Source organism: Felis catus, chromosome B1, assembly GCF_018350175.1.
Source record: "Felis catus isolate Fca126 chromosome B1, F.catus_Fca126_mat1.0, whole genome shotgun sequence".
In the NCBI taxonomy this organism is placed as follows: domain Eukaryota; kingdom Metazoa; phylum Chordata; class Mammalia; order Carnivora; family Felidae; genus Felis; species Felis catus.
The window spans coordinates 167,313,034-167,457,212 of NC_058371.1; the positions used below are offsets into that span (position 1 = coordinate 167,313,034).

The 144,179-nt window shown below is 35.3% G+C and overlaps 1 long non-coding RNA gene across 3 annotated transcripts; it reads right to left on the reverse strand.

Moving 5' to 3' along the window:
* Positions 1-709: 709 nt before the first annotated feature.
* On the reverse strand, positions 710-112,695 carry LOC109499460. 3 transcript variants are annotated; one of them, XR_006597122.1, is made up of 4 exons: positions 112,371-112,695; positions 110,419-110,529; positions 38,663-38,740; positions 710-798 (listed from the first exon to the last, which is right to left on the reverse strand). It is a non-coding gene; the product is annotated as an uncharacterized LOC109499460 (long non-coding RNA). The 3 variants fall into 3 exon arrangements; XR_006597121.1 differs by lacking the exon at positions 112,371-112,695 and adding an exon at positions 111,713-112,363; XR_002741532.2 differs by lacking the exon at positions 110,419-110,529 and having other exon boundaries at positions 112,371-112,691.
* Between the last annotated feature and the right edge of the window lie 31,484 nt (positions 112,696-144,179).

Below are 144,179 nucleotides of genomic sequence, written 5' to 3' on the forward strand. Positions count from 1 at the left end.
TAGAAAACAGATAAGGGAAACTTATTTTTACACCTAAACAAATTTCTTCATTTTTTTCATCCAGCCTTGTTTCATCAACTTACTTTGCACATTTGTGATAATAAAGAATACATTAGTTATGGCCTATGTACTAGCATCTGATCATTGGAAGTAGGAATTGGTACAGGATGTGTCAGCAGTTATCTTTGAACACCTCAATTCCCCCTGATAATGAGTTGACCTTTAGTAAATATATAATCTCTTTCTATGTCCAGGAGACATAACAATCTATTCTCAAGCTATAGGAAATAGACCAATTATTATTCTTTCATTCCCTCTCTGCCTCATCACCACTATGAAAACTTTAACTTACTTAGCATGATTTTAATAGAACCTGGTCTAATCTTTAGGACTGAGACCTAAAACCTAGGACATGAATAGTACTTTACTGGTTACAAATATATTTGAACACAAACAGAGTGGGCTTTCTGAAAGCTGCAACATTTAGTACAGATTGTTCTACCATGCATTCCCAGAAAAAAAAAATGTTGACCTTCCAAATAGGAGATTACAATGGAAATATCAAACGGGTCCATTGTTCTCTTTTTTTCATTTGAATATTTTTATTTTACTGACATTAATAGAGCCATAGGGACACACTCCAGTTCTAAAAAGCCAAAAAAAAAAAAAAAATAACATGCAACAAAAGAATGATGCACTTAGGCAGTAGCAATATTCAGACTGGTATTTATTATATTTAATGGAAAAACATCTGGTCTGTATCTTACACAAAAACATATCTTCTTTTCACAAACATGCCTGTGAATAGGGTATAAACAGAAAGCAACGTTTTAGCTTTTATTTTTGATCGATAACTACCTACATTCTATCATCTCCCTATTACATGGTTAATGTTATTAGGTTGTTATGCTATTTCTTGACTTGCATCCCTTGTATCCTTACCTTTTATTAGCAATCCATTCAATACATACTAATTGCCTCCTGTGTGCTAGGCGCCTTTCTACATGTTTGAAGCACAATGGTAAACATAGGACTCTGCATTTATAGACCACTCTTTTGAGTGAGGAAAGGCAAACAATAAACAATACACCCAATTAATATAGATGCTATAAGGAGATGAGTGCTATGGAAAAACACATATAGCAGAGAGTAAGGGGGATCAGGGATGCTGTAGGGAGGAGAGTTTGCAGCATTGAATAGGATGAGTTGGGTAGCTTCTAGGCAGAAAGGACAGACAGAACAAAGGCTCTAAAAGAGGTGTCTGATCTGCTAGGAAACAATAAGCAGAGTGAAGGAGAGAGCGGTAGGAGACAAAGTCAGACAGGTCAGGGAGGCTTCCCACATAGGAGCTTATAGACCACAGTGACGACATTACTTTTAATCTCAGAGAACAGGAACACGTGTAAAATTGCCAGATTTAGCAAAGAAAAAGGAAGACACACATTTAAATATCAATTTCGTATAAACAATGAATATATTTTAGTAGAAGTATGTTCTTTGCTACATTGAGGACAAACATATTAAAAATTATCTGAGGGGCACCTGGCTGGCTCAGTTGGTAGAGCATGTGATTCTTGATCTTGGGATTGTAAATTTGTGCCTGATGTTGGATGTAGAGATTACTTAAAAATAAACTCTTAAAATAAATTATCTGAATAATTTTAGTATAAGTATGCTACATACAATATTTGGGACATACTTATTTCTAAAATGTTAATTTGTTATCTGAAATCAAAAAGTAACTGGGTGTTCTGTATTTCATTTGGCAGTCCTAAACAACGTGGGAGTCATAAACAGGAATACGTGGCCTGACATTTAAAATGATCGCTTTACCTCGAAAATTGTTTTAAATGCTTTATTTAAATAATAGCATACTGAAAATGATCACAGGTACCTAGTGAATGGACTGCAGACACAGGAAGACATGGAGGGTAGCTTTCACAGTGGTCCAGGTGAGAGATCATGGTGCCTGGAACCAGGATGATAATCAGTGGTAGACAGAAAGTGATGAGAAAAGGTTTTTAAAAAGTAAGAAAAGAAAAGGAAAAAGCAAGACATTTTACTTCTTAAGTGTTAGACAGATGATAGATAGATAGATAGATAGATAGATAGATAGATAGAGTTGATATGCATATGTTTGATTCACTCAGACTAATTGCTATATGATCATTTCTTTAGAATGAAAAATAAAGAAGGGAGGGAGGGAGGGAGGGAGGAAGAGAGGGCGGAAAGAAAGGAGGAAGGAAGGAAGCAAGAAGCACCGACTTTTCATTGTAGTTTTCGTTGCAGACTGAATAAGAAAGTAGAAATGCAAACGAGGACTGTGGACTACAAACCAAAACACAAGTTCTTTGTTGCTTGCATGTGTGGGACTTCAGATAAATTACAACTTCTCTGAGCTCTGGTTTTCTCTTTTGTAAGTGTAGATATATATTTCCACCTTCTTTACCTCACCAGATTGCTGTGAAGACCAGCTGATCCTGGATACATTTGATTGTAATGTGTCATGTAAGTACTAGTTGCTGTAAGTACTGAGGTCACAAGTAAATCATATGGCTAAAACTATATATGTGTGAAACAAAGTAAGATAAAGAAACATCCTGTTTCTAATTTTGAGGGATAAGAACTAAAAAGCATTTACTTCTGGGTAAAAAATTTAAAAACATAAAAAATACTAAGAATCCACAATTGTCTTTGGAAAATCATGCACATGTCTCAGTTTTATCTTTCTCCTTTCAACTTCATCTTTCTTCTTTTGACAGAAGCAGGCAAATAGCATATATTAGTACACATTCTTTCAGTGTAATAGGGTTTTCCCCTGAGAAAAGAAAAGTAAACTTCATGAACACTCAATTGCTTGTTATCTCAGAAAATTAGTTAGGAACCACAGTGCAATAATCAAAGGGATTAATGAGAAATAAATCAAAGATGCTACAATGGCCTCAAGAAGGACAGGCTTGCTAGTGTGGGAATCAGCATGTGAAATGAAGGGAAGAACTGGAAAAGAAACATAGCCAATATCCATCTATTGATCCATCCATCCATTTATTAATAATTACTTCTTGAGCACTTCTTATGTATAAAAGTCTATGATGATGAAAGAAATTGTGGTTTATATACACAATGGAATAGTGCGTGGCAATCAGAAAGAATGAAATATGGCCTTTTGTAGCAAAGTGGATGGAACTGGAGAGTGTGATGCTAAGTGAAATAAGTCATACAGAGAAAGACAGATACCATATGTTTTCACTCTTATGTGCATCCTGAGAAACTTAACAGAAGTCCATGGGGGAGGGGAAGAAAAAAAAGAGGTTAGAGAGGGAGGGAACCAAAGCATAAGGGACTCTTAAAAACTGAGAACAAACTGAGGGTTGATGGGGGGTGAGAGGGAAGGGAGGGTGGGTGATGGGTATTGAGGAGGGCACCTTTTGGGATGAGCACTGGATGTTGTATGGAAACCAATTTGACAATAAATTTCATAAAAAAATTCTATGGGATATTCAAAACTAAATAAACTACAACCTACTCTGAAAAGAAATGTGTACCAATAACCAGAATGTGAGGTAGAATGTGATAAGCACTACAAGAGAAATATAAATAACACACTATAGTACTAGAGAGGAAAAACGAAGACAGGAAGGGTTGGTCAGAAAAGGCTATGGATATGGCAGCAATTGTCAGGTGGTGGCCCAGTTAGAATTCAGGTGGAATAAAGGCATAGTTCACTGTGGTTACAATGTAGAGCAAATGGAAGGAATGGAGTAAGCTAAGGTATGCAAGCGAGGTTAATCCCACATTATGGAAAATATTTAGTGTCAGATGAAAGTAGATGGTTTTATACGTTAGCTAAAGTAAGTCATGGAAAGCTTTTGAGCCAACAATATAACCAGAGCCAAGATTAAAAATAATCAATCTGGTAGCATGCATAAGAGGAGCTGGATGCAGGGAGAAAACTAGAAAACTATTACAATTTTTCCAGTGGAAAGACTGCAATAAAATATAAAAAAAAATATTTGTGAGGTATATGTAAGTTAGGATTGAAAGTAAATGAGTATGATAGGCCATCCGAAATAAGAGTGGCTTATACACGAGGGAAGTTCATCTATTTCTCATTTGAAAGACCACTGGCAGCACGTATAGTTCATAGAGTCTTTAGAGTATTCCAACTGTCTATAGCATAAGGTTTCCATCCTCATTTTCCTCAAGATAGTGGCTGAATCTCCACCGTCACATCTTCAATGCAGGTTTAGACAGGAAAGTACAATGGCAAAGAAGGACCTCCTTCCCTCTTGAGTCCACTCCCTTTAAGCATCCTAAAACTTCTGCTGACATCTCCTGAGGTGTGAACTTGGTCTTATGGCCACCATTATCTGCAGGGATAGCTGGGAAATACAGCCCCGTGAATGCAGGCAGAAACTAAGATTGGGTTTTTAATGGGTATCAGGCTATGTAATTAGTAATTCCTCCCACAAACTGAGACATATATAATTTGACGGCCAATTTAATAGGGAAGGGAGGTTAAATAAAAGCAAGAAAATTAGAAATGTCATCTAAGTTGTAAGACTGAGTGAACTAATGTCTGTGACTATAAGAAAAAAAAATTATTAGAAAGGTTAGTTTAAAGAAGAGAGGATGGGAATTGGATCAGATTAATAGATCCACAAGCATAAAATGATGTTATTTGATGCAGATATTTTAAAACACTGGAATTTATCATATTTTCATTATAACTTAAAGGAATCTGGCATAATGAATATCAGGTGGATATGCTTATTTATTGGAAAGTTGTTACCTGTCTAGTGGGTGTTTTTCTAGGGGGTGGGGGAGGTTTCTAGCTCTAAAGTACAATTCAGAAATGCTATGCTATTTTGTAAAATAGTTTTCACCATCTTTTTTGCTTTCCTATCATTACCATTTTTGAAAACTCTTAGAAAACTGATGAATTTGACTTTAACCTGATTGCACATTATTAGAATTGTAATCAAAGGACAATGGAGATATTAAATAACTTCATCCATTCATTTAACAAATATTTATGGGCACCTCTCATGTGTCAGGCACTCTTATTCTAAGTGCTGAAGATAGGGTAGTGAGTAAAACACACAAGATATTTTCCCTTAGAAGACTGTATTCTAGAAGGAGCATGGTAGGAATTTGGAGCAGTTTGACAATCAACAAATATACATACATGAAGAAAGCAGAAAAATGAGCTGAGAAAACAAAGCATAGGAAGCTAGATAGTGAGACAAGATTGATGGGGGACAGAGGGGAGATGAGCCGTGTAAACAGCTGGGCAAAAACCCTGCACACAGAGGCAAGAGCAGATGAAAGGTAAAAAGACAGGAAGAAGGAGAAATAGCAGGAGTGAAATCATGTAGTGACTTGTAAAACATGCAGAGGACCTTATTTTATGATGTTTTAAAATTTTTTTACACATTTATTTATTTTTGATGGACAGAGAAAGGCAGAACACAGTGGGGGAGGGGCAGAGAGAGAAGGAGGCACAGAATCTGAAGTAAGCTTCAGGCTCTGAGCTGTCAGCACAGGGCCCGATATGGGGGCTTGAACTCACGAACCATGAGATCATGACCTGAGCCGAAGTGGGACGCTTAACCGACTAAGCCACCCAGGTGCCCCTATGATGTTTTATTTTTTTTTAATTTTTTTTCAATGTTTTTTTATTTTTGGGACAGAGAGAGACAGAGCATGAATGGGGGAGGGGGCAGAGAGAGAGGGAGACACAGACTCAGAAACAGGCTCCAGGCTCTGAGCCATCAGCCCAGAGCCCGACGTGGGGCTCGAACTCACGGACCGCGAGATCGTGACCTGGCTGAAGTCGGACGCTTAACCGACTGTGCCACCCAGGTGCCCCAGCCCCTATGATGTTTTAAATGAATCAAGGGAATGAATGGAAAGAAGCATGGACAGAAGGGGAAAAAAAAAAAAAAAAAAAAAGGTCAGACAGACTACAGAATCAGATGAAATATTTCAAACCGGTTTGAAAAGATTATTGGTTTGCAGATAATGACTTTGCCTTAGGGAAGAAATCAACTCTTTTAAAATTTGCTTAGTTGAAACAACATTATAACTATTCAATTTGCTTGCTTTTTTTGGTACTAATTTTTACTAGAGTTGACCAAAAACATCAAATATCAGAACTAAATCTAAAGTGTGTGAATCTGTAATACTTTGAGTGGGCATTGTCTAACATTTCCCTCCCTAGAGGCTGAGCTTGTGATTTCTGTTATCTTCTTAGAGCTATTTTCTACTGAAATGGAACACACAGGTTAAAGTCCTAAACCCAAGGTAGGTCTCCATGGTTACAAGAGGACAAGCTGCTTTTGTGTCTCGAAGAGCTGGAATTGTTTTCACCTGAAAACGAATAGCACTCAGGCTATATTTTCACAATGGTATATTCAGTAGTGAATAACACATATTTATTCTAATATAAACAGAAAGCATTTCAATCGCATTAAGGAAGAGATGATGAGTATTAATTAAGGTGGGCACTTATTATTCCAATCCACACTGACACATGTTCAAGAACATGAACTCAAGAGGTCAACTGTGCAATTGTGAATTCACTGAACATTACACTCAGAATGAAAATACCTTTCTAGAATTAAAAAAAGAAGTAAGCTTGGGGCAAACGTGTGGCTCAGTCAGTTGAGCATCTGACTCTTGATTTCAGCTCAGATCCCAGGGTCATGGAGTCAAGCCCTGAGTCCAGCTCCGTGCAGAGTGCAGATCCGGCTTAAGATTCCTTCTTTCTCTCCCTCTGCCACTCTCCCCTGCTCATGCACTCGCGCTCTCTCTCTCTCTTTCTCAAATAAAAAAAAAAAAAAAAAAAAGGAAGTAAGCTGAAATCAGCCAATAATTAATGGGACACAGTACCTATTTTCCTGAAATTTTATATATTTTATACACAATTTTATATGTATATTTAAAACTTTGTAAATTTTATATATAATCCAACATCATATTGGATTATATATTTTAATTTATATTAATTATATAATTGTATTTTATATATAAATTGTGCATGTATGTATGTGTATTTTCCATGTTTGGATTCTATCCCTTAAATATACTTATGAATTTTCCAAGTATGAAGTTCTACATGTATCCACTTCAAACGAACCTCTTTTCTGTATTCTCAAGATTAAATAATAATGCCTTAATTCAAAAAAAGTTTATTTTTCACTACCAAAACATTACAGTAAAATAATTTTGTCAGTTTTGAGTGCAGATACAATTTTGGAAACCCTTCACATTCCTAGTTTGGAATAGGGCTGTTTCATCAATGCTCAGCCTAAGGATAGGCATCTGTGTCTGCAGACAGAGGCATACCGGAGCAAGTCAGTGCATAGAAGTAGGTCGGACCAATAGGTGTTTCTATATGTAAGAAACCAATTAAAAGGACAGGATAATGCATTGAATAATGAATGAATCACAGAATTATAAGACTATAGAAAAAGAACAACATTAAAGTGAAAGAACAGCAGGTGTTAGATTTCATTTCATAGTCTTAAAAAAAGACATTCTGGGGGCGCCTGGGTGGCGCAGTCGGTTAAGCGTCCGACTTCAGCCAGGTCACGATCTCGCGGTCGGTGAGTTCGAGCCCCACGTCAGGCTCTGGGCTGATGGCTCAGAGCCTGGAGCCTGTTTCCGATTCTGTGTCTCCCTCTCTCTCTGCCCCTCCCCCGTTCATGCTCTGTCTCTCTCTGTCCCAAAAATAAATAAACGTTGAAAAAAAAAAGACATTCTGATCATGGATGTAAGATAGTTACTAGGCAGACTGAAAACACAGCACATTTTTTCAATGTTTTTATGTATATTTACATTTTTTTGAAAAAGACAACAAAATAATAAACAACATTCAGTTTTATGTGTACTTCTGAAAGGAGGAAAAGGTATCAGAAATGGAAGCATATTGGTAGATGCGACTTATTCACAGAGTGAGGAGTTTATGGATGATAATTACAGTAGTATGGATCATAATAGAAAATATAGCAGATTATTAAAACTAAACATTTCTAACAATGTGTATAGAGTTCAACACCACAACCAAGTGGAATTTATCCAAGGTATAGAAGCCTAATTCAGCATTTGAAAATCAATTAAGACAATCCACCACATCAACAGATGGAAAAGCAAAACAAACACAAAACCCACAAAACAAAACAAAAAAACATGTCAATAAATGCGGAAGAAGCATTTGACAAAATCTAATACCCATCATGACAAATCCTCTCAGGAAACAAAATAGAGGGAACTTCATCAACTTGATAAAGGTAGTCTATAAAAAACCTACAGTTAGTATTGTCCTTAATGGTAAGAAACTAGAAGCTTTCCCATCAGGAATAGGTATAAGGCAAGGATGGCCTCTCTCACAATTTCGTCTCAATAATCTTATTGGAAGTCCTTGCTAATGCAACAAGGCAAGAAAATGAAATAACAGGTCTCCAGATTTGGAAGGAATTCTATTTTTGCAGATGACATGATGGTCTATGTAGAATATCCAAAAGAATTGACCAAAAAAAAAAAAATCTGGAATAAGCAATCATAGCAAACAGGATTCAAGGTTAATATATAAAAGTCAATTGTTTTCCAATATACCAAAAATGAACAAGTGGAATTTGAAATTAAAAACACAGTTGCATTAGCATTATCACACATTCCCCCAAAATGAAACACTTAGGTATAAATCTAACATAATATGTATAAGATCTATATGAGAAAACTACAAAGCTTTGATGAACAAAATCAAAGAAGTAAATAAATGGAGCAATGTTCCCCATTCATGGATAAAAAGACTCAATACTGTCCAGATGTCAATTCTTCCCAACTTGATCTATAGACTCAAAGCAATACCACTCAAAATCCCAACATAGCTAATTTATGGATACTGACAAACTGATTCTAAAGTTTATATGAAAAAGCAAAAGACAAAAAATAAGCAACAGACTGAAGGAGACTATCAAAGTTGGAGGATTGACACTACCCTACATTAAGACTTAACACAGAGTTATAGTTATCAAGATAGTATGCTATTGGTGAGTGAAATGAAACCAATGAAATAAAATATGAACCATGAAACAAAATAGTACGTCCAGAAATAAACTCCCATAAATACAGTCAACTGATCTTTGACAAATAAGTAAAGGCAATAAAAGGGAGCAAAGATATTCTTTTCAACAACGGTTCTAGAACAACTGAACATGCACATGCAAAATAATAATATTAATAATAATAATCTAGATACAGACATTATACACTTTACAAATATTCAAAATGGATCAGAGACCTACATGGAAAAAGCAAAAATATAAAATTCCTAGAAGATAACATAGGAGAAAAACCTAGATGATGTTGGGTTTAGTGGTGCCTTACTAGATACACCACCAAAGACATGATCCATTAATGAAATAATTAATACACTGGGTTTTGTTAAAATTTGAAACTTCTACTCTTTGAAAGACAATACCAAGAGACCATAAAACAAGCCACAGACTAGGAAAAAAATATTTGCAAAAGATACATCTGACAAAGCACTGTAATCCAAATATGTTTTGTAATCAAAACAGACAAAGAACAATCAAAACAATAAGAAAACAATCCTATTCAAAAATGGACCTTAATAAACATCTCACCAAAGAAGATATGCAGATGACAAATATAATATAAAAAAGAAGCTTCACATCATATGTCATAGGGGAAATGCAAATTAAAACAACAAGATACCACTACAGACCTATTAGAATGGTCAAAATCTGGACACTGACAACACTGAATGTTGACGATTATGTGGAACAACAGGAATTCTTATTCTTTGTTGGTGGGAATGCAAATGGTACACTTTGTTAGACATTTTTATATTTTAAAAACAATACTAAACATATTTTTGCCACACCATATAATCCAGGAACTGTGTTCTTTGATATTTACCCAAAGAAGTTGAAAACATAGCCACACAAAAACCTGCACACGTTCATAGCCAGTTTACTTATAATTGCCAAACTCAGAAAAACAGGATGTCCTTCAATAGATGAATAAATAAACTGTGGTACAATTTTATTCAGTGCTATAACAACATGAGCTGTCAAGCCATCAAAAGACATGGAGGAATCTTAAATGCATATTTTACCAAGTGAAAGAAGCCAAGCTATAAGGTCTACATGCTATATGATTCCAACAATATGATATTCTGGAAAAGGCAAAACTATGAAGATAATAAAAAGATCAATGGTAGCCAAAGGTGGAGGAGGGAGAGCAATGAATAGGCAGAGCACAGAAAAATTTTACATTGAAAATACTCTATATGCTATTATAATAATGAGTACATGTCATACTTTTTCCAAAGCCATAGAATGTACATTACCATGTATAAACCCTTGGGTAAACTATGGACTTTGGGTGATTATGATGTGCTGATGTAGGTTCATCCTTGATAAAACATGTACCATTCTGGTATGTGATGTTAGTAATGGGGGACACTGTTAATATTGGGGGGACATGGTTATGTGGAAAATCTCTGCACTTTCAATTTTGTTGAAACCTAAAACTGATCTTAAAAAATTAAGTCTTAAGAAAAAACTACAGCTAAATAACAGATGTAAAACCTACGTTATCAGTTATAATATTATATGTAAAATGGATTAAATACCATAATTAAAAGGCAGAAATAGGCCAAATGTATTTTTAATTACTCAGTAAATGTTGTCTATAATATATAGTTTAGATTCAAAATGCAAATAGATTGAAATTAAAAGGATATAAAATCATATACTATGCAAATAGTAACCAAAAAAGAGCTGGAATACCTATGGTGATATCAAATAGACTTTCAGACCAAACCAAAACTGATATTAGATAAAAGAAAGAATATTTCATAGTGATAAAAGTTCAATTTGTCAAGAGGATGTAACAATTAAAAATATATATATGCACATACATACATACATACATACACACACACACCTATGAATAGAGCTACAAAATATATAAAGCAAACTCAGAATTGAAGAGAGAAACAAATCATTCAACAATAGCTGTTGGATACTATATAACATACTATTTTCAATAAGGATAGAACAACTAGGTAGAAGACCAGAAAGAAAATAGAACACTTGACATGAAATCCAACTAAACCTAACAGACATTGATACAACACTCTACCCAATAATAAGGGCACCTGGGTGGCTCAGTTAAGCATCCAACTCTTGATCTCAGCTCACGTTATGATCTAGAGGCTTGTGAGTTCAAGTCTCATGTCAGGCTGTGTGCTGATGACATAGGGCCTTCTTGGGATTCTGTCTCTACCTCTCTCTGCCCCTCCCCTGTTCATGCTTTCTCTCTCTCTCTCTCTCTCTCTCTCTCTCTCTCTCTCTCTCAAAATAAACAAACTTAAAATAAAAAAGAACACTCTATCCAACAATAGCCAAATACACATTATTTTCAATGACACATAACACAGTCTCCAGAATAGACCATATGTTAGGCCATAAAACAAGTCATAATAAATTTAAACAGATATTGGGGCACCTGGGTGACTCAGCACAGAGCCTGCTTCAGATCCTTTGTTTCCCTCTATCTTTGCCCTTCCTCTGCTCACATGCTGTCTCTCAAATATAAATAAACATTTAAAATAATTAAAAGGATGTAAATCACATAAGTATATGCTCCGACCAAATTTAAAAAAATAAGGTAGGATGGGGATGACTGGGTGGCTCAGTCAGTTAAACATCCGACTCTTGATCAGATCATGATCTCATGGTTCATGAGATTGAGCCCCACATTGGGCTCTGCACTGGCAACATGGAGCCTGCTTGGGGATTTCTCTCTTTCTTTGTCTCAAAATAAATAAAGACACTTTTAAAAAATAATAACAATAAGAAAGAAACTTGGTAAATTCATAAATATTTAGAAATTAAACACTTTCCTCAATAACTAACTGATCAAATAAGAAGTCACAAGAGAAATAATAAAATACTTGGAGATGAATGAAAACGAAGAAAGAAAACACCATTTTGAAATGTTTGGGATGCAGCTAAAGCAGTGCTTAGAGAAAAATTTATAGCCAAAAATAACTTTTTTTAAAAGGTATAAAAATACCATAACAATGTACTCTCACCTAGGAAGAGGAGGACAAAATTCAACCCAAAGAAAGCAAATGTAAAGAAATAACAAATGTTACAGTAAACACAAATGAAATAGAAAAGAACACAACCAATGAAACTAAAACTTGGTTTGTCAAAAAGATCAACAAAATTTACTAATCTTTAGTGAGTGTGACTAAGGAAAAGGAAAGATTCAAACTGCTAAACTCAAAAATAAGAGGGTATTACTACCAATCTTATGGAAATAAAAAGTATTAGGAGCCAGTAGTATGAAAGTCTGCAGGATGACAAATCAGATAACCTACATGAAACGGAAATATTTTTGGAAATAAACTACTATAACTTTATTCAGAAATGAAAAATATTAATGGTTCTGTGTTGTAGGGAGTATGGCCAGAGTCGCAAAAGATGATTCCACAAACAAAGTGCAGTTAAGTGAAGGTCCTCATACTCATGGAATGAGGCCCCACTCCAGAATGAAGCTTCTTTTTATTAGGATAATTGTTAAAGACTATGTACATAAAGTCAGCTAAGCAAGTGTGTTAATAAATCTAATGGTTTAGCTTTTCAAGTTTGAATTTCGAGTTAATTGGTTTCTATAACACTAGGAAGAGTCAGGTGTGAAGGAGGATCTGGCCCTGGACAATGTTAATGGCTCTAGGCATTCCTTAGGAGCTGCAGCCCCACTCAGCTGTGTACATATGTCCTAAGGCCTTGCATCTTCTCCAGCCCTTCCCCTCCTTTTTCTTTTCAAATATTTTTTACTGTTTTATTTATTCTTGAGAGAGAGACACACACAGCATGAGTGAGGGAGGGGCAGAGCAAGAAAGGGACACAGAATCTGAAGCAGACTCTGGCTCCGAACTGTCAGCACAGAGCCCAATGTGGGGCTCGAACTCACGAGCTATGAGATCATGACCTGAGCCGAAGTCAGACACTCGAAAGACTGAGCCACCCAGGTGCCCCTCAGCCCTTCCTCTTTGAAGTCTTTTCCTTTGATGCTTCTCTCCTACATCTCCCACAGTTCTGTAAAAGTAGAGAAATTGAACTAATAATCAAAAATCTACCCACAAATAAAAGGCCAAGTTCATATGGCTTCCCTACTATATTCTACCAAACATTTAAGGAATTAACACTAATCTGTCATAAATTCACCCCCCCTAAAAAAAAACTTGAAAAAGAGTGAATACTTACCCAACTAACTCATTTCATGAGACTAACATTACCAAACCAGGCAAACACATGATAAATGAAAGCTTCAGACTAATAGCTATTATGAAATACAAAAATCCTCAACAAATACTACCAAATTTTGAGAGATAGAATACTGTCTCCCTAAAGATGTGCATGTCCTAATCCCTGGGATCTGTATATGTGATTTAGGGGAATTAAGGTAGCGTTGGAATATGGTTATTAATCTGTTGTAGGTAAAAAGGGAGATTATCCTGAATTAGCTGAGTGTGTACAATATAGTCACAAGTTCCTTATCAGCAGAAGGGGAGGAGAAAGAGGAAAAGAGTTAAGAGATATATGAAGATGCCATGATGCCAGCTGTGAAGATGAAGGAAGAGTCCATGAGACAAGGAAGGTAGGCAGCCTCAAAAAGCTGGAAAGGCAAGGAACAGATCCCTCTTCTGCCACAATCACTAGAAGGAACGTAGCATGATCTTAGAACCATAAGACACGTTGCATACTACAGACTTCTACAACTGAAAGACCATAAATTTGTGTTGTTTTAAGCAACTCTTTGTGGTAATTTTTTATAGCATCAGTATGAAACTAACACACCACACAAATCTAGTGCCATATAAAAGGAATATATAGCATAGCCAAGTAGAATTTATCCCAAGAATGCACATTTGAATCAACATAGAAAATCCAATCAAAGCAATGTATCATATGAAGAGAATAAAGGACAATTACCTCAATAAATAAAAACATGTATTTGAATAAAATCTAATACCCTTTCATGACAAAAATAGTAAAACCCTAGGAATACAAAGGAACTTCCTCTACTTGATAAAGGGCAACTAGAAAAAAAATCCACGGGCAGCATCATAATTAATAGTAAGAAACTGAAGTCTTTCTTCTAAGATCAGGAATAAGACAAGGTTATCTCTTTTTACCACTTCTATTCAATATTGTATTGAAGTTTCCACGAAGGTCAATTGTATAAGAAAAAAATAATAAAAGACCTCATAATAGGAGTTAAGATATAAAACTATCTCTATTTGCAAATTACATGATCTTTTATACTAAAGAATCCATAATCAAAGGATTAGGGTTAAAAAACAAGTTGAGAAAGTTTCCAGAGTACATGATTTCAGAATATAAGATTAATGCACAAAAATCAATTGTATTTCTACACCCTAGCAATTAATTTGAAAATAAAATTAAGAAAAATCTATTTTAGGGGCCCCTGGGTGGCTCAGTTGGTTAAACATCTGACTTCAGCTTAGGTCGTGATCTCATGGTTAGTGAATTTGAGCCCCAAATTGGGCTCTGTGCTGACAACTCAAAGCCTGGAGCCTGCTTCAGATTCTGTACCTCCATCTCTCTCTGCCCCTCCTCCACTTGTGCTCTGTCTCTCTCTCTCTCTCAAAAATAAAATCAAAACGTTAAAAAAAATATTTGAAAAGAAAAATCTATTTTAAAATAGATTCAAAAATATTTCAAAATAAATATAACAAAAAATTTTCAAGACTTGTACACTAAAAATATCATTGAAATAAATTAAAAACCTAAGTAAATGAAAAGACATCCAATGTTCATGGTTTGGAAGATTTGACATTAATAAGGCAATTATACCCAAATTGATCTACAGATGAAATATAATCCTATCAAAACCCAGTGGCTTTTCATTGCAGAAATTAATAAGAAGATCCTATAATTTATATGGTAATTCAAGAAACTCAAGAGAGCCAAAACAATCTTGAAAAAGAAAAAAAGTCACTAAGATCACACTCCTCTATTTCAACATAATAATCACAAACATGTGGTACATAAGGACAGACCTATAAATCAATGGGATAGAATTGAGAGACCATAAATAAATCCATATAGTTATCAGCAATTGACTTTTGACAAGAATGGCAAGACAACTCAATGAAGAAACAAGTCTTTAAAATAAATGGTTCTGGGGGCATCTGGGTGGCTCAATCGGTTGTGTGTCTGACTTTGGCTCAGGTCATGATCTCATGATCTGTGGGTTCTAGCCCTGTGTCGGGCTCTGTGCTGACAGCTCAGAGCCTGGAGCCTGCTTCAGATTCTGTGTTACCTCTCTCTCTGTCCCTCCCCTGCTCGTGCTCTGTCTCTCTGTCTCAAAAGTAAACAAACATTAAAAAAAATTAAAATAAATGGTTCTGGTACAATATCAAACACCTGTATGAAAGAGCCAAAATTATAGAACTCTTAAAAGAAAAATATGAAATATCTTTCAGCCCTTGGACAATGGTTTCTCAGATATGATGACTAAGCATAAGCAATCAAAGAAAAAAATCTATATAAATTAGACTACCAAAATTATTTTGTATTAATTTTTTAAGTTTATTTATTTTGAGAGAAAGGGAAGGTGCTCAAGCAGGGCAAGGGCAGAGAGAGATAGGGGGAGAGAGCCATCCAGGCTCCATGCTGGCAGTGTGGGTCTAATATCCAGAATATATAAAGAACTATTATAAATCAACAGTAAACATACAAATAACCCAATCAAAAAGTGAACAAAGAATTGAATGTACATTTTTCAAAAAAGATATAAATAGCCAATAAGCACATGAAAAGATGGTTGACATCAGTAGTCATTAGAGAAATGCAAATCAAACCCCCAAGATGATAATACCTCAAACCTACTAATATGATTATATTAAAAACACATGGAAGAATATACCTGGAAACTAATAAGTGTTGATGAGGATGTAGAGAAATTAGAACCTTCAAATAGTCCTGATCAAATTGTAACAAGGTGTAGGTGCTTTAAGAAACAGTTCCTCAAAAAAAAAAAAAAATCACACAGAGTTATCCAACAATTCCATTCCTAGGTATATCCCTAAGTGAATTGAAATGATATATCCATAAAAATTTTTGTATATGAATATGCATATCAAAATTCTTCATAACAGCCAAAAGTGAGAAAAAAAAAAAAACACAAATGTCCATCAGCTAATGATTGGATAGACAAATGTGATATATCCTTACAATGAAATATTATTGAACCATAAAGTATTGATTCATACTACCACCTGAATGAACCCTGAAAAAATTATGCTAAGTGAAAGACACCAGACACAAAAAGCCACATACTGTACAATTCTATTTATGTGAAATACCCACAATATGCAAATCCATAGAGACAGAGTAGATCAGTGATTGCCAGGGGTTATGAGAAGAGGAAAATGTAGAGTAACATCTAATGGCTATGAAGTTTCTTATTAAGGTCATTAAGTATTTTGGAGTTAGATACCAGGGATGATTAGACAACTCTGTGACTATATTAAAAAGCACTGAATTTTACATTTTAGAAACATGAATATTATGTAAATTATCTCTCACTGAAAAAAATAATCAGTGGGAGGAGGAGAAGTCTAATTACTACTGACATAACTGTTCTTTCTCATATAATCAGAACATTTTTTAGCTAAGTTGTGTTGGCTAGATTAAATTTCTTTCATTCTTTACACATTTTAAACCAAAATAGACTTACTACCTAGTTCTAATGTTTTTAGTATGGATTTTGCTTTTCTTTCCTCCAGAAGAAAAATAGAAATATTCTGCAATACAAATCCCTCTATCTGAGCCAAAATCTACCTTATCTTTTCTATACCAATTTCCATGTTTAGATAATCTCAAACAGAATTTTAAGAATGTTCTATCAAGTTGACATTTTCCTTTAAAATGAGTTTTAAACGAATAAGAAATGTGAAATTTAATTTGTTTAACACAAGACAAATGTAGGTGATTAGCAAACATCCCCAAATACTGTAGGCTCTACATTTAAATGCAGTAACAAGATATACCCTACTTTTCTAACAATAGTATTCAAATACATCAACAAAAAAGTGCTACTAACAAAATGGGAAATAAAAGATAAACTATAAAAGATTAAATGTCAATTCTGTATTTGTTATAATGGACCAAAAACTTGAGCTAATTTTAAATTGCATTACTTAAAAGTATGCATATATATTTACATTGTATTTAAACTGATATGAATCTTGATAATCTGCATAGAGCATCTGTAAATATTCTTTTTAATATGAACTTTTAAAAAACATATTAGTGGGGCTCCTGGGTGGCTCAGTCGGTTGGGCGTCCGACTTCAGCTCAGGTCAGGATCTCGCGTGAGTTCGAGCCCCGTGTCGGGCTCTGGGCTGATGGCTCAGAGCCTGGAACCTGCTTCCGACTCTGTGTCTCCCTCTCTCTCTGCCCCTCCCCCGTTCATGCTGTCTCTCTCTGTCTCAAAAATAAATAAACTTTAAAAAATTAAAAAAAAACATATTAGTTATATGTAATCTACCTTTGCTTTATACTTTCAAAATAAATTTCTTTAAATCAGCAGAATTTTGTTATAACTATTAAGAAGTCAGTGCTCATAATTAATTTCCTAAGTCTACTGACTAATATTACCTTTATGGCTGCCTGTGAAACATAACAAGGTCAAAACATGCAAGCATTTAACTTTCAAAACACAAAAATACATTTATTTGGCATGGGAGCCATGTGAATTTTACTATTTTTTAGCTTGTCACTATAATCACTGAGAGTCTAATGCCAACAGGAAATGGATACAATCAAATAAAAAGAGCCTATAATCAGTATTAAATCAGGGCTCCTATTTCAAGACTAGAACAGAAATTATACAAGATGAGCTGAATACCTTATAGGGCCAGAAAGTAAGGAAGTGCTCAAACACACACACACACACACACACACACACACACACACACACACACACACCCCTTGCCCCTCACACACAATGATGAGGATAAATTAAGATATCAAAGGGACACAGAAACTAAATGAAAAAGCTCCAAATGGCCAAAGATGGAACAATCTGGACAAAATACATTAAAATGGTAATTTTATTATAATCCAAAGTGTTAAAAAAATCTGTGAGTCCAGCTAATATAAGTAAATTCCTGCATACATATATAAATGGGAAAAAATGGGCAAACCTCTAGTGCAGAAGTTCAAGTAATTTATGTACATGCTCTGATTGAAGAAAATGGAGCATAATTCCTCACTCTTTAGTGTGGGCCCCAAAACTGAATAAAGTATGGATTTTAGTTATAATGATATATCAATATTGGTTTATTGTGACAAATGTAGCATACTATTGTCAGATGTTATGTTAACAATAGAAGAAACTGGGTGTTGAACATATGGGAATTCTGTAATGTCTTCACAACTTTTCTACATATCTAAAGCTAATTTAAAATAAAGAATTTATATTTTAAAAAGATAGTCTGTGTAGGTTGGTATTAACTCAAGAAGTTCAGAATAGGGGTGTCCAGGTGGTTCAGTCAGTTAAGCGTCCAACTTCCTCTCAGGTCATGATCTCACGGTTCATGGGTTCAAGCCCTGCATCGGGTTCTGTGCTGACAGCTCAGAGCCTGGAGCCTGTTTCAGATTCTGTGTCTCCCTCTCTCTCTGCCCCTCCCCTGCACGTGCTCTCTCTCTCTCATAAATAAACATTTAAAAAAATTAAAAAAAAAGAAAAGAAGACTATAACATCTTTCTCTCATCACTCACAGAGTAAATGACATCTTTCAAGTTATCTGCAAGTGGGTGATGGGTTTTTTTAAATATACTAGAGGGGAAAAATGAGAATTATTCAGACAAGAACCAGAAGAAAAAAATTCTAAGAAAATGAAGATGATGGTAACAGAAAGAATAATTCAATGAGTTGTTCCAAACAAGAAACACTTCAGGATCAAACACTGTATATTATGATACAGTTTTCATATCTTTAACATTATAAGCTAGTACATTGGAAACTCTGTACTCTATACTTCGTAGAAAATTCAATGGGTTTTCAAAGGCATTTTTTATTTGACATTTTCTCCTGATTCATTGAGTTTGAACTTTATCCCTCCTTGACTCTTTCCTCATCAGATTTAGACCAGTGACTCAAAATTTAGCATTCATGCAATTTTCTAGAAATAGGACTTAGATGGGGAGAATGTAGCTTCTTTAAAATTCAGCTTGAAACCTGCTCCCACCACTGATTTTGACTGTGCTGATCCTTGGTGTAATCGTGCTGGAAGATGGTCATGCTGTCTTCAGAGTTCTCCTGACTATCAGGAGTTTATTAAAATCTCCATGAAATTATTTGTCTTATCTCAAGAAAATTTAGTTCTGCTTTCCTGGAAATGGAGAAATAATGAGTAATGGGCTGATATTAACCCCTTAAAGCACAATATCTGTATTGTATTTTTATTTAATTTGATGAAACACTGAAGACAATGAGAAAGACATTTGAGAGAAGGAATTAGTCTTCCTTTTTAAATATATCATCAAGGGTCTCAAAATATAGCTATATAGCTCTTACTCTAAAAAAAAGATTCAATTATACAAGATGAATAAGTTCTAGAGATCTGCTATACAACATTGAGCCTATAGTTAACAATACTGTATTGTGCACCTAAAAGTCTGTTAAAAGGGTGCATCTCATGTTAAGTGTTCTTATCAAAATAAAATAAAATCCTAAATGGGTCTTAAAAAACAATCACCACTAAAATAATCTTGACTCTTTGGGCCTAAAGTAGAAATCTGATAAGGAAGAGTATATAGAATTGGAAGTTGCATAAATCTAGAAATTATATACTGTACAATATTGGGTAAGCTACTTAAACTCTTTGAGCTTCCATTTTCTTACATTTAATATGGAAATACTTGTACTTAAAGCATAGGGTTGTTAGGGCTGTTCACTGAGATATGTGGAAAGCATTGTCAGGCACAGAATACACTAGACCCACTTACTTATTCACTTATTATATTTAGAATAACCCTCATAAGTTAAAATCTGTTAAAATGTAAAGTGGCATGAATAAAGACATTTAAAAATGACCATGTCCATTGCATTTCACAGATGTCGATACCAGATTTCAAAGAAGTTAAATAGTGTGCCCTAGGACATAGATTTTGTTGGTGTTGATTTTAGGCCACAACAAGAAACATAGATAGCCAGGCCAGTGAAATGTACCCTACAGCATATCACCTGGGAATAATGTTTCTGACTATTTTAAAATAACCAAAGGTCCTTCTTAAACTGAAAGATCAGTTTCAGTTTCACATTTCTGGTCAGTATAACTACTTAAATAACTTCTCAGGAAGATGAATACAGAAGGCAAGGAAGCTACCTATTTATGTCTATTTTTAGAATGGCAGATTTCCTTTCTAGTTAACTGTTGTATTATAAGATTTTGTTCTCTTTTTTTTCCATTTTAAAATATCTTGGAAATGCAAATTGACATGTAAGTTCTCTTAAGTTTTACCCAAAAGGTAGGAGGTATAGCTAATCCTTACTAAAGCTGGTGAATATTCATTTTCTCTATCCAGGATATTATAGTGAATCCAACTTGCTGAAATCCCCTTAGGATATGGTCATGATTATATTATTTAGCTGATTCAATAAACAGGAAGAACAATTGCTAAGCTCTCCAGGGAACTGGTGGGGAAAATTATCCCCCAGATGGCACTAGCAATTATTTACTTCACTTGAAATTTCTTCCACTTTTGGACAGAATACTTTTTAATATAATAAATATAAAGATATCTGAAGATTTGGACATTACCTACAAAGACAATTAAATAAATTTCAGCAATTGTGACAACGTTTTTAACCCACCTTGATTCAAATGTTAGCAGAAACTTCCCTTTACCTCCACAGGAGTTTCTTTTCCTATAATAACTGACCAAAGACCATAAGAGATGCATATATTAAACTACTAAAAGAGAGTGGGATAAAGGGTTTCAGACAAAAATGTTATACCAACTCTAGGGCAAGTAGCTGAATACAGAAGTGAACCAGACTTATGACCTGTGGTCTTATCTAAACCCTCTGCCTTTGGGATCTAGTTCAATCATATGACTTTATTTTTTTAGTCCTATGACTTTAAATATCATATTGTCAGCATACTAATGACTCTCCAATTTGCATCTCCTATCCTAGCCTTTTCACTGAGTTCCAGACTTATACATCAAACTGCCAACCCAATCTCATTTGAATATTTGATATTTCAAAATGAACCTGAAAAGCCAAAAAGGAGCAGTCAAGAGAGTTCTGGGTTTTCTGAAAACAAAACAAAACAAAATATACACACACAGACACACAACACACACACACACACACACACACACACACACACACACACACAAAGCCACAACAATAACAACAGCAAACATATATCCTTCCAAAAGTCTTTCTCTTCTCAGTAAATAGCTCCATCATCTACTCAGTTAAACCAAAATCCTGGCATGTATTTTTGAGCCCTCTCTTTCTCTCATACCCTATATGCAATTTATTTTCTAATCTGTTCTAATTTTAAAATATATTCCTAATCCATCACTTTGTATCTTCTCTACTGGTATACTCCAGTCCAAGCTATCACCACTGTTGACCTGGACTCATACAACAGTCTTTATATCCACTTTCCTCTTTTAAAATGTTTGCAAAATAGCCAAATGAGGGGTGCCTGAGTGGCTCAGTCAGTTGAGCTTCCGACTTGGGCTCAGGTCATGATCTCACAGCTGGTGAGTTCGAGCCCGCGTTGGGCTCTGTGCTGACAGTTCGGCGCCTGGAGCCTGCTTCAGATTCTTTGTCTACCTCTCTCTCTGCCCCTAATCGACTCGCATTCTGTCTGTCTCTCAAAAATAAGTAAGCATTAAAAATTTTTTTAATAGCCAAATGATCCTTAGATTTGGTATTTTCCTGTTTAGAAGCCTCCCATGGCTTCATCTCATGGGTAGAACAAAGTCTAATTCTGATAAGAAGGCTGATAAGAGGCCAGTGCCAGTCTCTACTGCCTTATCTCCACAATACTGGCCTTCCTTTTTTTTAAATTTTTTAATGTTTATTTTTGAGAGATAGAGAGAGAGCACAAGCAGGGGAGGGGCAGAGAGAGCCAAACACAATCTGAAGCAGGCTCCAGGCTCTGAGCTGTCAGCACAGATCCCAACAAGGAGCTCGAACTCATGAACCATGAGATCATGACCTGAGCTGAAGTCGGATGCTTAACCGACTGAGCCACCCCCGTGTCCCTGCAGTACTGGTCTTCTGTTAAGGAACCTTTGCACTTTCTGCTTCATCTACCCGCATAGCTCTACCCTTAACTCACAATTCTGGCTGCTTTGCATCATTTATGTCTTGGCTTAAATGCTACTTCCAGAGAATGATTTATAGAATTAATGTCTAACTCTAAATGGAAGCTGAGAAAAAGAAAAAAAAAAGACTAGTGCCTAAGAAGGGAAATGTAAGTTTCCTGGAAGTTCCTCCTCCCCTACTGATGGGTAGAGAAAAAGCGGTTGTAGTAAATTCTGTTGAAGTGTGTCGTTTCTGCTCTTCAAATTCCTTTCAGTGGAAGCTCCTCTAACCCCTTGGCCTTATTCCCAGTGGAATTCAGCTTTGCTGAATTCTCCCTGCTACACATTTTATAGAGATTGCCTCTGCCTTGGAACTGAGTAGGTAAATCTGCCCACATCCCATTAGCTGCAGATATAAGGATATAAGCTATATCTTAATATCTACTTCTTCCCTAGAAAGGGTTCTATTTTGGTCTATATTTGCCTTATTCCAGTTTATATATTTTTAACTACTTCAATATTCAAGTGGAGAAGAGGAATGGCATCACTCAGACCCTCTTAAACTCCAAAAAAAGCATGTGTTCTTCTAGCACAGATAACTAGAATGTACTACATCTGATTGTGAGCTACAGTCTGAAATAAAGCCTTGGTCTGAGCTGGAACTGAGAACTTCTAGAAAAGCTCTTCTGGGGTGTTTTGGTGGCTCAGTTGATTGAACATCCAACTTCGGCTCAGGTCATGATCTTACAGTTCGTGAGTTCAAGCCCCACATCAGGCTCACTGCTGTCATCAGAGAGCCCACTTGGGATTCTCGGTTCCCCTCTCTCTCTGCCCCTCTCTCACTCATGCTGTCTCAAAAATAAATAAAACATTTTTTTTAAAAAAGGAAAAGTAAAGGTCTTCTACTTTATGGTTATAGGAGTTAATAATGGCCACTTAAAGAGTATTATATATGACTGCAACTTACAGCATATAGGAGCGTTCAGTAATTATTTGTTGAAGTAATGAACAAATGATGTGCTTTCTTTCCCTCTGGTGGCACAAGGTATATGATTCAACACCAGAGTCACACAGTCTATTTGCCCCCAGAGATACAAGCACAGGAGGAAAGCATTCATATCCACATGCAGGAAGAGCATCCAAGGTGAAAAGGATGAAAGACTAATAATAACTGCTCCACCAGACAAAATTTTCACACAATAATGGCAGATGGATTCTTTCAGGAACAGAAACAGTACTTATACCTGAGTAAGTAAGAGGATGTACACAGCAAACCAGCAGTGAAGAAGTATAAGAAGACATGGGGAAAACGGCAATTTGAGAGAGATCATCAGGAAATGAAAGATTTATTATTAGTACATCTTCCAAGTCTGGAGAAATACTTCTCCAAATAGCATCCTTTTATGTCACCACACCTGTTGGGTTATATTTTACTAATTCCCCCCTTTTTCCTGGCCTCCCTGAGATTGGAAGTAAAAATTACCCAGTAGTCTAAGAAATCTTTTCTTGAAATTTTATTTAAACTGCACACAATTAGTGAGTCTAAAAAAGGAGAAAATTAAAAGAACTGAAAGGGATTGTTCATATTTTTATCCAACTATTTAACTAGCTTCTTGTGTTAAGCAATGATTCCATAAAAGTGGCAAACTCTTACTTTGTTAATTTCCATAAGGACTTTAAAAATTCTCATGACTCTTTCCTGAGCAAAAACTCTAGCGTCTCAGGAGAAGCTTCCAATTCACCTCTGTTTGGCATCACATTATCATGGTTTGTTATCACAGTAGTCAGGATTATCTCTTTGAAGATCAATTTCCTAGTGAGCAATCAGACCAAGGGTAGTCAATCTAATTCAGTCAGCTTAATGACCCAGATAACGGGAATAGTGCTGGTAATTTTGGTGATTAAAATGACACATATAATTCAATTGTGCAAAATTGACATGGCTCAGTGCTTGACTGTGAAGTGAACACACATATAAGAACAAAAACCCCTCTGAGTCTGATCAAAGCACTTTAGCAGATCTAGTCCATAGCTGCCCGCTCTTGCCATTGTATCATATGCCAAGGGTCTATCACTTTCACAGCTCTGCTGGACTAATAAATAGAATTTTCCATATTCCTTACATAGCCTTATCTTAGTGAAAAAATACATGTCACCCTACCTCAATCATATAGAGTTTAGAGGTAGAGTTCCAACAATGATATGACTAAAGTAGTCAAAATCACTTATCACTCGACTAAAGTAGTCAAAATCACTTATCACTCTAATGGAAAAAGTTCCCTTTGTTTTCAAATAAACATAATGCCATATGATCTGCAATTTTGGAGAGTATTTTAGAAAAAGGAAATGTGGAACACCTGTTGTTGTCAAGGCTCAGGAAAACTGCCAGTAGCATTTTAAATGGTGCCTTTACCTGTTTCACACAACAGCTGAGTGTCACCATCTGGGCCAGGCTGAAATTTCCATGAGTTCAGCCAAATTGTCATAATAGCTCCCTTTTGCTGGTCCTTCAAACAATGGGCTGATTGGGAAAACTACATTTGACAACAGAACGCCGTCTCAAAATGCATGAAGTCCAAGTGTCATAAAATGATGGAAAGAGTATTAGGCTTACACACTGTATAATCATTTCTAGTATAGCACTGTATTAGAATTGGGGATTAAACCAACAGAGCATGTTTGTTTAGAATAGTGATAATTGCCGGGTGCACAGCAGTATAAAACCATTCCTCAAAAAGGAACATTTCATTTTCCTAATGGAAAACTAAGTAAATAAACATGTTGTGAATATTTCCGCAAGTCAGACAATGGAACACTTCAAAGCAAAAACAACATATACTCTCAGATCATAAACTTTTTCTACGACGTGCTTTAGACCATGCAAATGAAATTTAATTGCACTAAAGCCATTTTACCCTTAGAGACTGTGGAGATTTTAACTTCAAAATTATTGATTTAAATGAAAACAAAAATCAGAAAACTGACCTATAAAATAGAAAAGTTTTTTTTTAATTTTTTTTTCTTCAACGTTTTTTATTTATTTTTGGGACAGAGAGAGACAGAGCATGAACGGGGGAGGGGCAGAGAGAGAGGGAGACACAGAATCGGAAACAGGCTCCAGGCTCTGAGCCATCAGCCCAGAGCCTGATGCGGGGCTCGAACTCACGGACCGCAAAATCATGACCTGGCTGAAGTCGGACGCTTAACCGACTGCGCCACCCAGGCGCCCCCAGAAAACAGTTTTTAATAAGGTGTAATTTATAGTGAAATGCCAAGATCTAAACTTAGTATCTGCATGCATTTCATAAGTGCATGCATCTATGCATACCACATAGATACTAAAATAAAAATATTTCCATGAACCCATGAAGCTTCCTGCTCATACTGTTCTTAATCTCCACACCACTTAGACTACTACTCTTCCAATTTCTTACACCAGGTTTCTCTATTATAAAATTCATGTATATGGAATTGTTGGGAAGAAAAAAAAAATTCTCTACCTTTCATGATTCTTTTGGCCCATCTAAGAAATTGGCATGAAGAAAACATTAACAGAAGAAAATCAAATTTAATTACATACATAAGAAAATCCACATTAACTAGAGAAATTCCAAAGACAGTACAGCAAAATAGGGTACATATGTCATTGTTAACTAAGTAAAAAAGGTAGGAGCCTGGACTCCAAAAGGAAGGAAAGCAACTCATAGAAAGATGAAAGAGTATTGGGCACCTGGGTGGCTCAGCCAGTTAAATGTCCAACTTCTACTCAGGTCATGATCTCCAGGTTTGTGAGTTTGAGCCCCAGACTGGGCTCTCTGCTTTCAGCACAGCAGCCTACTTTGGATTCTCTGTCTCCCTCTCTCTGTGTCCCTTCCCCACTTGGGCATGATCTCTTCTCTCTCTCTCTCTCTCTCTCTCTCTCTCTCTCTCTCTCTCTTTAAAAATAAATAAACTTTAACACAAAAAGAAAAAAAAGTAAATGGTAAAAAAATGTTTGCTGGGTCATACAGAAACAATGGGACATAGACAGGAATTTTATGCTAAGTGAAATAAGTCAGGGAAAGACAAATACCATATGACTTCACTCATACGTGGAATCTAAGAAAAATATACAAATGAGCAAAGGAAGAGAAATCAAAAACAGACTTAATTATAAAGAACAAACTAATGGTGACCAGAGGGGAGGAGAGTGTGGGGTGGGGGGTGGGTTAATTAGGAGATAGGATTAAGAGGTTCACTTGTCAGGGCACCTGGGTGGCTCAGTCAGTTTAGTGACTCTTGATTTTGGCTCAGGTCATGATCTCAGGGTGAGACTGAGCCCTGTGTCAGGCTCTGTACTGACAGTGAGGAGTCTGCTTGGGATTTTCTCTCCCCCTCACTCTCTGTCTGTCCCCCACTCATTCCAGTGCACATGCACTCTCGCTCTCTCTGAAAATAAATAAATAAATAAATATATATATATATATATATATATATTTTTTTTTTTTTTAAATCAACCTAAAATAATTTAAAGACCAAAGAACACACATTTTGGGGTGGCAAATTTTGCTCCCTACAGAATTAGGCAGGTTGTACTTTTCTTTGTCTACATTTACTATTTTTAAGTTGTATATATGTCATTGTATGTGTAAGTATTATTTCATTATATAAATATAACACATTAAATTTATATATTTTTCTGGTTGAAAGGCATTTAGGTTATATCCAATTTTTGTCTATTTTCAGTAAAACTGCTATGAATATTACTGATAAGTGTTTTTATGCATATATATATATATATATATATATTTATTTATTTATGATTTTCTTGGGTAAATACCTAGTAGGGAATTTCTGGGTGATAGCAGAGGTTTATATTTAACTTTATAAGCAAATGCAAAACTTTCTCAAAATGGCTGCACCATTTTACACTCCCACTAGCAGTGTATGAAATTCCTGGTTGTTCTACATTCTCACCAGCATTTAATTATATCAGTCTTTTTAATTTTAACCATTCATATCAAATCTCATGTAGCTTAATTAGCATTTCCTAAATAACTGCTATTGGTGAAAACTTATTCATATGCTTATTTGCCCTGTGTATATCTTCCTTTCTGAAATGTCTTTTTAAATTTTTGGCCTTTTTTTATATGAGGTTTGTCTTATCAAATTGTAATAGTAGTTTACATATTTTGAACACAATCCTTTGTCAGATATATACATTGCAAATATTTTCTTTCAGCCAGCTGCTTACCTATTTATTTTTAATGGTACCTTTGATGAGATATTTTGATAAAATCTTATTTGTAGTCTTTTATTTGTGATTTTTGATTCCTAAAGAATATTTACCTATTCCAAGATCAGGAGACTATTTTTTTCCTAAAAACTTCATACAGTTTGCTTTTAAACAACACAGGTTTGAATTGTGTGGGTTGACTTATACTCCAGTTTTTTTGAGACAGTGTAACACTGTATTTGCATTTCGTTATGATTGTCTTAACTTTGATTTTTTTTCTAGCTTACTTTAAGAATATACTATATAATACCTTTGACATACAAAATATGTGTTAATCAAGGGTTTACAACATCAGTAAGGCTTCTGGTTAACAGATGTTATTAGTAGTTAAACTTTTGGGGTATTCAAAAATTATACTGATTTTGACTACATGGAAGGATCAGTACCCCAACTCCTGTGTTGTTCAAGAGTCAGCTGTAATTAGAGCTTTTAATCATAGTCATATGATTTATTTTGAATTAACTTCTATGTATGGTACAATGTAGGGTTTGAGGGGTTTTTGGTCCTTCCTTACTTCATGTTTGATAGAATCCATCTAGGCCTGAAGGTTTCTCTGGGGAAATTTTAAGTTATTAATATGATTAATTTTACAAATATGAAACTATTTTAATTTTTTATTTATTTTTATTTCAATATTATTTGTTCATATCATCTGAATTGCCAAATTATTGGCATAAATGGTTCATAATAACCCTTAAGTATTTTACACCTTTAGGATCTCAGTTTTTCACCCTTTTTTATTTCTAGTATTTGTCTTTTGTGCAGTCTTTTTTTCTTAACCACTTAAACAGGAATTTATCAATTTTATTGATGTTTCCAGAGAAATTATTTCAAATGTCATTGATTTTTCTCAATTGTTTCTTTGTCTAGTTCAGTGATCTCTATCTTTACTATTATTTTATTTTCCTTAGTTTTTATTTTGTTCTTCTTTCTCTAGCTTCTTGAAGTAGAAACTCAGATGATTGAACCACCCAAGCACCCCAGATTATTTTATAAATACCCATTTAGAGGGCCCTATACTCCTACTGATCTTTTTGGCCATATATTTATCAGTAAAGTTAAAATGTATCTCTTGTAACTCATTATCACTTTTAATCAAATCAAACATCTATATCTTTAAACATTTAATCTGTTTTCATTTATTATAATTTATTTGATTTCATTTAGTTCTACTATGTTCCTATTTGCTTTTGATTTGTCCAATATGTTTTCTTCCTTCCTTACTTTCTTTAATCAAACAAATATTTTTTTGCCATAGCATTTTGTTGCCACTATTTCTCATCACCCCCTATTCACTCCATTATAGGATCTGCTGCCCTAAATAATACATAGTGTCCAAACACATGATACTTGGTACCGGATACATAAGATTGGCAAGATTTTTTTTTTTTAGTCACATTCACTCACAGCCTCAGGGAAGGTAACTACAGCCAGTCATGCAGTGCTACAGGGATTGCATGCAGTTGCATAGCAGCATGGGCTGTGAGAGGCAGGCTTTGTAGTGACAAGAATGTGGGTGACCCTTGGACCTTATGGGAAGATATACTTAGCTTGTTTGAATAATTTTGTGAAAGGGAAGATAAAAACATACTAGGTTGAAGACCTGCTAAGTTGCAAGGGGTCCAGCTGATGGAGGAACCACCTAGGCAGGGAGATGTTTCTGGGTGGGAGGCATTTTTAGTGAGAGCAGGAGAACTCACGACTAGGCCTCTGGGGCCTTGTGATACTCAAAGATATCAAGAAAGTCCATCAAGAATTAATATTATGCCACTTTACATACCATTTAATAACCCTACAATTGTATAGCTCATTTACCACTCTCTTATATACTGTGCTAACTTAAGCATTAATTTTTTGTCTACATGTATTATGAACTTCATAATGCAGCATTACTCTGTTACGCATCTTTATCCTGCACTGGCTTCCATTCCATAGCAACTATTGGTTCCCATGATTTGTCTCTAAGAGTCACTGCATGATTAGGGCAAGCAAAAATTGTGAGCCACAATTTTAGTTCTTTACTTTGTATGATGCACTGAAGGTGCTGTGAGGTCATGGTTTTATAGTGCCTGGAGCTTACTCCAATTTGGAGTAGGATTTCTTTAAGAAAAAGAATACAAAATTTTAAATACACTGTCAGGTATGGGTGTGAATATCTATCTAGAGAAAAGAAATCACTGCAAATCATGTTAACAGATCGTCAAATAACAAAAGTATCACACACACACACACAAAAACAGAAAATAACCTATTGATTTTATGAATTAACTTTCTATCTGCCAATAATACTTTTTATCATAAATGTTTAGACACTCTGAATATAGATCAATGATTTTGCTATAATTTGCTTTAGAAAGAACATGACTGAAATTTGCTTTTATTTTATTCTATTCTACTTTATTTTATTTTGTATTTTAGCTTTACAAGTTGCAATTGATACTTTTATTAAGGTTTTTCAGGTTGTAGTCACATTTTGGAAAAATATCATAAATGTTTTAATATGAGGTATAATATTTCTCAGCATTTTAGATTTTCTTAGGTAGTGACATATGCAATCAAAATAGCAAGAAATTTAAATTTTTCTAATGTTTTTTCTAACACATGATTTACTCCCTATGTTTAAATGCATAAACAAATAATAAAAGAGTCCATTCATTACTGCTATTCAAAGTTTATCTCTCTTCCAACTAAATTGCTGGCCTTGGCATTATATGAGCATTTGTAACAACTTGTTTCTGGGGTCAGAACAATTTCTAACAGTTCCATTCCTTGATTTTCTAATCCTTTACTGGATTTGACTAATTTTTACTTATTTCCCTTAAAATTCTTTACCTAAAAATGTAAATACAAAAGAACTTCTATATACATCCATATCAGAAGCCTATTACTTTCTTTCATTTCTTTTTCAAAATTGTTCTAAAAATGTAGCTTGTATTTTAAAGTATACTATCTGAGCTTTATCAAACTTTTCAACATGGATGACTCAGTCGGTTAAGCATCTGAATTTGGCTCAGGTTATGATCCGTGGTTTGTGAGTTCGAGCCCTGCATCAGGTTCTGCACTGACAGAGTCTCGCTCTCTCTCTCTCTCTCTCTCTCTCTCTCTCTCTCTCTCAAATAAATAAACATTATTTTTTTTCACTAAATTGTTTGCATTTCATTGATGTGTATTTCATTGATGTATAGGCTGCATCTACCATGTATTTGAAAATATATTTCAGTCTTTAAAGTGTTGTAGCAATGTTTCAAGATTTGAACTGTTTTTAGAATAGGTAGATTATCTAGATTATCTCATTAAACATTATCTTTAAAGAAGGAGTAGGCATGTGTGTATAATACTTCAAGTGCAAAAGAAAATCTATTATTATAAAATACTAAAACCTGTCAATAACCTCAAGGACTTTGAATGCAGTCTTCTTCTCTGATGAGGACAAGGTAATAGAACACATTAGACATATGCTGCCTACTTGATAATGTTCATAAAAAGTGTACAGCTTTGTCATCACCTTGTAGTCATGTGACTGACCACAACTATTGCTGAAGGACATTTTACAATCATTCCAAACACATTTCATTTGTTGAAATAAAATGCTAACAGATAATTTTCAGTTGGCAAGGAAGTTTAAAATTGCTCACAGGGTTTTGTATTATAATACTAGTGCACAATAGTTACCAACTAATTAGTCACCGTTCATCATATCCAACAAGAACCTACAATAATAGAATACTGTCTAGTGACTGATTTGTTAGATTTACTGCTTCATTTTATCCATGTTTTATAATAATTTTGTCTAATTCTTCACAAACTATTTTGGATAAATAAGTCACTTTTATTTTCTTACCTTGGAATTTTTTAAGTGTTTGTACAAACTATTGATCATGATCATACTTTTTTCCATTACTTCAAAAATGTTTTTTGAAACAATCCTATTTATAATTGCACCAAAAAATAATAAGATACCTAGGAATAAACCTAATCAAAGAGGTATAAGACCTGTACTCTGAAAACTATAAAACACTGATGAAAGAAACTAAAGATGACACAAAGAAATGGAAAGAGAGTCCATGATCATGGATTGGAAAAACAAATATTGCTAAAATGTGTATACTACCCAAATCAATCTACACATTTAATGCAATCTCTATCAAAATAAACATTTTTCACAGAACTAGAACACACAATCCTAAAATTTGTATGGCACCACGAAAGACCCTGAATAGCCAAAGCAATCTGGAAAAAGAAAAGTAAACCTGGATGAATTACAATTTCAGACTTTAAGTTATATTACAAAGTTGTAGTAATCAAGACATTATGGTACTGGCACAAAAATAGACACATAGATCAATGGAACAGAATAGATAACCCAGAAATTACCTCACATCTACATGATCAATTAATCTCTGACAAACTAGGAAGGAATATCCACTGGGAAAAAGACAGTCTTGTCGGCAAATGATGTTGGGAAAACTTAACAGCAACATGCAAAAGAATGAAACTGGACCACACCATACAGAAAAAATAAATTCAAAATGGATTAAAAACCTAAATGTGAGAGCTGAAACCATAGAAATGAAAGGAAACACAAGCAGAAACTTGTCTGACATTAGTCATAGCCACTTTTTTTCCAGATAGGCCTCCTGAGGCAAGGGAAACAAAAGCAAAAGTAAACTATTGGGACTATATCAAAATGAAAAGCTTCTGCATAGCAAAGGAAACCATAAACAAAACTGAAAGCCAACCTATGGAATGGGAGAACATATTTGCAAATGACATACCTGATAAAGGGTTAATATCCAAATTACATAATTCATACAACTCAACACCAAAAAATACTATCTCAATCCCCGTTTGCTCTTTTTTCCTGAACTTCTGCCTAAGTAAGGGTATTTAGATCGACGCCTCTATAGTTAATTCCTGGGTAGGTTACCTCTTCATGTGGGTAGTATTCTACCTCCTTAATTTGAAGAAATTTCTCAAAGTTTCTCACTAATAAATATTCCTGTTCTACCTCTCTAATTCCCAATTGCCTTCTCCCTTATAGTCTCTTAGTTCTTTGGGAAAGGGAGTGAGGAAGAAGTAATTATTGGTTAGATGCCTCAATACCATTTTACTCAGCATCTATCAAAAGAATATACTAAACTTAAAGATGCAGTCATTGGGATTTAATTATGAGGAAAAATAAGAAATCACAAATAACATGAAGCCTGTTTTGTTGAATTTTATATGTTTCTAAATGTTAACTGAAATGTCAATTTTTCAAAATAAGATTACGCGTGTGGGTATCACTGGCAGATATTAAAATATCTTATAATGCTAAGATATTAAGATAAGTTGAGACTACTAAAAATATTGCAAGAAAAAAAAAACCCAGGTACAGTTCTTATATATGTCATAATTTAGCATTCTTCACAATCACTCTTCAAATGAGGGGAGAAAGAAAATTTTATTCAACAAATAGTGTTTGCATATGACACTAACTAACTGAGGAAAATAGTTTGAGCTCTATATTAACATATCCAATCAAAAGTTAAATTAAAATGATAATTACAAAGAAATTAGCTTAGATCAAGTGAGTATTTCATATTTGTTTTTCATTTGTATTTCATATATGTTTTCATATTTGTTAGGATTAACCAACCAAAAAACCAAAAATAGAAATATAGGAAAGGGTTAAATTTTGATTACACAAAGGTGAAAATCATTTTATGTTAACAATATATGAGACAAAACTTGAAGTTAAAAACTGGGGAAGATTAACAGTCTATAACAGACAAGTTATTATTTTTAACACAGAATTGATATGAGTCAATGGGAAACAGAAGTATAGTTTAATGGGAAAAATGTAAGAAATTTCATAGGAATAAAAGCAAGTTCCAATTATAAGACAAAAGGACTATTGTGCCTTTTGTTACTAGTCATAGGGAAAAAAAGGTTTAAGAGAGGTTATTCTTTTTGCATTTAAATTTGGTAAATTATTTCATGTCCTCATTTCTTCTATGAATATTTTTGGAGTGTCTGCTATGCACTGGACACTACTAAGTACTGAAATAGTTAAAAATAAAGTTTGCAGGACCTTTGTGGTTCCAATGAAATGCTCTATTAGACTCCAAATAAGAATTTAAATTGATACATTTCTGGAAGGCAATATGGAAATATCTTCAAAATTATATATGATTCAATTCAGCAATTATGTATGTGGGAAAAAACAATTTAGAATATTGCACAACTATATGCACACATCAATGTTTTTCTCAGTTTTGTGTACAATATCTAATGAATTAGTAATGATTAAGAATAGAGAATTAAGAGATGCCTGAGTGGCTCAGTTGGTTAAGTGTCTGGCTCTTGATTTCAGCTTAGGTCATGATCTCACGGTTGGTGGGATCAAATCCTGAGTGGGGCTTCTGCAGTGAGCATGGACCCTGCCTGGGATTCTCTCTCTCCCTCTTTCTCTGCCCCTCCTTCTCTCTCTTTCTCTCTCTCTCTCTCTCTCTCTCTCTCTCTCTCTCTCTCTCTCCCTCACACACACACTCTCTAATTCTCTCACTCTTTCTCTCTCTCTCAAAATAAATAAACATTTTTTTTAATGTCAAGGAATCATTGGGAGAAACTGGTAGAAGGAACATAGAAGCTCACTGTAGTATCTTCACAGTCTCCCGTGAATTTATAATTATTTCAAAATAAAAAGTGAAAACAGTACAGCAAAATATACAAAATCAAAGATAGTTTTTATCAAAGACTATACCTTTGCTTTTCAGCCCCCTCTTCCATTCATCTCCCATGACCAAAGGTAACCACTGTTATGGTTTTGGTGTTCATCTTTCCAGACCTCTTAAAGCAATTTAAAATAAATAGAGATAGATAGACCAGATCACAAAAGTGATCTAGTTATTGCTGTATGCTGAATATGATGTCTCGTCAAAATTCTTAAGTTAAAACCCAATCCCCAATGTGGCTGTATTTGGAGATGGAAACTGTGAGTGGTGGAAAAGTCATGAGGGCAGAGCTTTCATGAATGGAATTAGTGCTCTCCTAAAAGAGAGAAAAGAGAGAAAAGAGAGATCCCCTGTCCCCTTCCACTATGTGACAACACAGTGAGAAAATGGCCATCTATGAATCATGAACTTGGCTTTCACTAGACACAACTGCAGGTGTTTTGATCATGCACTTCCCAGCCTCTTGCACTGTGAGAAATAAATTATTGTTGTTTATAAGCTACCCAGTCTGTGGTATTTTGTTATACAGCCTGGAGATAGAAAAAAAATGGAAAAAAAATGATACTAGGCTTAGATTGCTTTTACTTCAGTTTACTATAAACCAGAAAACAAATATGCAAAGACATACGTGGAGATCAAGGATATAAGACAGCAAGTAAATACAGTCTCCTGATACATTCCACACCCATCTGATGGCAACACTCCTGGAGACCTAAAATTGCCTCACAGTTTGAAATTTAGTTTTCAATGCAGACTCTTAGAAGTGACGATCCACTGATTGAAGCACAGAAAAGAGATATTTTGGGAATCCAACAGTGTAGGCTAGAAGCAGCCATGCCAGCATGTGTGGATCTTCCACCAGTTCTAATAGGAGAAGAAATTCCTTCTGGACCACAATTACACAGGTCATTTTTCTCTTTTGTATTTCATCACTAGATCTTTATCATGTCTTTGTTTACCAAACCATAATAAATACACAGTGTTCTTTGTATGTTCAATTTTTTTACATAAATTACAAAATTACATCTTCCTGTAATGAGTATTTAAAAGTTGCTTTGATTTTTAACTCAAAATATATGTTAAAGAAATCACAACATTAATACCTATAGGTCTAGTTCGTTCCCTTTAAGTGTTTTGTAGAATTTCAAGGTAGATATATTCCTATCACTTAGTCATTTCCTACAAAAGGATTTTTAATTCATATCCAACAATCTTGATTTGCAATTAATGTTGCAATAAAAAAAAAGTCTGTATATAGTTTCTTTTTTTCCTCCTTTCCTTTGTTTGTCAAGGATATATATTTAGAAGGGAAATTACCTACTTGAGGTCAGTGCAATTTTTGTTTCAAATAATATTGGCAAATTGCTTTCTAAAATGCCTATTTAAATTTACATTCCCTTTTTAGTGTGTGAGAAGCCCTTTTCCCCACAAGTCCATAAATGACTGCCTTTATCAACTGTTTACATTTTTCTAAGATTAAGGGGATTCCTGTTTTAATCTGCATTTCCCTAATTATCTTCTGTTGTTTGCTTCCTTATGCTTAAAGTTTATTTAGATTTTAGTTTTATATGATATGAGATATGAATTAATTTTATATTATTATATTTTTAATGTTTATTTTTTTAATTTATTTTGAGACAGAGAAATAGAGCATGAACAGGGGAGGGGCAGAGAAAGAGGGAATCAGAATCCAAAGCAAGGTCTGTGCTGTCAGAGCAGAGCCCCATGTAGGGCTCAATCCCACAAATCGTAAGATCCTGACCTGAGCCAAAATCAAGAGTCTGAGTCTCAACCAACTAAGCTTCCCAGATGCCCCAAGAAGGCTATTATTATAACATAAAAATATAATAGGATAGGGGTGCCTGGGTGGCCTGGTTGGTAAAGCAGCTGACTCTTGATTTTGTCTCAGGTCAGGGTCTCACAGTTTATGAGTTCAAGCCCCGCTTCAGGCTCTGCACTGACAGTATGGAGCCTGCTTAGAATCCTCTCTCTCACTCTCTGTGTCCCTCCCTTGCTCATGCGCTCTCTCTCTCTCTCTCTCTCTCTCTCTCTCTCTCTCTCTCTCACACACACACACAATAAATAAACTTTAAAAAAATAATAGCATTCTTGACATTTATTGAATTGTTTTCTTTCCCATTAGTTTTGGTATTTTTCCTTTATGTGTGTGTTTATGAGTGTGTGTGTGTGTGTGTGTGTGTCCTACTTGAGCTTAATGAATAAATTATGAAAATATAAATAAAATTATGAGTACAAAAATATATACAAAATATATACACATACACATATATACATATACTTATATCTGGACTTTTTACTCTGTTATTTACTCACTCATAAGCCAAGATTCCATACTATTAATTTCCACAGCTTTACAATCTACTGTTATGTGGTAGAATAAATCACTCTTCTTTGTTCTTTATAAAGTTTCTTTCATTGCTAGTATTAGGCTTCAATATTAATCTTTTAAACTGTTTGTTGACCCTTATAACAATCATAACTGAAACTACCACTTAGATGCATTTAGGGACAATCAGCATCTTGATCTTGACAATGTTGAGCTTTCCCTTTTGTAAACATAGTAAAGATTTCCATTTATTCAGGTCTTTTTGTGTGCCCTTTACTAACATCTGAAAACTTTCTCCATAATAGTATACTAAAACTGCTAGGATTTTTAGGCCACCCATTTGCTGAATTTTAAGAGTTTCTGTTACCAATGTGAAAGAAGTAATGCTCTCATTATTATTATTATTATTATTACATTTTCTAATTTGCTTGTTGCTATTCATGAGAAAAGTTATTGATTTTTGTTTTTTATTTTGTATCTGGCTACTTTGCTTGACCAACTAATTTTTGTTAAAAATCAATTTCTGTTTATGAATCAGTCACTAGTAACATTTAATATATCTTCCATTTTATTGTCCAAGAAAGGGAAATCTGAGGAGGTTATACCTTGCTAACTTCACATAACTACCTAGAGGAAATTCAGGCTCAGAATGTTAAGTTTGAGGGTTGCAACATTTCATCCTGGGTATAATTGAAACAATCATTGCAGGGTGGGAAATCAAAAAAACATTAGCTTAACAAATGACATCTCACATACACAGATATGTCCTGGCTATTAACAGGATTAGATGAGAATAAAGTGAAGGGTTCCTGGGTGACTCAGTCCGTTATGCGTCAGACTTCTCCTCATGGTTTGTAAGTTCAAACCCTGCACTGGGTTCTCTGCTGTCAGTGCAGAGCCTACTTGGGATCCTCTGTATTCTTCTCTCTCTGCTCCTCCCCTATTCTCTCTCTCTCAAAAATAAAAAGACATTAAAAAAAAAGATGGGAATAAAGTGAGAGAATCTAAGTTAACGCATGTAGAAGAGTCTTGAAGCATGATGTAAAAGTGGGCTATTCTTCATCTTGTTATGTGAGAGGCATTATTATGCCATGCTTGAGGGAAAAATGGCCTAGGTTAAGTTCTGGCTCCATCACTGACAGCTGAGGGATTTTGGAAGTTCACTGAACTTCTCCGCATTTCAGTTCCTTCATATATAATAGGGGTAATAATAATAGTACAAATGTCTAAGGCATAGAGTATTACATGAGTTAACAGGTAAAGAATTTAAAACATCATCTGTTGCATTGAAAATATTAATATTCGTTAGCCGGAAATCTATTTGTAGCCTCTAGAGCAGAGTCTTACATATAATAGAAACTTAAAATGTTTAACTGAAATTCAGTTGGGGTGGGACACTAATACCCAGTTTAATTTCAAGGGAACCAGTAATATTCCCATATAGCCTTTCGTTTTTTTTTAAGTTTTAATTTTTATTTATTTTGAGAGAGAGATAGAGAGCAAGCAGGGGAGGGGCAGAGAGAGAGAGAGACAAAATCTCAAGCAGGCTTCACATTGTCAAGGCAGAGCTTGACACCAGGCTCCATCTCACGAACCGTGAGATCAGAACCTGAGCCCAAAATCAAGAGTCCCATGCTTAATCAATTGAGCCACCCAGATGCCCCGCCCATATTGCCTTTCTTATTGAAGATAAATGCATTTTTCCTATAATATAGATTATAAACTCATTCTAACAACTGTTTATACCTCCATCACATAATTCAATATGGAACCATTATCATATTGCCTCAATCCACATCCGCCACCCTGACCCTTCATCAAATCAATTCATAAATATCTTTTGTTCTATCTCCAAAATATATGCACAAGATGTCTATTTCACTCTGAGCTGCTATCCCACTCCTCTCACCTGGTCAGTGAAATGGGCTCCTGTATCATTTCACCAGGTCCATCCAATTCATTTTCCACACAGTAGGCCAAATTGTTTCTGAAAAATAAAAAGTAGCTCAAATCACTCTTTGTCTTAAATTTTTTCAGTGACATGCCCTCAGATTCTAAATAAAAACAAGATTCTTCACCATATACTAAAAGACTTTTCATGCTGGAGTCTTGTCTACTCTCAAATTTTAAATCATTTATAGACAGAGGAAAGAACAAATGCAAAATCTCTGAAGCAGAAACCTTGCTCAGCCTCATTCACATTCTAGTCAACATGTGCTTCCCTACACCTTTAAATAGTGAGACCCTTATCTCATTAGATTCAGCTAAAAAAATAAAACAACAAAACAACAACAACAATAAAAAACTTTAGAGACCATCCTTAATTGAATACTCTACTGAAAGCAATTTCCCAATATCTACCCCAATTGATCTCTGTCATTTATTCTACTCTATTTTAAGCATAACCCTCATTACCTGAAATTACCACATTTCTTATTTGTCTGCTCCATCCCACTAAATCCTACAATCCAAAATTAGAATCACACTAAAATTATAGCAAGGACCTTTTTATCTTGTTCACCATTGTGCCTCCAGCATCTTGAAAACTACCTGGCACATAGTATATATCCAGTAAATATTTGTTGAATAATATATGAACATAGTTTTGATATTAAATAAGAAGCTGCTACCTCATTCGCCTCATTCAACAGATGTAAATTCTATGGGTATAACCTCAGTATCTGGAATTTATTGGTTTTTGTCAGTATTTACTTTATAACAGATTTCTCACAACACGGGAAGATACTTTCTCACTGTATGTTTATAGGCTCCATCTGTCTTATAGGGATTTATTTCCAGTAGTGAAAACTGATTTAAGGTTCTAGAAGTGCTAGCTATAACTAAGCCACCTCCTAAAGTTTCTAGATTCATTTCCTATACAAAATCTTTCCATACTTGTATTGCCCAAAGTGCTGGATATGGTTATTCTGATTTCTTTTCTCCCCTGACTCATAAAAATACTTCTATATAAGTAAAAACAGATTTATGTTAAATACCATCTTTATTTGATTGCATATCTTCATATTACTATATAATTACAAAACTCTCAAAGTTAGGTATAAATAGAAAAAAAATTCACAGATAAATGAATGAGTGAATGATTAAGGTAAATTTGCCTCTATGAAAGTAAGCAAACATGATTCAAGAAGTGCTTCACTCTTTGGGTGTTCTGCAAAGGCAAGGAAGTTTAAAAAATTAAAATCAAGGTCACAGGTGGCAAATCATTCTGAGAATATTAATGAGCATTTATGCTCTGAGACCTACATTAACAAAAGAAGGGCTAGCTAGTCAGGTAATTAATGCTTGCAACTATTTATTTGTTTTTCCTTATTTGTTTCCTTCACCTAATTTCCACTTTCATCCTATTTATGCACACATTCACTTAGGCAACAGAACTTATTGCAGGTCTGCTATAACCCACATTCTGGGTTGGATGTTCAGGATATAATGGTATACAAAATCAGGGGAACACAGGTGGCTCAGTTGGTTGAGCGTCTGATTCTTGATTTCAGCTCAGACCTTGATCCCAGGGTTGTGGGATCGAGCCCTGTGTCAAGCTCTTGGCTTATGATTCTCTTTCCCTCTCCTTTGTCCCTCTAGCCTACTTGCACACTCTCTAAGAATAAAAAAAAAACTTGTTAAAAAATAATAGTAATGGTATATAAAATCAGACAGGTTCCCTACATCTGTGGATCTTGGAGTTCAACCCACAAACTCAATAATTTCTGACTTCCTGCCTCTCCACTTCCCTTTTCTTTGGTGATAGGTAAAATTTCAAAGCATAAATGAGCTTATTTTGAAGAGTAAACTCTCTATAATCAACATGAAAAGAAACAATGCATAATCGGGAAGAAGAGGAAAGTAAGTTTTGAGTTACCCAAGTACAAATATCTCCCCTCTTTATTACTTATCTCTGTTCCATGATGTTCTGATAAAGCCCTTTGAAACTATGCAATTTCTAGCCTCTCAAATACTAATACTACATTTACTTAAATAATATTACATTTACTGAAACTCTACTGAAAGCAATTTCCCAATATCTACTCCAATTGATCTCTGTCATTTATTCTACTCTATTTTAAGATTATTTGTGCAAATCATCCAACAATCCAGAAGTAGGTCCTTTAGAAGTCACTGATGGACTATATTGCATCACTGTGTGCTTTGTACTCTTCCTTCTCTACACACTTTTTCATTCAACTTCTCTGTCATCCTTTTTGAGTATGGCTACTACAGTTGGGTTTCTCTGCCTAGCTGCAGCTTCAAAGTCACCTATGGCTTACAAAATTTGTACAAGACTTGACTTTCACAGCACTTTTTACTCCAAGGAAGGGAGAAATTGTGATAAAATGGGGGGAGGGATCTATGAACACTTTATTTTCACATGCACCTTTATTTGTATTTCCATAATCCTTATTTGTTCACTTTTCCTGTTTTTATATACTAATAAGCATCCCAGACAACACTTCATTCATTATGATATCCAGAACCTAAAATAGAATAGGTCCTGCATGTAAAATATGCATTAAATCACATTTTATATTTTAAAAGCCAATAATTTTGTTAATATGTAGAGTCTCAGAATCCTTAGAGAAAATTACACTATACATATATTTTAAGACAAGGCTGTCCTGGAAAGCAATATCCAATCAATTACAGCTACTTGAATTCTTAAAAATCTATATAGATAACTTAAAAGATATAAAGGACAGAAGGAATAGTATAATGGATCACCATATACTCCTCAGCCAGCATCAATATTTGTCAAGTCAGGGCTAATCTTGTTTCATCTATACTGGGGCCAAACTCCACCCTCCAATATTATTTTGAAACAAATCTGAGATATATTATTTCATCAGTAAATGTTCAGTATGTAATGTTCAGTAATTAAATTATATTTAATTAAATAATTAATATAATTAATTATATTATATAATTAAAATCATTAAAAATAATTTCTTTGTTAACATCAAATATACAGTCCACAACTGTTTCTTGTAGGTTTGTTTAATTAGGATCCAAAAAAAAAGCATACATTACAACTACTAAATATCTCAATCTTCTTTTAATCTAGGTCTCTGTCTTATTTTTCCTTACATTTTTATCTTTGTGGTTGAGGAATTCATGTCATTTGTTCTATGGCATTTCCCACAATGTTTGTTTTACTGATTATGCTCTTGAAAACTGTTTAACACGACCCTCATTCACCTGATTCTCCAGTAATGTGATAGTTCCAGAGGCTAAATGAGAGTGTAGTCTATTCAAAAATTTTTTCCCATCATTCTATAAGTAACTAAAAACAAACAAACAAACAAACAAACAAAAAACCCTGGAAACAAATCAAATATCCGTCATAGGGAATTAGTTGAATAAATTATTTATATCCACAAAGTGCAGTAATGTGTAGTTGAAAAAGAAATGAAGAATTCCTCTAAACATTGCTACGTGGTGATCTCTTTATATATATTGTTACATAAAAGAGCAAAATACAAATGCAGTCAATGTGCTGCAATTGATCTTAAATTGTAAGGATACAATTGAAGAACAATGTGTGTGCCTGTTAGTATTAAAAAATGCAAATGAATAAGCCATAACATTTGTTTAAAATGTTTACATATAATGAGAGAAATAGAATAGGGTAGAGTGAATGTGAAGACAGGAGCTACCTTTCTTTGAATAAACATTGTTTTACAAATTTTCTGTAAGAACAATGTAAATATTCCACCTAATCATAAAACAAAATGAAATTGAATGAAGCAGTCTCTGAAAACCAAGAATAATACGAAACAAGTGAACTTGTATAAACAGTTAGTGGCATAAAGAAGAAAGAGAAAAACTATTCCAATTAATTTTAAGATATGGTAATTTGATTGTATATCTTTAGTGGGATATACCCTTCGGTAGGAACTGAAACAATTGGAAAAATAAACTTGAGCTGCTTTTAGTAATTATGTATTTGGTGGTAACATTGGTATTGTACTCTGTGAATGCTGTTGGTGTAGGGTGGGAAAAAGCAAATAGAATTTATATTCGTAACACTAAAAACACAGTCTTTTGTGGGGCGCTTGGGTGGCTCAGTGGGTTAAGTGTCTGACTTCCGCTCAGGTCATGAACTCCTTCATGAGCTGGAGCCCAGCTGTGCTGATAGCTCAGAGCCTGGAGCCTGCTTAGGATTCAGTGTCTCCGTCTCTCTCTGCCCCTCCCCTCCTCATGCTCTGGTCTCTCTCTCAAAATAAAATAAATGTTAAAACATTTTTTTAAAAAAACACAGTATTTTGTCTTAGAAGAAATTAGATACACTTTAAATGAGTAAGTCGAATAAAAATCCTCTTATCCTAAATCAGAAATCAGATTTATATATTATAAAGCAGAAGATACATGTATATGTATACAAATACACACCACATATGTGTGTTTACTGAAAATGCCTAGAAACATGGCCACTCAGTCACAATGAGTATGAGTATACAGATTTTTACCATTAAGTATAGTTTCTTACTAAAATTTAGAACTGAATTTCCTAGGAGAAATGGCATCTGATAAAGATATACACTAAATTAGTCTGGCATATCTTGTCATACCAGAAATTAAGGAAGCCATCAAAGACTATTAGGGTCTAGCAAAGGACCCACTGTCCAGACAGAAACATTTGGGGACCGATAATAAATGCAATGAGTTAAAACACATTAAATATATCTAATTACATTAGTTCATGATGGTATTAAAAAAAATACTTAGCAGTCAAATTCAAAAGATGTTAGGAAACCAAATCAGTATTGTGAAAACTAGAAAATGAAAGTGAAAACAATCATTTATCCTGTCTTTCCCCTGGAAAGAATACATAAGGATAATCAAAATTTGATGAGGGCAAGTTTCTGTTCATAAAAGTAATCCAACTAATAAATGAAGAAGGAATGATATAATTAGAATTCCATGATTTTGCAGTGTCTGATGAATTAACAAATCAAGGCATTGATCACTTGCTGCTAACATCATTAAGAGAAGAATGTGGCATTATGTGTCCTCTGATGGAAGTTCCCAAGGCCATCTATGAAGCAGTCTTGTCAAAATAAAAAAAAAAAAGGAAACCTTAGCTATTTGATTTTTAAAAATTTTTAATAATGTTTATTCATGTTTGAGAGACAGAGGGAGACAGCATGAGCGGGGGAGGAGTAGAGAGGGAGAGAGAGAATGCAAAGCAAGCTCCACACTCTAAGCGGTCACCACAGAGCCCTACATGGGGCTCGAACTAAAGAACAGTGAGATCATGACTTGAGTCAACTAATCATGACCTCAGTCAACCGACTTAGCCACTCAGGCACCCCAAATCTTAACCATTTGAAAATTTCTAATGACAATATTCAAAGCAGCTCAAACTTTATTAACATCTTTAGGTCCTCATGTATATATATATATTAGGGATATGACAATATCTGGCAACTTGTTGGGCCTCAAAGAAAACTGAATAAGTAAATAAATTTATTGAAGATATTCACTTGGATTTGGAAAGGTGTTGAAAATGTTCTCTCAAAACTCTCAGTTAAAAAAATATTCATAAAAATTTGCTTTCTAATGAATATTGAACACATGATAATTAAGAGGAGAAAGACAAAGCCAATATTATTTAAGCATATAGCCTTTTCTCAAGATAAGACATCTTTCTTATAAAAAAGAAATAGTAAGCTGTTACAATGCCTATGATTCACTATTTAATTCAGCTTTGCCAGCTTCTCTCAAAAATAATCTAAATGAAAGGCATTTCCAAAGGGAATTTTTGCAGGTCAAGGTCCGAAAGTCAGCATGGGCCACATAACTCCATGCAGAGGAGAATGAATGTGCTGGGGAGGTGACAAGTTCTTTGTTCACAGTGGAAGAAAAAAAGCTGTGTCATGCATATCCTTGCAAAAGCCATCCTGCTGGGCAGTAGCTTGCAATGATAACTCTCTTTGTCCACCCTCTTGGACACATATGGCTCTGATACACATAATGCCATTTCCTATGCAGTCTGTTGTATTGATTTTTTTGTGATGATGTTACAAACTATGCCTCAGGCATTTTCTAAAAGGTTATCCAAAGTATACAGTCGTGCGTGCGCGCGCACACGCGTGCGCGCGCACACGCACACGCGCGCGCACACACACACACACTTGTGTACACACACACAGACTTACTCCCTCCCATTTTATATGTAAGAAGCCAATGTCTAAACCAGCTTTGTTAAGTTTGAAGCCAAAGCAAAAATATGATTCTACTCGTACAAAAGAGGCATATTTAAGAAAGGAATGATTGTGCTAACAATATATTGCTTTTAAGTAAAATTTATTAAAGTGTTATTAATCTAATGCTTAATTGCTGAACGATATTACCAGACATTTGTATGATATAATTGCCTTACCATTAACTCAATAGTTTATGTGTTAAGGAACATATAACATGCCAACAACTAAATTTGCATCTTAGGGAAAATTACTTAGCCTCTCTAAACTTCCATTTTATCTGGGGAATCCAAGAAAATTGAAAGAAATTATTTCCAAGATACTTTCAATTCTAGAAGGTTCTGAGTATATGATGACCTTTTAACATGCTATTTCCAATACCTCAGGCAACGCTTACCTGTGCAATGTGTCTAATTTTGTCTTTATTCATATGCATATTTAAGATCCTGATTATAGGGGCACCTGGGTGGCTCAGTCAGTTAAGCTCTTGATTTCAGCTCAGGTCATGGTCTTCCAGTTGTGAGATCAAGCCCCATGTTTGGCTCCATGCTGGGTATGGAGCCTGCTTGAGATTCTCTCTCTCCCTCTCTTTCTCTCTGCCTCTTCCTTGTTTGTGCACACTCTCTCAAAAAAAATAAAATAAAATAAAATAAAATAAAATAAAATAAAATAAAATAAAATAATAAAATAAAATATCACAATTACAAACATGTTTTTGACATGTTTCTGCACAAAGACCATGCCTACCATTACTCATAGCATTAAAAAAAAATCAGAAAACACAGATCCTTCCCTGAAAGTTCATAGAAGGGTGGTTATGCAGATAAAAGTAGATAATGTTCAATGTTCTAATGCAGTATTGCTACCACACTGGTAAAGATAAAATATTCTGTCACATCAGGAAAACATTCATGTGAATGGTGACATTTCATCTGAATCTTTAAAGATGGAACATTCTGGTAGAATGCCTCCTATGTTTCCAAATAAGTGTCATAGTTCCCTAAGAGTGAGTACTGTATCTTATTAGTTTTTATTTCCCAATGTTGTTTCTTATTCTAAGATAAAATGTTTTTGCATTCAGTTGAGAACAGAGAAATTCTAAATCATAGAACAATATCTGAAAGAGGCTAAAATAATAGAACAATCTCCAGATGCTAAGAATAAAATATTTTAAACCCTCAAAAGAGGTTACTATAGCTTGAAATAATTTCTCAAATTTCAAGAACCTCTCAACTTAAGCTGAAAATATCACTGGTAGCCAGTTCTGGTAATAAATCATCTTGTTAATCAGTATATTTTTGCTACTTAATTATAGCCTAATTAATTTCTTTAACAATGATTAAGTCTATTTCTTATCTGATTCTTTATGGATACAGAAGAAAACAAACAAAAACAAAAACTGGCCACCGTATGGATGACAATCTTTTATACAAACAGAATAACAACAATAAATTTTAAAATGAATATATTGTTGGATATGGATGTCAGGCACAATCTCAAGAATACCAGAAATATATAAAATTTGTTTTTTCTATAACATATCTTAATTTCTAAAGTGAGCTCCTATTCTCCTTATATATAGATAGAACCTGAAATTGCTACTTTTGTATTTAAAATACATTAAATGTTTTAACTAATAACAACTTATTCATATAGAGTGTTCTTTCAATCTGATCTTTTCTCCACTCTTCTTCCTTCCAAACTCTGACATAAATAAATAAATAAATAAATAAATAAATAAATAAATAATAAAACAGCAAGCTTGTCACAGCTCAATAGCCAGAGAGAATAGTTGCTTTAAAAAGTATTCCAAAACACTTAAAAAGCAGGGGTCCCCAAATCGACAATAAATACTCTGCAAATTTTGAAAGTGTTTGAGTCATTTTTCCCAATTACTACCACCATATGATACTCAGCTATTCACAGTGTGAGGTAAGATTGAAAGTGTCTTTATTATTCCAGAGGGCCTGGAGATATCATATGGCACAGGAGACCATAACTGAGCAGCAGCAGTTGAAGCCAGACCTCATCCCCAAGGAGATTTTTACCAGACAATGTGAGCATGACTGTAAGCTAGAAGCCACGGGAAAGGGCAGACGGTGCTGTAGCACCAGGCCCACCTTTGTACCCCACTGGCCAGTGGACCCTGTTCTTCCTGTGTTGTGTTGTGAGGTTTTTGCTGCATTTAAAATGGGCAATTTACTTTCAGTTCTTCTCCTGCCTTAGTCTTTCTTTAGTGGGAAAAAAAACAAATCTTCTTTGAAACTATGGGCTTGAAAGTACTAAGTGACCCTCCCAAGGAGTGACTGTAACTGAGTATCCCATATGCAACCAGAAGGCAACAAACCCCAGGAAGAATCAAAGTCAGTAATACCTACAATTTCACAGAGCCTTTGTGAGGGGTTGATGATTAAATGAATAGAAGGGCTATTATTTCTATTATTGATAGAGCTGCTAAGGGTCATGTCCATTAAGCAGGTGCAAAAGAGAAAGGGGGAAAAAGTTCCATTAGGCTTAGAATTTAGTTCATGGTTGTAATTTTGGCCATATGTTGATTTAATATCATATAGTAACATATAAATGAATGTTTAAACAATTTATTTTATTTCTGTTTTTCATATACATCTTCAAATATAGATTTTTTAAGCATAAGACAGAGAAAGTTTCTGATTCACTGCAAATTTATTTCCTAATGTTGGATTATTTCTTTGCATGTTTGAGACATGCTCAAGTTTATGCTCATAATATATATATTATATATATATATATACACGTGTATATATGTATATATACACGTGTATATATGTATATATAAATATATACACGTATATATATATATATATGCACATACATATATACACACACACCTTGGAATAGACTGGCAGTTACAACTTCATACAAGGGAAGCATTTTAATATTTAATAGCATAATCCATTTAATGGGATCTAAGATAGGCCTGTTTATCGATGCATTCTTTTTAGGAAACCAAAAGGTAGTAAGTAAGCTTCATAAGATGTACACATCCAAACCTATGCTATTTCTTGATGACTGAACTAACCTCAACAGTGGTTCTCAAACTTTAGCACACTTCAGAGTCATTTGGAGGGCTTGTGAAAACACAGATTCCTGGGCCTTACCTCCAATTAAGTAGGTCTGTGGGACACTTGATAATCTGTATTTCAACAAATGCCTGGTGTTGCTAATGCTAATGGTCCAGGGGCCACACTTCTGAGATGCATTTAATTAGATAACAGGAAATATGTTGGTCGAAATCTCTATACAGAAATAATTAAACGTAGAGAATCTTGATAAACCTTGGCATAGGATGAGATAAAGAAACTCATCTGAACAAAGTGTAGCCTCAGAGGGAGCTAATGTTAATTTTTTTTAATAAATACATATGATTTAACTGATGTAGGAGGTTTAGAAAATAGAACTGGTGAGTTGCTATCAATATGGTAATGTAGCATCAGCTATGTGTGACAGTAGCTGAAATACAATCAGAATAGGTATCATATCAGTGCACTGTGTCAAACCAGACATAGTTGGAAGCTTACCACATATAATTTGATGGTGTAAAATAAGGAAATGTCATTATTATGAGCAAACAGTCTGTATATAATACTCTGAAAATGTTGAATTTCAATGCACATTCCAGTTTTCACATAGGTTACATGAGATCATAACTACCACACTGATTCCAACCTGATGTCTCCATATCCAGTTAGGTTTCCTGCTCTAGCCTCCCAACTGGTCCCCTGCTTATGGGCTGCCCACACGCCCTTCTGCCTATTCTCACTTCCACAGCCAGGAGGAGTTGGTTGTTTTGTTTTGTTTTGTTTTGTTTTGTTTTGTTTTGTTTTGTTTTTTATGTAAGATCAAGCCACTCTTCTTAAATTCCTCTACTTCATTCAGGGCACTAGTTACCTGAGGCTGTTGGCTGCTACCCAAACTGGGTAACTTGATACAACAAAGGTTATTCTGTCACAATCCTAGAGGCTAAAAGTCTGAAATCAAGTAATCAGGAGGGGCATTCTTTCTCTAAAGTCTCCAGGGGAAGATCATTCTTTGTTTCATCCTAGCTGTGGTGACACACCAATCTCTGGTGTTCTAGGTCAGGCAACCGCATCATTCCAAACTCTGCCTCCATCTTTACATGGCTTTCTTTACTGTGTGTCTCTGCCCAAATTTCCCTCTTTATAAGGACATTAGTTATTAGATTAACACCCATCTTCTCCAATCTACTGTGACCTTAGCTTAACATGATTATATTTATAAAGATCCTATTTCCAGATTAAGTCATATACATAGGCAGTGGGGTTACCACCTTAATTTATTTGGTGGCAGTGGAGGGGAGGAGGCACAATTTAACCAGAAACACTCAAAGTAAATCCAAAGTCCTTACAATGGCATACAAGTCTCAATCTTTTGTTCTTCTAAGTGTTATCTACAGACCAATAGTAACAGCATCACCTGAATGGAAGTTTGTATGGAATGTAAACTCTCTATGCATCTTAAATCAGAATCTTCATTTTAATATGCCACCCAGGTGATTTACATGCAAATTAAAATTTGAGAAGTACTACCCCTCAAAATGACCTACATACTTTTCTGTTCTCATCATCAACTACTCTCCCCCACATCTCCCCATTACTGTGCTTCATTCATAATGGTCTTTTAGTTGTTTCTGAAATGTCTAGACAACTCCTCCAGATGTTCCCATAAATTATTCCTTCACCCGCTTCAGATCTTTATGCAAATATCACCTCGGTGTAACTTTGCCGAGATACTCTAAGTGAATATCTTCATCAACTCTATCCCTTTTTCTTTCTTTATTTTTTACCATAGAATTTCTAATCATTTTACTTACTTTGTTTACTGTTTTTTCTATCAACTCAAATATAAGGCCCTTGAGCAGAAGAATATGAGCTGTTATGCACACTTTAGGTTACCAGAATAGTCCAGGACACTCAATACAGGCCACTCGATAAATATGTGTCAAATAAATTGGCCCAGAAGTTCCTTAATTTTTTGCCCATAAATATTATTTACCTCTTGTTATTTGAAATCAACTATATTCTATGCTTCATGTAATGCTTTTAAAAAAGATATAGAAGACTATATATATATATATTATAATTATATAATTATATATGTATATACGTCTATAAATTAGAAGGTAAAAAATTATAATTTACCAAAACATTTGTGAATCAGTTTGTTCTTATGCTTCACCAACTCTTACAGTAAAGCATACTTTAGCCCTAGTATATACTGTGAGAATAAAGGTTCTTGGTTATCCTAAATGTATTCCTTTGGAGCTTCACAGGATGTTCCCGTGTTCTATGATACAGAAACATGGTGAACAAGGTACATGAGCATCATATCATGTCTTTCTGATAGTCTATTCCTTTACATTTTCTTTCCACTTTAATCTTTTCAAAATGCTGATTCCTAATTTCTTTAGTTGGCCCCAATACAACATATTCCCTATGCTAATACTTTACATCTCCAGGACTTATTTCATAAATAAAAGTTTGTACCTCTTAATCCTCTTTATCTATTTTACCTGTGCCCTCACCTACCTGCCCTTTGGCAATCACCAGTTTGTTATCTATATTTAAGAGTCTATTTTTTTAATTTCTATTTTCTTTGCTTGCTTTTTAGATCCCACATATTTGTGCAATCATGTGGTATTTGTCTTTCTCTGTCTGACTTATTTCACTTAGCATAATACCCTCTAGGTCCATCCATGTTTGTTTTAAATATCAACATCTCATTCTTTTCTATGGCTGAGTAATTAATATTTGTGTGTGTGTGTATGTGCGTGTGTATCACATATTCTTTTAACTAGAATCTCACAAAAAAAGTTTTCCAAGCATGGCAAAGAAGAAAGAATGTTTGACACCATCCCTCTTCACTTTCCATTGAAGAATCGTGTTCCATTAGCTTTGCGCTTAATTTTTTTTCCTAGAAAAGAAAATGGAGTCTCTACTCTCAAAAAATGTACCGTCTAATTGAGAAGATATGACTTCAGAGTAGGACGTTTCTTCGTTTCAGTTTTGATTATCTTACCTTTAGATATTTGAAAAGACAAAAATGCTGAATTCTTTTGGACTACAATCAGTTATGACTAGAAAATAGAATAAATGTATATTAGTTAAAAATTTCCTACTGAATAAATGTTTAAAATGAGTATTAATATAAATTAATATAATAGTAGTATAGCATTATAGTGTAATATAAATAAATAAAATAGCATAAATATAATTGGTATAAATTAGTATAAATTAAATAAATTAGTATACATTTTAAAAAGCAACTAAGCCAATAAAGTTTGGGTCCCTGCCTCTACTGATTAGATGATTAAAAAAAAATAAATGAGAATTAATTCCTTATTGGTGACATAGTAATTTGTGACAGTATTGGCTTGGAAGAACCTAAGTAGAAGCTAAATGATTTAAGAAGACTAAGACCTTTTCAAGGTATAGAGAATATCCTCCTTGTTCAGAAAATGCTTTGAGATATAGCTACCCATTTCTTCTCTCTTTTTGAACAAGTTTCCCATTTGAGACTTTAAAAACCAAATGTCACAGAAAGATCTAGGCAACCCAATTTTTAAGCTTCAACTTTATGCTCTAAACAGTATGTGGCACATACACATGCTACTGATTTAATCATAGCAATGCTATAAAATATAAATCATACTATGATCTCAATTTTACAGATGAGAAAACCTAGTTGAATAATAGTATGCTCAAATTCATACAACTAAAAATGAAGAAAGATCAATTTGATTTCAGGACTTTTCACTTTTTTTCTCTTCTTATGCTTTTTACTTTAAAATAGCTTGACTAATAAGAAGTTGCAAAAATAGTAAAGACAATTACCATGTTATCTTCAACTAGCTTCCCCCAATAATCATAATATTCACATATTCATAACACATTGTCAAAACCAGGAAACTGGCATTGGTACAATACTCTTAAGTCAGGTTCAAACTCTATTCAGATTTCAAAGATTTTTACATTTACATCAATGTGTCTCACATGTAAGTGTGTGTGTGTGTGTGTGTGTGTGTGTGTGTGTGTGTGTGTGGTATATTATGGTTCTATGGAGTATAAATTCATGTAACCATCACTGCAATCAGTATATAAACTTTTCTATCACCACAAAGAAAGCACCACATATTCTCATATTATCCCTTAATAGTCAACCCTAGTCCTGGGTAACCACTGATCTGTTCTGCATATAGAATTCTTACCTATAATTCAGGATTTTCGGAAACCAAAGCCCATGAGATTGTTAAATGACTGGGAATTTTTTTTCCTGAAGTATTATTTGCATTCTTTTCTGGTTTGCGTTCTTCATAAATGGTATACTGTGCCCATATTCAAATGTGCATATACGTGTACAGGCGAGCTAAAGACTGAGTATGGATATAAATGTGCACAAAAGTGAAAAATATTATATACTATCATTGCTATAACCTTATTTACAATTCTCTTACAAAACTAGTGGTAGTTTATATTTTATTGAAAATATCTGAATTACTGTCATTACTAGATGGAACTGCTTATAATTTTATACATATGCCTGAATTTCACACTCTGTTTTATAGCTTTAAATGATGTTAAAGGGGCATTTTTACATTTAAACATATCTAACTGAAGGAAAAGGTACAAGTCATATCATAAATAAAATATAATCCAGGACTGTTGTTTTTCCATTTTGAACATCACCCACCATTAGTCTTTAATAAGACACAGACTCTGTGTAAAATAATGATTTTTCAAGAGGCAGAAAACAGAGAAAGATACATTCTAAGCAGAGTTTTAAAAAGTCACAGTCTTTTTCGTTATTCTCTTTTTTGTCCCAATCCCAGGTACTCTCCGCTACTCTGTGATGCACTTCTCTGTGATACGACATCCCAGCAGGGCACAGTCAGGGTGCCTCCAACTGCTCCTCCCTAGAGATGGTAGTAGATCTGCCTGGCTTCCTATCAAATTTGCAAGTCCTCTTTAGTCCTTGAAGGGCAATGCATAATGCATTCCATGCTAATTATCTGATGAGGGTCACTAGATTAATATTTTATCACACCAGGTAAAGTATCCTTAGACCTAATAATACAAAAATTTCCAATTATGTTACTCCTTTGTATTAAATTCTGGGGATGGTTTGAAGACTATGTCACAGAATGTAAATGTTAAGGACAGAAAATGGCACTTGTTCCCAATTTTAATTGAACTGTCCCTAAGACCACACTGCCACTCATCATTCCAGAGTGCTTTTCAGGTTAAAAAAACACATGCATTTATTAAAATAGAACCTTGCTATAACCCTATGTGACAGGCAGGACCAATGTTATATTCATAGTTTACAGATGAAGCAGTTAGGTTCAGTAGTATTAAAAGATCTGTCCCAGGTCACTGGTTTATTAAATAACAGACTAAGATCAGAACCAAGTCTATACTTGTATAAGACTGTAGAGAAAAGTGCTTAACCAAATGAATTTTAAAATTTTCTTACAATCCCAATAACTATAATTGGCCATCCATAATTTCTTTAGTAACAATCTGATATGACTAGACGGATGTGACAAAATCAACACTGTTTATTGATTATATCTGATAATATTTGGGAATTTTTTTAATGTTTGCTTGTTTTACCATTTTGCTACTTCAAGTTTTCTCATGATAAAAAATACAGTGATTTATGAGTTCTCTTGATATGCTCATTAAATGAAATACAGCATCTTCTTCCATGTTATTAACTAAAGAAACACTTTTTTAATAATTATCTTTATTACTATATAAATATGTCCTTTCTAGGCACTGGGATTACAAGAGTGAGCAAAATACTGCCCCTATTCTCATGGCATTTATGTTATAGTGGAAGGAGGCAATGTATAAATACATACATAATTTGAGAATATCTGTGTAATATATCTGTCAGCAATAAGTACCAGGAAAAGAAATAAAGCTAGGCAAAAGGATAGAGAGTGATGGGAGATGGCCCATTTTAAGTGGAACGGTCCATGAAGACCTCTCTGAGGTGGTGACATTTAAACAGAGACCAGAATGACATGAGAAACTAAATATGTGAATATCTGAATAAGATCTTTCAGGCTTAAGCAACAATAAACAAACAAAAATTAAAGTGGAAGCTAATGTTTGGTATGTTTAAGGAAGAACAAAAAGGCCAATCAAGTAGGATCAGACTAAATGAATGGAAAAGAGAGAGAAAATGAAGAAAGAGAAATAGCTGAGTCTCATGTTGTACTTATCTGTGTCATTGTGGGTGTTAGAATTTTTTTCTAATGTGATGAGAATCAATTAGAAGAGCTGTGTGTGTTGAGAGGACAAGTAAGTTGGGGGATAATTCAGACATTTTAAAGTTGTAAAGGGTTTCCCCATTATTTGAGTAGAGAATTGTATTCATTTTCCAGGGTGACCAAAACAAAGTTCCACAGACTGGGTAGCTGAAAAAACAGAAATTGCATTTTTTTTACAGTTCTGTAAGCTAGATGTCCAAGATCAAGGTGTCTGCATGGTATGTTTCTATTGAGGTTCTCTCCACATCTCATTGTTGGCTGTCTTCTCCTTGTGTCATCACATCATCTTACTTCTGTACGTTTGGTGACCAAATTTTCTTTTCGTATGAGGACATCAGTCAGGTTGAGTTAGGACCCACCCAAATCACCTCATTTTAACTTAATCACTTCTTTAAAGACCCTATCTCTAAATATAGTCATATTTTGAGGTACTACAGGTCAGAGCTCCAAGATAAGTATTTTTGGAGAACACCACTCAGCCCATAACAGGAATAAAATGCAATGCAGCAAGGGTGAAAACAGGGAGGTCATTTAGAAAGCTATTGCATTATTCAAAAGTAAAATGATACTACTTGGATTTTTTGAGATCATAATTCTTATGAATTAGTCATTATATAAATTATATAAAGAACAGAATTAAGGGGCTCACCAAGATTATTTCATGAAATCCCTCTAACAACCTTTTAGGCCTGCTACTGTTTCCCCTATGTTGACTGTATCAAGTCCCCTGTGTGCCCTCATAAAGTCACACAGCTAGCAATTCAGGAGCTAGTATTCAAATGTAGATGTGTCTGATTTCAAAGATCATAGTCTATCCTCTCTAGAATGCTTCATAAAAGTTGATTTATGAATTTAATAATATATGTATAGAAATTATCTTAATTGGAAGGTCTTTGAGCATAGAATTAAGAGAGTGGCAGATTACATATATTTTCCTAAAGAGATAATGTGCATTTACCTTGCTTTTGTACAGAACACATATTAGTTGTAACTAGCCTTGAATGGAGGCTTTTTGTTCAATAGTCATTTATTTAGTCTCTATTACTTATTGGGTTCCATAATAAATTCTGTGAGGAGTCAGGAGAAATGGCTCTTTGCTTTGAAGGAATCTCCTATCATGTTGAGAATAAAGATAACATGCACATAAAATATGGTATTTTCTGGGTATCCTTGACAAATAGTGCCAGAGGAATTCAAAAGAGGAAAATTACTCCAGACTTTGGAAGAGCAAAAATGGATGAGGCTTAACCTCCAAGAATCTGTAAAAATCCAATCAATAAATGCAATGTTTAAGAAGTTCAAATTACAAAAGTAGACAATCTTATTGGGGCACCTGGTTTTCTCAGTCGGTTAACCATCCAACTCCTTATTTAGGCTCAGATCATGATATCATGGTCTCGTGACTTAGCCCCACATGGACTCTGCACTGACAGCATGGAGTCTGCTTAAGATTCCCCCCCCCCGCTCCTCCCCCACTTTCTCTCTCTCTCTCTCTCTCTCTCTCTCTCTCTCTCAAAATAAAATAACTTAAAAAAAAGTAGACAATCTTATTTTTTTTTCTGTTCAGATAAGGAAACATCTTTTGTGAAGTCCTGTGTAAAAAATTTACCCGAGAAATGTTTAGGCAATAAGGATTGTTGCAAAGAGCATCCTGTGTTTTGCCTACCTAGCAGTTCTCATATTTCTATTTTGTTGTTGCTGATGTTGTTGAACACCTGCATCACTGTTAACTGGCAAGCATCATGAAAGCAGGACAGCTCATATTTGTTTTCATTCTCTTTTTACTTCTCCAGCACACTGAAAATATTGCGGGCAAGAAGTGAGTAGATAGGGTTCAAAGACAAAAAGTAGCAAGAATCGTAACCAAATAAGACAAAATATAAGACAAAATATAAGACAAATAAGACAAAATATAAGAAGGGGGTAATTTTTTCAAGCCACCTAAAATGAAAATATGGGCTGATACTGTACATACTATTTTTTAAACTTTTTGTTTTGTTTTGTGGCTTAACCAAAAATGATGAATGACTTCCCATATTAATAAATAGCACTGAAATTAAAGCATCATCATAATCACTCCATAAATACTTTATTATGTGATTCTATCATAATTCATTCGATGAATTCCCTATTGTTGAACATTTAGGTTCTGATTATTTCTTTTTACAAGAAATGCTACATTATTCATTTCTGTATGCCTTTTTAAGATATATAATCTCTCGGTCAAAAGACATGAATAAGTTTAGGGTCTTTGGGAAATACTGCCAGAATTCTTTCCAGAAAGTATACAGTAAAACATCCTTGCATTTCAGGAAACAAGGATAAGTTCTATATTCTGAGACTTCCTCCACTTTCTGGTTTGCAGGATTTTTGTTGTTGTTTGGTTGGTTTGGGTTTTGTTTTTACTTTTTAAGTAGGTTGCAGTATTATTTAGTATTCAGTGGTCATAGATATTTGAAGAATAATTTCTCTCTTTGAAAGTATTTCTTCAACATCTACAAACAAATACCAGTGTGTTCTCTCTCTGCAGGAAAATATAAAGCACAGGGAAATTAAATGCTGCACAAATTCTGAAACTATGAAAATGTAACAATAGAGAAAACAAGTACAAAGTTTTTAAGCTATCCAATGACTTTAGCAGCTGGTGGATCCTACCATGCCTATTTTTGCACAGAATGAAAAAGACACAGCAGGTTCCTTAGGAACATCAAACTGAGAAAATTGACTACAGCTTTAACAGCCTTAAAAGAATTTTTTGGCAGAATGAATAAGTATGCATAATTGAGAAAAATACCCCAATCTGTAGAAAAAAATAGATATAAAAAGAGGCTAAACAAGAATGTTGCTGCCTGTTCTTTCCACAACAATCTTCCACCTGTCCTTGACTGCAGGATTTAGGGAACCAAGATCTAGAGCTATAAAATAGGAAGTTGGAGAGTTTAGGATGGAGGAGTCTAGGGCTGTGTAAAAACTACAAAGGACTTAGACCCAGAAAAACTTGAGTGACATACAATTATGGGTGGGCTGTGAAGTCTGAAAGCCTGGTCTCAAATCCCAACTCAGCTACTTACTTATTCTGTGTCCAATAGCAAATAATGCCTCTCCTCTCTGGTTTCCACATTCTAAAGAGAATATCACATGATTGCCTAGTTTACTTAGTGCCTGGCTCATATAGCCTTTTAATTAACCATTATTTTATAATATAACTCGATGTGCAAACTTAGGCAAGTCACTTCACTTTTTGTCTCAACTCCTCGAACTAGAAAATGAATCATTTAGACGATGTGATATCACATAGATTTGAAGGTCTATGGGAATAACAACAACAAAAGGCACTGGAAGCTACTATCAGAGTTAGTTTGGGAATGAATGGAAGCCAGCAAAGTGAATATAAATGAAGAACTAATGCAAAGTAGGGGGAAAAGGGAGAGAAGAGAAATTAGAAAAAGTTGTCTTTATAAATAGAGGACGTTTCATCTCTACATTTATCGCTTCATACTATCATTACATAAAAATTATAGATATATTGTGTAAGAATAAGCTATTACAAAATAATCATTTGTTCATTGCAACAATGGTTTTTTTCCCCCAACTTTCTTTCTTCCAGTATAAACAGTTCTAATAGATGTCATTTCCAAACATTTAACTGTTCTCATGGCTCTTTTCTCTTAGGTACAGAATACTGTAATTTCATAAAAGAATTTTGTCCATCCTAAGTACAAAACTATGATTCACTTGAAATTTAACAAATGGCTCTGTATTGCTGACTTTTAGACAAGTTATAATTTCAATTTCAAATAAATATTTAACTTTGAGTTTTAGTTTCAAGGAATCCCTGAAAAGCACATTTTTTTTTTTTTTTTTTGCGTATGTTACATAGGCATGCTCTTGGGAGATGATTCATAGCATTCGGAACATTCTCAAGAGCAACTAAAAATGTTAAGAATCATTGACAGACCGAATTATTTCTTGCAAACGTGACCATAGTTATTCACTATCATCAGAGACTGTCCAGTGCCTATCAGAGTACAACCTAAATAAATATTATGGAATCAATTAATAAACTAAATAAATGACTGTGTAATATTACTTGGCAATGAGGTCTTTCTTGATCATCCTGTATAAACTAAATCCCCAGATTCCCCATACTCTATTTTTCTCCAAAGCACTCAGTCATCTGAGATATATATGTCTAGATCTAGATCTAGATCTAGATCTAGATCTAGATATATAGATATATATATACAGAGAGAGAATATAATAAATACACACATATATATGCCATATGATATACTATACACACACACACATACGCACACATATATATGCCATCTCTTATACCATATAGTATACACTCAATAAAATTTTGTTCTATATGGATATTTAATCAAGTAATTCACTTGACCTTGATTTCTTCTTCAAATTACAAGATTTGGAAGTTGGAATTTCTCTTTTACACATCCATTTCCTTTTAACTTTTATTTTTAATGTCTGTCAGCTACAAACCTAATGAATATACTCTCTGTCCAGGTCAATGATGAAAATCTTTCAGCAGAACTGGGGTAAAGGTCTATCATGCAACTTCTAGTTTGATCTTGATAGGTATAATAGATTCTTTGATATCAAAAATCTGTAATTTTTTTTTAAACAGACTCGAGGGGCACCTGGGTGGCTTAGTCAGTTAAGCGTCCTACTTCGGTTCAGGTCATGATCTCATGGCTTGTGAGTTCGAGCCCCACATTGGGCTCTGTGCTGACAGTTCAGAGGCTAGAGCCTGCCTTGGATTCTGTCTCCCTCTCTCTCTGCCCTTCCCCTGTTCACTCTCTCTCTCTCTCTCTCAAAAATAAATGAACATTATTTTTTTAATAATAAAATTTTTAAAATGGTGACGAAAAATTAATGAGAATATGTGTGTGAATTTATGAGCTCCAGTTATTATTTTCTATTATACTGTACACATTTGGACTTGGAAAATCAACATTTTATTATTCAACTAGAGTACAACAAAAACCACAATACTTAAAATTCCAAAAATGTAATTTGCCAATATTTAGATCATATTTATTGCTTTCCCCATTAAAAATAAAATTAAGATATAAAACATTATATATTGTGATTACCCAACATAATTACTGGATATAGAAACTAATAAAAAATACAGAGGATCTTATAATATTCAGCTTACTTCAAGTCTTACACTCAAACAATTGACTAGATAATTCATCAAATATGTACATCAATTGCTCCTCTGTAATGACATTATGTTAATAGTTTACATGCATAATAGCTTATGCTTAATCTTATAAAATGTACTTTACTCTTTAATTTTTTTTTTTAATGTTTAGACAGCATGAGCAGGAGAGCGGCAGAGAGAGAAGGGGAGACACAGAATCCGAAGCAGGCTCCAGGCTCTGAGCTGACAGCACAGAGCCCAATGCAGGGCTCGAACTCATGAACCTTGAGATCATAACCTGAGCCAAAGTGGGATGCTTAACTGACTGAGCCACCCAGGCACCCCATATAAAGTATACGTTAATATCCTAATTTTAGGGATGAAAAAACTAAAACAGAGTAAATTAACTTGCTCAAAGTGACAGTTCCTGCTGAAGTAGAGAGTCAAACCTGTGTATGTAAGAAATTGAAGTCCATGTTTAACCATGAGGCTCTTCTACCCTCTAGTTTTTTCTTGCTGTTTGCTACTTGGGGCTTTTGTTTCTTGCCTTCAAGTAACTTCCATTCAGGCAACATCAATTTGACTTGGTCTCTATTCCTGGGTTCTACCTTCCCTCTAGAAACAAGTCTAAAGTTTCTCAACAGTCTGGCCATGGAACATTCCTGGTACAGATGTTCTTAAATTAAAAAATATATATATTCCCACAATTTACTGGTCTTTTACTCAGCAATTCATAAATCAGGCATCATACAATCTAGCAGATAAAAAGGAGATCTGAAGAAGTGTACAAGAGATTTTTATAGACCAAGATGAGTAGGAACAAGGAGGTTATACTGGGCATTTGCTGATTGGTTAAAGCAAGGTAAATTTCCTCCTATGAAGCAAAGGGAAATCTTGGAGCCAGCTGAGCAGGCAATCCCTGATTGGTTGACCCAGGCCTCTCCTTTCTGGTAGAGGAGAGCACAGAAACTTAGTTAAGTTTTGGTTTCACTTAGCATGAGGGACTCCATCTTGAACCTAATCTGGTTACTTAACACCTATGACATGGCTTTGTCTCTCTATAACAATAACTCTTTTCAAGAAAAATATCTGTTACTCTAGGATAGCATTGGATGAAACTTCTACAATGGACACTATATTAGCAGCTAGCACCCGCCATAACAAAATACCACAGATTGAACAAGTTGAGAACAGACATCTATTTCCTCACAGTTCCTAGAGGTTAAAGTCTAAAATCAGGTGCCAACATGGTTGGGTTCTGGTAAGAGCTCTGTTCTTGGCTTGTAGATGGTCGGGCTGCCTTCTCCCAGTGTCCACACTTGGTAGAGACAGAGCAACCTCTCTGGTATCTCTTTTGATAAGGATCCTAATCCTATCAGATCAAGATCCCAGCCCTACAACCTCATTTAACCTTGACTATTTCCAGAAAGTCCCTATCTCCAAATACATGGGGGTTTAGGGCTTTAACATATGAATTTTGGAGGGACACAATTCCGTCTACAGAAGATAGACATTTATTTATTCTTTATGACAATTAGTGTCAGTTTTTCACTACATTTTCATTCGTTTCCAAGTCAAACTTTCCAATGTAAGGAATGCTAGTAATTCTTAATGAAAAACAAATAGAACTACCAGTATTGATAAAGGTAGCACCACCTGCTCTAAAGGATAAAACTTTGTAGTTGCCAATCTTTAAAATCTTAAATGGTCCACAGCGATTCCCACATTCTGTTATTCATACTCTTAAATACTGTCCACCCACACTGCATCAGGGTTCATCTGCCATACAGCATGTGGCAAATTGATGGTGTATCACTTCTGAGAACAGATTATAAAAGACCATGGCTTCCTCCTTTCATTTTAAATTTTTCAGTCTCTCTCTCTCTGCCTGTCTTTCTCTCCTTCCTTTCCTCCCTCCTGCGTCTTTCTATTATTATTCTCATGGAATTCAGCGAGCATATAAAGAAGCTATTCAAGTAGCCTATGGAGGGGCCATGTGAGAAACAGAAGACTCCAGCAAACAGCCAGTAAGAAACTGAGGCCTGCCAAAACCATGTATGTGAGAGCTCAGAAGTAGATTCTCTAGCTCTAGCTGAGTCTTGAAATGACTGCAGCCCCAGGTGATAACTTGATTTCAATTTCATGAGGTCTAGCGTTAGCACCACTCAGCTAAGCTGCTCCCAAATTCTTACCTTTAGAAACTATGTGACAAAAAATGTTTGCTTTGAACTGCTAAGTTGTGGGATAATTTTTTAATGCAGAAAGAGATAACTCGTATCACCACAAACTCTCCAATTCTCAAAATAGGAGCTTATTTTACACTTACGAGATATCCTAAACAGATGTTATTAATAAGCAGGTAACTCTTTCTTCCAAGTGCTGATTTAGTGATGAGGCAGGTTCTACCTGGTGGATCGACCACCTCCAGGTCCATTCAGTTCATTTGTATGAGGCGAGTGCAAAGGTAAAGACATGGAGGACTGCAAGTGGCACGTTTGTGATGTGCCAAACCGTATTGCATATCACTTCCTCCCAAATTCCATTAGCTAAAAGTGAGACACAGAGCCTCACCTAAAAAAATGGACACAAAGAAATGAAGCCTATCTGTGTATCCAGTAAGAAGAAATACTGGCTTAGGTGATCAACAGGCAATCTCCCATAAAACCATGGCTCTGACATTGGCCTCTCTGTTGAAGCCCAGACCTGCGAATCAAACTGCCTGCTTATTGGACAAGTCCACTTGGAGTACAGTCTCTCAACCTCTATGTTATTAACATTTGGAAGCAAAAATTCTTTTCCAAGGGGATATCCTGTACATCACAGGACTTTTAGCAGCCCCTAATCACCAGATAGATGCCACTAACCCTAAGCCCCCAGTTGGGACTAACAAAAATGTCTACAGACATTGACAAATGATGCCTGGGAGTGAAAATGATCAGTTTAATGTTCAGAGATATTGTTGAAACTTTCTAACAATAAACTTATCATCTCTAACAACACACTCACTTTTCCTTCTGATCTCCCTAATCCAGGAAATGGCAGAAAATCAACCTAGTGTTTCAACACCAAACAGATATTTATGCTTGATTCTGTTGTCTCTCTCAAGCCTGGTATGAAAACAATCATGAAATTCTTCCAGTTCTTCTTTAATATGTCTCAAATTATTGCTATTCTTTTCATTATCAATTCCAATATACTGGCCCATAAGTCTGCTTATGAAAGGCCTTAAGAATAATCTTCCTGCCTTTGTTCTCCTCTTTCTCTAACCCCAATAATCAATTATCAGAGAAAACGTCTTGAAAATGAAAACCTAGGGAGGGTATTGGAAGATGGAGGTGTAGGAGAATGCTGGGCTCACCTCATCCTGCAGATCTTAGATTAGATCTGACCCACATCTGCATAAATAACCCAGAAAAATGCCAGAAGACTAGCAGAACAGACTCTCTGGAGCCAAGCATAGCAAGAGTCCCATGGAAGAGGGTAGGAGCGGCGGAGAGGCAGTGCGTGCTACAAGGACTGGCGGGAGGGAGCCAGGGCCGTGGAAGGGCAGCCTGCCCAGCAAGGCAGAGTCCCTGAAGTCTGGCTTGCAAAGGTGTTGGCGCTGGATTCCGTGAGTTCTGACAGCGAGCCGGACTTAACATCTAGAATGTTAAAAGTCAACAGCTCTGCTCTCAGAGAGCGGGGAGGGCAAGAGGACACCAGGAGGGAGAGTTGTTGAGCCCTGGAAGACAGAGCTCAGCTTGGCAGGGAAACAAAGGGGCTGGCAAGCACCATCTCCCTCTCCCATCCCCCAGCCAAAATTCCACAGGGAACCAGTTCCCATCACTGAACTTGCTTGCACTGCACAAAACACCCAACACTGTGCTTCTGTGGATCCATCCCTCCTATGGGTCAGCCTCCCTCCTGGTGCTTCAGGGCCCCTCCTGCAGGGTACCACCACCTGCAAAGGGAGTTAAGCCTGCCCCTCCCGCCTCTGTGCATCTTACAGATCCACCCATGCTAATACACCAGATCCCATCAAAGCAGCACCACAAGCCTGGCAGTGAGCAAGTAGCCAGACAGGGGGCACCCCACTCCACCATGAGTCCCGCCCCTGGGAGAGGGGAAGATAAGGTGCACACCAGTCTGACTGTGGCCCCAGTGGTGGGCTTGGGGCTGACATCTGATCTGACTGCAGCCCCGCCCACAAGTTACTCCGGACAGCATAGGGGAAATGCCCTGCAGTTTGGAACCACCACAGGGACTACCCAAAATGACAAAACGGAAGAATTCTACTCAAAAGAAACTCCAGGAAGTAGCCACAGCTAACCAATTGATCAAAAACAATTTAAGCAATATAACAGAACAACAATTTAGAATAATAGTCATAAAATTAATCTCTGGGCTTGAGAAAGCATACAGGACAGCAGAGAATCTATTGGTACAGAGATCAAGGGACTAAGAAATAGTCATGAGGACCTAAAAATTGCTTTAAATGAGGTGCAAAGTAAAATGTAGGCAGCCATAGCACGGATTGAAGAGGCAGAGGAGAGAATAGGTGAAGTAGAAGATAAAATTACGGAAAAATAGGAAGCTGAGAAAAAGAGAGATTAAAAAATCCAGGAGTATGAAGGGAGAATTAGAGAACTAAGTGACGTAATCAAATGGAACAATATCCGTATCAAAGGAATTCCAGAAGATGAAGAGAGAGAGAAAGGGGCTGAAGGTGTACTTGAACAAATCATAGCTGAGAACTGCCCTGATCTGAGGAAGGAAACAGGCATTGAAATCCAAGAGGCACAGAGAATTCCCTTCAGACGTCACTTGAATCAATCTTCTGCATAACGTATCATAGTGAAACTGGCAAAATACAAGGATAAAGAGAAAATTCTGAAAGCAGCTAGGGATAAACACGCTCTAACCTACAAATGGAGGCCCATAAAAGTAGTGACAGACCTATCTACTGAAACCTGGCAGGCCAGAAAGGAACAGCAGGAAATCTTCAATGTGATGAACAAAAAAAATACGCAGCTGAGAATCCTTTATCCAGTAAGCCTGTCATTCAAATAGAAGGAGAGATAAAGATTTTCCCAAACAAACAAAAACTGAAGGAATTCATCACCACTAAACCAGCCCTAAAAGAGATCCTAAGGGGGACTCTGTGAGTGAAATGTTGCAAGGACCGCAAAGGACCAGAGACACCACTACAAGCATGAAACCTACAAACATCACAATGACTCTAAACCCATATCTTTCTATAATAACACTGAATGTAAATGGACTAAATGCACCAACCAAAAGACATAGGGTATCAGAATGGATAAAAAAAAACAAGACCCATCTATTTGCTGTCTACAAGAGACTCATTTTAGACCTGAGGACACCTTCAGATTGAAAGTGAGGGGATGGAGAAAATTTTATCATGCTACTGGAAGTCAAAAGAGAGCTGGAGTAGCCATACTTATATCAGACAAACTAGACTTTATATTAAAGGCTGTAACAAGAGATGAAGAAGGGCATTATGTAATAACTACAGGGTTGTTCCATCAGGAAGAGCTAACAATTATAAATGTCTATGCGCCGAATACAGGAGCCCCAAAATATATAAAACAATTAAGCACAAACATAAGCAACCTTATTGATAAGAATGTGGTAATTGCAGGGGACTTTAACACCCCACTTACAGAAATGGACAGATCATCTAGACACACGGTCAATAAAGAAACAAGGGCCCTGAATGACACATCATATCAGATGGACTGACAGATATATTTAGAACTCTGCATCCCAAACCAACAGAATATACTTTCTTCTCGAGTGCACATGGAACATTCTCCAAGATAGATCACATACTGCATCACAAAAGAGCCCTTCATAAGTATAAAAGAATTGAGATCATACCATGCACACTTTCAGACCACAATGCTATGAAATCAACTAGTGCTTGAAATCAACCACAGAAAAAAGTCTGGAAAACCTCCAAAAGTATGGAGGTTAAAGAACACCCTACAGAAGAATGAATGGGTCAGCCAGGCAATTAGAGAAGAAATTTAAAAAAAATATATGGAAACAAACGAAAATGAAAATACAACAATCCAAACGCTTTGGGATGCAGCAAAGGCAGTCCTCAGAGGAAAATACATTGCAATCCAGGCCTATCTCCAGAAACAAGAAAAATCCAAAATGCAAAATCTAACAGCACAACTAAAGGAACTAGAAGCAGAACAACAAAGAAACTCCAAAACCAACAGAAGAAGAGAAATAATAAAGATCAGAACAGAAATAAACAATATAGAATCTGAAAAAACTGTGGAGCAGATCAATGAAACCAAGAGTTGGTTTTTTGAAAAAATAAACAAAATTGATAAACCTCTAGCCAGGCTTCTCAAAAATAAGAGAGAGAGGATCCAAACAGATAAAATCATGAATGAAAATGGAATTATTACAACCAATCCCTCAGAAATACAAGCAATTATCAGGGAATACTATGAAAAATTATATGCCAACAAACTGGACAACCTGGAAGAAATGGACAAATTCGTGAGCACCCACACACTTCTGAAACTCAAACAGGAAGAAAAAGAAAACTTGAACAGACCCATAACGAGTGAATAAATTGAATCAGTTATCAAAAATCTCCCAACAAATAAGAGTCCAGGACCAGATGGCTTCCCTGGGGAATTCTACCAGACATTTAAAGCAGAGATAATACCTATCCTTCTCAAGCTGTTCCAAAAAATAGAAAGGGAAGGGAAAATTCCAGACTCATTCTATGAAGCCAGCATTACTTTGATTCCCAAACCAGACAGAGACCCAGCAAATAAAGAGAACTACAGGCCAATATCCCTGATGAATATGGATGCAAAAATTCTCAACAAGATACTAGCAAATCGAATTCAACAGCATATAAAAAGAATTATTCACTATGATCAAGCGGGATTCATTCCTGGGCTACAGGTCTGGTTCAACATTCACAAACCAACCAATGTGGTACATCACATTAATAAAAGAAGAGAAAAGAACCATATGATCCTGTCAATCGATGCAGAAAAGGCCTTTGACAAAATTCAGCATTCTTTCTTAATAAAAACCCTTGAGAAAGTCGGGATAGAAGGAACATACTTAAACATCATAAAAGTCACTTATGAAAAGCCCACAGCTAATTCATCCTCAATGGGGAAAACCTGAGAGCTTTCCCCTGAGATCAGGAACACCACAGGGATGTCCACTCTCACCATTGTTGTTTAACATAGTATTGGAAGTTCTAGCATCAGCAATCAGACAACAAAAGGAAATCAAAGGCATCAAAATTGGCAAAGATGAAGCCAAGCTTTCACGTTTTGCAGATGACATGATATTATACATGGAAAATCCGACAGACTCCACCAAAGTCAGCTAGAACCGATACATGAATTAGCAAAGTCACAGGATACAAAATCAATGTACAGAAATCAGTTGCATTCTTATACACTAATAATGTAGTGACAGAAAGACAAATAAAGAAACTGATCCCATTCACAATTGCACCAAGAAGCATAAAATACCTAGGAATAAACCTAACCAAAGATGTAAAAGATCTCTATGCTGAAAACTATAGGAAGCTTATGAAGGAAATTGAAGAAGATACAAAGAAATGGAAAAACATTCCGTGCTCATGGATTGGAAGAATAAATATTGTTAAAATGTCAATACTATCCAAAGCAATGTACACATTCAATGCAATCCCAATCAAAATTGCACCAGCATACTTCTTGAAGCTAGAACAAGCAATCCTAAAATTTGTATGGAACCACAAAAGACCCCAAATAGCCAAAGTAATGTTGAAAATGAAAACCAAAGCAAGAGGCATCACAATCCCAGATTTTAGCCTCTACTACAAAGCTGTAATCATCAAGATAGTATGATATTGGCACAAAAACAGACACATAGACAAATGGCACAGAATAGAGACTCCAAAATTGGACCCAAAAAAGTATGGCCAACTAATCTTTGACAAAGCAGGAAAGAATATCCAATGGAAAAAAAGACAGTCTCTTTAACAAATGGTGCTGGGAGAACTGGACAGCTACATGCAGAAGATTGAAACTAGACCACTTTCTCACACCATTCACAAAAATAAACTCAAAATGGATAAAGGACCTGAATGTGAGACAGGAAACCATCAAAACCCTAGAGGAGAAAGCAGGAAAAAACCTCTCTGACTTCAGCCGCAGAAATTTCTTACTTGACACATCTCCAAAGGCAAGGGAATTAAAAGCAAAAAGGAACTATTGGGACCTCGTGAAGATAAAAAGCTTCTGCCCTGCAAAGGAAACAATCAATAAAACTAAAAGGCAACAAACGGAATGGGAAAAGATATTTGCAAATGACATATCGGACAAAGGGCTAGTATCCAAAATCTATAAAGAGCTCACCAAACTCCACACCAAAAAACAAATAATCCAGTGAAGAAATGGGCAGAAAACATGAATAGACACTTCTCTAAAGAAGACATCCAGATGGCCAACAGGCACATGAAAAGATGCTCAACGTCACTCTTCATCAGGGAAATACAAATCAAAACCACACTCAGGTATCACCTCACGCCAGTCAGAGTGGCTAAAATGAACAAATCAGGAGACTGCAGATGCTGGAGAGGATGTGGAGAAACGAGAACCCTCTTGAACTGTTGGTGGGAATGCAAACTGGTGCAGCCACTCTGGAAAACTGTGTGGACATTACTCAAAAAATTAAAAATAGATCTACCCTATGACCCAGCAATAGCACTGCTAGGAATTTACCCAAGGGATACAGGAGTACTGATGCATAGGGGCATTTGTATCCCAATGTTTATAGCAGCACTTTCAACAAGAGCCAAATTATGGAAAGAGCCTAAATGTCCATCAACTGATGAATGGATAAAGAAATTGTGGTTTATATACACAAATGGAATACTATGTGGCAATGAGAAAGAATGAAATACGGCCTTTTGTAGCAACATGGATGGAACTGCAGTGTTATGCTAAGTGAAATAAGTCATACAGAGAAAGACAGGTACCATATGTTTTTACTCCTATGTGGATCCTGAGAAACTTAACAAAAGACCATGGGGGAGGGGAAGGAAAAAAAAAGTTAGAGAGGGAGGGAGCCAAAACATAAGAGACTCTTAAAAACTGAGAATAAACTGAGAGTTGATGGGTGTGGGGGAGAGGGGAAAGTGGATGATGGGCATTGAGGAGGGCACTTGTTGGGATGAGCACTGGGTGTTATATGGAAACCAGTTTGACAATAAATTTCATATTAAAAAACCAAAAAACCTAGGGTGGCTTTACAATAAATGATTTAAAACTTCAGCAATTTTAATTTCATTTTCTGCCAAAATCCCACCCAGGAAAACACACACACACACACACACACACACACACACACACACACGAAAATGCAGGGGAAAGTAATATTTGATGAAATAAATGAACTAAAATCACAAATCATATAATATGAAGAATAACTGCCAAAGATAGTAAAGTTTATAAAATATAAACATAAATTATAGGGCTTTTACATTCCTAGAAGACAAAGTTTTCAGGGAAAAGATTATTCTAAAGTAAGAGAAGCTGCCTAGTAGGCTCTAAATTTATTCCACCTGGGGGCGCCTGGGTAGTTAAGCTCCTGACTTCAGCTCAGGTCATGATCTCACAGTTTGTGATTCAAGCCCTGCATAGGGCTCTGTGCTAACAGTTTAGAGCCTATACCCTGCTTCAGATTCTGTGTCTCCCTCTCCCTCTCTCTCTCTCTCTCTCTCTCTCTCTCTCTCTCTCTCTCTCTCTCTCTCTCTCTCTCTGTCTGCCTCTCCCCTGCTCGCACTCTCTCTTTCAAAAATAAATAAATAATTTGAAAGATTTTAGTCAGTAAAAATAAATAAATAAATAAATGAATGAATGAATGAATGAATGAATGAATGAATGAATGAATGAATGTATTCAACCTGGAACTTGGAGTTAATGAGAGAAAGTTAATGATGAGGGAGCCTAAGGCAAGCTGACAGGCAGCAAACATCTCCCCTCCACACCCCTGCCCCAGGTGGGATATGTGTGATACTCCTAGGGCACTCCTGGCTGCCCAGGAACTAAGAAAAGGGGAAAAACAAATGGTTAACTGATAGGGATCATAGTCTTCAGGACCTAAGTTTCCATCACCCTTCTATAGTGATGTAGGAAACAAAGGCAGAAGGAAATGGCAGAATAAAACTAAATTTCCTTATAACCTGCAGCCCATTGGCAAATACTTGAGGCAGGCAGAATAAAACGTTTCTCCAGGAACTCCTTACTGTCTAAAAACAACCTTAGCTTGACAATAGCTAGGCCTCCAGGATCCTTTGAGTCTTCTTTAGCATGTAAAAATCTCACTACAAACTTCTCCTGGACTTTACCTCCCTCAACCCTATAGTATATAACCAGTCTCTCCTCTTGGTCCCAGGGTAGCTCTTTCTGCCCACCGGGTCCTGTCCTCCTACCAGAGACATCTTCAAGAATTCTTTCTTGGTCATTGGCTCTGGACCCCACGAACCTCACTGTCACCCCCCAAAAAAAACTCATCAGTTAACAAGCTAATGATAGAATTCTATTTTTTCAAGAGACAAATAGAGGCACCTGGGTGGCTCAGTTGGTTAAGCGTCAGACTTTGGCTCAGGCCCCGATCTCATGGTTCAGAGGTTCAAGCCCCACATCAGGCTCTGTGCTGACAAGCTTGTAGCCTGGAGCCTGCTTCAGATTCTGTGTCCCATCTCTCTCTGCCCCTCTCCCACTTGCACTCTATATCTCTCTAAAATAAATGTTAAAAAATTTAAAAAGACAAAATATTAGATGTACAAACACATCTCTTTACAGGTGGGCCACAGGAAAAGCTGGAGACATTTCTATCATTACCCAGTTTTATATTACTGAATGTTCTGGGTAAACTGTCATTATACTCTAAAGGGATGGTCATTATTTTTCCCTTTCCTACAAAGTTACAAACAGGACCTCAGGAAGAACAGGGGCTGTCTCTAGAAGTCTCCCTCTTTTGGGTTCCCAGACCCAATTCCACTGTATGGGAGGGAATCGTTCCACCCACATCAACAAGCAATATTCTGGGCACCAGCTGCGTGTCCTACAATTCAAATCAGTTCTGACACTATCCACCTGGAGATGCCATTCGATTCCACAGGTTAAGGGCTCAGTTGTACCAGGCTGCCTTCTTACCCTTACTTCAGATGCCAGTCATAATTCCTTTTGACCAACTGGCTATAAATCAGAGGCTCACACAACCCTCTCCTTTGAGTTCAATTAATTTGCTAGGGCGGTTCACAAAACTCAAAAACATTTTATTTACTGATCACCGGTTTATTGTAACAGGATATAACTCAGGAATAGCCAAATGAAAGAGATGCAAGGTATTAGAAAAGTACACAGAGATTCTCTCAGGAATGCCACTCTCTAAGCACCTCCACAAGTTCACAAACCCAAAAGTTCTGGAACCCCTGTTCTTTTGGGTTTATATGAGGCTTCATTATGTGAGCATGATTAATTAAATCATTGGCCATTGGAGATAGATTCAACCTTTAGTTCCTCTCCCACACAGGATACCTGAAGGTGGGACTGAAAGTTCCAAGCCTCTGAACTAGTGGTTGGTTCCCCTGGCACCAATGCTTCCTTAGGAGCAGTCCAAAGTCAGCTGATTAACATGGCAAAAGACACCCTTAGGGTTTTCTTCACTTAGGAAATTCCAAAAGTTTTAGGGGTTGGGCGCTGGACAAGAGGAGGACAAAGACCAAATATATATTTGGTCCCTGAACTAAGTTTAATATCATGGCATGGCAGAAAGACTGCACTGATTTTAAAAATTTGCAGTTAGACTATCCTTGGCCAGCAGGTTATCTTTGTGTTAGAAAGAGGAACAATTCTAAGTCAAAACAATCTCTGTACTTCCCAATTTTTGTCATCTAAAGAGAAAGATATACCGGGAGAGAGATGAAAAAGAAAGGGAAAAAAAAGCAATACCCTATATAGCTTCATTCTGAATCAGTCGGACTTTCAACTAACGGAGCTAAATCAAGTCAAAAAGGGCAAAGTGTTGATGAGCAGGTTACCATAGACCACAGAAGGAAGCTCAAGCTGTCTGTGAAAACTGTTCATTCTCCAGGCATATCTTACATTATTTATAGAAGAATAAATTATCTGATCCCAGAAGGACAACCTCAATTCAAATACAAGCAGTAATTTAGAAACATCTTTGTAAAATTACCCTACTAAAACGAGAAAAATCACAAATGAAAGGCAGCTGAGGACACTGAGAAAAAAAATTGTATGTAACTAATGAACATTGTGACTATTATTTTTTAAACTAAAACACGACATGGAAGAAAACAGGACATCTATAAAAATAATAACTTAAGGTTAATCTGCAAGATATCAACAAAGAAATTATACAACAAAAAGAGTTAAACAGTGAGTTAGTTATTAAGCAAGAAAAAAAAAGGTTGGGGTAGGAGAACTCATAAAAATAAAGGTAAAACATGTATTTATAGATATTCTGGATTTACATGTGGCCTTTACAGAATGATGGTCTCACTTTTTCCATGTCTAGTGATTGTCACCAAGAGAACATCCCAAGACAACAAGCTGAAGCTGCATGGTCTTTCTTAACCCACTCTTGACAGTTACACAACATCATTTCCATTGCATACTACTGGTTAAGAGCAATATAGAAGTTTGCCCAGATTCAAGGGGAGCAGACATAGATGGCAAGTTAGAAAGGTCAGATTGTAGAAAAGCATGTGGGATGAAAGACTGTCCTTGGAAAATACAATCTGCAAGCGCAAGATACACAGAGGTCACCTAGAATTAAGTTTTTCCATACACAGATCTCCATCAGTTAAGTTTTACAAAGAGAGCAGAAAAGTAATCCTTAAAACAAGTCACGTTAGGGGCGCCTGGGTGGCTCAGTCGGTTAAGTGGCCGACTTCGGCTCAGGTCACGATCTCACAATCTGTGAGTTCGAGCTCCGCGAAGGGCTCTGTGCTGACAGCTCAGAGCCTGGAGCCTGTTTCAGATTCTGTGTCTCCCTCTCTCTCTGACCCTCCCCTGTTCATGCTCTGTCTCTCCCTGTCTCAAAAATAAATAAAACGTTAAAAAATTTTAAAAAAAAGTCATGTTAGTGGAGATCAGCTAGAAAAGCTTCTACTACAAATTCATCACTCCATTTTTCAGAACAAAGAAAATTCAAAGGAAAATATTTAAAATTAGTAAGTTGAGTAAAAGAGGTTTTAAGATATAAATATACTACCATCAGTAGAGCTAGAAAGAGTAAGATCAGACAGTAAAAGTTAAGGAATAATAATATTAATATAATCAGATGGTTAATATTGGGGAAGCTGGAAGGAAATAAGAGCACACACATTACCTTATTCTAGAATGTGAAGTCAACAGATCATCTCTAAAATAACTACATTAAAATCAATTATTCTCCATACCACACAAACTATGTAAGAAAATTCCCTGAAAAAAAAAAAAGAAAATTCCCTGAAATACTGAAATGAAATATAATACTTCTTTTAATTTTTTTTACATTTTTATTTATTTTTGAGAGACAGGGCACAAGTGGGGGAGGGGCAGAGAGAGAATGAGACACAGAATCCGAAGCAGGCTCCAGTCTCTGAGCTGTCAGCACAGAGCCTGATGAGGGGCTCAAACTCACAAACTGTGACATCATGACCTGAGCCAAAGTTGGACATTTAACTGACTGAGCCACCCAAGTGCCTCGAAATATCACACTTCTATCTGTAGTTGTCTGTATCTAAAATATGAGATAAGTTTATTTTTCATGCATTTAATATAAATTGAGACAAGTCCTTGAAACCGGTAGAGTAACCTCCCTCTAGGCGCTCAGCTGCCTTGATGATAACACTTTCCTGGGAGCAAAGGAGAACCTTAGCTTAACATTATCCCAACCTCAAGGATCCTGTAAGTCTACTTCCTTTACCTCAACTGCCCCAAGATATACGCTGGCAATCATACTCCAAGCTTATGACTTCCAGATATACATCTGAGGGGTCTCATGACAGGTTTTATTAAATGGTAATAAATGGCATTTCCCTAGCAACAGCTAGCCCCTCAAGGTCATGGAAACCTTGCTTCCAAAATACATTAGAGACTTCCTCTCTCCCTGCCCCCCTCCCAACCTGAGGGTATATGAGATACTGGTCAAGACCCCAGGGAAGCTCTTCCTGCCCAAGGGTCCCATCACCATGCTTTAATAAAAATCACCTTTCTGCACCAAAGACATATTCAAGAATTCTTTCTTGGCTGTTGGCTCCAGACCTCACAAACCCTCCATCACCCTGAAACTTCATCATAAATATTGAAAATTTCACATATAAGAAGCGTAAAACAGTTTTTATACGTATTTAGACAGTTTCGTATCTTTTTTCTTACTAATAATGGACATGATAAAAAAGTTTGAGGATTACTGATAAATAGCTATGAAGAAATCACTTGAAGATTATAAAACTTTACATAAAAAGCAAACATATGCATATGCATATACACCAGGTCAAAAAGAACAAAGCCATTTCTTAAAGGCACAAAATAAAGAGAAAGTAAAAGAAAAACAATCCATAGGCATGAGTAGAACCTTTCTTGTCATATCAAGAGGTAAAAAAAATTCTCTAAAAATGACTCAAAACAAAACCCAGTATATACTATACTACAAAAAAGTTTGAAATGAGAACCAAGGCTTAGTTACCAAGTAAGACTGAATTCATACTAAATATCAGTATATTGATTATTTTAGTGGCCACTTTATAATTTTATTTTATTTTATTTTATTTTTAAATTTTTTTTCAACGTTTATTTATTTTTGGGACAGAGAGAGACAGAGCATGAAAGGGGAAGGGGCAGAGAGAGAGGGAGACACAGAATCGGAAACAGGCTCCAGGCTCTGAGCCATCAGCCCAGAGCCCGACGCGGGGCTCGAACTCCCGGACTGCGAGATCGTGACCTGGCTGAAGTCGGACACTCAACCGACTGCGCCACCCAGGCGCCCCTAATTTTAAATAATTTAAGCCACACAAAAATATGCCATAAACCTTTATGCATCAAAAATACAAACATGAAAATTTATAAATCTAAACTGCAAAAAATACTAAATATAAAAACATACTAATAACGAACCATTCAAAAATACTGTGAAGCAACTATTACTGAAAACATTGCCAAAAAATTTACAAAATATCTAAAGCATTAAATGCTTAAGAAATATAAGCATAGAAAATTTCTATGGCATAGACAGTTTTAATCAGAGGATAATATAATTAAGTAATTTACAAACAAAGAATAAAAATAAAATGAGTTAAGTAAATTCCAAACTTGGAGAAAAACATTGCTAAATAAGCCAAGGGAAAGCAGAACAAAAGAATCAGTGGAGCATAAAGGAGAAATTAATATTCTTTAGATTGTAAAAAAAGTAAACAAATCCAAGGACTGATTTTTATGAGAAAAAAATCAACAAAATAAGTACAATTAAACTAGAGTTGAATAAATGAGCATCAGAAAAACTAATCATGAAAAAAATGTTAAAATTCTTAAAGCATGGAGAAGTCAGATATAAATCAATTTTAAAATCAATTATTTAAATTAACCACCATTATAAAATTTGAAAATATGAAATTATTATTTTCCAGTTAATATGAATTAACTAAGGTTACCTGACATTAAGAAACAATTCTCAAGTTCTATACTAGAGAATCTAGAAATTTGAGAATATCAAGTAGCTCTCCCTTAAGCAAGCTCCAGTCTTAAATAGTTGCATAGTTTCCTTGTAATTTGAAGAAAGAGAAAATATTATTTCTCTCTAAATTGATTCAGAACATAAAGAGAAGTCAGCCCACCAATCAATTATGGTATCAGCATAATACCGATCCCAGCCTGACAAAGGTTACACTCTGAAAAATAAGCAGGCTAATTTCATGATTAAAAAATAAATATTAATAAATATTTAAAAATAAATATTTAAAAATAAATATTAAGGGCGCCTGGGTGGCTTACTGACTTTGGCTCAGTTCATGATCTAGTGGTTTGTGGGTTCCAGCCCCACATCCAGCTCTGTGCTGTTAGCTCAGAGCCTGGAGCCTGCTTCAGAATCTGTGTCTCCCTCGCTCTCTGCCCCTCCCTCACTTGTGTTCTCTCTCTCTCTCTCTCTCTCTCTCTCTCTCTCTCTCTCTCTCAAAAATAAACATTAAAAAAATTAATATATATATATATTAAAAATATGAAATAAAATTTGAGCAAATTGACTCAATACATAAAATAGGAAGGCAAATAGTTCAGTGTTAGGAATCCATTAATAGAACTTGCAATGTTTGGTTAAAAAATGAAAACCATACATTGATCTCCTTAGTTACCTTAGACATGGCGGTTATATGTACAATAATAAGGGAATGATTACAGACATTATTATAAAGCCATAGAAGGAAAGGTCTGCAGTTTTGAGAAAGATTAAGCTGAGGTTGGAGGTATTCCAAATGTTGCATTATATGCTGTTAAGTAGTTTGAGGAGGGGAGCTTGGTACAGAAGAACATGTGTAGTACAATTACTAGTAATACCAAACATTTATTCTAAACAGCAATTCCTAAAAAGAGAAATAATCCCTTCACATGGAAAATTAGAGTACGTAAAAATAAAATACTTACGTGCAGGAAAAAAATTACTATTCAGTTAAAAGAAAAAAAATCTGTGGAAAAATTTTATAACACATGATACAAAAAAAAGTTTTATATATATATATATATATATATATATATATATATATATATGAGTTCTTTCAAGCACTAAGAAAAAGTTGAAAGTATTCAATTTTTTAAAATGGTCAGGGTACATAAAGAGTGGTCACAGAAAAAAAATATGGTTTATAATCTGATGAAGAGGTGCACAACCTTGCTCAAAATAAAAATACGGAAAGAAAAAAGAAGTCAGAATATTAGAGTTTAAATTCTTGACAATACACAAAATTAGTGAGGGTGTAAAACATTCAGTAGTTGAATAAAATTGATACGAGCTCTTGAAAGAGCAAATGAAAAAAAAAGGCATTCAAAATTAAGTATACAAACACTTTTAAAGTTTCATTTCTAGTAACACAGTTTACAGAGAAACCAACATATGTGTGTGGAGGCGTGTTACTAGAAATACCTACCCAAAGTGGCCTTTGCTGACTGCACCAAAACTTGGTTCACCATCCCTACTGTTAATTGTTCGACGTCTCCCTTGGCCTTCCTTTATTAAGGGATTCAGTTCTGTCACATTTAACAGATTTTCTCACCATCTTTCCTTCTACTTTCAACTTACTTGAAGGCAAGAATTGTTTCTAAGTAATTGCACATCCTTTTGTAGTGTCTAGCAAAAATTAAGTGCTTAAAGAATAACGTGGGTAAGAAATTAAGAAAATGTGTTACTAAGTCACTGGTAAGAAAACCTTATGTGCCACTTTTAATATCGAAAAAATTCTCACACTCTCACCTGGCTCTATTTTGGAGTAAATACTATGCAGATGCTGCATTTCAATTTCTGCATTTCTTCATTTCTTTCTTTTTGTTCTTCGCACATCTCTAGTGAGAAAACAGCTCTAAAATGCTAGCAAGTATTGGGCTTGTCCTACACAGAAATAACAACACTGGAAACAACACTCTCCTTGCTTCTTACTCCTAGTTGTTGTAATTTAATAGATGCCCTTTCTCCAAATTTCCATGTTACTTGACATTATGTAAGATTTCTGATTACTAAAAACCAAGGAAGAGGTGATAGTACAGAGGGCTATCTTCCACAAGGGAGGTTAAAGAGAAAGTGTGGCAAGGTCCCCTCCCTAAGAAGGAAAAAAACAAAAACAAAAACAAAAACAACCTCAAGGCAACCTGGCTACGTGCTTACATGACAACATCCCTCATGACCTTGTAACATGAGACCATTTAGCCTGCATGTTTGTTACCATATATGGGAGACAAAGAAATAGAAAATGTATAAAAATTCATGCCACGTGGCATTTGGGGCTCAGTTCTTTGGGTACGAACCCAACTGAGCAGTGCTGGCAGGAATAAAGTTGCTTCCTGGAAAGAAAAGTCTGGGTGTCGTGACTGTGAGAATCCTGCTACCAAAGTGCTCAGGAAGTGATTGCCTGAGGACAGAAGAAGCAGGAGGCAGGCTTCAGGTGTGGGAACTTGACAGAATGAGACACCTGGGTGCACTCAGTAATGGTACTGAGTAATAGGAATCTGGGGAATAGATACACATGTAAATCTGGAGATGGACACAAACTGTAGGAAGTTAATGGAAGAGTGAAAGTGCCGAAATTAGTGATAGTGATAATTATTAGGATGGAATGTCAGGTAGACCTAGCACTTTTGCTTTTGTTTTTGTTTTTGTTTTTGTTTTTGTTTTCCTTCTTAGGGAGGGGACCCTGCCACACTTTCTCTTTAACCTCCCTTGTGGAAGATAGCCCTCTGTACTATCACCTCTTCCTTGGTTTTTAGTAATCAGAAATCTTACATAATGTCAAGTAACATGGAAATTTGGAGAAAGGGCATCTATTAAATTACAACAACTAGGAGTAAGAAGCAAGGAGAGTGTTGTTTCCAGTGTTGTTATTTCTGTGTAGGACAAGCCCAATACTTTCTAACATTTTATAATCATACATATCTGATTAAAAAGTTACTTAATCAGGAAGAAAATATATTCTCCCCCATTCTTGGCCAAAAAGCTTCAGTTTATATAATGGTTTTGTTCACTTGGTCCTTATGGTTATCACAGCTAATTGCTTGAGCATCCCACAGATCTTCTTTGAATCTCTGTAAGACACCAGCCCTTTTGACCTGTAAACTTTAGGCCACTTGTTTTTGAAAGTGCTCAATGCAGAATGCATTGGTGGTGGTATAGTATACTTCGAAATATAAAGCATAAGACGAGGTACGTAAACAACACAGTATCTAAAACACCTCTTTCTACTTTGTTGTTATTACCTGCACTACCCAAAGCCTTGGGAGGAAGAAACTTAGAAAGTTATTAAAATAGGTCAGCTTTATAACACTCACGAATGTCTCTATGAATCAGGCTTACTAGTGAACAATCTGGTTTTCTTAGATTGATGGTATCTTGTGCCAATAAAATCTCCCCAAATATCCAGGCCAAAACTCCTAGTCTTGTGTTAAATTTCCCATGACTCATAAAAAGTCATGGTTATGTTAAAAGGAGCAAGAGATTGCATTATCACTAATATATGTAAGACAAAGTTTAGATGATGTATTTTGAGGCTAACCATAAAGGCCTTAATATTCCCCTCAGCTTGACTTAACTTTAGACCAGTTTCTTCCTGACCATATATAGGTCTCTGACATCCTTTCTTATAGAATTTACTCTAGACAAATTATAATTGTGGAGGTGCCTGGGTGGCTCAGTCAGTTGAGTGTCCAACTCTTGATTTCAGCTCAGTCATGATCCCAGGATTGCGGGATCAAGCTCCCTCAGTAGGGAGCCTGCTTAGGATTCTCTCTCTCTCTCTCTCTCTCTCTCTCTCTCTCTCTCTCTCTCTCTGTCTCTCTGTCTCTCTCTCCCTCTGCCTTTGCCACTCTCCCAGCTCATGCTTTCTCTCAAAAAAAAGTTACAATTGTGAATTATTTCTCTGTTCCTTTGAAAAAAAGTATGCAAAATTTTTCCTCTCCTCTTGCTAGTTTTAAGATCCAGAGAATATCTTTAGCAAGTACCTGGGACCCATCTCTTTGAAATGTAAACGTCAGAGGAGATAGTACCCTTACTTTAGTCTCTGTGGAAGGGTAGGGGCAAACTTCCATGGTGGCAACTAGGGAACACAGATGGCCTAATCAAAGAAAAACATTTGTGAAGTCAGGAATAACTAATTGGGCTGGATATATCCCATTGATCAATCTCTAGCCTAAAGTCCTCCAATATTTCTTCCACTAGCTCACCCCAGTACTTAAAGAACACCCCACCTTTTTTTTGAGGGGAGTTGATTTGTCTCTCTCTCCTATTGAATATGGCTATGTGAATGATACAGTTTTTGCCAAGTGTTGGTAATATTTCAAAATTATTTTATACTTCCAAAAAATTCAGAGTTTATAAGTGATTCATTCATCCAGCTTGTGGTAGCCAGAAATAACTAATGGCATGACTCTGTAGATAGCATAAGATATCTAGAGCAACTGCTATGTAAAGAGATGGAGTAAGATACTATGGAAACATGGACTATGAAGATTTTGTATATCAACAGATGTCTAAAAATAAGAATAAAAATATCAGCGAAAATCAGAAAGCTTTAGTTCTGACTTGTAAAGAGTATGATATTTAAAATTAGAATTTAGACTACTTGGCAGCAATTTATAAACTAATATGCTGTATCTTATAGAAGAAAAATGCTCTGAAATATAGAAAAGAATAAGATTAACAAAATAAAAATTTGAACTACAGTCTTATCACTATTAATTTAAAAATGGAGCAGCCTTGACATTTAGAATGGGGTCCCTCTACCTAGTCCCTTTTGCTTTTTAACCGTTTGATGCAATTTTTAGTATATATTCATTTTATTACTTAACATTTTGAAAATCAAGTAAATATATTTTCTTGTTTCTTTTTCTGTTTTAGATTTTTTTTCTAATTTCAGTGTAGTTAACATACACTGTTATATTAATTTCAGGTATACAATATAATGATTCAGCAGTTCTATACATTATGCAGTGCTCATCAAGTGTACTCTTAATTCTCTTCACATATTTCACTTATCCCCCACGCATCTCCCCGCTGATAACTCTCTGTTCTCTATAGTTGAGTGTGTACATAAACACTTCTTTTTAACTTTGTGCATTGTTTTTTAATTCCACAAATGAGTGATATCATATGGTATTTGTCTTTCTCTGACTGACTTATTTTGCTTAGCATTATACTCTCTAGATCTATCTACGTTGTTGCAAATGGCAAGATTTCATTCTTTTTATGGCTGAATAATATCCCATTATATCATTATGGGCAGTTTCCATAGTTTGGCTATTGGAAATAATGTTACAATAAACATAGAGGTACATACATATATGCTTTTGAATTAGTGTTTTCATACTATTTGTGTAAATACCCACTAGCGCAATGACTGGATAATAGGGTAGTTCAATTTTTTAATTTTTTTAATTTTTTTTTCAGCGTTTTTATTTATTTTTTTTGGTACAGAGAGAGACAGAGCATGAATGGGGGAGGGGCAGAGAGAGAGGGAGACACAGAATCGGAAACAGGCTCCAGGCTCCGAGCCATCAGCCCAGAGCCTGATACGGGGCTCGAACTCACGGACCGCGAGATCGTGACCTGGCTGAAGTCGGACGCTTAACCGACTGCGCCACCCAGGAGCCCCTCAATTTTTGAATTTTTGAGGAGACTCCATACTGCCTACCACAATGGTGGTACCAGTTTTCAGTCGCACCAATGGTGTACAAGTTGTCCTTTTTCTCCACATCCTCACCGACACTTGTTTCTTGTGTTTTTGATTTTAGCCATTCTGACAAGTGTGAGGTGATATCTCATTGTGATTTTGATTTCCATTTCCCTTGCTGGTAAGTGATGAGCATCTTCTCATGTGCCTATTGGCCATATGCATGTCTTCTTTGGAAAAATGTCTGTTCATTTCTTCTGCCCATTTTAAAATGGGATTATTCTTTTTTTTAGGTGTTGAGTTGTATAAATTCTTTATGTATTTTGGATACTAATCCTTTATCAGATATGTGATTTGCAGGTATCCTCTCACATTCAGTAGGTTGTCTTTTAGTTTTTTTGGTTGTTTCTTTTGCTATGCAGAAGCTCTTTATTTTAATGTAGTCCCAAAATTTTATTTTTATTTCCCTTGCCTCAGGAGAATATCTAGAAGGATATTGCTATGACCAATGTCAAAGAAATTACCAGTTGTGCTCTTTTTTAGGATTTTTATGGTTTCAGGTCTCACATTTAGGTCTTTAATCCATTTTGAGTTTCATTTTTTGTATGATGAAAGAAAGTGGTCCAGTTTCATTCTTTTGCAAGTTGCTATCCAGTTTTCCCAATACCATTTGTTGAAGAGATTGTATTTTTCCCATTGCATACTCTTGCTGCCTTTGTCAAAGATTAATTGCCTATTTAATTGTGGGTTTATTTCTGGGCTTTCTATTCTGTTCCATTGATCTATGTGTCCATTTTTTTTACAAGTACCATACTGTTTTTTCCTAGGTATTTCATAATTTTTGGAGCAACTGTAAATGGGATTGTTTTCTCATTTTTTCTTTCTTCTGCTTCATTATTAATGTATATAAATGCAATAAATTTACATTGAAACCAGGAGCTCATTCTTTGAAAAGATTAATTAATAACCCCCTGGCCAGATTCATCCAAAAAAAGAAAGAAAGAAAAACTCAAGTAAGCACAAATGAAAGAGTAGAAATAACAACTGATACCACAGAAATACAAATGATTGCAAGAGAATATAATGAAAAATTATATGCCAACAAATTGGACAACCTAGAAGAAATGGATAAATTTCTAAAAAATATATATATATGTATATATATATATACATATATATGTATATATATATGCATATACATATATGTATATATATACATATATATATGTATATATATGTGTGTGTATATATATATATATATATATATATATATAACCTACCAAAACTGAAGCTAAAGAAATAGAAAATTTGAACAGACTGATTATCAGCAATGACAGTGAATCAGTAATCAAAAAACTCCTAACAAACAAAAGTCTAGGACCAGACAGCTTCACAGCGGAATTCTACCACATATTTAATATGGAATAAGCACTTACTTGTATCCTAAATCCTAGCCTCCCTGATGGAAACAAAAGCCTGACTAATAGTTACAGTAAACCATTCTTCATGTGCTGAAATATTTGTGATGTGCTTCATAACTTTAAGCACCAAACAACATTTCCTCCCACAAAATACAAGAAAATATCTAGCATATAAAGCCTGAAGATTAAAGAAAAGCTAAAAAAAATCGTCATGTACATGAATAAAAAAAAATCAGTTTTTTCTCTTTCAAATAATACATGGTTTTTTTTTTATATAACATATCTTTCCTCATTAAAAATTTTAATAGCTGTTACTATATGATATTATTTTGGCTTTCATACCATACAATGCTCAAATTAAATTTCAAATTCTCTCAAGAACTTTATGAATCATGGACCTTTTGGTTTGTTTATTCCAGTTGGCAATTCTAATGTAATTCAAACACTAGCTAGGACACAGCAGAAACTATTTTGAACGCTTTTAGAAAGGATTTTCTCCATGTTTAAGCAGGGTCAGTCAGACCATTTGAAGATAAATATATACAGAGGTGTGTGGGTATACCTCTCCAAATAGCCTGCAACATCTGTTCAAATAACACATTTTCCACTTTCATTACTCCAGTCACACACTCTAATTGTGTGTTACAGATGCTGCAAGTTTTTTAGTAACACTATTCTGCTAGCTTGTTTGAAAGTATCACTGTATAATGCATTCCTTTTTTTAATATGAATTCCTTTTTTTAATATGAAATTTATTGTCAAATTGGTTTCCATACAACACCCAGTGCTCATCCCAACAGGTGCCCTCAATACCCAACACCCACCTTCCCCTCCCTCCCACCCCCCATCAACCCTCTGATTGTTCTCAGTTTTTAAGAGTCTCTTATGGTTTGGCTACCTCCTTCTCTAACTTTTTTTTTCCTTCCCCTCCCCCATAGTCTCCTGTTAAGTTTCTCAGGATCCTACTCTGAATTCTTAATGTTTGCTTTGGTGTAAAAGGCATGGTTACCAGAATGTCTCCTGCTTGGTATCTTATTTTATTGAAGAGAAGTTTTAAAATCAACTGGACAATACTTACAAATAACATATTACATAATCTTGAAAGAACACACTCATATTTTACCTGAATGAAATAATCTTTTCAAGTTTACATACATCTATATTTTATGTATATCCCATTGTTTTTTCTTTCCCATTATTTACCAAACCAAGGATTTATGCAAAATGCCTTTGAACTTGAATACCTTTACATTATGATGATATTATATCTGAGAAAATCCACTACATTATGTCTTGATAAATGTGATGTTTTAATTACCTTGGGTCTTGTGAATACATTAATAAAAGACAAACTGTCTAAAGCATCTGTATTACATTTACTCACAACAATTGTTATGCTAACTCAGGTGCTTGCTCTGATCTCAGTCGCTGAAGATAATAAAAAGTCAGTGTCATTACAATAGGATAATTGGGCAAGTTGATGAGATGTTTAATTGGGCATAGCCAAGCTGATGTGGACAGGTGTGAAAGATGGAAAAAGTGAAATTCAGGAGAGAGGGCGTGGTAGTACAGAATGAGGATTGTTGAGAACCAATTCTTGAAGACAAGATGAGAAGAATCAGTATCATGGGCAGCTGATTTGTTTGTGGAAGGACAGATGGATGTAGAAAGAAGAAAGTACAGAATTCAGCTCCAAAAGGCTGTCAGAAGCAAGCACTGTCAGAGTTCTAGACTGGGCTGTAATTCACCACAGGATTCTAGACTCCAAGCCAAACCCAAATTGTATAAAGTAGACCTCAGACTTTTTCATGTTGATTTGGCCAAAGTGGTATAAAAACAAGTGAGGAGACATTGTAACACTTAGTACTTAAAGAGATCTAGGGCTTACTCTGTAATTACCAGCTCAATAACAGCACAATGAAATCCGACCTCAGTTGACAGGCTCAAGCGATTTTCCAGTTGTGTCCAAAAGCTGGCTGAAACCATCAGGAGAGTCATAAAATGTGTATAAGTTCCTCCCAACTCAATCATCAGGAATTGAAATTGAGTATGGCAAGAGTAATTGTTGGAAACTGGCAAATGCTACAGATCAGAACTTTCTTTTCCCAAACTACCTACTGTTAATCATTTACCAATATACCATGTTATTTATGAATGTTTAACTCTCCCTGTCAGAATTAGCTCAAGACCCAGCATTTATAATGAGTCTTCATCTGTGACTTCTATGGAGAGGGGCTGAAATGAGAGATGCGATTTTTATTTTCCTTTACTTGTGTTTTGTCTCACCAAAATCGACAAAGAAATCCACAAAATAATCACTTGAGTGTCACATGTGTAATAAAAACAAAGCAGTTACAGAACAATTAGAAAAAGAATTTAAATCTTGTTGGGCACCTGGGTGGCTCAGTTGGTTGAGCATCCGACTTCAGCTCAGGTCATGATCTCACAGTTCCTGAATTCTAGTCCTGCATCGGGCTCTGTGCTGACAGCTCAGAGCCTGGAACCTGCTTCAGATTCTGTCTCCCTCTCTCTCTGCCCTCCCCTGCTTGTACTCTCTCTCTCTCTCTCTCTCTCTCTCTCTCTCTCTCTCTCTCAATCTCTCTCTCTCAAAAATAAATAAACATTAAAAATTTTTTAAAAATGGAATTTCAATCTTGTTTTTGTTACTGTTTGGTAAAAATAGCATGTATCTTGTTAAATTACCAGACAGTTTGTTTAGAAATGTAATCAAGGTAATTTCATTTACTGCATCTTAAAGATCAACAATTCAGGAGCCAAATCATGTTTTTCTTAAAAAAATACATTTGAAGAAAACATGTAGTTAACAATTTTAACGTACTATTTCTAAATGTTGCCAATGAAAAGTATTCTACTAAATTCTCTGATACTAATTTTTTTTAACGTTTATTTATTTTTGAGACAGAGAGAGACAGAGCATGAACAGGGGAGGGTCAGAGAGAGAGGGAGACACAGAATCTGAAACAGGCTCCAGGCTCTGAGCTGTCAGCACAGAGCCTGAAGCGGGGCTCGAACTCACGGACTATGAGATCATGACCTGAGCCAAAGTCGGATGCTTACCCAACTGAGCCACCCAGGCACCCCAGATTCTCTGATATTAAAAACAAACAAACAAAAGATGTGTATGGTCAAATATATTTGGGAAATAGAATGTATATTGTTTTAAGTATTGGTGCAGTTATAGACAATCTCAAAATCTCAAAACACAGTTACAAAAACAAGTGGATTTTCTTCTAATGTCAGTTCATTGCTAGGTAGCTATAGCTCTCCTCCATGTCTTCATCATTCAGATACTTTGGATTAGAGAGCAATCCCTATATGGGACACACTGGGCTGGTGACAGAGTAAAAAGAGAAACAGATGATGTGTCCTAAACTTTTGTTCATAAATAGTGCGTGTCCACTCACTTTTCACCAAAACCAGGTCAATGCAGTGGGAATCAAAGTCCTCTTAAAGGACGCATACATAATTGGAACAATAACACTATCAAATTCATGTACTACACTATTTTCTCATCTTTGGTATTCACATGCTTTGTTGATGTTTTAAAGCCTTTAAAATCAACTTCCAATTCTAGTCGAGGTAAGCTGCCATTTATCAGATGTTGCCACTGTTTCTAATACATAATTATGATCCTAGATCATTATTATCTGCATACAGGGTTAGAATTTCCATAGATACATAAATAATCATGCTGCCCATCTCATTCAGAAGAGATGATTTCTTTTCCTTCCATTAGGGAAAAAAAGAGAAACCTTTTCAAGGAAACCTGAAGTCAGCTAGTCCTACCAGGCCTCACTTCACTGTGACATTTAATTGATAGCCCCAAATCTATTTCCTGTAGACTTTTTCTGGTCCCATAAAGCTTGAGTTACACTGCTCTGTGCTTCTTTGGTTTTGATGCATTTTCCCATTGTTCCTCTCTCAAAACTTTTTCCCCTGACTACGTTAGTACTTGTCTCACAATAACAAAAAGCCTCTATCTTTAACTTATTGACCGATATCCTTTCTGCCTCCTCTTCACTCATTGTACTTGTAGATACTTCTCCTTGATGTTGTCTGTTCACACTTCTTGCTATTCCCTCCTGCTAAGCAGCCCAATGTCAAGTATCATAAGGGATCAAGGTTGGGAAAATTATATCCAGACTCCTTGCCAATAAGGTTCTGGTTTAGACTCCACTAATGAGAAATATTTATACAAGATTTGGAAGCTAGAAGAGCAATTGGATTCAGATGACTGGATAGGAAACATACCCAGTGGAACTGGTATTTCCTTCTGTTAAATTTCTAATTCAGGTCTGCAGGCAGCGACAATTATTAGCAGTGGTTTCTTCAGTTTTGTCCTTGTAGTAATTTCTTGAATGAACAGAATAGCATACCTATTTTTCTAAGCCTCTGTCTGTATGAAACCCCTTACTGGAAATATCTAGAGTGTCCTTCTTTCCCTGGAGGACTGCTGATAGACAAAATATTACTTCCCTTATAAAACTTCCCTAGTAAGGACTGTCTTCTCTTTCTCTCATATTCCACTTTTTTTTTCAGAGCCCAGAAGAAGGGAAACTTTAAGATAGTAATTCACTTCATGGCTCATTTGGACCATGACTGCTTCATCTTCCACCATTCCTCCTCTGCATTTATTTTATTTACCTTCTTATCCCTCCAATTTATTCATCAAAGACCTTGGCTTCTACCTTAATGTTTTCCTTTTTACTCCAGTACCTACCATCATCTTCACTGAACTTAATGACCAGGTGACAGAGTTATCTGACTTTTGAGCCTTTGATTTTCTGTTTTTCCAGAATTCCAATTATCGCATGCACACTCCATTCTCCCAATCACCCATCTCCCAATCAGTCATTTAGGCTACTGAAATGTCACAATTGTCAACATTAACCCAGGACAGCACATTTTTTTCCTACCCTTAGTATTTTTCTGGTATTTTCTTCCATCTCTTCTTCACTCTTGCCATTATTAACTGATATATAATAGCTAAGTTGATATGTTCTCCCAAACTGACATCTAACAAGCCCTGGCCTCTGAATTCCAAAGCTGTTGAACTCCACTATCATTTCGAAGCACATCATAGGAAATAGTTCCACTTTATTTACACAGAAATCTGATGACACTCAATTCTTTATTTTAATTCCAAGTAGATATCCCGGGATTTTTAGCCAGTTTCTGCAAATAAATATCAGAGGGACAATTTTAAATGCCTCTCAACATTACTTTCCTCTCCTATACAGTGAAAATGATGTTAGGGTTAGGTGGGGTTTTTTATGATGATGATTATTATTATTATGACGATGATCTATAGCCACATCTGGGGTTTATTTTAATCAATTATTATTTATTGTGTACCAAGACTATGATTGTAGCAACAAATATTTTATAGTAATTATGTTACATTATCAGCAATTCTTTACTGTACAATTCAATAGCAGAAAAATATAAATCAATGAAATATACCAGAGTTTTTTGTAGATGGAAGAAAAATACTTTTCTGCTATTCACTGGACTCAAAGAGTGTAGTTTCCTTTCACGCACAAATTTTTAAGTTACAGGAAAAATATTAGGCATCCCTTCACCAGAAATCTCCAAAGACCCACTTGCCCAAGTTTCTTTGGTATAAAAACACAAGATATTTCCTCCTGGTCCCATGGGCTTATCTTTTCTATAATTTCTTTGAATTCCTTCAACATAACCCAGACCCCCAGTCCTGCTTTCTATTTATCTCATATTTCTTTCTTTTTTCTTTAAAAAAAATTAATGTTTATTTATTTTTGAGAGAGACAGAAAGAGAGCAAGTGGGGGAGGGGCAGAGAGAGAGGGAGACAGAGAATCCCAAGCAGACTCCGTGCTGTCTGCACAGAGCCCATTGTGGGGCTCAAACTCACAGGTTGTAAGATCATGATATGAGTGAAAACCAAGAGTCAGATGCTTAACTGACTGAAACACCCAGGTGCTCCTATCTTATATTTCTTTCTAGTGGATAATCCCCTCCTATATTATTTGAAACTTTCAGCAGAGAGAAATATAAATCCATAACTACTCTCTTTTATACCATTCTATTTAATATTTATTATCCTAGTGACTACTTTTTCTTTTATCCTTTTTTTAGGGTATGAACATATTCATGGATTTTGTTCTTTTCCTGATATTCTTGTAGTATTCTTGACAGCTTCAAGCAATTGCAAACTTACAGTCCACAATTAATTTGAGATTCACACCTGATTAGTTAAATGTAACAAGAATCATTTGCTGAGAAAATGGCAGGACTAGAAAAGACAAAGAATCTTTGCTAAGAATTTTACAGTGGCTCCCAGCCATGCGTAGTAGCACCTCGCCCCCTCCAGACCATGCTCCACATAGCAGACATTTGAATATGTATGGATTCATAGTTGGTTATGACTAGGACTGGGACAGAGAGCTAGTTACTGGCATTTAGTGTTTGGAAGACAGGGATGCTAAGCTTCCTAAAATGTTAAACACAGTCCTGCAAAATTGAGAATCACTTTTCTCAAAAATGTCACTTTGAAGACTAATGCCAAATATTCATAGCAATGGCCGAAGAAGTTAGGAAATTTAAGCCAATGAATAATGGGCAGGATTGAATAGCTTTACTAGTTCTCTATGACTAGATCTTATGTAATTTCACTACCTGTTTGAAGTGTGGTGAATTTTTCCAACATCAAACTCTTTGAGGTATATTCAAGCATGTTTGTAAAAACTCAGAATTCCAAGAATTCTTCCACTTAGATAGCAAACCAAAACAACTGATATTTCTTAAATCCCTGTCTACCCTTATTGCAAATAATTTATAGTTGGCTATAAATCCATATAACACTAGCCACAATTATGTCTCAGTGATATTGTCAGCTGTTGTCATCCAAAACTCTAAATGCTGACACATCTCTGGTTACTAATTTTCAAGTGGTGTTTTATTATTTAAAGGGAGTCAATATATTCATGGGTAATAAAGGTGCTTGAGATAAGACATTTCATCTGACCAAATGAATGCACATGTCAATGAGTGTTTGAACCTGGAACAGATGCCTGGAGACTGCAGGAATGACAAGACAGACAGTTTCTATGGCAACCATGTCGCTGCTCTATGTAGAAGGGTCCACATTTCAAAGATAATGTTAATTCTGCTTAGGACCAGTAAGTCAATGATATTAACCACATTTTTGTCTCTCTTCAGCTAATTGCTTTGTGGCTTGCATTAATCATAGGTCTGTCAATAAATATAATTACTTTGCATTAAGACCATAACTTAATTAGAATTTGAGGATTAAAATGCAACAATAGGTTTACAAACTTGTGACTGAGGTGTCTCAAATGGGGACGTTGAGATCAAACCTTGGAAGGGAGTATAAAGAGAGCTAATGTAACCCTCAGGGTCTTCTCTCTGAACCCTGGCCAGCCAAGGGAGAGTCAATCATAAAGACTCTTCATATTTTTCTCCAGGCTGGATGTTATTAATATTGATAATATGGCAATTTTCTGAACAGTTAAAGCTGGAATTTGCATTTAATTAAAAGTATAAAACTGAATAAGGTTGCTCTCTATCAAGTTTGGGAGCAAACTCTGCTACAAGTAGGTAAGAGACGAGTTATGAATACCAGTCATTCATTTGGGTATTTGGCAAGTTTTCCCTCTATGCCCTTATAGAAAATGGGTGTTGAGATAAAGGCAAAAAATCAGCCACCAAACTCTACTAATTTATAGCACACCCAAATATCCTTCACTTACTCTGATCATTTTCTTCAATATGTAATTCAATTCCATAGTTTATAATAAACAGATCTGGTTTGACTTGGTTTATAACCTATTTAAAGTAGTTCTTTCAGCAATTTGTAATAATAAATATGTCAAGTTTCTCTAGGCTCTTGCATGCCTTTTCATAAAGTTAAGCATAGGATTTATTAAACCTCTTACTGAAGGGAAAGGGTGGGAAGAGGCAAAATACTCTATCTGCAGCCAGCAAGCTCTGTGTTTAAGCAAGCCTTTTAGTAAGTAACTATATATTTATTGGCCACATCCTCTGCAACTAACACAATGCCAAGAATATTGTAGTAAACAATTCAGGTACTTGTCCTCATGGAACTTACAGACTGAAAAGTCAGTATTCAGAACCCTTCACTTTTATAGTAATAGTAACTCTATAAAAATAAAAACAGATACTTTAGCTTTTTCACTAGTACTGGGAAAACTAATATGAAAAATGCCTATAAAACTTTCTATAGACTAGTACTCAGAATCTAGAATCTATGATAATATTATGGCTGAAGTACAAATATGAATAAAGAAACCATAATCCTTTGTGGTTGAAAGAATCATAGTGGTGTCAGGAGGCCCCTGTGGGCCATTTATGGGTAAACAAAAGACTGCTTCTCTGGCTGAGAACATCTCAATACAATGCCTTTCTTGCCTTTTCTCAGGTACTTAGGAACATAACCTGTCCTATCCTCCTGATATCAATATCACTCTTTAGAACAGGAATTCTTTTCTTTAGCTTTCCTTTTTCTGCTTCTCTACACAGGGTCATACTTGTTGCTAAAAGTTGTATTGCTATTTGTCACAAGGAAATAAAAGATAAAAATAATAAACATTAAGTAATTCACACAGCTTAAGAAACATTACTAAATTCTTATAGAAAGAATCCCAAGTGAACAGTTGTTGTTTTTTTTTTTTGTTCTTGTTTTGTTTTGTTTTTTAATTTCCTTGCCATGATAGTGACAGAAAGCCTTTTCTGATTTCTATGTTCTACTTTTCTTCTTGGGTGAGCAGAAGGAGGGTGATTCCCCTCCTCCTCCACTGTCGTAGTGTTTCTGATCTTGTCTTGAATTTAACATACAAACTGAAATCAAAACAAGCTTTAATTGTCCCTGTTGCTTCAGCTGGACAATTTTATGACACGTTCAGGATTGAACACTCATTCCTCTGTGCATGTAATTTACATAACCATATAAATTAGATTTCACAATTTTATGGTAAAATCCAAATTTCAAAATGGTACAATACAAAGTTGACCTATTGGAAATAGTATCATCATTATCACCAGACAATAGAGTTGTTCCATAATATTTTGCATGTTTATTAATTTACCAAATTTGAGCAGCTGGGACTGAAATTTGTCTATTATCTGAAAAAGATATTAAGAGATAGCTAGATGAGAACAGCTAGAATGCCTAGAGGGCATATAAGTAAAAACAAAACACACATACACACATAAAAATTGGGGTAGGATAGAGTGATCAAATTAGTTAGGTGGAGTCAATCATTTAGAGGATAAAGCCACAGATAACAAATAGTCATAAATATTGGCTAGTTTCAATAAAAGGCTAAATGGCAGATCTAGCAGATGAGTGACAAGGTGACTAATAAGGTGTCTAAGATGATAACAAAGACAGGCAAAGAACACTTAGCACATTCTAATTGCATAGCAAGACTCTAGTTAAAGAATGGTCATGAGAAACAGAACATTGGTTGTATAATGGGTAGCTGATGACAGGGACTGCAAAGTGGGAGAAACTAGATGATCATTCATAGAAGAAATTGGTGAGAATAAAGCAAAGACATAATTTATAAAGGCCTGGGATTGCAAAAAAAAAAATGAGTGGGTGGAAATATAAGAAATCAAAAGATTTTAGTTAAAGTGCCTTCCCACAACATACATATTAATTACCAAAAAATTGACAAATTTTATGAAGCAATTAGCAGATGCTAATTTAACCAAGTAACCAACATTCACATTAGCATTAAGACAAATTAGCATAATATGTATAGTACAAAATAACTAACCTGTATCTTCAAAAATGTCAGGGAAAAGGAGGAACCAAAAAAAAATTATATGAGATTAAAGAAGACTAAAGAGATATGACTGATGGAAACAATGCATGATCCAGGACTTTCTTTTGCTCTAAAGACTGTAATTGAGACAATTGGAAAAGTCTGAAATACTATTATTTGTCTATGATAATCATGGTTTTGATTTTTTGCCTCAACTATGCAAGATGATGCACATGTTTTAAGAACACACTGAAGATTTAGGGGTCAAGAGCATCATGTATGCAACTTAGTCTCAATTTATACAAAAATAAGGTATTTAGAGAGAGAAGATTGGAGCAAACATAGTAAAATGTAAAAATTTGGATGCTCTGCATATAAAGAATTCCTTTGTACTATTCCAGAAATTTTTTGTAAGTCTGAAAATATGTCACAGTAGAAATTTTTAAAAGATATACAAGGCATGTTTTCAAAGCAGGTACTCACTCATAGGGAGGTAAAACAAAATTTTACTTACCCAAACTAGAAAGAAAGTCAAGTCTTGAGAACAAAGATTTTTTTTTACTGATAGAAACATAACTAGAATTCAGTTAAGCAAACACCACCACCACCACCAACAACAAAAGCTTTGGAGGGGTACTAGAAAAAAAACCACAGAATCAATGGAAAGGCTGCAGAAACCAGGGATGTTCTGGTAATCTTAGGGCCTAAACCCAGCAAATGTTTCTATAAATTCATTTCTCAAACCCTCAGCATATCTCTGAGCATCTGCCACTTATCTAAGACAACTTTCTCCTTTCATTATATGTATTTATTCCAGGGACAGACACTGATTTAGTTGCCATTAGTCACTCAGTGGACCAATCACTTTAGATGGGAAAATAAGCATCACAGTTTATAATCTATGTCACATATCCAACCATGGGGGTTGGCGTACTGGGGGTACAACCGCTATGCAGTACTGCGATTGGTAGCTCCACAAATCATATAGCTACATTGGGTAAAAGAACAGTTCCCTAAAAGTTGGGAGCGAGGTATACATAGTGTTACAATAAGCATTATGGTTTCAGTGAGAATTTATTCAAACCCCACATTTGAGAGTGGGCCCTAATTTTTTCAACCTAATGTATCAGATAGCATGCCTTGAAAAAAAAATGTGGTAAGGACTAACAGGTCATACAATCAAAACAAATATGATAAAATGGAAATGCTTCTGAGGCTCTGAGAATTCCGAGAATACTCTCCTCCGTTGAACTCAAACCTGAAAGATCATAATTGGAGCTGCTGCTGTTGTCTTGCCACCACATCTAGCCCAAGAGTAAAACCCATGCACTGATGAGAGGTGACCATGAGAGGAAGAAAAACTGGATCTTTATGAAGTTTGACTTCAAAGAGACTACACTTGAAGTCAATTCTACTCCTAAAGTTTTTACTTGGAACAGCCAATAAACTTCTTTGCTTATACCCATTTGGATTTGGTTTTCTGTCACTTGTGTCAGAAATATCCTGATACAAGTATACTGTTGACAAAAGAAGAGGGGAAGACAGAAACAAATGCTTGGCATTCCCTCCCAACACACACACGCACGCACGCGCGCGCGCGCGCGCACACACACACACACACACACACACACACACACACACCAATGAAGCATTTTTATCACTAGAAGTGAAAAACAAGATCAAGTCAAAATCAAAAGTAAGCTTATCCTGATGGTGAATCAATGTAACTTAATCATTCTTTGGATCCACTTGACAGATCAAGATTGATCTTAATATCTGGGTTGGGGCCATTTTTATAAGTGAGGAGAAGAAAGCAGATGAACTTTGAGAACAGGGAACCAAACATGGGACAGCAATAATTTCCACTTGCTACCTGAATAATTACTGTGGTCCTAAATTTATATGAACCAAATAAACTTATGTAGAAGACTCTCACTAGATGTATTTTTTTCTCAACCTATTAGCACCCATAAATTAGTACAAGAATTCAAATCAGGTCTCAAGGAGCATACTGAGGGATAAAGTTCAAAATTTATCTTCCTTTCCGTCATCTTAATACCATCCAAATTAATGATTTAAATAGTTACCAGATATTGGTCATTCACTGATTTTGAAGTAAAAATAAAATATTTGGGACACCTAACTATGTAAAGCAATTATTAATTAAACTAAAGGGAGAAATAGCAATACAATAATAGTTGGGAACTTTAATACCCCACTTATATCACTGGATAGTTCATTGAAACAGAAAATCAATAAGGAAACATTGTCCTTAAATGACATGTTAGACCAGATGACTTAAAAGATACCCATAGAACATTCAATCCAAAAGTAATGAATACACATTCTTTTCAAGTGCACATAGAACACTCCAGGAGAGATAATATGTTAGGCAATAAAACAAGTCTTAACAAATTTAAGAAAACTGAAATCATATCCTCTTTTACACACACAATGCTATGATATGAAACTAGAAATCAATCACAAAATAAACACTGGAAAATTTTTAAAAAATAAGTGGAGATTAAACATCATGTAACTGAACAACCAGTCAACAAAGAAATCAAAAGAGAAAATATACCTGGACACAAATGAAAATACATCATACTAAAATTTATGGAATGCAGCAACGACAGATCTAAAAGGGAAGTTCATAGTGATAAATGCCTACCCTCAAGAAATAAGAAAAATCTCAAAAAAATAACCTAACTTCACACCTCAAGAAACTAGAACAAGAGGAACAAATCCCACAGTTAACAGCAGAAAATAACAAAGATCAGAACAGAAATAAATGAAATAAAGACTCAAAAGATAATAGAAAAGATATTCCATGTGAGAAAGCTGAAAGCTTTTTCTCTAATTCAGGAACAAAACAAGGACACCCATTCTCCCCATTTTTATTCAACATAGTACTGCAAATCTCAGTCAGAACAATTTAGGCAAGAAAAAGAAACAAATGTCCAAATTGGAAACAAAAAAAATAAAGCTGTTCCTATTTGCAGATGATGTGACACTATATATAAAAAAAATAAATAAAGATTCCACCAAAAAAAATCTTAGAATACATGAGTTCATTAAATCTGCAGAATACAAAAGCAATATACAGAAATCCCATTTTCACTTACATCAAAAGAATAATATATGTGGGAATAAATTTAATCATGGGGGGTAACAAACCCATACACTAAAAACTAAGATACTGGTAAAAGAAATCAAAGATGACACAAATAAATGGAATGAAGATGACACAAATAAATGCTTATGGACTGGAAGAATATCGTTAAATTGTGCACACTACCCAAGGCAATCTAATGATTGAGTGAAATCCCTATCAAAATCCCAATGTCATTTTTCACAGAAACACAAAAACAATCCTAAAATTTGTTTGGACCCATGAAGGACCCTGAATAGCCAATGCAACCTTAAGAAAGAGGAACAAAGCTGGAGGCATCATGCTTCCTAATTTAAAACTATATTATAAGGCTGTAGTAATCAAACAGTACGGTATCAACACAAAAATAGACACATAGATAAACAGAACAGGATAGCCTAAAAACAAACCCACACACATATATGGTCAATTATTTATGACAAAAGAGCCAAGAATATATGATAGAGAAAGGACAGTCTCTTCAATATATGGTGCTGGGAAAACTAGACCACCATATGCAAAAGAATGAAAATTGGACCAGTATCTTACACCATGCCCAAAAATTAACTCAAAATGAATTGCAGGTTTGAAAATAAGACATGAAACCATTAAACTCCTAGGAGAAAACATAAGCAGTAAGCCGCTTGACATGGGTCTTGGCAATAACTTTTTAGATTTGTTACCAAAAGCAAAGGCCACAAGAATGAAAATAAACAAGCAGGACTACATCAGACCAGAAAGTCTATGCACAGTCTAGGAAACCGCCAAAAAAATGAAAGCGCAACCTATGGAATGGAATAATTGCAAATCATGCATCTGATAAGGGGCAACTATCCAAAATGTATAAAAACTCATACAACTCAATAGCCAAAAACAAAGTCAATTAAAAAATGATCAGATAAATTGAATAGACATTTTTCCAAAGAAGATACATATGACCAATAGGCACAAGAAAAGATGCTCAGCATCACTAATCATCAGGGAAATGCAAAGCAAAACCAAAAAAAGTATTACCTCACACCTGTTAGAATGGCTATTATCAAAAGGAGAAGAAATAATGAGTTCTGGTGAGGATATGGAGAGAAAGGAACTCATGTGCAATGTTGGTCTAGCCACTATAGAAAACCATATGGAGTTTCCTCAAAAATTAAAAGTTGAACAGATGATCCAGAAATTCCAACTCTGGGTACTTATCCGAAGAAAATGAAAACACTAACTCAAAAAGATATATGCATTCCCAATGTTCATTGCACCTTTATTTATAATCATGAAGCTATGGTAACAATGTAAACACCCATTGACAATGAATAAAGAAAATTTGGCGCACACACACACACACACACACACACACACACGTAGGAATATTATTCAGCCATTAAAAAGACTGAAATTTTACCATTTGTGACAATATGGCTGGACTTTGAGGGTATTATAATAAGTGAAATAAGATAGATAAATACAAATATAACATGATTTCACCAAAGGTTGAATCTAAAACAGACAAAAACAAGCTCATAAATATAGAGAACAGATTGGTTGTTGCCAGAGGCGGGGTGGAAAGTGGGCAAAATGGGTGAAGGGAGTCGAAAGGTGAAAACTTTCAATTATAAAATAAATGTCATGGGGATGTAATGTACAGCATGGTGACTATTATCAATACTGTATTGCATGTTTTAAAGTTGCTAAAAAGTAAACCCAAAAAGTTCTCATCACAAGAAAAGAAAAATCTGTATGTATGATGACAGATAGTGACTAGACTTAACTGTAGTGATGATACCACACTATATACAAACGTCAAATCATTATGTTGTACACTTAAAACTAATACAATGATGACAATTATACTTCAATAAAAAAAAGGATCTGAAGACCGAAATTTTTAAAATAATAACTGATTTACTTCATCGCTCTAAGCTGGTTGCTTAATATCTCTATTTCTACTTCTATCTGCAAACAATGTTAATTATACTTTCCTAACTCCCATAAGAGCTACGATAATTATGTTGGTAAAGCACTTGGGTTTCCATGGGTAAGGGAGATGGTGTAAGGGCAATGTATCATCATCATTATTATCATTGCCCTGAGCAGCTGCTCATTAATGACTGCATTTGAGTAAAAACCCATGAAAGGTTTAATTGATATGAGACAGAAGTTGGTCAACCTTAGCCATATTCTCTGCCAAGTTTAAGTCCAAAGAGAGAAACTTCTCTCTAATCATATCATCTCAAATGTCATCAAAAAAAAAAGAATATAGTGGTTTTGCAGTGTTTTAACAATTCCACATTCATTCATTTAATAAACAGGTACTCAATGTCTGTTGTGTGCCAGGCACTGTTCTGGATGCTGAACAAACAGTGAAGAAAAAAAAAAGCCTTTGTAGAACTTACATTCTAGCGTTTAAAATTTGCTATTGCTTTTCTTCTGATCCAAATCCTATTTATCTTCTAAGTTCTTTAACAAGCACTCTGCCTCTAATGTCATGTTTTACAGTGCATCCCAAACCATTTGTATTTTTCCTTCTGTTGGAAAATATGTCCTAAATATTTATTTTTCTGCATAATGGATTTCTGCCCACTATGTAAAACTTTCATGTTTGCATGCTATTTTTACCCCTAAATGCATTAAATCTTTCCAATTGTATAAGGCACCTAGCCCAAAAGTGAATTCATAGTGCACTCATAAATAATTTCCTAATTAAACATGTAATACCTATTAATATTTCTCTCATTTACTAACTAGTAAATGAAGAGTCATCTAATTCAGTGGGAGTTTAGAAATGATCCCCAGACACATAGATCTAATTTGGTACATGGCTGAGCAAGACCAGGGTTTGACAAAAAGGTCAAATTTAGAAAAAAAATATATTTCCTGGCTCTGCTCATTTACTGTCCACCTGTTATTACAGGATTTCCCACTTTAAGCAAGACATTCCCTGCCAAAATCACAGCAGTCATCCTGCAGTGTATTTTCTGGATATCATGACCATGTCAATTAGCAACCACAGGGCATTCAAGAATTATTTGTTCTACTTTAGCCCTTTTTAATACTGTCAGCTGCTGAGGCCCTGTCTCCAAAGCTACATGAAGACATTTCATTTCTTCCTAAGTTGAGCTATTTTTTTTTCTTCTAAGCACTCTCAGTGCTACTTCTGCTGGGTAGCTCTGTAGAAGCATACTCCAGAGACATCAACAACAAAGAAATGTATAACTCTATTCAACATTAGGTTTTCACACTCAGGTTGTGTGTTCAATAAAAAGAGGGGAAAAAAAGAATGCATATTTCCTTTAAGAACATCAAGGAAATACTGATTTGAATTCCTTAGTCTTAAGACCTTTTTAAGTAAAATATCTCCATCAGTTTCTGGATCTCTTGGTTGATTCAGACCCACCCACCCACCCCCCTTTTTTTTCCTTCTTTCCCAACTCCTCTCTGTTCTCTACATGAGACTCTAGTGGCTAGATGAGAAACAGATCTGATAAATAAACACCATAATGTGAATAGACTCAATTCTGACCTCTAAACATGTGTTATAAGTCTAAACTTATCTAATTATTTTAAGGTAGAACCATCTTATCAAAAGTTGGTCCATACAAATAGTTTTCTTGCATCATTCTCATTATCTAACCTGAAGTGAGCACATTTTAGTCTTAGGCTGAATGGTCACAGACCTTAACACAATGACTTTTCTGTCCCTTATTTTAGGGTCAATGGACCATAAAAGTACAAATCAAATAGTCGCTCAGTCATCACTTCACCACATTGATTTTTCAAATATTTGAAGGCTGTGAAAAAGAAAGTAAATTTTAAAATTTAAATCTGTGCCTTTAATTAATGGAAATTTTAAAAATGTCAGTTTAAACTAGTTGCATACTAACTAAAAAGGAAGTTGAGATTAAAATTATGTAAATTAGAAATGATGGTGGGTTTGGGGTGAAGATAGTTGACATTAAAGGCATAAATGGCCAGTTACTGCTCTTGTCAATTAAATTATCATATCCCCAAATTCTACCTATAAACTTTCTGAAAGCACTGTCTCTAGGGACAGCTGCAAAATGAGAATCTAATGCCACTCAATACCCTTATTGTGGTACTCTGTTAAACACTGCAACTAAATACGTTGTAGTCTTGGGATGTAAACAAACTTCTACTCTCTCCATCAAGTTTCACATTCCTTCCTTTCTCACCTATGAATCTTGATGTCTTGCCACATTCCTAACAGTTTACATGGAGAAAAGTCAAGAATAAAGAAGAAGCAGGATGGCTACTTTTGAACTCAGCAATGCCAACTTCTTGGACATACGAGTTCAATTCTCTGTACATTTTCTCATCTGTGGAATGGAATAATCATCTCCAGAGTTGTGAGTAATGAAGTAATGAAATAATGAGTAATGAAGATGCTAATGTAAAATGATTTAAAAAATGGAAGATAAATACTAAGCACCAAGTAAATATTATTTATCATGATGATGATTATCAGCATCACCACCATCATATCTTCATTATTACACATCAGGCTCTGACCCCCTCTGTACACGCATAGATGAATGAAGAAAAAGAGAGGCCCACTCTGAATATCTTTGCCTACTCAGCCACATCAAGCAAAAGTGAGAAACCAGATCTCCCACTTGGGTATGGTATCTACACTAATGTGGTCCATCAATGGTTAGGAACTTAAACTGACCAAACATATGCCCTTCTTTATTTTTTTTGAAAATTTTTAACATGTATTTATTTATTTTGAGAGGGAGAGTGTGCAAGCAGAGGAGGGGCAGAGAGAGAGAGGGAGAGAGAGAATTCCATGCTGGCTCTGCACTGTCAACACAGGACCCAACATGGGGCTCAAACTTATGAACCGTAAGATCAAAACCTGAGCTGAAATCAAGATTTGGATGCTTACCCCACTGAGCCACCCAGGCACCCCTGTCCTTCTCCTTTAGGGAAAATACACAACCTAGTTAGGCTGAGGGGTGTCTGAGTATGAAGAGGGACTAGGAAATAACCCTTGTCCATAAATGAGAGCTGTCAAATAATGACATGGGATGCCTTGAAAATATTGAATCAGAAATTGGAAAGGCAACTCAGGAATGCTAAAACAGACATGCTTGAAGTGGTAGGTCACTGAATTTAATGTTCTTAAGCAGACAAGCTGGAGAAGCAGGACATACAGAGAGTGGAGGGTTAGGGCTAGGTACAAGTGAGGAGAAGAAATGGCAAGGCTGTGCTCAGAAATGAAACTTCAGTGTGAGAGTCACACACATCTTTGTATATGGGCAGGAGCTTAGGTGTGTCAGATGATGCACGCCCTGTCTCCTCTGAGTGTCTGTATGTATATCCATTCATAGTGTGTGTGTCTGTGCTATAAGGAATAAGAATACAGAGGGGCACTGGGTGGCTCAGTACAGTTAAGCATCTGACTCTTGATTTCAACTCAGGTCTTGATCTCACGGTTTGTGCATTCAATCCCTACATACGGCTCCATGTTGACAATGTCTGCTTGAGATTCTCTGTCAGCACAGAGTCTGACTCAGGGCTTGAACTACAGAATCAGGATATCATGACCTGAGCCGAAGTCAAACACTCAACTAACTGAGCCACCCAGGTGCCCATAGTTACATATTTTGAAAGACAATAATTTTCTTTTACTGTTTAACAGGAGGATGCCCTTTTCTTTGGTTTCTGACCTCTGCCTTGCTAAGTGAAATGTGATGTTTGGTCACATTGAGGCAGAACTATTTGTCATTATATTTTTGGGTAGCAGTTATATAGCAGTACTTAATTAATAGGCTAAGAATTAATTAATTAACTTAAATCAATTAACTTAATTAACTTAATTAAATTAATTAATATTAAGTATTTTTCTTAATACTCCATATTTTTTAACATAGGTGTTTGGAAATAAAACCTAAGAAAAAAATATTCACAATATTTATCCCAGGAGATAGATAGATAGATAGATAGATAGATATAGATATAGATATAGATATAGATATATAATTTTTTTTAATTTTTTTTTAATTTTTTTTTCAACGTTTATTTTTGCGACAGAGAGAGACAGAGCATGAATGGGGGAGGGGCAGAGAGAGAGGGAGACACAGAATCGGAAACAGGCTCCAGGCTCTGAGCCATCAGCCCAGAGCCTGACGCGAGGCTCGAACTCACCGACCGCGAGATCGTGACCTGGCTGAAATCGGATGCTTAACCGACTGTGCCACCCAGGCGCCCCTTTTTTTTTTTTAATTTTAGAAAGAGAGAGCATGAGTGGGGGAGAGGGGCAGAGGAAGAGAGAGAAAGAATCTCAAGCAGGCTCCATGCCCAGCACAGAGTCTGACATAGGGCTGAATCCCATAACCCTGGGATCATGACCTGAGTGGAAATCAAGAGTCAGATGCTCAACCTACTGAGCCACCTAGGTATCCTTCCAGGATATAAAATATTTAAGTATGCAGAGTATCACCAAGAACTGATATCTAGTAGGGCAATAGAAACAAACTATATGATATTATCACAATCTATGGCTAAAGATTATTTTCTTCTAGTATACAATGTCAAAAACCTTTGATTTTCAACCAGTTGCTTATTGAGACAACTTGATATCCTATACTTGATCTAGTGGAGACTTCTCTCTGCTTCAAAAATGTGCATTACATTTTTTAAGTAAAATTAAAATAAGTTTCTTTAAAACATCTTTAAAGAATTTGAAAATATCTTCAGGGAAAGAGCAATTTGGAAGACAGGGATGCTACTGAGTTTCAAAAAAGAAAAAAAAAAAGGACAAGAAAAGGCAAAATGTGTTTTTTTTTCCCCCTCAAGCTTGACACTTTTTTCAATGTTCACTCTTTTCTCTTACTTTCAGTAACTGGACTACCATCTTTTACCTCTTAGAGAAACAGATACTAACAATTATTTTAGCTACTTAGCTAGTCTTTCTTATAAGACTTTAACTCACATAAAATAATGTGCTTTTTATAATGATTTTAAAGGTCAAAACCTAAGACTAAAACAAACAAATTTAGAAGGTCACATGTTTTGATTATCCCTTCATAATTTTTATACAATTGCCAAGACAATTTAACATACAAATTGCATGTGGACACTCAGATTATTCCTCGTATTCTGCAACTGGATAAAGGCCAGTTCATGGTAATTAGCCTTCCATGCAGATGTTTACCACCCAACAAGATTATGGAATTAGTTTTATATATTTTGTTATAATCCTAGTAGTAGGTAATATGGTTTAGTATATGTAACAAGTGAGTGGTGGTAACCATGATAGAAAAGTGCAAGATAAAAATAGCTCAAAGTGCAATAAATAAAATCTTGAATAAATACAACTACAGTCCATATAATTGTTGAGTGTCATAAAAGGTCACAACAGGAACCCATAGAGGTGTTTATAGAAGGGACACTTAAAATTTATGATAATCTAGTGTTCCTATACTTTATTTTCTAATGTACCAACTTCAGGATTTTGTCATATCTAAGAGAACTTACTAAATATGTATTAAATCAAAGGATTTCTTTCTCTAGAGTAAGTTTAGCTTTCAAAAGGAATTATTAAATTAATACCTTAAATGGAAAACATTATCATTAACCATAAACACAAAGTAAAGTAAATACAGTAAACATTAAGCAATGGTATTATTTTTTTTCCACTTTATTTACTTAAGTCAAGGTCCATCACTAATAATTACACTAATATTATATTGTGTTGACTTCACATTGTAAAATTTGAGACATGTTTTTATTGTATTATATTGATTCTTAACTGTTAACCACTAGATAATCCTGAGCAAATTTCTCAATCCTTAGAATTGCTTCTGAAACTTGCTTGGTTATATCTAAGTACTCACCATTAACCATTTCTCCTTCTGTAAAGCGATAGTGCAGGTTCCCTACTGATGAACTATGGACTAAATGTTTATGTCTCTTCCCAAATTCATATGTTGAAGCCCTAATCTGGATGAGGTTCCCATGATGTGATTAATACATGTATAAGAAGCAACAAAGATCTGATTTTGTTTTTTAAGTAGAGTCTTTAAGTAGAGACAGGATACTGTCAGACAACCAAAACAGCTACCCTTTATTTTTCCCAAAGGATATCCTTCATCTTATTTAAGATTTATTTAGGCAAATATGTACCTGCCTCAAATAAGCAGGTCAACTTTTAATTATTAGAGGCGCACATTATTCCCACCCACACTAATGTTGCTATATGAAAATCTATTCTATCCACCAGGGAATGGACATATTTTTCAAAGGAAATCTTTATAAAAAGTATCTATGCAACTGTGGCACCTATCTTTTATCTGAAGAAAAATTCAGAAGATATAACAATTCTATCTTTTTTTGGGTATGCATGGAAGAAAATGCAAGCAATGATTCTCAACTAACACCCTATTACAACATTCACTTATTGAAAATGACACAGTAAACACTTTCTATATGTCAGGAAGTACACTACAGGCAGAGGTCAGGTTATTGATACACAACGTTAAATGTAAGTGATGTTTTACCACGCAGAGCAATGGAAGGATTCAATTGTTGTTTGTGGAAAATAGAGTATGTCACTTTTGTTTCATCTAAAGAGCCCATGTGTTATGTTTAAAAATAAATAAATAAAATGCATCATTGGCAAACCCTTCGGCACTGCTAACGCTGGGGAAAAAAAGTAAAAGAAAAAGCAGCAGCTAAAAGAAATGGAGCATAAAGTGAAGAAAGATCTTTGGAAATTTCAGTTCACAAAAAGTTTTCATGGTATGTAATTTATTCATGGCTCCTGCTGGATCTAGTTAATAGCATCTGCCTATTTTCTTGGTTGTGGTAGTCATCTCCTAAAATGTCTCAGTTCATATCCCAAGACAGGAGACCTTGCTGCGCAACTACAAAGTTATCCCTCCAAAACAACATTCTGTTCACCGAGCGGCTATGAAACAGGCAGGCAGATGTGTCTGAGGCTAGCAAACTTCAGGGACTGCTTTTCTATTGCTGAAATTCACTAGGCTCTTGAGATTCATTGCAATGTGCCTCATCTACTCAATTTCCTTCATTTCAAGTCTTTGTTTATTTAGAATAATGTGAAAAGGAAAGCCAGAACAATTATTTGATTGCTATATAAAGAGAGAAAAAGATTCACACAATGTATAATAGGAAAAAGTCAACACCCACTTATATTTTGTGAACTTATTATATATTAAGTGTTTAAAACAGTATATACTGTAATGATGCTGAGGCACTCTGGAAACATTATATCTATACCAACTATATAAATACTTTATTTGTATAACATTTTTGAAGGGTTTCCAGGGTCATTATTTTATTTAGTCCTTGCAGCAACCCTAGTGAAACAACTCAAGTTCTTACTGAATTTGCAGTAAGAGGTATTTTTATTCATAATTTTTAGCAGAAATAATAAAATCTCAGGAATATACTTAGTTGGTAGGTAGTGAGCCTGAACTGAACCCAAGTTGCTTAAATTCAGTCTTGTCTTCTATTACATTACAAACTGGACTCTTCTTGCAACATGATATAACCATGAGCAAAAACTGGAGAAGGTGGGTGAGGCACGTAATCTAGAAGTCTCTCATTAACTGATCTCAGGTATGTCAATTGTGTCCACTGTGTAGATGATCTATGAGCTAGCAGGGCCACTCAGATAGGAAACGGGAGCCCTAGCTATAAAGTAGTAGAAAGCTACCTGACACAATCTTGAAGGTTCTGTGTAAAGTGAGCAAACATCATTGACGCCACATGGTGCCTATAGAAACCATGTCTTAGATCACTCAATAAGAGTTCTGAACAAAATATGCTCACTCATCCCAAATGAGAACCATCGTTGGAATTTATTATTGAATATGGTTACCAAAGATAAATCACTCAGAGCAGACTGTGCACAGAATGTTTAGAAGACCAAAGGTTAAAAAAAATACTAAGGAGCAGGGTAGGAAGCATCTGCCCCATCACACATGATACCTAGAGAGCACCTGTCTGTAGTCAGTAGGAAGGTGTCTTCCTCACTCATAGAAGGCCTGGGAATCAAAAACAGACATGTAGGGACAGATGGGCCAACTCAATAGGCTTTTAGGGATGGTTATAGTCTTGGAGTCCAATACTCAGGATTAGATTATAAAGTAGGAACTGGGGAGAACCGAGACTTTTATCAAATTAAAAAAAAATTGGCTTAGTAACTACCTAGCACTAGGAGTTTATTTCTTTAGGCTTTAAACCAATTCAGAAATCTTCTAACTACAGCTCTTTTTATGGTTGCAGCAATACTCACATTACATTCACAACTTTAGTGGCTTGACTCTTATTTTAGAATAAAAATGTACAATTACTAAAATGTCAATGTTGGTATCTATATTACAGGAAAAGGACTCCAAAATATATAGTGACTCAATCATAATGTAAGTTTAGTTTTTGCTCACATTAACCAACCAAAAAGTGTTCCTGGTCAACATTCTTTTTACCCATTAATTCGGGCTCCTTCCATTTAAAACTTCTGTTTTCTCCAGGGCCCCACTAATGTTTGCATTTAATGAGTGAAGAGGAAGTAAAGTAAAGAGAAGGCATATTAGTTTCATAAAAGTCTTGAGCTGGAAATGCATCTCTTCTACTCATAATCTTATAGCTAGAAGCTAGTCACATGGCCACACCTCACAATAAATGAGATTGGGAAATATTACCTGTGTTCCCAGTGAGAGACAAAGACTGTGGATTTAGGTACATATGTAGAAATTTTTGCCAAAGTATTTTTTTACAGTTACACATATGGATGGCCAGTGATCTCTAAAAGTTGTAGTAGCAATGACAAAAGGTTGGAGTACGTCTAAAACAAGGGATACCCAAACAAGCTTGAAGTGTAATATAGTAAGTACCAACCAATTCAACAGAGCTAAGCAGTATGCTGATGCCTAAAAAACAGCCATAGCCTGAACTTTTATTTATTCTAATATATAAATATTTGTCCTTGTTCCCTTGTATGCTGTTTCAACATTTACAGATAGAAACATTTATGGATAAATTTTCTCCCAGTCACATACATGACACCTTTCTTTAATGTGATATAAGGAATAAAGACATCACAGCTTGGATAGTGGAAAGATGTACATCTAGAAATTAACTAGAACTATGCAGTTTTCCAGAATTAATAGACCGACACTGATGTCATAATTTGTCAAGAGTCAAAAAGAAAGGAAGATTTAAATGACACCCATCAAGGACACACATCTCCAAATGGCTGGCAGGGTAGTGAGGTGGAGAAGGAAAGCTACATGTTCAGGACAGTTCCTCTTATCATCTATAATAATTCTGTACCCATTGAGGTTGATATGGTGTTTGGATGGAGCTAAATGTGAGGTTGTTAAAGTAAGTAGGATTTAATCTCTATAAAATTACAACTTTGAAGTAAATTTGATTTGCATTTGACATTGTCATGATATTAGCAAACATCTGAAGGTCAGTAACATTTACTAAAATTCTGCAAGGCAACTGATCTTGATCTTTTCAAGGGCTTCAAAGGTGGAAACGGCAACAGTATCAATAAGACATAAAATTTCAAAAATCCAGGGGTGAAATGCATGTGGTTTAAGCAGAGAATGGAAAATCAGGGGGTAAGAGCCTGCTGAGAATGTCAGCCTCCCATTGCAATTACACACATTTGATCACTGGTCTCTAGGATGTACATCTCTCCAGTCAGGAAGACTAGCCCAATACTCATAGCCAGAGAAACAACCCATCCCAAATTTAGAAATCTCACTTTCAACACAAAAAAGGGTATGAAAGAGATTGGGTCATTAACAATACCAAGTTCTTTATATGTACCCCATTTCCTATTAAGGCTATACCCCTATTAAGACTATGATAAACAATATAAAGGTAAGTTATTTTCATTTTAACATTCCCTACTTCATCTTCAAATATAAAGCATATATGTTAAAAGTAAGAAATTTGGGAGCACCTGAGTGGCTCAATCAATTAAGCATATAACTCTTCATTTTGGCTCAGGTCATGATTTCACAGTTCATGAGATCAAGCCCCATGTCGGGCTCTGTGCTGACAGCACAGAGCCTGTTTGGGTTTGTCTCCCTCTCTGCCCCTCCCTCTTTCACACACTCTCAAAAATAAACTTATTTTTTAAGTAAGAAATTTTATGTCTGTTGCAGGGCATTAGACAATATAACTAGGGTGGTGGACAGAGGTGATTGGACATTATATCATTCCTAGAAAACAGAGACACCTTGAGGTGTTCTCTTTGAACCATTTGAGTTAGATTCAATAGTTAAGTTTATCAATGTGAGTTATTTTTTTCAGATTTATCTCACCTTAATTTTTGTGTAGACTTTTCTAGACAGTTTTAGAGAAATTGGACTTTTGCCTGGGTTACTCTTAGAAAATGTTTATTTATATATATAATACATACATATATATTATATATATAATATATAATACATATATATTATATATATATAATATATAATATATATATATAGGAGTATATGGAGTATACTGGAGTATATGGGCTCAAACAGTTATGTAATTGGAATCTAGATCATTTCATTCTAAAATATTCAAAAGAGGGGCACGTGGGTGGTTCAACTCATGATCCCAGGGTTCTCAAATTGAGCCCCATGCCAGGATCTGTGCTGAGCGTGGAGCCTGAAGAAGATTCTCCTTCTCTTGGGGGGCCTGGGTGGTTCAGTCTGTTGCGTGTCTAACTTTGGTTCAGTCATGATCTCATGGTTCACAGGTTCAAGCCCCACATTGGGTCTGTGCTAACAGCTCAGAGCCTGGAGCCTGCTTCAGATTCTGTCTCTGTCTCTTTCTGCCCCTCCCCCACTCATGCTCTGTCTCTGTCTCTCAAAAATAAACATTAAAAAAGATTTAATAAAAGATTCTCCCTTTCTCTCAAAAATAAAAAAAATAAGTAAATACATACATAGAAAATAAAATACTCAAAAGAATAAAAGAGGCAAAGTATCAATCTAATAAAATTGGATTTAACAACACAACTGAACTTTTGCTATATTTAAAAAAGTAATATTAAAAAATATTCTGCTTTTTTCAAAATATTTCTCTAATTTTTCTTTAATTTTTATTTTTACTTTCCTAGAATATCTACTCACATGTAAAGCAGGTAAGTGAAAATCCCAAGATTTTGACATTACAGAATTGTAATATTTTAATAAAATTCATTGCTGCAAAACAATTGAGATTTCTACATTCTTTAGTAAACAGTGAGCTTAATATTCTGAAATGTCATTTTCATTCCTCATGTTTTAGGGCACTAAGTGTATACAGAGCTGTGTTGTGTGAGTTTGATGGACATTACAGATAATTGCATTATGGACAATATCTTCAGCCTTTTTATTTATATTATGTAAAACAAATATTATAATTTTTTATCTACTTTTTGTAGCATAATTCTAGACCAAAGCAATAAAAATGTTACTTGCTTTTTGATTATTTAATCTTCTCTAAAATCCTTAGGCTATATGAAGGGAAGTATAAATTATTTAAATGTAAGTAAGGAGAATTTGTTAACTAAAATATAAATTCAAGATGGTAAAATAGCAGGCCTTATAAGCAGATATTGATTGATAAATAAAAAAAAATACAAAATGTTAATATGTTAAAAACTTGGCTTAAATAGAAGCTGAAAAAACAAACAAAAAACCTTGGTTTTAAATTTTAAGTCAATTTCCATTTGGCTTAAATAGCATTTTATTGGTGAAAAATAAACTCTTGACTCTTACAGATATTTTTATCATGTAGTAAAAACATCAGTGCTTGAATAAAAGCTTGCATTAATACTGTAACATTTTTCTTCTTGACTTTCAACTCATTGGAGCATGAACATCCTTTTGGCTATATAATTGGGTTTTTGTATGAAAAACAAAGTTTTTGAACTGGCACTAGCGTACAAATTTAATTAAAGACACAGTTCCTGTAATGATCAGAACATCTGTGTCATGGCCAAATAGTTCTTACTGCTTACATTTCTAAGACCTTTATTGAGAATCGACATAAGCTTCATTTAGCTCCTGATATTGGACAGCTCTTTGCAATTTCTAAATCTACTGAAGCAATTTGGTGGCTGCCTACACAGAGTCCATGTAAAGTTAATTATAACAAGTAACTAGAAATTTTAAAAGTCTATTTTAACAAGTTAGAGATAATGAAAATAAATTCAAGGCAGAGAAAATTTAGTTAAAATAAACTTCTTTAGAGAAGCTGTACATACTTAAAACCCAATGTCCCTTAAAATTATTACTGGAGACCCATAAGGTTTTATATTAAGATTATTTCTTCCTTCTTTCACCTTTATAATAGAAGAGGGAGAGAGAGAGAAGAAAAAGGTGTTAACATGTGAATATAGACAAGAACATCTATTTGATAAATGGAACACATTCCTATACTCCCACAAAAAAAAAAATAAGTAACGGTTAAACTTCTTTGGGGGGAAAAATGTAACGTAGGATTTTGCTTTGGAGGAGAAAAAAAGGTGTGTTTAGAGGAGGGACATAGAAAGACAGTCACCAAACTTCTAAGGAGAGAAATCAGCTAAAGAACCAGGTATAATCTTATATACTCCGTATTTTGAAGTTTTTGCAATGCCTGTAAATTCTGCTTTCAGTTTTAAAATGATACTTTCAATAGATAGTAGATAAAAGCAGATATCTTTAGAAATAATAAAACCTAAAAAGGCAGTCATTAAATGGGTAAGTGAGAAAGTGTAAGGACATATAAGTATGACACATGTCTATCAACATCACTGAGCCATGACCTAAACAACTGGAGTGTAAAATACTTGGCCAAGCGCTAAAACACAAGTCAAGTGTCCTCACAGCAACTATGGAAGAGGGAACAAAGCATAAAATAATATTTATCCATCTAGCACTATCCAATTCATAGAGACACCATAGAAAATAATTCGGTAAACAACCTGAAATAAAAGAACTTGAAAATCCAAAACCTACTTCTGAAAATATTGACACCATGTGTCTTTTTTCCTCCCACTGTAGTATAAATTTTATGAGGGCACAAATTCCTACCTGCTTTCTTCTTTGACATATTCTTAGCCCAGAAAAGAGTGCCTGGTACTAAGAAGATGAACAAATGAATGAATGAACAAATGAATGAATTGGATACATACTTGTGGCACAAAAAGCTCATTTGTCCTTACGGTGGCCAGGATGAAGTATTTCTCTATCTGTTCTTGATCTGATGCCATGCCCAAAGAACTTTCCATCAGTGAGCCTTTCTCCTGAGCAAAAAGTGGTATTTATGGTCACTGGAAAGTTATATCCTCCATCACTACTTATATAGTTGTCATATTATTCAATTACTCAATAATTCAAAATATGTCCTTTCTAACCCCAGGGAAGCATCCCGGGTGTTGGTATTTGACCACTCTCCGCACGTCAGCAAAGCCAAGATTTCTAAGCTAGAACCTCACTGAGGAGGAAGAGCTATGATAATCAGAGAATTTAAAGAACTCATGTGAACTGATTGTTGTGGAAAACCCTGGAATTTGTTTATTTCACATTCTGTATCCAAATGAAATACGATAATGTAAAGACAAGCCCAAAGCCCTGGACTACAGAAAGACCTACTAAAGTTACTGTCACTTTGTGAAGCATCTCTGGGATGCCAGTGGCCTTATGCGAATGTTTCTCAGTTTCTTAACTGTATCAAATTATATGGTGCTTAACTGGTTCCTACATGTTTAGTTGCTTTTATTATTTTTAAATTTTTTATGTTTATTTATTTTTGAGAGAGAGGCACATAGTGAGTGGGGGAAGGCCAGAGAGGGAGGGAAACACAGAATCTGAAGTAGGCTCCAGGTTCTGAGCTGTCAGCACAGAGCCCAACGTGGGGCTCGAACTCATGAACTGCAAGATCATGACCTGAGCCAAAGTCGGAGGCTTAACCAACTGAGCTATGCAGGTGGCCTCTGTTTAAGTTGCTTTTAAAATGTTAGTTTGCTGTTAGTCTTGATAAGTAATGAGAATATGGGTACATTTCTTAATGTTGTGAATACCTATTTACATATATGTAAAATGTGATATAGGAAGTGTTTTTGAAGCTCAAATAATATAGACAAAAATATATCAGAATTACCATAAAATGTATCATTTGATATAGTTATTTTAACACATTTATTGGAGTGAATTTTCATAAATTCTATTCAAATAGTTCTCACATGCAATCTTCCATTCATTCAATAAGTATTTATTGCATACTTGCTACATATCAAAATATCCTAGGGATAGAGCACTGAAGAAAATGAATATTCCATGACCTTTTAAGGTTTACATTCTAGTGTGTATATATGGGAAATGAGGAGACAGACAAGAAGAAAACATCTACCATATGTATTTGTTTTCTATTGCTGCTATAACAAATGATCACAAATGTAGTGGCTGAAAACAACACCAATTCATTACCTTATCATTCTTATGGTTAAAATTTCAACACTGATCTCCCAAGGCTAAGACCAAGGTGTTAGCTGAGCTTCATTCCTTTCTAGAAGTTCTAGGAATCAGTTTCCTTGTCTTTCCCTACTTCTAGAACCTTCTCACATGGAACCCTTCCTCAATCTTCAAAGCCAACAATGTTCTGATCATCTTTTCATAGTCCTATCTCCTTCTGACTACAGCAAAGAAAGGTTCTCTTTGCTCTTAAGGACCTATGGTATTAGACAGTATTTACTCAATCCAACAAAATCTCCTCAACTCAAGGTCCTTAATGTAATCACATCTGCAAAGTCCCTTTTGCCATGTAAGGTAACATGTCCACAGATTGTGAGGATTAGGACATGGACATCTCTAGGGACATGATTCCACCAACCTCACCTCATCAGCAAATGAAGAGGGCTATGAAGAAAAATAAAGCAAAGTGAAAGTAGCTTGAGAACAATGGGGCCATATTGTTTTTTTTTTGTTTTCCTCTCTCTGTCTCTCTCATGGGATCATCTGAAATGCCAGACTAGCACTTTTGATTTATTTTAAATTTATTTTAAATATAACAGAAAATATGATAAAACTTTATCAAAATCTCAAGTATAGACTTGTGGCAATCAGTGCCTATAGCTCCATCACCTACCTTTAGCTGAAACCTGTACCTTTTCCTGTAGACTTGCCACGGTGGCCATTCTACAATGGAACTCCAACACACTTTTGTCATCTTCAGGTCATCACCACCTTTTCATCACAAAGCAGTCTCCTGCACACTTAGGGAGCAATCTGCTGTGGTGGCCACCTGCCAGAAAAACAAAGTCTCTGCAATACTTACCGGCCATTTATTCAGATCTTCTTCAAAACACAGCAACAAACCCTTTCCAAATCAGCATGAGGCATTGGAAAAATTCCTTAATTACTGTTGCTAGACATTACCATGTTTCTCCCTTTTTCCTTCATTGTTTGCTCTCTTATTTAGAATATTGTCATGTGTCTTTGGTTTCTAATGATCTTTCACCCCCTAACCCAAGCACCCCCTAACCCAAAACCCTACAGTTTTGCTCTCTAATATAGTAAACCTGTTTTACACTATTAATAGCTAGAGTTATATTATATCACATATGACTGGTCACCATTAGGGAATTAGGAGGTATCACCAATGTAATTCCCAAGATAGCTGAAGCTTAATTCCTCATATACCTAATGTTTTTAATCAATAATTTAATTTAAAAAGTATAAATGCAGTACATATTTTCTGTAAATAGAAAATATTGAAAATACTTACCTTTTTCTTGAATTAAGAACATTATTGCAGCCATTAATTACCATATTATACTGTAATGGAATGGGGTTCCCCCCCCTTCTCTATAGTTTAATTTATTTGCTGATAGGTTATTACCTACCTGAGTTTTATAATCTGATTTCTAATCTGGCATCTGAATGAATATACAAATGTATCAAATAGTTTGAAAGCCCCAAGAAAATAAACAGAAAAACAGCCTTAGAGCTCCCATACATAGTGTATGAACTTGAATGTACCTAGCTTTCTACTGTGAAAAGTGGAGTTTTATTATTTCATATTAGTTTTCTTATTAAAATGTAGCTTCCCAGCTTCTACATTTACTCCTCTTGCAGCATTAACCTGAACTGGTTATTTTGTTATTGGGATGCATACTATGTGAATAAATGAACTCACCCACACTGCTGCTTTCCTACAGGGATACAAAAATAGTCTCTGCCCAGAAGAAAAGCTCCCTCTACCAAAAATGGAGTTAGTGGTCATGGGGTGGAGGGACTAAGGAACTGGCAGATTTGGGAAAGAACTGAAGAGCACAGACCATGTGATAAGGACCAGTATGGAAAAACTAAACTGAATTTAACTGATCCTAAATTCTAAATGTTTGGATCAGTCTCCCTAAATTGTTTAATCATTTCAAGATCAATTACAGAAATAATGGCAATTTAGAAGTTAAATTTTAAAAACAATTTCAAAGGAAAACTGGCAAGTGACATGAAACTTCCTTCAAACCTTTGCAATACAATGTGCCAAGTTGGCAACATGATTTACAAGGTGTTAAGTGAGCTGTGGGATGTTGACGTTCTGTAAACTACTCCGTCTAGGTGTTGTCTTATCCCTGGCCCATCTACCACTTAGCCCCACTTTCTGGAATGCTTCTTACTTCCCTTTACTCAATAACCAGCATAAGCCCCACTCGCGTTTGCCCTAGTGTATTTTTTTTTAATTTTTTTTTCAACGTTTATTTATTTTTGGGACAGAGAGAGACAGAGCATGAACGGGGGAGGGGCAGAGAGAGAGGGAGACACAGAATCGGAAACAGGCTCCAGGCTCTGAGCCATCAGCCCAGAGCCCGACGCGGGGCTCGAACTCACGGACCGCGAGATCGTGACCTGGCTGAAGTCAGACGCTTAACCGACTGCGCCACCCAGGCGCCCCACCCTAGTGTATTTTTTCTAAGAAACCTCACTGATTCATCACCCTGCTCTTATCACAATATGATTGTCCAGCCATTTGTCTGTATTCCCTTCTGGAATGTGAGCTCCATAAGGGCAGGCATAGTATCATTTCTTTGTTGTTATAGAAGGAATAAGCAGTCACCCAGCAACTGGCACCCATTATATTCTCAAACACAGTTTTTGACAAAATGAACAGTGTGATAAATGTCTATTCTCTTGCTCAAAATTGGACTTGGCCTTACAATGAGCTACAGACCTCTCAGCAAGAACAGGAGATTTTTTGAAAGCTGTGGTATCTGTTTTGAGAAGTCCCTCTGACCATGTTTCCAAGATTTTTATTCCTATCATAATTTCCAATGTCAAGAAAAATTTTGAGACTTTGAAATGAGTAAAACAGGAGCTTTTTTTTATCATCTTTGAGCTACTTTATAGATTTTTACATATTTTATATACATAAAATACATATTTATAGAATTTTATATATTAAATATATATAATATATAATATATAATATATAAAAACATATAAAATATATTTACATATTTTAGTTGAGCTATCTAAATAATTTTTTAATGCATTCAACATTCCTGATGGCCTAGAATGTGTGTGTTATTTAAGTTCCTTTGAACTGAGGGTCTGGTTCAAGATAGCAATGTAGGAAGACCTTGAACTCATCTCCTCCATAGACACATCAGATTTTACCTATTTATAGAACAATTCCTCCCAAAGAACTGAGGGCTAACTGAACAGCTACCAAACAACCAAAGATGGAGAAGACTGCAAGAACAGCAACACACAGACACAGCAACAAGAGAACCCCCAATCCTCAATGCTGAGAATGGCAGGGATGGTAGTGAGGGACCGGGAATGGATCCTTCTCTCCTTGGGCACAGAAAAAAAGCCATGGTTTAAAAGGGCAACTAGCATGGGGCACCTGGGTGGCTCAGTCAGTTAAGCTTCCGACTTTGGCTCGGGTCATAATCTCCTGGTTCCTGAGTTTGAGCCCCGCTTCGGGATCTGTGCTGACAGCTAGGAGCCTGGAGCCTGCTTCGGATTCTGTCTTCCTCTTTCTCTGCCCCTCCCCCACTCATTCTCTCCCTCCCTCCCTCCCTCTCTCTCTCAAAAATAAACATTACTTTTTTTCATTGCCTTAAATAAATAAATAAATAAATAAATAAATAAATAAATAAAATGTGAGTGGCATATAAAAGAGACAACACTAGTAAATGCCAGGCATTAGAGGAGCTGTGGGAAAGTTCTCCAGGTCAGAGGGACTGGAGAATTACGTGGTTTACTTTCCTACCCCACCTTAAAAAGCCTAGGTTGCCGCAGGGTCTGGACACTATGTAATGGGTGAGTCCTGTCATCTTAGTGAGCTCATGACTTCAGTGAGCTCATATCCACAAGCCCACGCCAGCCTTACTTGTGCTGGAGCACAGAAAAAGAAGCCAGGATTTAAAAGGGCCAAGGAGCTGTAGGAACATTCTCTCCCATCCACTGAAAAGCCCAAATAGGAACGGGGTCTAGGTGCCATAAGGGGCAGGTTCTGATGCCACAATTAGTGGGTTGCAGTATCATAACTGGTGGTAAGTTACAGAAAGCTTGCAACCTCAGCAAGGCCAGGGTCCCCAATGCCACCAGGCCTCTCCGTACTGGGACACGGAAGTAAAGCTGCAGTTTAAAAGGGATGGGAAACTGCTGAACACTCTGCCCCTCTTCACCTTAAAAGTCCAAATGGGAAGAGGGTCTGGACACTTAAGGGGCAGGTCCAGCAGTCGTAACTGGTGGGTCCAGTTATCACAGGGAGCTTACAACCTCATCAAGCTCAGTAGCCTCAAGCATGGTGGGGCACAGAAAAAAACAAAAACAAAAACAAAAATAAAAAATAATGGTTTAAAATGGCTGAAAAACTGCAGTTTTCTCTCCACCCTCCACCTTAAAAGCCCAGAAGGGAGCAGAGTCGGTTCACAGTGAACATGTGACCTCAGCAAGCCCCAGATCCGTAAGCCCATCTCAGCAACAATATGGTACTAGGGCATGGAAAACAAGCCATGGTTTTGTGGGTTTCTTTTGCTTTTATTTTTATTACTTTTTAAAAAGTAAATTCTTATATTCCACTTAGTTAATGTGCAGTGTAGTATTAGTTTCAGGTGTACAATATAGTGATTTAATACTTCCATACAATACCTGATGCTCATCACAACAAGTGCACTGCGAGCCTGTAACTTGGTTCCCCCCCTCTGTTTTCCATTTGCTCATTTGTTTTGTTTCTTAAATTCCACATATGAGTGAAATCCTATGCTGTTTGTCTTTCTCTGACTAACTTATTTTGCTTGGCGTAGTACTCTCTAGCTCCAAACATGTCATTGTAAAAGGCAAGATTTCATTCTTAATAGCTGAGTAATATTCCATCATTACACACACACACACACACACACACACACACACACACACACACATCACCTTTTCTTTATCTATTCATCAGTGAATGGACACTAGGGCTTTTCCATAATTTGGCTAATGTAGATAGTGCTGCTGTAAACATCAGGGTGCACATATCCCTTTAAAATAGTATTTTTGTATTCTTTGGGTAAATACATAATAGTGCAATTGTTGCATCATAGGGTGGTTCTATTTTTAACTTTCTGAGTAACCTCCATGCTGTTTTCTACAGTAGCTGCAACAGTTTACATTGCCACCAACAGTGTAAGAGGGTTCCACTTTTTCTACATCCTTGTCAATACCTGTTGCTTTTTGTGGTCTTGATTTTAGCAATTCTGACAGGTGTAAGGTGATATCACATTGTAGTTTTGATTTGTATTTCCCTAATCAGGATGTTGAACATCTTTTCATGTGTTTGTTGGCCATCTGTATGTCTTCTTTGGAAAAATGTCTTCTGCCCATTTTTTAAATTGAATTATTCATTATTCAAGTCTTGAGTTTTATAAGTTCTTTATATATTTTGGATACTAACCCTTTCTCAGAAATGTCATTTGCAAATATCTTCTCCCATTCTGTAGCTTGCCTTTCAGTTTTGTTGATTGTTTCCTTTGTTGTGCAAAAGCTTTTTATCTTGATGAGGTCCCAATAGGTCATTTTTGCTCTTGTCTCCCTAACCTCAGGAGACATAGAAAGAAGTTGCTACAGTAGGTGTCAGAGAGGTTACTGCTGACTTTCTCCAGGATATTTATGGTTTCAGGTCTCACATTTAGGTCTTTAACCCATTTTGAATTTATTTTTGTGAATGGTGTAAGAAAGTCGTCCAGTTTATTCTTCTGCATGTTGCAGTCCAATTTTCCCAACATTATTTGTTGTAAAGACTGTCTTTTTCTCATTGGATATTCTTTCCTGATTTGTCAAAGATGAATAGCTCATATAGTTGTTTGTTCATTTCTGGGTTTTCTATCCTATTCCATTAATCTGTATGTCTACTTTTGTGCCAGTACCACACTGTTTGATCACTATAGTTTTGTAATATAACTTGAAGTCCAGAATTATGATGCATCCAGCTTAGCTTTGCTTTTTCAATATTGCTATGGCTATTTGGGGTCTTTTGTGGTTCACAGAAATTTAAGGATTGCTTGCTCTATCTCCATGAAAAGTGTTGGTGGTATTGTAATAGTGATTGCATTAAATGTGTATATTATTTGGGTTGGTATAGATATTTTAGCAATATTTGTTCCAGTCCATGAGCAAGGAATATTTTTTCCATTTCTTTGTCTCATTTCTTTCATCAGTTTCTTTCATCAGTGATTTATAGTTGTTGGAGTATAGGCCTTTCACCTCTTTGGTTAGGTTTATTCCTAGGTAATTTTATTATTTTTGGAGCAATTTTAAATAGGATTTATTCCTTGATTCCTCTTTCTGCTGTTTCATTATTGGTATATAGACATACATATTTCTGGACATTGATTTTGTCCCCTGAGACTTTACTGAATTCATTTTTCAGTTCTAGCAATTTTTGGTGAAGTCTTTTGGGTTTTCTATACAGAGTATCATGTCATCTGAAAATAATGAAAGTTTTACCTCTTTGCTGATTCAGATGGCTTTTATTTCTTTTTTGTCTCATTGTTGCAGTTGAGACTTCTAGTACTATGTTAAATAATACTATTTGGTATTTCCTTCATTTTCTACTTTTTAGAATACTTTGAGAAGAATGTATATTAACTCTTCTTTAAATGTTTGGTAGAATTTGTCTGTGAAGCCATCTGACCCTGGACTCTTGTTTGTTGGGAATTTTTGATTACTGATTCAATTTCTTTGTGGTTATTGGCCTGTTCAAGTTTTCCATTTCTTCTTGTTTCAGTTTTGGTGTTTATATGTTTCCAGGAATTTGCCAATTTCTTCCAGATTGTCCAATTTGTTGGCATATAGCTTTTCATAATATTCTCTTATAATTGTATTTCTGTGGTGTTGGTTCTTATTTCTGCTCTCTCATTTGTGATTTCATTTATTTGGATCCTTTGTCTTTTCTTTTTGATAAGTTTGGCTAGAGGTTTATTGATTTTATTAATTTTTTCAAACAAACTCCTGGATTCATTGATCTGTTTTAGTGTGTGGTTTTGTTTATTTGTTGCTGTTGTTTTAGTTTCTGTATATTTAATTCTGCTCTAATATTTATATTGGGTTTAGTTTTAGTTTGTTGTTTTTTTTCCTGGCTTCTTTAGGTGTAAAGTTAAAGATTAGGTTGTTTGATATTTTTCTTGCTTCTTGAGTAGGTCTGTATTGCTATATGCATCCCTCTTAGGACTGCTTTTGCAACGTCCTGAAGGTTTTTTACCATTATATTTTCATTTTCATTGGCTTCCATGTTTTTTTTTCCATATCTTCTTTGATTTCTGATTGGCCCACTTATTGTTTAGTAGCATATAGTTTAACCTCCATATATTTGTGACTTTTCCAGATTTCTTCTTGTGGTTGACTTCTAGTTTCATAGTTTTGTGGTCAGAAAAAGTACTTGGTAGGATTTTAATCTTTTTGTATTTGTTGAGGCCTGTTTTGTGACCTAGTATGTGATCTATTCTGGAGAATGTTCTATGTGTACTTGTGAAGAATGTGTATTCTTCTGTTTAGGATGCAATGTTCTGAATATATCTGTAAAGTCCATCTGTTCCACTATGTCATTCAAAGCCATTGTTTCCTTAGTGATTTTTCTGTTTAGAGGATCTCTCCATTGATGTAAGAGCAGTGTTGAAGTCCCCTACTATTATTGTGTTATTATCAGTTAGTTCCTTTATGTATGTTAATTGTTTTAGATATTTGACTGCTCACATGTTGGGTGCATAAATATTTACAATTGTTAGATCTTCTTGCTGGATTCCCCCCTTTATGATTATGTAGTTCCCTTCATCTCTTGTACAGTCTTTGTTTGAAATTCTAGTTTGTCCAATATAAGTATTGCTACTCCAGCTTTCTTCTGACATCCATTTGCATGAAAAAAATATTTCTCTACCTCCTCACTTTCAATTTACAGGTGACTTTAGATCTAAAATGAGACTCTTGTAGGCAGCATATAGATGGGTCTGTTTTTTTAATCCATTCTGACACTCAATGTCTTTTGGCTGGAGCATTTAGTCCATTTATATCTGAAGTAATTATTGACATATACATATTCACTGCCATATTATCACTTGTTTTGTTGTTGTTTCTGGATATCTTCTTTGATACTTTCCTTCTAAGGTCAAGAACAGGACAAGAGGCCCACAAGAGGGCCTCTCTCAAGAGGCCCTATGTTTTCATTCAACATAGGACTGGAAGTCCTAGCCACAGCAATAAGACAAGAAAAAGTTATGAGAGGCAACCATACTGGCAAAGAAGTTTAATTGTAATTATTTGCAGATAACAAGATACTATACATAGAAAAATCCTCAAGACTCAAAAAACTGTTAGAGGTGATAAATTCAGTAACATTGAAAGAGACAAAATTAATACTCAGAAATAAGTAGCAATTCTTATACTAACAACCAAATTGCAGAAAGAGAATTTTAAAAACAATACCACTTACAACTTCACCAAAAAGAATAAAATACCTAGGAATAAATTTAACCAAATAGGTGAAAGACCTATACTCTGAAAATTATAAGACACTGATGAAAGAAACTGAAGATTACCCAAAGAAATGGAAAGATATTCTATACTCATGGAATGGAGAAATTAATATTGTAAAAATGCCCATATTACCCGAGCAAATACAGATTCAATGCAATCCCTATCAAAATACCAATAGCATTTTTCACAAATCTAGAATACTAAAATTTATATGGAATCACAGAAGACCCTGGAGGTCTCACAATTCCATATTTCAAGGTATACTATAAAGTCATAGTAATCAAAATAACATGGTATTGACACAAAAATAGACACATGAATCAATGAAAACAGAATACAAACCGGAAATAAACCCATATTTATAGGGTCAATTAATCTATAACAAAGGAAGCAAGAATATACAATGGAAGAAAAGAAAGTGAATCAATGAAAACAGAATACAAACCCAGAAATAAACCCATATTTATAGGGTCAATTAATCTATAACAAAGGAAGCAAGAATATACAATGGAAGAAAAGAAAGTATTTTCAATAAATGATGTTGGGAAAATCGGACAGCTATATGTAAAAAAAAAAAATGAAATTGGACTACTTTCTAATCTGATACATAAAGATAAAGTCAAAATAGATTAAAGACCTAAACATGAGACCTGAAACCATAAAAATCCTAGAAGAGAACATAGGCAGTAATGTCTCTGACATTGGCCATAGCAATATTTCTGGGTATTTTTCCTAAGGCAAGGGAAACAAAAGCAATAATAAACTATTGGGATTATATCAAAATAAAAACCTTTTGTAAAACAAAGGAAATAATCAAGAAAACAAAAAGAGAACCTACTGAATGAGAGGAGATATTTGCAAATGATGTCTGAGAAACAGTTTATATCCAAAATAATAAAGAACTTATACAACTCAACACCAAAGGGGTACCTGGGAGGCTCAGTCAGGTAAGTGACTGACTCTTGATTTCAGCCCAGGTCATGATCTCACAGTCATGAGATTAAGCCCCACATTGGGCTCCACACTGAATGTGCAGCCTGCTTAAGATTCTCTCTCTCACTCTGCCTCTGCCCCTTTCCCACTCACACTCACTCTCAAAAAAAATAAAGTTTAAATTTAAATTAATTAATTAATTAATTAATAAGAAAACACTACAAAAAACAGATAACCTGACCAATAAATGGGAAGAGGAACTGATTAGACATTTTTCCAATTAAGACATGCAGATTGCCAACAAACATATGCAAAGATGCTCAACATGACTCATCATCAGGGAAATGCAAATCAAAGCCACAATGAGATGTCACCTCACACCTGTCACAATGGCTAAAATCAAGAGGATATGAAACAAGTGCTGGTGAGGATGTAGAGAAAAAGGAACTCTCATGAACTGTTGGTGGGAATGTACATTGGTGCAGCCATCGTGGAAGTTCCTCAAAAATTAAAAATATAGGGGCGCCTGGGTGGCGCAGTCGGTTAAGCGTCCGACTTCAGCCAGGTCACGATCTCGCAGTCCGGGAGTTCGAGCCCCGCGTCAGGCTCTGGGCTGATGGCTCAGAGCCTGGAGCCTGTTTCCGATTCTGTGTCTCCCTCTCTCTCTGCCCCTCCCCCGTTCATGCTCTGTCTCTCTCTGTCCCAGAAATAAATAAACGTTGAAAAAAAATTAAAAAAAATTAAAAATATAAATATCATAAGATCTAATAGTTCCACTATTGGATATTTACCCAGGGAAAATGAAAACACTAACTTGAAAAGACATATGTATCCCTATGTTTATTGCCACATTATTTACAAGAGCCAACACATGGAAGTAACCCTAGTGTGCATCAATAACAAAAATATAAAGAAGATGTAGTGTGTATGTATATACATATATACACACACACACAATAGACTATAACACACCCATGAAAAGGATGAGATAGTGACATTTGAGACAACATGAATGGACCTAAAGGGTCTAGGTGAAATAAGTCAGACAAAGATAAATACCATATGATTCCACTCATAAATAGAATCATAAATAAATACACAGAATCAGAACTATAAATACAGAAAAGTGATGGTTTCCAGAGGGGACAGAGATGCGGGGTTGGGCAAAATGAGTGCAGGGAAGAGGGAGATACAGGCCTTCAGTTATGAAATAAGTAAGTCATGGGAATAAAAAGAAGAGTCTAAGGAATAGTCAATGACACTGTAATAGCAATATAACAAGACAGATGATAGCTACATTTGTGAACATAATGTATAAACATGTATAATTATATAAATCAGTAAGTTTTACATCTGAAACTAATGTAATATTATGTGACAGTGATAACACACACGCACACACACACACACACACACACACACACACAAATTCCTTTGAATTACTAAGTCTGTCATTAATAAACTTGACATACTTATTTTATATTTATATGAGCTTGATGATTTTATTGTTTAAAAACTTATCCCCTCTTTTCCCCAAAGATTTATAATAAAACTTCCATATTTTATGACTGGAAGTTTTTATACACAAACTGCAATAACCATTTTGGTGGTTTTGATGGTTCTCTTTTAAAAGTGTCTTTTAACATCTGTAAAGAAATAAACTTTTAACTCTTTAAGAAAATCTATTCAACTCCAACCAACTCATAGGCCAAAAAATTATAAATGTATCATAAAACAACTTTTTATGGGTGTCACATAATGCTGATAAAAAAGAAAACAAAACAAAAATAAACAAAACACAACCATGAAACTGACAAGACAAGCCTCTCCTATCATTCTCGGCTTATTCCTCATAGCAGTGACAAAATCACCTTCCTTAACAGACAACACCAGGTGAGGCACACGTTTCTTAGTGACAAAAATGGTATTTAATGTTTCATCTTTTAATGTTTGTTTATTTATTTTGAGATAGAGAGAGAGAGAGAGAGAGACAAAGGATGAGCACAGGAGGGACAGAGAGAGAGGGACAGAGAGAATCCTAAGCAGGCTCCTCACTCATGATGATGAGATCACGACCTGCACCAAAATCAAGAGTTGGATGCTTAACCAACTGATCCACCCAGGCGCCCCTAATGTTTCATTTTTAAAAGGAACATTAATAACACAGTTTCATAAAAATAAATGAAAGTGAAGATGTATGGCAACATCAGTTTACAACTTCCTTCTGTTTAATATTACTGCATATTTTAAATTGAAGAGTATTTTACTCATCATCATGAAATGTTTAATTTATATGAAACTTCATTGAAAAGAGTACCTCTGGGGAAGCAACAATTTATTCTGGGCTATGTACACCTATTTTGAATAAAGTATTCAGTTCACAGAGGACTTTGTTGCAAGCATAATTCACAATTGAGCTTAAAATGATCCAGCTCTATTCTAAATAAATAAATTACATATACTTCTCAGGTAACACAAATGGAATTATTCCCAGCCCCTGATTGATCTCCAATTCCTATCAATTCTATTATCATATATTATTTGAATACACTTTCCAACTGATTTCAACTGGTCACTTCCTATTCAAGAACCTCCTTGTCCTTGCCCAGATCACAGCGGTAATCTCTGATCTGGCCTCCCTAGCTGTCTGTTCATCATGCTTTGCAATCCAGCCGGGAAGAGATCACTTCATTTGACTCAGCAGTTTCTACATTTTCTTGTAATTCCTGACCTTTTTTTTTTTCTCTGCCATTAGAAAACACAATTTGGCCATGTTAATACGGTATTTAAAATGTTCAAGTGACCGCTCCCGTCACTATGCCCAACTTACCTTATATCCTACATGTTCTGTTTACATGGTCTATTTGCAGCTCTCTCAAGTTTTCATAAACTCTGTATTTACTCTGCAACACCTCACATTCTTTCCTGTTCTGAGTAATTCCAACTCAACTTCTTTGTGAAATCTCCCATGATAACTGTCTGATATAGATCCATTTTCTGACTTTCCAAAGAGGTGTATGTATATGTGGCCCCTCATTATTTCATAAACTTGAAGAACTAGGGTTGGGTTTATTTCTAATATTCTGATCCATTTACCTGGATACTACTAACAAAATAACAACTTAAAAATTCTTATGAATGTGCTTTTAGTAAATGTGAACTTTTTATGCAGCAAAATTAAAGTCTCCAGTTGTGGCCATCCAAACACAAGAACACTGAATAAACACTTTAGGGTGTTTGGGGGAAATAAACACAAACAATGTCAGAAGTAGAAAATGGGGAAAATAGTGGTCCTATTCTTCTAAACATTTTATTATCCTAGGTGGAAATTTGGGGAAACTATGCCAAATCACTAAAATTGTATTATATCCAAGAAATATTTAATTCTTACCATCTATCAGATATTCAGGGTTCAAGGATCATTAAGATACCTCCCTGTAATTTTCCTTCAAAAATACTAAATTGAACCATGTGAAACTGCCATTTTAGCAAGTTAAAAATACTTGAGGGCTGACAATTTCATATGGTTCATCAAGCCAATATTACAGAAAATAGGTTCAGAACTTAAAATATCAGAAGTAGAATGAGTCTAGTCCTTGAATAGAATAAGAAGAGCATTAAGAACAGAGAAAAGGAAAAACAATCCTATTTTAGGGTAGGAATTGGGAAAAGCCACAAATAAGCAGAAGGACTCAAGTTAGATCATGAAGCATTGGCACCATTTCAACATGAAAATTTTGGAAAAGGCATTTCAGTTACAGGGTACATTTGAACTCTTCTTTTTTTAAATGAAAACTGGCAAGTCTCACTAAGGCTGTTGTGGATGAGAGAATGGAAATATATTTAAAATAGCATAACTAAAGAAAGCTGTATCATTTACCATACAGCCTCACAAAAAGTCAAAGAAACAAAGTACACCTGGGTCTGATGGGAACTGGAACTATGAATTGAAATAGAGGCTTCTCTCTCCACATCTTGTGTATCTATTGTTCCAGTGTAACCATTTCCTGGGTTCAAATCCCAGCTTAACATCTCTATAGCTGTGTGATCTGAGTAAGGTAAGCCATTTACTTTCTTTCTGTCTCTCTTTCCTCGTCTTAAAAATACGAGGAGGAGGCATGGGTTAGCTGGTTAAGCATCGACTCTTCATTTCAGCTCAGGTCATGATCTGGGGGTTCGTGAGTTTGAGCCCCAGTGTTGGGCTCTGTGCTGAAGCCTGCTTGGGATTCTCTCTCTCTGCCCCTCCCTTGCTTGTGCTCTCTTTCTCTCTCTCTCTCTCTAGCTCTCTCTCTCTCTCTCTCTCCCAAAATAAATAAACATGAAATAAATATTTTTAAAAAGTATTGCAGATGATTGTAACTTTGGGACTAGTTCAGGATGGCTTATGAAGTGTGTAAAAATGAGTACACAAATTAATGCCCAATTCTGACTATAACTATACTGGTAAGGAATTTCGATTTCATCCCAAAGGTAATAGGGAAGCTTCAAAGACTTTAAGTGTTTTAAGAAGACAACTTTTAAAGAATGTGGAGACAGAAATAAATGGTGCAGAGATAGAAGGATATGACTAGGAAGAACACAGGATATGAATCTAATGTGTGATTTGACCACAGAGTCTGCATAGGTAAGTCAGAAATCATGGGGGAACCAAGTTCTATCACTTCATTTCTGTATAAACATGGGTTACCCATAAGTGAGTCTCAAAGATATTCCTCATATCTAAAAGGTTATGTGTCCACTTCACCTGGGTTACTATAAAGATCAAATTGGACCACATCAATAAGAAACCTATTTATATGATCTATACTTTACATACATACATATGGAATTTTAAGACTCTAAAGTATAAATTAAAGACATTTATTAATACCATGTATTATGTAAAACTGGCTTCCCAATAACATCAGTTCCCAAGGATAGTGTTCTGTACTGTATTCAAATGTAGTAGTAGCCCAACCATCACTTGTATTTCTACACTTAAAACTTAGATCCAGGAGACTTGTTGCACAAGTACCAGCTGAAAACACATGTTCCCACTTCTCAACAAAACTTTTCACTTTCTCTCTTCCATCATTGTAGTGGTACATTTAGATTCTCAAAAACACAGACGATTGAGCCTGGCAGTGTAAAAAGAGATATTTAACAGAAAGAGTTCCATGTGATTGATCTGCTGTGACTGTTAAATAAATTAATTTATAAATATTCAGAGTTCAGCTTTTGATAAATCCAAAATATGCCCTATTACATGTAGGATTTCTCCTCTTTCTGCACATCTTTAAACTCCTCAAATAGGACTGGCTGTAAACTCACGTTAAGAAACATTCTAGTGACAATATTAAGTCACTCCATTTAGTTCTATTACTGAGTTTTCATGTCCTCATTTCATTCTTTCCATTCTTTGGCATTTTCTTGAAGATAGTACCTCCAAGATGAGCATCTTTTTTTTCACATTTTTTTCTCCTTTGTTGACATCATTCTAAAGCAAATTGTTTTAGAAAATGTAAGCATTAAAACAAAACAAAAAAACAAAACAAAACAAAACATTTCCTAGGGTGCCTGGGTGGTTCAGTCAGTTGAGTGACCAACTTCAGCTCAGGTTATGATCTCCTGGTTTGTGGGATTAAGCCCCATGTTAGGCTTTGTGCTGTCCACCCAAACCTTCTTTGGATTCTCTGTCTCCTTCTCTCTCTGCCCCTCCCCTGCTTGTGCATGTGCACGTTCTCTCTCTCTCTCTCTCTCTCTCTCTCTCACTCACTCTCTCCTCTCTCTAAAATAAACATCATTTTTTAAATTTTCTAATATTATCTTTCTAAAAATTAAATCAACTTTAGTATGTGTTTGCTCTAATATTTTATAAAAGATTTGATTACTGGAAGTCAGTGTTCAGGCAACCCACTGTTGATATTTAAATCAAGATAAGGCTGCAAAAGTCTAGCTGGTTTGAAAATATTGGAAAGAATAACTTACTCTTTCAGAGTAAGTGCACCCATCCCCTAGTGATTGTTGGATACTAATGAAACAGAGATGCTTGCTTCACTAGAAAATGCCCCCAGATAGCAGTCTCAGAATGGGAATAATGCTTCACCTGTTACTCTCAAGGTGACATATAGCAAATGTCTGAGTGACAAGTTACAGATGGCTGGCCATCTTTCCTCAAGGGAAAATAACTTGCCCCTCTGTAGGGGCAGTTTATGATTCAGAAAAATCCCTGTGGGTCAAGCCAAGGTTGCACTTCACATGAGGCAATATCTTCTTATTGCCCTCTCCTCATCTGTCGTGCTTGGCTTCTTTCACATGTAAGCCTTTCGTGAAGAGCACAGCGCCAGTCAATTTCATGCACAAAATCCCTGTCTCAGGCTCTGCTTTGAGGGAACTCAACCTGACTCTTCACTCACAGGATACCTAAAGGATATCTCCTTAACATGTAAAGAAGATACCAAAGGTATATAAGAATTTATATTTCATTTGAAAGTTCCTGAAAGTAATAGGCCTTTGTTAAAATTTCATTCAATAATTATTTATGGAACTATATAAAGTACAGAGTTCTTAAAAGTAAAATCTCCATTAATAATGCCCATTATTTATCTGTTCCTAGATTCACCCCACAGCAAAATGGTAAGAAAAAGTTATTTCAATGTTTAGCTTATACAGAAATGGAACAAGCATGAATTTATTATTCATGGAACCCCTATGAGACCTCAACCTCACCATAATGCAAGTGATCTTAAAGGATTAGTAGTAATTTGGGGCCATGCAGCTATTATAAAATTCTGAGTTCAAATTAAAATTTTACTACAATGATTTAATGCATCTTCGGGTCAGGAGAAGAGCGTAGTCAGACTTAGAAGTTATTCTTTTTATCAAGTCAATACTACCATTCTCCCTAATTCTGAATATTTGACAACAGTTGATAAACCATGGTTTCCAATCAGTAACTCATAAATGCGTTTTGTCTAGTGTTTTAAGACTTTGAGATTCCCTGAAAACAACAGAAAAGCTTTATGGTTTTCTCCCTGAATAAATGTTTATTTGATAAGTTTAATAAATAAGTGGTTTTAACACATTCATTTTTGAACCCAATGCAGAATCTTTATTTTTCTGTCTCAAGAAGACACTCACAACCTAGAGGGTACCTTGAGGTTAGTGACCCAGTTAAAAGTGGCCACAAACCATGTTCTTTGCTAAAGAGTTGAAATAAGTGGAAATACTTAATCTAGGGAAAAAAAAATAACCTGAACATGAATAATAATATTAATAATTATCACTATTATTATTATGTAACACATATTGCTTATATCCAATCTGTTTTTGATTCTATGCTTCTTCGATGCAGTCTAAAATTAATATAGCCATTTTGGTGATATATATACACATATGTACACATACATATGTACATTCACTCATTTAATTCTTAAATTACCCCATATGGTAAATATTATCCTTATTACTTGTTACTTTATTATTTTTGTTCTTTTACAAAGAACTTACAAACTAAGGTATACAGCTAAGGAGTGTAAGAATTTGAACTAAGACACTCTGGTTCAGAGTATCTTTTACATTGCTCTGTCTTTCATAGTAAAGCTGTTTAAAATAGCTGAAGTTCTGTCATGTCAAAAGCATAGTAGATTTTAATAAGAGAACAGCTTATGCCAGCTCATTTCAGTTCTTTAACTAAACAGAACCCAAAGAAAGAGGAACAGTGACCTATAGGGGCCAGCCTGTGTTTTGACTGAGAAAGCAGATCAGTAATTTAGGGCAAGGTTGATCAACCTTCACGCAATTGACATTTGGGACTGGATAATTCTTTGTTGTTGAGGCCCCTGTGCACTTCAGGACATTTAGCAAAATCTCTGGCCTCTAGCCCCTATATGCCAGTAGCAACTCTTCAGTTGTGATAACCAAAAATAACATCTTCTGCAGGTCAAAAATCACCCTGGGCTGAGGACAAGGACAGAGATTTTTTTTCCCTCTATACAAGAGAAAAATTACCAGAATAGAAGATTTGAGGTCAAAGCAAAAGACTACAAAAGACAAAAACATATTGAAAAGGGAGAGGCAGTATGTAGCCAGCAACCCAATAAGTAAAAAGTACCAACTGTAACTGATACACCCCAGAAGCAAAAAAAAAAAAAAAAAAAAAAAAAAAAAAAGTTTTGAAAGGAAAGGCACTATCTCCAATTCCAATGTCTCATTTCCCTCTTCCAGTCATTTCCATCTAAGAATGACAATGACCCAAACTATTTTTCCAGCTTATTAAGGTATAATTCACAAATTAAAATTATATATACTTAGGGTATATAGTGTGATGATTTAATAATATACACGTACACTGTGAAAACTCCAAACAACTTTTAAGAGTGGAACCTGTCACAAAAAATAAAGGTTCTGAATGCCATATACCCATTTATAGAGCAAAATGAGGCTTATCACACCATCTCCCTCATTCTCCACCAAAGACAGCAGACACATAAAAGTGCTGCTTCTCCATGCTGTGGGCATGACAAGTATCATTAGTTGATGGCAGAGCTGTCTTGCCAAGCTTAGATACAGCCTCAGATTCCCCCTCAACACTGTATTCAAAGTAGAATCAATCACTAATCAGAGTTGACATGTGAGATAAAATCGATTTTTCATACCTGTTATAGAGGCTGTATTTCCCTTAACAGACTAAGACAAAAATAGCCATTTTGGCAATCACAGAAAACTACTAACTCACAGTGAGTATCTTTTTACAAAATATATAAACACTCTTTCATCTATGTTGCTAAGAAGTTGTACTGGGCATTATGGAATCTTATCTCACCAGAGAAGCTGTGTTTACTTGCATTTAAACCTATCAAGACATTTGAATCAAGTTCCCATGCAATAGATTTCAGTTTCATTTCTAGCTTCAAATAATCTACAAATTTGATTAGAATTTTTTTTATCTCTTCATCAAATAACAAAAATTTTCAATGCAACAGATTCTTGTTGCTCCAGAAACCTCACAATTTTATAGTTACCCACCTTCAGATACTATATGTAATCAACAACCATCTGCTGAGAGGAACTCTTACCAGTTTTTCAAATGATTATGAACTATCCAAGTATAGCTGCCAGCCTATTATTTGATATCATAAATCCTTGTCAAAAGCTTCATTGATGTCCAGATATATTGTGTCTGCTACATTTCCCTAATCTACTCTCAACAACAGAAGAAAGGTTAATATAACATGACTCATTTTTAATGAGTATTTTCTAATGAATCTAGTGCTTTACTTCTTCTCATGGCTCTCAAACTGTAAGTTTATAATACAAAGAGGAATTATGGTGTAAAAGTATGTCAAAAGGGATCTACCAGCCCCTGAAATCTAAATAAGATGTCTCTGAAATTCCATTCTAAACCTTGCACAAGAACCCCCCCCACCCCCGCTTACTTTCTTTGGATTTCTGGGGAGCTAATATTACTGGGAGATCCCTCTGATTTCTGGGTTTATGCATCAATATCATCAGTTTATGAAGTATCCAGCCATCTCATAAAGACTAACATAAATTAGAAATTGAGGATTCCAAGAGCTTCCTGTTGAAATGACCCATGACCTCCTTAACACCAGCGGTTTCTTAGATCACATCACCCAACAGTGTACTCCTATTGTGGTACTACAAAATCCTTTGGAATTATCATCTCCCTCCTATATTCCCCACCTCCCTCTTCCTCTTCCCTCTTCCTTCACAGAAAAAGATTTTTTCTCTCTCTCAAATGAACTGTAACTATTTGCTTTGGCTCTTGCCCTCAACATATCCATTATCTTCTATAAAAGCATTTTTTAAATGTAAAAATAGAAATACCAAGAAGAGGATAATGTGAATAAAATAAACTTGATGTCAATAAAAAGCAATGCAAGTCCAGTGACATACAGCTGACACCCTGCTTCAGTGTTAGGATGCTAACAGGAACCGACTGGGACCACAGTGAGCTGAAAAGGGCATGTCCAGTCTAAGGGGGAAAGCTGTAATACTTAGCTACAAAAAGTGTTTGACATATGGGGACACTGATCTGGCCTTTTGTGGAATCTGGAATCCAAAGTTTGTGTAAAATCTCTTAAGTTTAAAATATTAGTTTAGTTTAATATATATCATTCATGTCATTATATCTGCAGGCTGTCTGGGGGTAACCAGTGGGCAATCACTGTTCTAAACAAAAACGTGTCCTCCTAAGTTAATTCTGGTGCCAGCTATTAAGCAAATAAAATTTTCACAAACACCCACATTATCTACGTTTCAAATGCCAGAGCAAGCAGTTCACAGAGAGATGGCTAGTAATTTGTGTATTTCAAACAATATGAAAATGGCCATAGGATTCCCAATTCATTTAATTCAGCTTATTTTTTAAGAATGTAATTTTAAGTTTTCTTTGAAGGTACAGATCAATTATTAGCATTGTTATCACAAAGATGCACTAGCCTGGGCATGAAGCAATGAGGCACACTGATCACTCCTTGACATTTTTCACTGTCACTTCTCTCAGTATTAAACGTTATTGTCATGCATCTGCTGTGGATTTTTGCCCATCAGGATTGCTGCTTAAAAACTGAATGGCTTTTAGCTGTAGTGTTGTGATACGGTAGCCTAATATGCAATTACCTGTTTCACTATCACATAGAAGTACAGCTTTTCAAATACACAAAGACTAAAAGATGCTCTTCTATAGTACTTTTCAAAAAATCCTTTTATCGCTCCTCTGTTGTTCTGTGCTTTACTACACGTCCCTTGCCTCTCAGCACTCAATGTGTCCAGTGTCTTCTCCCCTATATAGTTATCATACGATTTATGGAATGAAAGGAGTTAGCACTCACTTCATGGTAGTTCTCTGCACACTACTTTGATCTTGCTAGAAGAAAGCACTATATGACTTTAATAAATGGGCACATTATGTAACTAGAGTGAACATTTTTTAAAACTTCCATATAATTTATAATAGCTCCCATCACAGGTCAAGTCGAGGCCAACACTGAACAACTCTTGATATCCCTCGATCTAAAAAAAAATAATCACACTAAAGATGAATTTGTACAACCACCATTACTTTTTACCTGAGAGTGAAAATGGAAGAAACTTCACAAATACATCTGAATTCTCAGGAGAAAAAAAAAAAAAAAAAAAGAGCTTCATATCCTAAAATTCCTTCCAGACATACTATTTTTATCCTCTCTTCCTCTCTAAAATATCTTTTGCATTTTTAAGTACACTGATTATTTTTGGAGCTAATAATAATTATAATCATCATAATGACAAAAGTCTTAGGCAGTAAATAAAAGATAAAATTAACTACTGAGTTTCTGGAAAGGGAGTTGATTGTTTCTAGCTAGGGATTAAGAAAAGATTTGTTATTAATAACAATGTTTAACACAGCTATGAACATTTTCATGCCTACCTGCACAATGCCAAGAGGAAAAGGCAAGCCAAAGGAAAATCCAGTAATGAGGCTAAATTTAATTAAAGTCTCTTTCATGTTTGTTAACATTTTTCCAGGTTTCCACAGAAATTTCTGTGGGTGTGATAATATCAAATACATTACAGAAAAACATTTTAGTTTTCTCTTAGCTGAGTAATATGGTCATTAATTTAAAGACATGAAAATCAGGTATGGTGATTCTAAGTCAGCCTCACTCGAGGCCTTTAGAAATCCTATTTTCTGAGCCCCTTTGTCAATCTCCTTTTGTCAGATAAATGTCCTAGTCGAACACCTGGGGATCCCATCTAGTGTCTGCGTCCTTATTTTGCATGGTACCTGACAAGAGAATGAATTCTGATTGCCGTTGGACTACAAAAAGGAGCCCTAGTGGTTTTGGAGGTTAATATGCCAGAGAAAAGCCCACAGCTATTTAAGCAGAAGTTATTAGTGCTGTAGCGTAATGGTCTGTCAGGATCTGTCTGGTTCTAGCCTCCACCCATCTGCTCAGAATGTACATCCAACCCCATCGAGAACATCCTGAGCCTCTCCCGAAGACAGTTAGACGGAGATGGTCAGTATTCCAATAACTCTTCACCCTTAAGCATAGTAGTTGTGGAGATGTGATTAAAAATAGCTGTTTTCTTTCCTTATCCAAGGACTGAATCCTTGTTCATGTGTTAAGACCCTTCTCTACTACCAAATTTCCCAGACATAGACAAATTTCCTGGAATCTTATCTATTATGTGCTGCCAAATGCTTCTCCTGCCATAGTCCACTAACCAGCCAAGAAAGCCACCTGTCTGTCTGGCTGTCCCTGGACTTTCTTAGTGATGACAATTGACCTATCTGCACTTCTCATCAAGAAGCCCTTGGTGGATGTGATTCCCAGGCTGGCTCATCTCACAACGAATAACAGAGTCTAGACACTACCACCTAAGAAAATTCTGGCATTAAATTTCTAAGATGGAGTTGAAAAACCATGATGATTTAGAAGTCTTGCCTCTCAGACAAGACTAAATTTGTGTTTGGCTGACTTAGCAACAACTAAAGAAGAGTCAGTGCTTAGTCCATAATTGATTTTTAAATGTATACACCTTGTTCATAATCTTGTTATAAAGTAACAAGGCTTTCCTTATAAGGTAGTATGACCAGCATTTTGAGAAATGTTTATGTCTATTTTGAATAAAAGACTATCCATTAGGGTGGCTTATCTGCCTTTTTTTTTACAGTCTATAAATATTCTCACAAAATAAAAAATGCATGGATGAGTTCCATGAATACAATTAACAAATTGCAGAGGGTTTTGGAAATACACATATACAGTCTTCCTGAAAATGTCAATATTGGGTCATAGGCAAGAAAATAAACTCTTGTCCTATACTGCCACCAGGTGGATCATTTAAATAAGAGAGTCTAACCATAGCAATTTTGATTCCTTATTAGCCTGCTTCAAAATTTGGATGACCTCACATACCAGTGTGCCTGAAGACAAACCAGTTTACATTCTTGTCACAGAATAACCAATAATAGAACCACCGGTGATTCTCAAAAGATTCCTACCTCAGACGATAATTCATAAATTGGAAAAATAGAGATTTATTCTAAAAGATACTATATCTAGTCCTTGTCGACTCATCTAATCTCCCTTGTTCATTATACTCCAGGCAAACTGGCCGTTATATTCCTCAAAGATGCCAAGCTTTGCCCCCTGCTGTTTCATATTTTGGAACTCTTTCTCTTTTCTTCCAGAATGAAATAGGGTTGCTTCCACTTGTCATCCAAGTCTCAGCTCAAATATGTGACTTTCCTCTCTACACTCAAACTCTGCTGCTAGTATCTGCCTTGAATGCAGCAAGACTAATCTCATTTGGCCTTTTATCCCTGTTCATGGCTGTCACTTCAAGAAGCCCCAGATTCCAAGGTACCCATCATCTCTCACACTCTAATCTTCATAGGTGATTAGGGCTACTCTTCTACCATGAGTCCAAGTGGACCTGAAATGGTTCCCATTTATGTTGTCTTGGCATATGCATCAATGGTGTCCCTTATACTTTAAAAACTATCTGTTTTAGAAAAATAATTTACATATTCACCTGCCTCTTCTGTATCTTTCTCTTATCTCAACTCAACCCCAAAATCTTCCCATTGTACCTTCTGGGGTACAAAGATCCTCTATATTCATTCTCAACATCCTCTCTCGAGATTCCCTTTATATTCTTTCTGAAACTGAAATATGTTCCTTCCTAAGGACTCTGCTTTCCTATAGCTAGTAGAATAACCCTTACCACCCCCAGCACACACAGCCTTTGTACTAGTGGGTTTGAAGGCAACATGCTTGTCTTCCTTAGTCCTCATTCCTACTTTCAAAACATTCAGAACATTCTTGATTCCTCTAACCTAATAATATAAGAGTTTTGAATCACATGCCATCAGGTGATAACTCAATGTTGCTGTCATTTACCACTCTAGATTTGTCAAATTTCTCAATAATTATAAATCCTAGCTACCAACCTTGTCCTAGAAATACTTTGACACTTTACCACCAAGAATTCAGTGAGAGTGTTGCATGTTACCTCAAAAGAATCTTTTGTGAGTTATTGTCTTTTGCCTGGGCTATTAAAATAGCTTCCAATCCTGTCTTCATACTTTCACCTCTGTTCACAAAGTTTCTCCTCAATACCATAGATGGAATACTCCTTGTAAAACAGAATTTAGATCATTTCCTTTGAGCAAAACCATGCAACAGTTCCCATTTCCTAAGAGAAAAACAAATCCTTAAAACAGTTTATAAAGCCCTTAGCCTTTTAGCATACCCCTCATTCATTGCACTCTAGCCACTGGCCTCAATCATGTCATAAGAACAGACCTCACACAATCACAAACTCTCTTCCCAAGTGGCTGTTTCCTCAAACATAACGTATTTCCCAACTGTCTGCGAAACAACTCACTATGACTTTGAAGAATTGGCCTAAATCCACTTTTCAATATGCTCTCCTCGATCACCCATTAAAAATTGTAACAACAAGGGTGCCTGGGTGTTTCAGTCAGTTAAGCATCCAATTTTGGTTCAGATCATGATCTCACTGCCCAGAGTTCAAGCCTTGTGTTGGGCTCTGTGCTGACAGCTCAGAGCCTGGACCCTGCTTCGGAGTCTGTGTCTCCTTCTCTCTCTGCCCCTCCCCCCTTCGCACTCTGTTTCTCTCTCTCAAAAATAAATAGACTTAAAAAAATGTAACCAACAAATCCAATGCGATCTCCATCAAAATACCAATGATATTTTCCATAGAACTAGAAAAAAAATCCTAAAACTTGGATGGTACTACAAAAGATCTCAAGTAGCCAAAGCAATCTTGAAAAAGAACAAAGCTGGAGGTACCGGTCTCCCTGATTTCAAACTATGCTAAAAGGCTATAGTAACCAAGCATTATGGTACTGGCATGAAAACAGACACATATATCAATGGAATAGAATAGCCTAGAATTAAGCTCATGAATAGATGTTCAACAAAGCAGGCAAGAATATACAATGAACAAAAGACATTCTCTTCAATAAATGGTGTTGGGAAAACTGGACAGCTACATGCAAAAGAATGAAATTGGACCTCTATCTTACACCATATAAAAAATAAATTCAAAAATAGATTAAAGACTTGAAAACTAAAACCATAAAACTACTAGAATACAAAAAAATAGGCAGTAAGTTCTTTGACATTGGTCTTAGCACTGTGTTTTTGGAACAGTCCTGTCAGGCAAGAGCAACAAAAGCTAAAATAAGCAATGAGACTACAACAAACTAAAACGCTTTTGTACAGTGAGGAAACCAACACATTGAAAAGGCAACCTACTGACTTGGAGATGTTTGCAAGTCATGCATCCAATAAGAGGTTAATATCCAAAATATAAGAACTTATACAACTTAATATCTAAAAAACAAACAACCCGTATAAAAAATGGGCAGGGGACTTAAATAGGCTTTTTCCCAAAGAAGATATACAGATGGATAATAGGCACATGCAAAGATGTTCAACATCACTCCTCATCAGAGAAATGCAAATCAAAACCACAATGAGATATCAGCTCACACCCACTGAAATGGCCATTATCAAAAACATGAAAAATAGTAAGTGTTGGTGAGGATGTGGAGAAAAGGGAGCCCTTCCCACTGTTGGTGGGAAGGCACAGTAGTGCAGCCACTATAGAAAACAGCATAGATCTTCCTCAAAAAAATTAAAAATAGAAATGCCATATGATTGAAAATAGCAATTCTCCTTCTGAATATTTATCCAAAGAAAATGAAAACACCAATGCAAGGAGATATGCACCTCTATGTTCACTGCAGCATCATTTGCACTAGCTGATATATGGAAGCAATCTAAGTGTCCATTGATAGATGAATGGAAAAAGATTTGGTATATATATATATATATATATATATATATATATACACATATATTATATATATATATTTGGTATATATATATATTTGTATACATATATAAGATTTTATATATATATATGTATATATATCATGTACATATAATGGAATACTACATAGCATAAAAATTTGAATTTTTTCCATTTGCAACAATATGGATAAACCTACAGGGTAGTATGCTAAGTGAAAAATGGCACATGATTTCACTTACATGTGGAATCTAAAAACAAAAACAACAAAACAGAAACACACTATAGATCTAGGAAATAAACTCTGGTTACAAGGTGGGCAGGGGGAGTGATAGGTGAAGGTAATTAAGAGGTACAGACTTCCACTTATAAAATAACTAAGTCATAGGGGTATAATATTAGCACAGGGAATACAGCCAATAATATCGTAATAACTTTGTAATGAGATGGTAACTAGTCTTATCATGGGGGTCATCTTTTAATATATAAAAATATTGAATCACTCTGATGTACACCTGAAACTAACAGTATATTGTATGTCAATTATACTTCAATAAAAAATTTGCAATCACTACAAATATCTTCTACTTACCATTAACCTATCTCCTTTTCTCTTTGCCATGGTACTTTTGAAAATCATTTCTGATATTTATTTCTTTACCTTGATAGAATGTAAACCCCATATGGACAGAGATTTTCATCTATTTTGCCACAGATGTATCCCAAGTATCTAGAACAGAGCCCATGACACTGTAGGCATAAAATAACTATTTTAAAATAGATTAATATAAGAGTACTTAAGCTAACTTGTAGTTATTCTTCCCTAACTACAAGTTAGCTGAAGCACTCTTATATTAAAATACAACCACATTTCAAATATTTGTTAAATATCTTTTATCTTTTGAATATCATAATAAATCCTACCAATCAGAAATAGAAATGTAGTGGTATTGAGATCAAATTCTGAGGTCCGAAGCTATGCCATGTTGGTTGGCACTGTGTTTTTAAGTTTTGTATTTGAATGCCATTAAGTAATATATTTTTCAACTTAACACAAGTCTGCAGCAACCCATCTTGGTTTTTTGTTTGTTTGTTTGTTTGTTTGTTTGTTTGTTTTTAAGTTTGTTTATTTGAGAGAGGGTACACATGCATGAATGGGAAAGGGGCAGAGAGAAAGAGAGAAAATCTCAAGCAGGCTCCCCACTGTCAGCAAGGAGAGAATTTAGTATGGTGCTGGGCACATAGCAGGTTCTCAGTAAGTTGTAGTTATTTACAGTATTATATATATTTTCTCTACTTTAAAATCTTCCTATATTGAATTTTCCATCAGGCTTCTGAATGAGTCCCCATAATTTTGTATGTATAAAGAAGGAAATGAAAGACCATCTTTTCTTCTGTTTGCTTTTTACTTCACTTCACTTTTGTTTTACTATAGGACTCAGAGGAAATTAAACTGTTACAATTGCAATAAAGCATAAGATTCAAAGAACAAAAGTAAGGGGCTGCTTAGCCCCGTTCTTCTAAAAGCACGCCGAATATGTTATTAGGGAGAAGCAAGGAGGATCTCCTTCCCTTAAAATAATTTATATTGCCAAAAATTCCTCAAAACTCCACAATGTGGTTACTCCAAAGAAAAACACTTTTGAGATATGCTAAGCAAAAATAATTCAATAATACCACTTTCTATTAATCTAAGTTACATTCTGAAGAATTACTTTATTTTTTAATCAAATAAATATGTGCATATGGAAGACTAGACTTTAGATCTTATACATAATTTCACAGAAACTCATATAAAATAGTTAATTTTGTTACCCAAATAAATTTCTATCAAACTGATCACCATTTTATAGGGAAAATTTTCAAGTGTAGAGTAATGAATGATAATTGTTGGGCCATTTCACTTTAATTGCATCCATATGACAAACTATCAAGTTGGTTATTTAGTTTATGAATAATTATAATAATTTATAAACCAAAGATTTTTATAATTAAGAAAATAAATGATTTGAAAGCATAGTATATTAAATATATACTCTCTTCTTTATTCTGCTGATGAGTTTGCTGTAACATCATGGTGGGTGCACTGAGATCAAAGAAAATATTACTAAATATTCCATTCACCTTAGGGTATAAATTCACTGATTTCATTAGCTTTAATTAGACATCTGTCCCAACATTTTACTCCAATGATGAATCCAGAATTACTCAACAATCAACATCAAAAATCATTGTAATCTCGTTTTCCTAAAAATACAACAGTCATTACTTTGGCAGAGAGGGAAGGGGGAAATCATGACTTAGGGAAAGTTGTATTTGTGTAGTACTTGACTGGCAAATCTAGAGAAGGAGACATAATTTAGAATTAAAAAATAATTTCTTGATTTTAGTGGTTTATTCCTGTGTTTGACCTATCTTTGGTTAAATTTCAGCTTGTTTATGTATCCCTTGCTTGTGTGCTGAGTAAAGGCACCATGCTCCTTGATGCAAAGAGTTAAGATTAAGACCAAGAAGGGGAGTGGAAAAATGAGGAAAAGCTGAGCAGGAGGTGGAACAAATGAGTGAATACTCATTAAGTCTCTCCTCAATTTCCCTCTTCCTGTCCTTCACCTACAACCATTGGCTAGCACTCAATCATAACTTTATCTCTGTATCTTACTTGGCAGAATCACTTCTGCTTAGAGAAACACTTGGAATTTCCAAGATTAAAAAAAAAAGTGTGGGAAGGGATATGGAGAGGTTTAAATTATATGTTACAAACAGGAAATTTTCTTCAAGTTCTTTTCACAGTTGTTAATGTTACAGAACACACAGAGAGGATCTCTTCATGGATATTTTTTGAGCATCTAACTAGTTTTTGGGGGTGAGAAGATATAAAAATACCAATAAGCAAATTCTTGGAAGAGTGAGGTGATCAATGAGAAGAATCTAAACTAGAGAAATACCATTAAAAAGGGAGGGAAAGAAGAAAATAAGGGTATTTCTAAAGTGAAATGGGATTTGTAGAATCACAAACAATTATTGGAAAATAATGAGATCTTTGGAATAGTAGAGAAGGGGAAATTCAGCATGACACCAAGAACAGGAATCTAGGTGATCGATGTTAGCATTAACCAATAAAGGGGATACCTAGGGAGGAGTGAGTTGAAGGGAGAGAATAATACCTTAGGTTTGGGACATGCTCTTTTATGGGATGATATCCAGGTATGGTGTTCTAATATGGAATTGCAAACACCAGCCTGGAGCCTATGAAAGAGTTCGGGACTGTGGTCATCAGTCATTGGGCCAGAGTGACATTTGAGGGGAATCTAAGATGGGCACCGTCCACCTGGACTTCAGCCTGATAAAGGCTAAACAGAAGGGCTCTCTGAAAGTAAACTCATGCCAATTAGAAAGGCAACATATTTCTTTAATAAAACACCACCAAAATACAAACAAAATATACTTCAAAAGGATCATTATATATGAAATTCCAATCATACATGAATCATATCTTACTAGAAAATGGTTCTACATTTTAGAATATGAAAGCAAAGTAGATGTTGATTATAGAAAAGTGTGTCAACTATACTTCAACAACAACAAAAAAGAGAGTATCTATATTGTTTGATTTCATCCATTATTATTATTATTATTACTTTAAATTTAAAATAAGTCATTTACGGGATGCTGGGTGGCTCAGTTGGTTAAGCCTCTGACTTCAGCTCAGGTCATGATCAACTCACAGTCCGTGAGTCTGGGCCTTGCGTCGGGCTCCATGCTGACAGCTCAGAGCCTGGAGTCTGCTTCAGACTCTATGTCTCCGTCTCTCTCTTCCTTTCCCCAATTCACACTCTGTCACTCTCCCCAAAATAAATAAACTTTAAAAAATAAATAAATAAATAAATAAAATAAGTCACTTACTCTTGGAAATCTTTTCTTAAAGACTATTACACACCTATAGGTTCTATTTTTTTTTTTAATGTGGTCAAATCCTAATTTTTCCCTTTACAAATTTCTTTCACTGCCTTGATGCTTAAAAGAGCTTTCAAAAATTTTATATATTTTTTAATTTATTTATTTTGAGAGAGAGAGAGAGAGAGAGAGAGAGAGAGAGAGACAACAGGCAAGAAAGGGGCAGAGAGAAAAGGAGACAATCCCAATTAGGCTCCATGATGAATTCATGAATCACAAGATCATGACCTGAGCAGAAACCAAGAGTCTGATGCTTAACTGACTAAGCCGCACAGGTGCCTTGGCTTTCACTAATTTTAGATCAGAGATATTATCCTAGGATTTCTGAATTATTTCATCAGGTTTTTTTTTCTTTTACATTTACCTGAAGTAGACTTTTTAAAATGTATAAAGATTAATAACTACTCCAAGCTTCTTCACTCTGCTACCAAAATAATTAACCAGCACTACTTATCAAATATTCCTTCCTTTCCTAATTTGATAATACCAAAAAAAAGGAACACTATTTCTTCAAATACAAAAATGTTAAAAGCTTCCATCTATACAGGCTCGTATAAGTCAATAAGAATATTATGAATAGTAGAAAGAAAAATGGGAAAACAGGCCACAATAGAACAAATATGAGCAAAAATAAATGCAGAGGGAAAAATCAGTCTTTCTACAAAAATAAATAAAAATACATCCTAATTCATGGATTGGGAAAATTACTATTTTTAAAATGCCCATATTATTCAAAGTGATCAACAGATGCAATGCTATTCCCATCAACACTCCAATGGTATACTTTACAGAAATAGCAAAACAATCTTAAAATTCATATGGAATCACAGAGACCTTGCATGGGCAAAGCAATGTTGAGAAAGATGAATCAAGTTGGAAGTATCACATTCCCTGATTTCAAAATATATTACAAAGCTATAGTAATCAAAATAATACAGTTCTGGCATGAAACCAGACATAGACCAGTGGACCTAAATAGAGAGCCCAGAAATACAATCACACATATTCAAGAAACTAATCTTTGGCTAGTGCCAAGAATACACAATGGAGAAAAGATAGTCTCTTCAATAAAAGAGATTAGGAAAAGTGGCTATCTCACACCATACCAAAATTCAACTCAAAATGGATTAAAGATTTAAATGTAAGACCTGAAACCATAAATACCTAGAAGAAGAGCTTTTTGACACTGGCCTTGGCAATGATTTCTTGAATATGTCCTCAAAAAGTACAATCAACAAAAACAAAAATAGAAAAATGGGATTATATAAAACTAGAAAGCTTCTGCACAGCAAAGACAACAACCAACAAAATTAAAACACAACCTAGAGAACGAAAGGAAATATTTACAAACCATGTATTTGTAATATTCAAAATACATAAGGTACACTTACAGCTCTATAGCAAAATGAATAACTCAATTTAAAAATGAGCAAAGGAACTGAATAGACATTTTTCCAAAGACAATGTACAAATACCAGATATATAAAAACGTACTCAACATCACTAATCATCAGGGAAATGCAAATAAAAACCCACAATATTATCTTAGACCTACTAGCGTGTCTATTATAAAAATAATAATAATAATAAAGGTAAATGTTAAAGGTAAATGTTGGTAAAGAGGTGGAGAAATTAAAATTCTTAGTCATTGTTGGTGAGAATGTAAATTGGTGCAAACACTATGGAAAACAGTTTAAAGTCTCCTGAAAACACTAAAAGGGAACTACCATATGATCTAGCAACCCCACATCTGAGCATTTGTCCAAAAGAACTGAAATCAGAACCTCAAAGAAATATTATCACTCTCATGTTCATTGTAGCTCTATTCACAATATTGAAAATGTGGAAACAACTAAATCTTCATTGACAAATGAATGGATAAGAAAAATTGATATATACAATAATGGAATGTTATTCAGCCATAAAAAGGAAACTCAGCCATTTGTAACAACATGGATATACCTGGAGGACATCATGCTAAGTGAATGAAATAAGTCAGACACAGGAAGACAAATATCACTTATATGAGGAATCTAAAATGGTAAAACCATAGAAGCAGAGTGGAATGGTGGTTGTCAGGTGCTAGGTATAGGGGTATAGGGGTAAATGGGGAGATATTAGAAATGAGTAGAAACTTTTATTTCTACAAAATGAAGTCCTAGAGATCTACTGTAGAGCACAGGGCCTATAGTTAAAAACAATGTGTTATATACTTAAAAGTTTGCTAAGAGGGTCAATCTTAAGTGTTATAACAAAATATTGTAGTAATAATAAATAAGAAGGTGGGAGGAAACTTTTACAGGTCATAGATAGGATAATTATATAGACCATGGTGATGGTTTCACCAGTGTATACTTATTTCCAAACTCAAAGTTTTATACATCATATATAGCATTTCTACACAAAAAAAATTAATTAAAATTCAGTCTTTATTTTAATCTAAGAAATTCAAATTTAAACAAAGGATATATTTTGAAGACTATCATGGCAGGAAATTTTAAAATAAGTGGCTAATCCTGTGGAATATGTGAAAACACACAAAACACTGACAGAAACATAAATTTCCACATTATTTCTGGAGGGCAATTTGGCAATATGTATCAAGAATGCTTGTTACTTTTAACCTAGCTATTACATTTCTAGAAATTGCCAGGAACGAATCGAATAAATACACATACATTCATATACATACAGATTTAGGATAGCATTATTTAAATTAGCAAGAAGTTGAAACTACTTAAATATTCAGCAATAGGTATCTTTTAGTAAGCTTTGCGTTCAGATAAAATTTGTTGAACATTTTACAAATATTAATATAGCTCTAAGTAATACTTATTAATTAGAAATACTATAGATATTAGAAAGAGCTAAATACATTCATGCATATTCTAACTAATTTCAGTTTTGCTTAAATAGACCTATATATTTAGGACAAAAAGAATTAAGATTGTAAATGTATGCTCCAAAATGTTAGCAATATCTGTCTCTGGGTGGTAACATCATGTGATTTTTCATTTAAAATGTTCTACTTTTCTGCCTGATATCAATGTTCTCTAATATTAATATTTTATACTCTGAAAAATATTACTTTTAAATTAATTTTAAGCCTAAAAACAAAATGGCTTATATAACATAGTAAAAGAATACAACTGGAATTACTAACTCAATATGCCTACAAAATTATACCTCAAATTTTTGTTTGGCAAAG